Source organism: Cygnus olor, chromosome 3, assembly GCF_009769625.2.
Source record: "Cygnus olor isolate bCygOlo1 chromosome 3, bCygOlo1.pri.v2, whole genome shotgun sequence".
NCBI classification, from domain to species: domain Eukaryota; kingdom Metazoa; phylum Chordata; class Aves; order Anseriformes; family Anatidae; genus Cygnus; species Cygnus olor.
Window position 1 is genome coordinate 15,137,221 of NC_049171.1, and position 142,309 is coordinate 15,279,529.

A 142,309-nucleotide genomic window follows, 5' to 3' on the forward strand; every position below is an offset into this window, starting at 1 on the left:
AGGAAGCATTTAGGCATTAGGAAAACTTTATAATATCAGGAGCAGGCAAGTTCTGAAATGGATTGCCGGAAGAGGCTTGAGATCTTTCAGAGCAGGGTAAACACGTGTTTGTCAGAAATGTTGTAATTCTAGTTGTATTTGTCTTTAGGCATAGAAATGAACGGGATGATCTCTGAGTCTTCCAGCTTTGTGTTGTGCTGTTCTGTGATAAACTGACACAGCAGGATGAGGCTGCATTTTTAGGAGCCCTTTCCTAGCAACAAAATCTCACAGTGGAAAAATTCAGAAGCTTGTGGCAAAAGCCCCGTCACATGAGGTGTGTTTTCAGCCTGACTAAGAAAACAGTGCAGAAATGAGCTGCAGGGAACCGTAGCAGAATAGCCGAGGGCCAGAACTGGTGACCTACAAGGTTCTTCTGTCTCAAACTTGTGACTCAGTTGCATGACATCACCTGGCCATTGATTAACTCATCACACTGATTGCAACAGCTGTTGTAAACAAAGTTGCTCGTTTGTGAATTACTCACCTCATTTAAATCTGGTTCCTGCAGTAATAATGTCTCCTAATGTAGTTAAGTGCATGGTGTATGCGTGCTTCTTTGCTTTCCTGCTAGTACCAGCCAGAAACATCCTATTTCTTCCCCTGAGGGGCATCTGGTTTTAAAAAACAATTATAAGACCCACCTCAGGTGCCTAGAGGTGACTTACATTTTCTCTGCATAGTGCAGAGCAGCAGATCTGTTCTTTCACAGATACCCAGAGCTAGTGTCTTTGATAAAGTGATGTTATCTCCACCACAGGGTCTCTTTCAAACAGCAAAGAGGAAGAAAGGCCTTCTTGTCAGATAAGATGATGATCCTAAATTCAGCACGTGACTGGATTCCTTTCTAAATGACCATTTCCTGGTATGGAAAGAAACCCATTTCCTAGTTATCTAGCAGAGTAAGGTTTGACTGACAACATTAAGTTTTGCTGGAAAGGTGTGGCTAGAGTCAGGTGAAGCTTGGGTCATCAAAAACCTCTGTCACAGAATGGGTTGCTGTTGCAGAAAATGTCAGAAACAACCACAGAGAGCTCCGTCAGAAACTGTGTGAGTTGCTAGTCAAAAGGCCTGACTTCGCAGCTTACTAGACTCAAAGAATTACTGTCTAAGTTTAACTTCTACAAAAAGGCTACAAAATACAGCTGCTGGTCTGTGGGAGGTCGCATCTGGGGCTACAGCACATGGAGATGAGCACAGCACCATTTATGTACTTTGAAACATGAAAATCATAGTCAGGCTGTATTGTATGAAGCTGAGGAGGCCCAACACAAAACCTGTTCTGTTCTCTCACCTCATCTGTATCATCTCTCTCCAGTCAAAGGAGCCACTATCCTCAAGCATTCTGGTAGCTCCAGGGTCCCATCGAGTTAGAGGCATGGTTACAGGGTGGGAAGACCCCAAATGACTTGGGGCCTTTGTACCTGTCCAGCCCTCAGCAGTGGCCAGGGCAGCTCCTGCAGCGTGAGCATAGGGTTCCCCTGCCCCTGTCACTTCTGGAAATACAGATAGCTGCATTTTGCACTACCTCAAATTCCTAAATGACTTTAACCTATGCTGAATGCTTGGTAGTAATCCAGTCTCTAAATTAAATATTAATAATAAGAAGAAAATAAAAAAGTAAGAATATCCATGGCATTTCTGTCCTAGAGCTCCAGGTTCCTTGCTGTGGAAGAGGAACAGCCCCTGCTTGCTCTGACCTCTAGCAGGGCACAGGCTTGGTGGTTTTCAAACCACATTTGAAAGTGACTTTGAGGTAAAGGTAGAAATAGGGACTGGAGGAGTAATACTACACAGCAAGTAAATTATTCACCCCACCACAGGGTTAACACATGAGGCTGCAGTGCCAAGTCTTACAAATGCACCTGTCTGGTACGAATTTCCTGCCTTGCGCCGGATTTGAATTCTTTCTGCTGAGCTCCCTCCCACCTCTTAACCTTACGTTAGTCACTTACAGAGAAAATGATCAGCTATTTATCTCAAATCTTATGACACATCTATAGGCAGCTGGTAGAGACCATTTCCTCATCTCCACCACGCCACTAGAGCGTGTTTGAACACTGCCTCCATTGGCTGGTGTGGTGGCCTCACCACCACACCTCCTGCTTGCTCTTGGCAGATATTTTAATCACTGTAGTTAACACCACACCTGGGAATGTTCCTCTTAGGCACTACCCCAGGCTACCAAAAGGTGTTTCATGAGGTGATGTTTCCACATCACCCGATCATCACACCCTCACTCACGGCATCCTTCTTTCCAGACCCGGTGACCTCCCAGCCTTCTCCTCCACCAGGCAGCCTCACCATCACACCTGGAAATGGGGGCTACCATGTGCAGCTCACCACCAAACCAGCCAGGAAGCCCACACATTCCTTTCACCAGAGAAGGATTACTATGAGGAGTGGAGCACGACTGCCTCGTCCTCACAATGAGGGGCAGAAAGCTGGCGGATGGGGGAGCTTCAAAATGATGGCATCTGCACTACACATGCCCTTGCATGTTGGTCTTAGCCTTGTGGCTAGCTTTGGGATGTCCAGGCCCTGTTAAATACAAGGCCAAGGACTTTGGAGCTAGATCTGAAGATCAGCAGAATATGGGGTTTACACCCATGAAGAGTCTGGAAACATTTGCTTGTGCAAGAAGAATAGAGACCAGACCAAATGTATGCCTGTCCCATTTGCTTTCCTGCTGTGACACCTGGTACATGCTTAGTCCTGTACACATAGGATCCTCAGGGAGAAAAAGGGCAGGAGCTATTAAGCTATTGGCTTAAATCAGACATATTCTGGTCAAACAGGTACAACAGCAGAGCTCAACCTGGAGAAGTCTTGTTTACAGGCTTGAGAAACTGGGTCTGTGACACATGCTGAACCCCAGGCTCCACAGCACCTAGAAGTAAGCAGGAATAAAAGCTACTGCTGTGTGCCACTCAGATAACATGGGCACAGGCTGTGTGTGTTTTCACTTGCTAGTAAATTCTGCCATAGGCCACATACAGACAACTTGCTGAAGCTTGTGGGAGATCTTTCAGAAAGGCTGTAAGAAAATGAGTGTTTCTCTGATCCCATTTATTCTTCAGGTAAATCTGGGCATGAGGTTTAGGACTGTGCCTGGGATCAGAAAGATGACAGGCACAAAACTGAGTGCCACACACTGAAAAGTTGTACAAGCCTTTCATTTTGTGAGTCAAATCCTTTGCCTATTGTAGCTGCTTCTGAGCATGGCATAAACCTTGTGGCAGCAAGTCAAAGGTAATGGTCACATCTGGGACAGACCCTTGAAATTCAGGAGGGCTTGTTGCTCACTTTGGCTGCTCACTTTGCTTGCTTGTCGGCTTTTACTCAGAGGTCTTCCCCCTGGTATCACAGCTATTTTAAACTGCTTCTCAACCCCTGCCCATTGATTTGTGGCAAGCCTCCCGTCAGATTGCAATTTATTTATAAATTTTGCCACAGACTGAAGTTTGTGGCACCGAGTCAAGTGCTGATATCTAAGCACTTATGTATAAGTTACAGCCCAGAGTCAGCAAATGTACCAACAGAGTAATGTGACCATCAGGTTTCAAGATGTGACTTCATGAAAGAGTGATAACGACCCTGTATTAAAGTGCAAGTGAATGAAAAATCATCTGATTGTTTTCACACTTTTATCTGTCCATCTGTCAATAAATAAATAAATAAATAAAGACAGCTTTGTTATGATTCCTTCAAACCTGTTTTACAGCCAAATTTTGCAGACGCAGATGTACATTGCTAACTGCGGGGGGGGGGGGGGGGGGGGGGAGGGGAGGGGAAGTATAATTGTCTTTCACGTTATCTTTAGTTTTTAAAACAGATTTGCTAGCCACAGCTTTTTAGGGAATAAGTTTCAGTCATTTTGTAGAACAGGTGTATCTTTGTACTACGGAGAGGGCAGGACTTGTGTCACAAGATCAGGTTTCTGGATGAGAAATAACAAGAGAAGAAAAACAATCCTACATCTCGGGGAAGGCCAGAAAGTTTGGAAACTTCCATTTTGGCTGGCACTGCCACAGGCTTTCTGTCCTTTACTGAACAACCGGGCTAACCTCTCTCTGCCTCTGTTTTGTTTTTTGTTTTTTGTTTTTTTTTTATGATGTTTTGTTTTTGTTTTGTTTTAATGTAAAATAGAGAAAATAGCATCCACCTCAGCGTCCTGTTATGAAATTGAATTTCTCAATGTTAACAATGTTAACAATGTTAACAAAGGTTCCAAGTTCCTTGGGTCAGAACATAGGGTTCATATGTAGTAAAGACTACGTATATTTAAGAGTAAATACAAGTTCATAAATAGACTTTGGAAGCAGTTCCCTGCTGGATTTTGTCCAGGAGGCCAGAAAATAAGGAGGAGGGGAAACCTAAGTGTGCTTTTCGTTGCATGTGATTTGTTTTTCTCACTAACGCTACATGCTGTTCAGGACTATTTCTAGGAAGAAGGAGGTGCTCATAAAAACCAATCAAAATGCACAGCAACTTTGCTGAATAGTAGAAAAATAGTAGAAAAAGCACGTGCAGTACAAGAGGAAGTTTTTGACTCATATTCTCAGGCAGAAACTTTGCAGAGTGCAACAGGGCAGGAGCATTTTACTTCCATGCTGCAAGTATTGTATTTGTTTATGTAGAAAGCTTTAAAAATCTTTTTAAAAATCTATTTTTAAACATGTTAATAATCCCTAGGTCTTAACCAGGCTTTAATTAATACTAAAATAATTGGATTGGCTTTGAAATTGTTCCAACATGCAATAAAATCACACTATTACAGGTTCCTTGCCTCTCCTCCTACTTCCTTCAATATTTTGCCTAAAGCAGCCTCAGTGGCCTGGCATCTAGCACTTTTCTTTTGTTACGTCATAGCGTTTTTCTACATCCATTTCAATCCTATGGGTGAAGTTTCACAGATGCCCCTGCTGCAGAGCATACAGCTTACATCGCCAGCATATGCTCCATGTGGGGCTGGCTGATCCCAGGAGAATGCGACAGCTCTGAACATTCATTACAACTATCTCTTCTGCACCTTTCTCTGCTGCTGTTGCTGCTAGCAAAGCATCACAGGACAAGCACCTGCCCTCAGGAATGCTCTGGGGCTCTTTGTTTTCTGGATTTGCAGCTTAAAAGTGATATGGAAAGACGAGTTTCAAGACCTGTGCCACAAACCTCTTCCCACATACAGTGACATGACCAAGGACATCAGAGATACTCCAGGCTAGCAGGATCCATTTCTGTAATTAACTTCACAGGTTAGGAAGTCAGAAAAAAGTGAGATACTGACAACAAGAAATAATCTGTTCGCTCTAGCAGGCTCTAGCATATTTACTTGCTTTCTTTTCATTATGCAATTCCCATCATGTAATTATTCCTACATAAAGGGATTCCCACAGAGAGCAAGCATAGAGGTCCAGCTGCTCTTGTTTTACTTCAATTAGCAACACAGGACTATACTTTTTCAGAGCCTATTTCACCCAAGTGAGAGTTTTCATTATGTGGCATCCATTCAGGAGAAAGATTTCCTGCCTTTTGGTTGGTTTCTTAATATTTAAATAAGGTAACATTTGATTTGGAGTGCTCATGATAGACAATGCAAAGATGTTTAATATAAGGACCCTGCTATATCCAGTCCAGATGTACATTTTCTGGCCTTAAGGACAGAGAATGATCCATTCCCCTGACGTCAAGGCCACCTTGCTTCAGTGAGACCAGATCCTGGGGCTGCCCCTCTCACTATAGACATCCATAATGAAGATGGCTACGTCTGGATTCCCGTTCTAATCAACAGGAAGAAGTAGCATTGCTAGAGCATGATCCATCTGACCTACCTTAAAATGGCATGTCCTCTGGCCTGTCACGGTAAGGCCCTTTCCATAGCAGCCTGCTCTTCTTTCTCCTTTACCTTTATTTCACACTTTGTCCCCACAGGACACGTCTGCCTTTGTACCTTACCTAAAGCATACTGCTTCCAGGAGGGGCTGCAGCTCCATGCAACAAAGGCAACTTTTCTTCAGCAAGCCCTCATGTGTAATGGAAAAAAATGAAAACAGATGCAAATGCACCCTGAAAAACAGTACAGCAGTCAAAACCATTTCATTTTTATGAGTATTAAATTGCCCCAAGGTTTACAAAGGAGAAGAACACACACTTTTTTACTATTACTCCCTTTTTTACTATTGTTTTCTTGCATTCAGCAGTGCTTTAATTGTGGTCCACTTTGCTACACATTGTACAGGGACAAAAAAATTGGTCCTGCCAAGATCTCTCTTTTGTGCAATCCTCCCTACTTTCAGGAGGTGAGGGATTTCCAAAAGCATTATTCCAAAATCTGGTCAGTCCTTCACTGGCCTCTGCCAGTGGAGAACGACATGAGGAACTGCCTTTCCAGCGTGGCAGTGTCATGCACGTTCCCAGCAAGCAGCATCTTCCCTAACCCCGGCTGTTAGGTTGCCTAAGCAAGCTGACAGTTCCCTCTGTAGGCAGCAGAGAGGTAGAGACATTTCAAGCAATTATTTACTCTAAGGGGGTTGTTTTCTTGGAAACCCATAGGTGGGGATGCCCTTCTCTTTCCACCAAACCCAAATACAATAAAAAAACCCATGCAGCAGCATCTTCGGCTCCCTCTGATGTGGGTGGAGTTGAAAACAGTCCATGGGAAAGCAGGAGGGAAGTCACGGGGAACCAGAGCCCAGCTGCCACGTGAGGAAGGGCTGCAGGCTGATGCCGCTGGCCTTTGGCAGCCCTCTTCTGTGGAGGCTGAAGGCTCCCTCAGCTTCTGCCAAAGGCTAAGGGGGAGCACTGCTGGGCGGGATACAGCCCAGCCACTGCATGTACCTTGTAGAGAAAGAAAGCAAAGTGGCCAGCCCCTATGAAAGGTAAATATCTGGGTGCTGTAGTAAGTGCCGGGTTAGTACTTAGTTTGTAACGTTTTCATATGTGTCATAGAAATGTTTCTCTCCTATCCCGCTGCCCAGAACCACCAAGAAAACTGAGTCAGAAACTTGACCATTGCCTCTCCCTCAGCATTAACCTGTCACCCATTAGGCACAAGCTGCCAGCAGGAAATTAGACACCGGCCTCAATCTTGTTTTTGTAGTCATTAAAGTGTTGGGATAGCATGTCTGCCAAACCCCTATTAATAAACCACCTTTTTGTCTGTCGCGGAGTTACGCCAAGATACAATGCTGTTCCCCCTCTACCATCCGTCATCCGTGCTTGCAGATCCCCAGGACTGACTCTAACACAGATTTCTTTCCTGCACCATCCTCTAATCTACTGAGATTTGTGCAGCACTCATAAGAGGAGGAAGAATACCAAAGTCAGTGGGCTCGTCACATAAGTAAGGGTTAGCAGAAAGTACATGTTTTCAGCTGTACCATGATGGCCTGGCTACACACAACCTATCACCCTGAGATGAGCAGGGCAGGGAAAGAAGAGAGAGAGGGAGAAAAATATTAATTTTGAGAAAAAAATAAACTTTATGGCACAGTTTATATCCAAATATGTCGCAGCAGAGATGCTCTGTGGACATCTTCACAGGCTTCTACTTTACAAAACCTAATACAGCTGCTGGAGGGAAGCAGAAGGGAGCAATAAAATGAAAATAAAGCAAACTTCCTTCTTCTATCCTTTTAACTCTCTTCACTTATGTAACTTTTTACAAAGGAGGGGAAAAATATTGTGTTTGCCGTCTGTTTATTAAATCCCTCTTAAATTGTATACAGCACAGCCTCCGTGAATCTCAAAGCATGTTACAAAAGATGTTATTAGCATAATCCCCCTTTAACAGATGGAGTAACTGAGAAAGTTGCAGTGGTTTGTTGACACTCATCCAGCAGCACCAGGGAGAATTGCTTCGTCACCCTGAGTCAGGCCAGCACTGCATGGGTTAGGCCAAGAGCTGCCATTTGTTTCTCAGTCTCAGACGAGAGTCAAGTCTTATTTGATTTACATTCAAGTCATTGCCCCTGTTGGAGATGCGAAATAAAATTTCCAAGGGAAGGGATTTATGAGTACCCAAACGTTTTTATCAAAGGTCATGTCTGTATTTCTTTAAATTAGCTCAAATTCCAATGACTGTTGCATTTCCACTGACCCTCCAAAAAAAAAATGCTGTGACTTGGCCAGTGAATCTAATTTAACTGAGGACATAAAGATGCAGGACATTTAAATACTGACAGAAGAGCTTACCTCTTCAGTTCTGTGATTCTGTGATTCTGTGATTCAAGTTTAATTTGTTTTATTTTTAATTAGGCTAATACAAACTAAGGAAACTGTTGTTTTTCATACAAATATTTTTAGCAATTTATTGACTAACGAGTGTATTTCTATTGAATTTCCTAAGCATCCCCCTGCAAGAAAAGCCCCCCAGATGTCTTTCATAAAAATCTCTAAGCAAGAGCTGGGAGGCTGGAGGTGCTCAGACATTTATGCTGAAAGGAGATCCCTGAACCCTCTATAGATTTCTCAGAGGTGTTTACTGGGATGGACATCCCACAAAGCCCCGACTTACATCTCTGCCTTCTGTGTTTCTACCTTCAAACACTAAAGAAAAGGTGAGCCCATGGAGTGCTAAAATATGTAGGAGAAGATAGGGCAATCTATCAGATTTCCAGATTGAAAAGGAAAAATAGTGATTATATTAGCAAAGGTATGCAGAACTTCAAATTGCTAGCATCATACCTAAAAATGAACCCTGTGATGCCTGATGGGGTGATCTCTTGTTATTTTCTTACTAAAAGTTCTTGTCTGTCCCATACCAGGTTGCTGTATGGGGGATGTTAGCATCAAAGCTGCACGTACAGAGAGTGAGCAAAGAGAATGGGCCAGGCAAACCCAAGCATAATGCAGATAAAAACACTCCTGTGATGTACAACACTGACGAAATTTAAAAAAAAAAAAAAAAAAAAAAAACTTTCATAGTGGTTAGCAAGTCTGTTTTAATTATAATAATAATAATAATATATAATTATATATAATACTAATTATTATTATTATTATTATTATTATTATTATTATTATTATTATTATTATTATCACATTGTCTCTTTTCTATCAAGGGGAAGATAAATGCTAGGCATCAGCCATGAATGATGTGTGTGACCACTGGAGGTCACTTTTGGTTTAGAAATCCTCAGCTTTCGAGGTCTTTGGCAGCAACAAAGAATATCCAAAAGAAGAAAGGAGCACAGCTGGAGTTTGTAAGTTTGTCCATAAAAACTCATTGGAAAATATTTATTGCATTTGAGGATATGTTGCAGATCAGAAGAGCTTCAGAGGATACTAGCACATTACTACCATGAAACAGCTATTCTCACAAAAAAAATCCATACTGTGGAGTTTTGCAATGTGAATACTTTGGCCTGAAAGACAATGATTTTAAACAAATTAATTAAAACAATAACTATAGGGTTGGGTTAGAATGAAAAAGAACATATTTTCTTCCTTTGTACCTATGCAGACAGGTTACTGCACTTTTCGTGAAACTGGCTCAATATTTACAAGAACAAAGAAAATATTTAAACTATTCACCTGATTCAGGAATCAAATACCGTGCACATCTACCACTTAGCCCAAAAGCTCCAAGTTTCAAGTGTTTTCCCCTGAAGAAATAAAGAAAGAGCAAAGAGAAGTAGCAATCCTGACCTCATCCCTTCTATTCCCCATGCTTGTTGGGCAAAAGAAAAATTGGTTGTACATTAGAGCAGTACATTTTAGTTGTGATGCCACAAAATCAGCATTGCTCTGAGATCAGAACAAGGCTCTCACAAAATTCAGAAGACAAAATGGAAAAAAAAGATAAAGCTGAGGAGGCAAGAGAATATAGGAACTAAATAAATCTATCCTTCCATTCCTTCCTTCTATTTTTTTTTCTTGGCCTTTCAGAAGGGAGGATGCAGAATTGTTGTGAAGGGGCATGTCTCTATTGCCTGGTAACAGCACCTGTAATATAGAGCCTGCTCTGTTCAAGTAAACGATTGCTCTTTTGTGCTGTGGTCTGTGGTTCGGATGATGGACTTCCTGGCAAACTGTAAAGATAAAAATCACAGCTTGTCACAAGTTGAAGATTCAGGGAGCTGTAACTTCTAAGTGGTGTTCTTGAGGGAGAAACAAGCCCGCGACGCCTGTTCCTGAGTGCCCTGGCAGCACCGCAGGATTCTTCATGACACTGAAACCTCATCTTCCCAAAGACTTCATTAAAAATACATATTTTCAAAAATTTTGATTTGCTATATTTTCTACTTCAGTTGCTAAAACCTAAATTAATGTATGCACACAGAATTCCTGCCTGGGAGGTAATTTTAGAGCCCTGCAGGACACAGTGCATGGAGAGCTTGAGGACAGTGGTGAAGGTGCAATAGACAGCACTGGCTTCAGCTTGAGCGATCCAGATCATAGGTTGAGTGCCTGAGATACAGACTCAGGAACTGCTTTTTCTTTCCACACAAACATATATAATTCCTCAGAAAAATAGTGTCAGATTTTCCTGTGAGGGTGGCTACTGATACCAAAATTCCTTTGATGAATCCAGGCTTTTAATATCTCCTTTTTTCAAATCAAATGATCAAGCAGTAGGAGCATCTATGCCTTTAACTCATCCCCAAAGCTGACTGGGCAGCTGATGTTTCCCTGACTGTTCAGGTTAAAACTGTTTTTCACAGGAGGAGCCCATCTGTCTCTGAAATTCCTCAAATTAAGAGGATGCACTTACAAGAGAAGGCCATATAAACTTTGCTCCCTGGAAATGCTTAGTTCTGTAGTTTTTCAGCCACATCGTGCATTTTTGCTGTTTTCTTTTCCGCTCACTAAGCAGATGAGTCCAAAGGTTCAGACCTTTGCAGTAAAATGTTCCCTTCTCTTCTTGCAGCTGCCTTACTACAGGGGCAAGCTTCCACTCTCACCTCCACACCTGTCTGTAGTCCTCCACACAAGCAGCTCCACTCGCAATTTCTTAATTATTTCAGTTCTGTGAAAGTGATGACATCCACAAGACTGTTTGCTCCCAAGTTGGTAGCGAGAAACAAATATGTACCATAGCCTTTAAAAATCACACATTTTAAGGCAGCCCTGGTTCATGGAGACATTTTTGTGCTTTCACCCTGCTTGAATTATGTTTTTCTTATTTCCTCCACCTTTAGAAGTGTTTTGCACTTGCAGCAGAGAACTTGGTATAGGTTTTCCTCAGCCATTCAGCCAGGGCTGCACCTTTAAATGGTGGGAAGTTTTGCTGCAAGGGAGAGTCACCTGTCACAGATCACTCCAAGGAGAACTGGAAACGGGGAGGTTAACACTCTGTTTGCATTTATGGCAACCTAAGATCAATTAGTGTTATTAAAGCATTACTCATCCTGCAAAGAAAGAAGCCTTGTGGCAGTGTAGGCGACAGGAACTGGAAGGCAAGGCAGCTGATAACCTTCATAGTGTTATACTGCCCTCACATCCTTTGGTCCTCATGTATTGAGCTGAACTTTCACGTCTATAATAAGATGGGACAGTCTCTCTGAGACATGATCTCCAGATACAGAGGGACTGCTGACCTCCAGCAATCTGCTCCGAAGAAAGTGCAGAAGGATCCAGTCTTCAGTCAGCTCCCAGAGAGATACTCTAGGTACTGCAGAGAAGAGTGCACAGTCTGGATTCAATTTACTGTTTGTTTTTCTGTAGGTGGGAAGGCAGCACACGTGCTTGATGCTGAAGGAAAGCAGATCAGCAGAGAGAACATTATTTACCCTTCTTTCCTCTTGCAAGAATACATCCTTCATCCTCTGAAATGGGAGCAAGGGTCTGCAAACAGGTCTGCCACTACAGACGTGCTTGGCATGACATGAAGACAAGCTCCTGCTGCTGGAAAGCCTGAGTTCTGCTCAGGGCCAGAAAGGCCACTGTTTTTTTTCAGGCCTTTGAATGCAGTAATCTGCCTATAACACCAAAGCAGAGTAAGAGACTGAATTATCATGTTTAAAAGCAAATAAATTTTCCCTTTGTAGGCACCCCTTTCCCTGTAGCTGCCTCTCACTGATGAAGCCCACCTCCCTCAGCACCTGAGCCTTGCTCCAAAGCCCCTGGTGCTTAGGGACATGCCACCTCCCAGCATCTTCCCCAGCCCACCACCAGCGCTGCTCCAGGGCTCAGCTTCCCTTGGAGAAGGCTACAGCCTTGGAGAAACAAGGGCATTTTATCAGTCACTCAGTGTTTGACCTGAGACTAGCTGGAGAGGCACAGAAACTTGCCCTTGAGGAGCTGACCAGCCCCTCTGCCCAGGCTGCATCAACCGGCAGCAGATGGCAACTGCTGCAATGCTTTGCATTTCTAGAAGGCTTCTCCTGAAGGATCTCAAAAGACAATATAAGCCTCAGGTTAAATTAACCTAAAAAAATCAGGTTTTCACAGATGCTCAGCCCTTGCAGCTCAGATGAAGATTGCCGAAGTCCCTCTGAGCATGAAGGTCTCAAACTGGGACTTCGTGACAGAGCTCCCTACAACAGATGGAAATTCTGGAAAATAAAACCTGACATTGCCCAAGGCTGTATGGGAAGTTTGTGTTTGATACAAGAATTTGTGTAGATCTTTGTGTCCTCTGTGCTTTGACAGGCCCAGCTCTGCTCTAAAATTTGGTAATATTGAAGGTTAGGTGAGTACTTTCAATGTGCTTCCTAGATATTTCTGTAATTAAACATGAACAGCAGTGACAGCATCTGTTAGCTAATCTACATACGCCATGCTATCTCATTAGTTACCAGGTACAAAACCATCCCTGTGGGCTCTCCCTGGAAAGCACGCAGCTCTATACCTGACATGGTTTCCCCAAAACAGCCTCACACCGTCCTCCACTTGACAAGACAGCTGCCCGCCCCAGAGCACTGAGGTTTCAAGCGCATCCTTCAGAACAAAATAAACAACCACTGACTGAACTGATGAAACCACAAAAAAAAAAAAAAAAAAAAAAAAAAAAAAGAATCCAAACAAGTTAATCACAGGAATAAAGGACCTTCCCCGTGCTCCCGCCACATGCCCCCCATGTACGCTTCCTGGTCACAAAATGGATGGTCAGGTTTCCGTGCCCAGCACAAACCCATCCTGACCCCAGCACCCCGTCACTGCAGTTGTTATGCACGGCCTGGTCTTGATGTTTTGGTGCTGTGTAGTCACAAGCCACAGCGGTTACATTCAGAGTCACCACCCAGCCTCTCTCTGCGACACCTCAGAAGGCTTCTTGAGCTGCTGCAAAGGCCCTTGAGGGTCCCCTGTGACTGTCAAGAGCTTTCCCAAGCTGACTTCCCCTCATTCAGCCACTAAGTGTTGGCTCAGAAAGCAGCAGACACCCATGGTGGCCATGTCACCACCCTGCAGAGATTTTACTGTTCCTTCATGCTTTGGGACACATGAGAGCAGCAGGTTTTGGAGGTGACCTCAGAGACAAGCCCTCTCTTCAGGCCCGTGCTCCAGCCCAGTGCTAGCGCTGCGCTACTGCTGAGGTTGGGATGCGTTCCTCACTGGTAACGCACGGCCCAGCCTGTCAGATGCCTGCAGACACCATCCCTGTCTGCAGGCCGGTAGTCTGTCACAGAGGGTTTGTCACCAACAGGAAGAGGGGACTGGGAAAGGGCCCACCTTGTCAGGACACTGGCAGCACACCACTGTCTTGGTTCATTCCTCCGTTCCCACCAGGCCATTTCCCTGAGGTGGACTCACTGCCTTCTGTTCTTCATGGACTTCTCATCTTGCCAGGCACCACTCCCTCCCACTTTTGCAGGGGGTAGCCTGGGGATATTGCCTATATGTGTTTGCAGGGGGCAGAGATGGACTATGGGTCTGCTCTTCCCAAAGCTGACCAGATCTGTGAAAAGAAGCTCTCCCCAGCACCAGAGTTAGCACTACAATATGTATAAGCCTCTCCCGATTTAGATACGGGCTCAACTGGTGCAAACATAGGCTAAAGGAATCCACCTTTGCATTATAAATACAAAGCTGTGGCAATGGACTACAACATTAAAGAGAATATATAATTATCTTACTTTCACAGGAGGTCTAGAAAGGCTGATACACAAGAATAACACAGCTGATGTAGTCCAACTGCAACCTGGGCTGCAGGTTGTGCTGCTCCAGCAGGATCCTCTGTTCCTAAGAGTCCCATTTCCAACCACACAGCTTAGTCACAATTTTCTGCTGAAACTTCATGTGCTGACACATTGCCAGTCACTGGTCAAATAAATAAATAAATAAATGAATGAACTGGTTATGCAGGTTTTTAAGGTAACTTTTTTCCTTCTGCTTAATCTGTTTTGCAATTACCATAAAGCTGTCTTCCTTACTATCTTTCTATTTCAAGTCTAAATTACAGCACCACCATCCCTACCGTGATATATTGGCTTCTTTCAGTGATGCATAATTTCTTTGCCTCTGGTTCGTTTCACGTATCTTTTCCTTTATTCTTCTAATAAAAAGAAGTGTACAATCACGTTCAATACCCTCAGGGAAAGGAAATTCCTGTATGAAATCATTTTTGTGTCGTCCTCTTACAATGCCATGGTAAATCAGAGGAAGTGCTTTGAGGCCTAGATGCTTATAAAAGAACATTTTTGCTTCTGGAAGCATGTAATGTTTTAATAGCATGTTACATTTCAACGTTTAATCTGAGGGCTCATATGTTTATCTTTGCATATCTAGGAAATCTTTTTATTGAAGAACTCTTTATTATGAGCTTTTAAAACTCTCCGATATAGATATTCAGTCCTCATCTTCAGGGGCCACAGTTTTCTATTTACTCTACCATATGCTGACACACAGAAGCACAAGTAAATCTATGGAGAGAAATGGTCATCTCTGAAGTCCTTAGCAGAAACCTAGAGTCAGCAACTCCTAAAGGCCAACAGCAACAGTTTCAAATGATCTTTAGGACATCTATTTCTATCAGAAATCCAATATGCTTTATATGCTAAATAACACTGCTTATTTAACTTGCAATGAAGCTTTCATATTTGTTGAAGAAGAGATTGTTCCAAAGAGCAGTGGGACCCATGATTTCTCATGACAATTTAAGAGACATGTGAAGGAATTTCAGAGAGGGAAACTTAAACTAAAGTACAAATCATACAAATGCAATTGTCAATTTTTAAATAAAACTCACAGCCAGAAATCTATTGAAGTTTGATGTAAAAATAAAATAAATAAATAAAAATCCCTGCCTTATTTGTAAACCAAATTCAGAGTTTTGTTTATACTGAATATAGTTCAGATGTTCCTTAGAGATCTAACCACCTGCTAACTATTCAGTACCTCTATCTCCACACCCAGCCTCCATTCTGGTCAGTCTGCAGGGGATTTTCACTGAAAATAAAGTTTCCACTTACTTTTAGTTAAGAAATCAACATCTATAAATTATCTTCCTACCCATTAAAAATAGACATTCACCAACACACCAATCCTGTCACTTGTCAGTAATCATGTGGACTGCTAGTGAGAACAACTGGTACTTCTCTTCATCCTCCCTGCATGTTCCTCCAGTGATGAACTATTTTAAATCCACAATTCTATCATCAGCTAAAACAGTTTATTCTATACTTTTACCTTCAAAAAGAATTGACTTTGAAATAGTTTCTAAGTATTTGTGGCCAGGCACAAATATGCATGTAAGCATGTAACTGATATTTCATGCAGGTACCCAGGGAGTTATCAAACGTTGATATTTCCAGAAAAATCATAGATGTGTATGTTTTTAAAAAGAAAATTAAATTTAAGGTTATGAAATGATAACAAACAAACAAACAAAAAAATCAAGATTTTTTTTAACCACTACAGTAGTAAATATGCTTTAAAAAGTAATTGAAAGCCCCCTATTTTCCTGAGAATTGCAGAGTTCTCATACCATTCAGTAGAGCTGTTCCTGTTTTGATTCAAAGCCCCATCGCAGTGAACACATCCTTTATCTTCTCAGTAGAAAACCTCACTGACCCACAGCCTTTCTAGCATCATAAAGCATCAAGCCCAGACCTTAAACCATAGACCTATGTAGCCACTGCTACTAGACCATTAGTGCAGAATGTCTTATATTAAGGCAGTTTCTATCTTAAAAAATTATGGCAAAGCTTTTCTGTATTTCTAATAGGGGTCTCACTGGCTCTCTTCTTAACAGATACCTGTTAAGCAGGTGTTTACACTATTCTTGACATCATTTTCCCTCCATTATACCTTAAAGGTACCTTTACACAGTGCTGCTTTACACAGCCAATAAGACAGCAAACAGTATGGAATCAGACAGGTTTTCTTGCAGCACTTGGCATACACAATAGGAGCACTAGGTTTTCCCCATTTATTTATTTTTTAATATCTACAGGTAGAAATAGAATAGGAAATCTAATCAGTAATGAAACACAAACTTCTCTATAAGAGTGAAAAAGCTGATTATATTCAGTTCTACCTAGGTTTATAGAGCACAATCTGTTACTTTCTTCTAGAGCTTTAAAATGTTATTTATGCAACCTTAGGGCATAAGATCTTACCCAAGACCAAGGGGAGCCAGTAGGGCTCTCAGGCTGTTCTTCATCCTCAGACGACATCCTGGGCTGATCATTTTCTCCCATTCTTTGCGTAGGCTACTAAAACCAGCCTTGGTTTCAGCCATATACAAAAATGCTGCCTTCAAGTTTTAGCTGTTGACAACAAAGCTCCAGAGAATATAATTTCCCCGTGATCGCGTTTGCTTGCTAATTTTACCTGCTGAAGTTCTTGGAAGCACAGTCAGAGCAAGAAACATGAGCTCGGTAAACCAGAGCACACTTTCCTTGCAACTGACTCCTCAAGTATCCTAATTAAGTCATAAAGTTCAGTGAAAAATTAGAGCTTGACAAACAAATGAACTTCCAAACATTCGGTGTCTGTCTTACTAGTACATGAGATTTTATGGTCAGACTATTTGCTGAGTTTTACATTCTGTGAAAAGAATATAAGGAATTCTCACTCTGCCAACACTTTATTACCATCGCTTATCATATTTAGTGTGTATTTTAATGGTTTAATTTTGTTTTCAAGACAGGTTCTTAATGTCAAAATCTAATTCTGCCTTTCTGCACAGCCGCAGAGCTCTACAATCGTAACTGTGCGTGCACAGGCAGCACAACTTTTCTCTTCTTCTGTGCAATAAAAAGTTGGAAGGAGGGCACTTTCCATTTGTTTCCTTTGGTCTTATGATTCCTTTTAGTTATACACCAGAATGTAAAATACAATTATTACAAATTTTGTCCTGTGTAGCTTCACACAAATTTGCCCCGATACCTGTGTGATGTCTCTTTCTGTAAGAGGGGACTGCAGAGCTCAGTGTCCTAAAATCACGTGTGGCAGCTGAACTGACTGGCAGTTTCATCCCCCACATGAGGCCTAGAGAGGCTTTGATGTTGAGCTGACCAGTAATTCATGGCTCTGTTATGCTTTTAGGATCATAACCTTTGGCTTGGATTTTATTAATTCCTCTGCTTGTAAGGCATCTGCTTGCAGTAGCTGGTGAAATAAAATTATTATTGAAAAATCTAAACCCTGGTGATACATCTGTGACTTCAGGCAAAGGCTTCTAAATCTTTCCACTGTGTTACATAATGAAATGTGCTATTTATAGGGAGCTATTGCAGGAGAGACCCAGCACTAGCTATGAGCTGATAATGATAATCGAATCAACAAGTGCACCCAGCTATGTTTGATATTTCACCTTAAGCTATATGCAAATTCAGTAAGTAGGGAAACAATTAAGCAATGCAAAAAGAAAACTTTGGAAATATAGCATGAGCAGAGAAATAGCCTGCAGCCAGAATGTGGTCTGTCATCACTGCAAGTGGCACTAAGCTTGGTAGCGTGTACTGGTAGAGAGGACAGAAGAGGGGAAGCCCTCTCTGATAGCTGGCAGTCCACCAGGCATTGTCAGCTCGTGGATTAGGGTATCACCATCACACAGGCTGTGGTCTGACAGTGTGTTTTTTTCAAGAGCAACATCATCTTCAACTGTGTCCTCTGTCACCCTCCTCATCCCAAACTACACCACGCAGGGCTTTTTAAGACCTGAAACAGGTTCCTGAGATGATTTATTCTGGGGTCTCCAGAAGAACCAAGTCAGCCCAACTGAGGGGGAATCTCATTGTCTCATGGAGGCAGGAATCAGTGGGACAGGACTGGGCAGTACTGTTGTGCAGGAAGCAGTTCCTTAAGCTTTGAGCGTATTGGGAACTAGGCATTATTCCTGTGTATTCCAAAACTAACACAGCCACCAAAAGCAAACATCTAACATGGCAAAGGAAATGTCAGTTTGCACCACAGAAGGGGCATCAGGTGCAAACAATAAACTCTCAGCTTACTCCAGGTGCTCACCAGGCCCACAAACATCAGCAGGGCTGCCCTCAGCACCCTCCTGTGCCATCAGGCAGCCTCCTGCTGCCCGCTGTGCCCTGCTCCTGCCCTGAAACTCTGCCACTCCAGCCCGCTGGTGCCAGTGCCTGACGGGCTTCCACTTGACGGGAGGCGGGGTCACAGGACATTGACTTGGAAGACACCTGGAGGAGAGCTGATTTTCCAAAAAAAAAAATGATGCTTACTTAGATTCACATTAGAAATTCCGAATCTGAGGTGGCCAAATAGCTAGGTCACTTAAAAATTGCAGGCTAACGCTTCCCAGAGAAAAGAGAACAGAACTTAAGTTACCAGGATGCTCAAGTTACTGGCTTCTGTTGTACAGAAAAATGGTAAGACTGGGAGCACAGAAACCCATTTATTAGCTATCTGACACATCACATTTTCTTTCTGGAGCAGTTTCGGGGAAGGAAATTCAATACAATTCTCCTCATTGCTGCTTAGCAGGGAAATGCCACACCTAGTGAATTTCAATGGCATTCCTGCGTCTGCTGAAAGGTCTATTCACAGCACTTGAAAGATAGGAACCACTTCTTGTTGGACTAATGTTCCACAGTACCACCCAGTTCTTATGTTAAGTTGGCTTTCAAACTGGGATGAACAAGTATAACAATCTATCAGTAATTGTTTCAATCATTATAATATTTTGCATAATGTTTATTTATAAAATTATTCAAGAAGTGGCTGTACATCTTTCCCAGCATGCTGTATATCTGAAGCCTTTGTCATCTTGTGCATCGTCTGGCTTCGGGATTTTTCTGCTTTCACCAGGAAGCCCTGACAGCTACGAGCATTTCTACTATGCAATAGGTGAACCCAGCAACCACTACCCCTAGATCGATGCTCCTGATAGTCAGAGTTGGCATCCTATGTCCAAGGGTGACCAACACCAGATGTTTCTGATCAAGAAATCCATAAATTGAATAATAACCATACGGGAAAAAAATCTCTAATTTCTATAAATTAGTTCAGTGGTTCCCAGGCTTTTCACAAGGTTGCCACTGCCACTAGCTTCTCCCCTTCCCACCTTCTCTGCTTTCACGCTCCCCAGCCAGGCTGATGTCTCTTTCTCTCCTGCAAATCTCCTTCCAAGTGCTCCCTACAGCCCCAAGCCCCAGCTGCTTTTCCCTCAATCCATTTCCAATTCTCCATGACTTTACAACGTTGCTGCTACATCCATGGTTAGTGTTTCTAACCAAAGACACGCTGGGACTGACCCAGAAGTCACAGAAAATATTCTCAGACTCATGTACATGTAAGCTTTGCAGCCACTTTTGGACTCCTATCCAGCTTGTTGCCTCTATGAGATCTTGTATCAGTAAGTTTCACTGGATAATCGTGCAGCATATACAGAAGTCTTCTGTCAGTTATAACATAGCCTAACAATTTCATTACATGATCATACAGGGCAACCAGGAGCCAATTTCTTTTTATAAACAGTATGTGTAAGTGCTCTGTCATGAGAAGAAAAAAAAATTGTAGTCACCCCAGAATATTTAAAATAGTAATATGAGCTCATGGTAGCCATGGTATAAACTTTATTTTCTAAGCTGATAAGATTGTCTTCTTATTTTTAATAGAATAATTGCTCACTGAAGATTAATTTAAGATACTTTTAGATACAATCTACTGTTTTGGGACACAGCCACTATCTTAGAGCAGTTTAACTTTCTCCAGCCTTTTCACATTGCTGGAGTTACTGTGAACACAGCATATGGAACTGCTTTTCTCTGTTTTCTTTGTTTTATCTCATAAACACTCATGGCAATTTACAACCCCTTGAAATAGGGGCTTTATAAAGTAAGCAAGAATAAAATCTACCTTACACAGCTGCCAAGTAGTAAGCCTCCTGCTTTGCATCTACACCACTTGTTTTTTCTCCCTGGACACGAGGCTTGACCACTGTTTCCGATGATGGTTACTGCAAATGCATTGCAAAACAGGCAGACTAAGTAAATACAGGAGGTACATTGGTGGGTTTTCTAACTGTCATCTCTTTCAGCTGGGGAGATTCACCATGCAAATAAAAGAAAATTAAATAGCAGCAGAGTTTGGGATTTTTAGCTATACAGATACCAAAGAGAAAAAGGAATGAAAGACACTCAGTTAGGGCAGAGGTAAGATTCAAGATGCTGCAGGTTTGGCTTGAACAGGAGCCCAGTGGGGGACTTCAGGCTGGTACCCAGGGCTGCCAGCATGCCCCAGCCCAGGTGCCATTTAGTCTGGGACAGATTCATGCCATTTATGGCTGATGCACCAGGGGCATTTACAAGAATAAAATTCAAATAGAAAAAAGTGACACCATCACCAAAACCCGGTTCTGTGTGATTACAAAATGATCTGCTGTGTTGGTATATTATGATAGAGAATCCAGTGGTTACCACAATACCCTGTGAGCCGACAGCAGTTCTCCAGGGTCACTAGGTCCCTTCATACAGTAAGAAGTAAAAACTCACTTTGTGTCAATCCTGTTTTCTCTAAGTAAAAGGAAATCATTCAGCTGCTGATAGCAATGCCACTACTCTTTTTCTGTAGTACCTCAGCATGCACTTTGCCAGAACAATCCTCCTTAATATGTTCAGAGCTTAAAATACATCACTGATGTAACAAGTACAAAGAAATTTCCTTCTGTTTATGGTACTATGCAAATCAAACGTCAGTTTTCTTGATGATTTTAATCAAAACAACATTTGCATATGAAGCAGCTTTATGAAGCTTTTCTAAAAATCAAGGCAGTCAATTCCAAACGTCTTTTTCTGACTGAGCAGGACTCTCACTGTTACATTTGACATCCCCTCCCTCTTTTACTGAATAATATGTTAGCAGTGAGCACTGCCAGCAAATGGACAATGCCTCAAAACTCCCTGAGCTGTGGTTACAATCATCAGTGGTTACTTTTTGGGTGGCATTTGCCAATGACAAGAACTAATGATATTTTTTTCAGATGAAAAGCAGAACAGAGATAAGGGGTGGAAGGCAGTCAACAGGCAGAGGACATATGGGATTAGTTTGCTTTTCAATGAAGACCTGGGTCCTTAAGGAGGTAGGAGAAATGGAAAGAATAATATTAATTTTATTTCTCACCAGCATAGCTGCGGTATTTCAGTGAAAACTGATGAACTACTAAAGCTGTTCGCTGAGGGGCAAATGCAGAGGCTGTGCTGTATCCATTCTTAGCCCTGCTTCCATTGTTCTCCATTTTCCACCTTGTAACTTCTCCCCTGACACTTATTTTGGGCTTATTTCTCTTGTACTTCTTTCTTTTTTTCTGACTGACACCTATCACCATAGAGTATCACAGATCTAGCCTTTGATATGTTTAACAGCTGCTTTTAGATACTGCGTAGGAGCCAAGATCTGTACATTCCCCATAACACCAGGAGGTGCTTACTAAGGGAAGAAGGCTGAAATCTCTTACATCCTGTAGCGTTCAAATCATCTGTAAAGCCCGTGCCATTCAAATGACAGACATTAGTGCTTAAGTGCTTGTGAAGAGTTTTTTAATAGTGGAGAGAGAGGGTAAGAAGGAAAATAATGTCACCTTCCCAGTAACCTTCTCTATATTTGGATACTGTCTTTTGCAGAAGCTGAATCATAAAATGCTTCACCCCCTGACACACAGTACTGAACACGATAACAATACTATCAGCAGGTGATAATGGTGGATGACTAAGCCAGCAAGCATGGAAGGCACTAGAGAAGAAAGTAGAGGCTGGATAAAAGTCTGTGAAAGCATGCTCTCAATTCCCTTTTGCCTTTTATTTTGTTTCCTACTACATTATCGAGTCAACCTATGTGATGGAGAGCTCTATCTTCTTGCCGCATCCAAAGTCAGAAAGGAAAGACTAAATGATTTGTTTGCATGAAAGTGGGTTAATTTTTCTCTCAAAGGTCACTGTAATGGACCCTCCTACAACAGGCAAGACAAAAGCAGGGTGGAGCTGGGACCCGGGTTCCCTACCTCTACATGCAGTCCTGGTAAAAAAACAGCAGCACAAAGAAGTTTCTATGCTTTGTACAGCATAAGATGCCAGCCCCACCCAAAGAGATTTGATTTTATTTATCATGATTATTTACCTGCATTACTGTAATCACCTCAGAGTCTCAGTTGGACACAAAACCCTATGTGTTCCCCATATCTGAAAGCTTACAGTCTAAGGGAGTTTAGCTTGTAAACTATGTCAGGGATGAAGAAATTTTTGTACAGAGATCTGAAGAGCTGCTCTCCCTGACTTATCCACCATTGATATTTGGCATCATGTGAACAAAGTGCTATGTTCTTCTGCCATGTCAGGTGCACAGCTAGTCATCTGAAGGGAAATAACTGCATTTTGGTCACACAAGTGGTGCATATTTAGTCTTATAGAAAGACATAATAAAAACGAGGCCTTGAAAAAGTCCAGGTAGATGACGTTGGTCAGTCTTCCCTTGTCAACTGATGCAATCACTCCATCATAGAAGGCCATCAGATTGGTCAGGAATAATTTGCCCTTGGTGAAGCCTTACTGCCTTTCTCGGATTGCCTGCTTGTCTTGCATGTGCCTTGACATTGCTTCCTTGGCCTGTTCCATGATCTTCCCAGGCACAGAGGCGAGGCTCACAGGTCTGTAGTTCCCCAGGTTCTCCTTTATACCCTTTTTAAAAATGGGAGTAATGTTTCCCTTTTTCCAGTCACCAGAGACCTCACCTGACTGCCAGGACTAATCAAATATGATGGAGAGAGTCTTGGCAATTCCACCAGCCAGTTCCCTCAGGACCCTGGGATGCATGGCATCAGGCCCCATAGACTTGTACCTGTTCTGTTTCACCAGGAAACATGTTTGGTGAGGCCATGTCCTGAGACCCTATCCTGTAGGCAGGATACAGTGGATAGGTGACTCACAGAGCAAAAGGTTACAAGTGAGATGTTACTTAAGGATATGATGGTTTCAGCCCACCCGCGGCTGCAATTTGTGAAAATCTTGAAGATGTCATACCAAAAGAGAATGTTAAGAAAGGATGTGATTTACTATTTCCATCTGATTTAGTGATATGTTTTAACTTCACACATGAGAACAGTTTTGAATTAGGAATGCTAAAGCACAGCCTTGTGGCAGCAATCACGTAAATATGCCTTTCCAGAATTACTTTTAAGCTATTCCCCATTCACTTGGTCTGTACATGAAACAATTCAAGATACCGAATGTTTTAATTTGGCTGTTTTCTAGTGAAATTTCCAAAATTTTATGATTTCTTAATTGCAAAAGTATTGATCTTACCCACACAGAATACTTTTAAATAAATACGCAGTTAAAGTGTTTTGCTTTTTCATAATGTTTCTGCCTCTGTGTGTCAGCACCTTAATTCTTAACAAGTAACCTCAGTAAGTGAAGTTCAGAATTCTCATGTGAAGTTACCTCAGTGTTTCAGACAGTAAATGTATTTGTTCAAACACAGGTACAGAGCCTAGACTGCCAAAATGCCAGCAACCATTCTAACCACTGCAGGGAATTGTCCTCATAATGAGCAAACAAACAAAAACAAAAAATAAATACCTGATGAAATGCATTTTTTTTAATCTCACAGATATTTAATGGAAAGCTCTGAGCTTGTGATCTTTCCAAATGGTTTGGCCATTACTAGTAGAGCTGAACACAACTATAACAGCATGGGACACAGAAGGGGTTGCGTGCTGGATAATTCCATGAAAAAATACAGACTAAGCAGCACCCAGCAGTGTTGCAAAAGTCTGAGGAACTTCGACAGCCACACTAGTGAACCTATAGTTTATCAGAGTACCATTTACAGAAATACTGCAAAACACACTGGTAAACAACTTTATGGGAAGATACACGAGCTTGGACTGAGAAGGCACTCCGATTTTCCCAGCACTGTGATGTGAGAATCAGAGAAATATTACTGTGCAAAGCCACCACTTGTGAAAGCAAAACTGGAAAGCTTCTTGTTTCAACACAAATACTTAAGGCCTTTTTTTCAGGATGAATCTTGGAGAAAGATGTATGTCTAAGCATTTGCAAAGCAAATCTCACATCTAAAAATATGGAAAGTTTACAGACATTTAGCATAAATTGTTTGAGTACAAGACAGGAGTTTTCAACCCTCTCTCTTTAGTCTCAATTTCTTCTAAAAACTCTTGTACCTTTGAGGCTATGTTACACTTTAGGCCATTAAATAATGCTGTTTTTTCTCTTGATCAGTTTCAGGAATTCTTTAATAGTGAATTCCTTTCATCCAACTTTCCCCTCGCCCCCACAAAAGCATGCTTGACAGTGCTACATATCACCAAGACAGATGTCCATGCAGTATCAACTTTATTTATAAAGGATGGATTAGACATGAATGTCACACTCCTTTTAAAAGTTTAAATTAACTGACTAACTGTTGAAAACTGCCCAGGTGATGCTATTTACATGAAACAATGCCGACCTTCATTCCCAAAATTTAAATGAAGCAAATCTCTGAAAAAAAAAAAAACAATAAAATATACATGCACGCCAATTTCTACCAGTTATCTTGTAAACAGCAATCTAAGTCTCTTACAGTTACTGTAATTAGCTTTTCCCTGTGAAGGAACCTAAATTTGCTCTTTGGCACAATCATATTCATGTCGCCATTTCAAGACCAGTACTGTCATGGCTTCGGCCACCTAATGGCATTTCATCAGTATAAAAATCAATGACCATCTCACTGGCGTATCTAGCAAGAAAGACTGCCCAAATATTACACACCTTCTGGCAATGTCTACACTCATCCTTCCTGCACTCAGACTGAGCAAAGTAAACACTGATTCTGTAAAGACAAACATGAAGTCCAAAACTCAGAGAACATTTCCAAAAATCTAAACAAGGACTGTGATCACTGACTTCACATTTAGAGTGTACAAAATACCATGATGCCTCATGCCTTTCTAGAACATGTTTTTAGATTACCACCTAAACTCCTCAGAGTCATAGTCTCTATTTTCTCACTCTTTTGAAGCACCTTGGCAAGAAAATATCCCCAGAAAGTGTATTGGGATGGTTTCAGAACCATCTCTTCTCTGTTTTGACTGCACTGGGCCCAGCTTGAAGTCTGTAGTCAGTGCAACAGTTTAGTCAGAGGCCAAGAAACACCAACATTTTAGGTGCAAAAAGTCACTTGCAGGTCAGTCTTACCATTTGGTATTCTCAGTTGTGTCAGGTAATTTCATTTTCAGGTTTAATTGTTCAGATCTCACTGTTAAGTCTACTTTCTTGACTCTTCTTTATGCTAATAAAATCAGACATATAATTATGCTTTCAATCCACAATTCTTGTATGGTAAAACCATCCAGTATGGTACCTGTTCAAAAATTAAGGCTCCAACGGGTTTCCCATTTTTTAAGAATTATACTTCACATATCTTCATATAAAAAACCTACCTGGATCAATCAGTAGCAATATACTACAAGACTAACAATAACCTGTTGCTTTGTGCCAACTGTTAGATAAATAAGACTCGTAAAACAAAATCTGCACCTAAATTTTCATTTCCTATTTTGGGAATGTACAAAAAGTTTTCTAAAACTCTTGCTTATAAACTTGTTTGTGGTCATTTTTGCCACAGAAGAAATGCATTAATTGACCTCCTTTCTGATCCAAAATAATTTCTGCCACATGGAATGATAAGTTTTTGCATCTTTCCCAGGAATCAAGAATTACTTCCATCGGGCAATTGAATTAGAAGAGTAACTTATAGTGCTTGGAAATAAGAGGATAAATTGATTGATTCTAATAAGCAATGTCAACAGTCCTGTTTTTCCTAGGAAAGCAGAGCCTCCCAAAAGTCATCTTGTGAGATTGTGGCAATTAGTCTCTTGTCATTCATTTTTTCCTAGTTATACAGAAAACGTGTCTAATTTCTATTAAATATGTCGTCCGGTCAGGAAGAAAAGTGGTCTGTCCTCTTTTGCGTTGGCAGTCTGGAATTCATCCCTCAGTCGGAACTGCCACTCATCTTCCAGCTCTAGCCGGACAACAGTCTGGCGAAGAGAATTGCGATCTTGACAAATAACACACAGGGTGGCACCTAGGTAAACAATTAAAAAGAAACCCATGTGAGTGTCACCTTTGTTTTCAGATCACCCAGCTCCCACCACCCCTTAGCAAAAGGAATTTCCACCAGTTTCAAAACAGGAGTTACAGATGTTCTTAAGAGAAAATTAGGACACACAGGATTTCAGAGAGCTACATTCAGCTCCCTGTTAATCAGGCTCGTCTTGTGTAGCCTAAGATGTCTAGTACTCATCTAGTAAACAGGACTAGCAATACATTCCTTACACCTTGGGGTAGAAAAGGGTAAAAATGTCAAGTCTAAGCAGGTGGTGATAGATCCTGACAGAAAGCAAGGTAACGCCCTACATCCATTACTGTTCTAGCCCTGCTGATCATCATTACCTTTTTGAGTGAAACCTCACTCAACAAAACACCTAAACCCACAAGACAATCACCATGATGGCTGATTAAGCTCTATGTGCTTTGCTGACGAGAGATGGTTTAATATCAACTGTTTTGATTGGCATTCTGATACCATTTCAACATGCAAGCATGACTTCCTGGCTTATGAAAAGAAGTTCTTGATTAAGAGGAACTAATTACCTCACCTGCACCCAATACTCTGAAAGAGAGGTGGTGAGGTAGGAAGAGATGCCCAAGACAAAACCAGCTGAGAATACAGTAAAAAGAAACAAGACAGTCATGTGGTGTTTAACACTCAGGTAGCTGGCTAGAAGGTCATTTGTACTGCTAATGGAGACAGGGAAATCCTGAATCAAACACACTTTGTGCTACACAGTACAAAAATAGGCCGGTTTGTGCAAATTGAAACTGATAGCTTCTCATCACTCCCTTGAAGAAATGCGGTACAAAAGCACTGCTTTCATTAGACATTACTCTGACAGCCTTGTCAGAGAAACTACGGGCCGATTAAAATGTGGACATTGCTCCAGAATGAGAATAGACACTGGCACTTATGTGGCTTCAGTAGTGTGTGCAGGTAAAAGCACCATATACACCAATTTGCATTTTATTACACATACCTACACAAAACTGCATTAACTAAACAAAGAACATAGCAGTTCATAACTCCGCCTGTTTCAACAAGGCATTTGCAATAGTGTTCCTACTCTAGTGACAGTTACATCCAAGTGAAACAAATCCCCAGAGCATTAGATGTCTACAACAGTAGCAGAACAATCCAAAAGAAGTTTGCAATGTGACCTTCAGTACAGATGGAAGTGATTTGTCTCCAGTACTGTCCATCATCATAAGCACCACACAGAGAAACTGATTATTAGGAATAAATTGGAAATAGAAACTGTGTAATTTAAAAGGACAGCAAATAGATTTTGATGGAGTCACATCCATCATCTGTTTTCTCTTGAAAATTAGAAAACATCACTTGCAAGAACACAATGGGAAAATTCTTCATACGTAAATCTTAAATACTCAGTTTTCAAGCAGAAGGTAAAGAGTTATGCATATACACTAGGCATAATGATAGCGATCCAACATTGCCTCTCCACTTAGAATTCTGCAGAACACAGTTATAGACCGGTACAGAGTCAGCATGACCAAACATCAAAAATGGTAGGACATATGAAGACAAATATAAACATATACATAAATATATATGCACATTTTTATATAAAATGCAAAATCAATAGTACTTTTCCCATTTTTGCCCAGATTCCTAGAGAGCAGGATATATAATTTTCTGTAATAAAATTACTGCAGCTCACCTTTAAGAAAATGAAACTTCTTCAAAAAGCTAGCTACAACAAAGGAATCACAGAGGTACAGCAAGAGACCACTGAACGTCAAACCAGAGGAACTGATATTCAGAGAGTGAGGCCGAGAACTCACATAGCAAACTGCAATCTAATTGGGAGAGAAGAAAAAAAAACCACACATGTAAGTTGGCGTTCTTCAGGCTTCTATATAACGCTACTAGCTATGGTTTCATACCTTTCAGTATTCACACCTGATTCACATTCAGACTTGCTTTCCAACTCCAAATATTGTGATTGTTACAGTTCTTTTCTAAAAATCCCCCTACTTATTAAAAGCTATATAAAAACAGTATTCATAACTATTCATTAGTTCTAATTATTCATTATTATTATTACCATGCAGTTTAGATATGATAGGGTTTGAAAGCTGTGGTAATGACAGCTCCAAACAACCATAAGTCTGTGACCTACCCAGCACAGTTTATCTACACAAGAGCAAATACAGTAATTGTGCAGTCTGAAACAAGAAGAAGCCTTTAGAAATGTCTAATTTCATTTACATCACAATGGGATTACTCAAGTCAGTAGAGCTGTGCATATAAATAATTGTATGAGGTTTCCTGTTGTCTAGTTACTTCGTTTCTATAGCTATTCCCCCAATCCACAGGGAACCAGGAATATTTAGAGCACCTTTTCAGGGTTTATAAATTTAAAATTAAGGAATCTTTCCCACATGAGTTTACTTTCAAAGTGCTGTTCTACTTACTTGGGGCAGACCCATATCTAGCATAAATCAGCATGATTCAGTGTAAGAAGGTTGACCCACAGCAACGGAGACAGCCCAGGATATCTATATACATGTCTATATGCATAAAATAGCTGCATGAATTCCTTCAATCCTACTGTATCATATACCAATTCAGGTAAAAATTCCAGAACTTAATTAAACTCATTTCATATGCTGAATGGATTAGAGCTGAAACAGTGCAATGGATGAAGACAGTAATAGTACAATGCCCTTCAACACAATTTGTTTTTTCCAGGCATGGTGGGAACCTGCAGGAGCTCAGCCAGAAAGGAAATTAAAAGACACAGTAAAAATGTTCTGGGAACAGCATAGACAGAAAGGTCATTAAACAACTGTTTTGGTAAAGAAGTTAAGTTAGTAAATCCAACAAGTCTGAATTTCATTTAGTATTCAAGCCAGGTGAAAAGGTAAAAACAGTTTCTCTCTACTGAACACCACCACCTTACTATTGCACTTTTATCTGACCTACATTTGTGTTTAAATATGACCTTGGTTTTAGATCCAAACCCACTAGGGAGAGTCAACAGCTCTTGAGATCTAATGTCAATTTCTCCCATTCTGGCTGCATGTCTTGGTATTTGCTTCTCTGCCTCAGCGAATCAGTCAAAAGTAATCTAAAACATTTTTTTAGCCCTTTGAAGGGCTTTCTCAGGACTAGGTAGCATTTGTAAAACACTCATTTGGAAGAAATTTGGTATAGGAAGGGTCAAATTACAACAGATTAAGAAAACACTTATTTAAAAAAAAAAAAAAAAGTGCTCTGTATTAATTCAGACTCTAACACCACTCACAGACTATATGAGTATTTTGGACAACTCTGGTATTGCTCTACATGTATTTTATGCGTAATTTCTCTCAGTATCTCTATACGACAAAGAATTTTATTTTAACAACATGAGGATTTAATATCTGATTGTTTGAAGGCTGTTATGAATGAATGCCTCAACAAACTCATCCAAAACATAGGCCATACATTTCTAGAGCTGATTGAAGGTTACTTTGTTCCATACCTGTGGTCCTAAGTTAAGGTAACAGTCCACAGATAGCACTGGATGACTATAATTCTTCAATGAGAGGGGGAAGAAGCGATGGCTGTGATATTGGAGGTATTTTTCAAGAAGCAACTGAGCAGGTGCTGCCAAGAATGTATGCTTGCTGTCAGGAGCACAAATGTACTGAGCAGGTGAGATTGAAACTGGAGTGTCAGACACCTATGAGGAAAAACATTTCTGGCACAGATGAATCCTGATCAATCAAGTTGCACTTATCTGAATTTTAGTTTGTACAAAACACATCTCTATCCTATATATCTAAGATTTATATAAGAAGCAAAGTCATTCAGACAAAAATATCTGCTACCAAAAATGTTTCAGAGGTTCAAAGAATTATATTTGTATTTATAGAGTCTTTGGGGTTTCTTCTTTGAAACCAAAGTACTCCTAAATATGAAATCATGTGAAGATGAGTAATCAAATAGATATAGACAAAAAACTTATAGTGAATGGTTATCTGAATTGTAAAGAGATGCTTCAGGTAGTTTTGAAAGTTTTAAAGAAAATGATTACAAACTGGTGCATTTATACCGAGAATATTGTGGATTTCAGGAAGAAAGACAAAAAAGACATGTCAGACATACCCCATTACTGGCAACTGGTGATGCACCATAATACCTCAGCTCTCCTGGTTACAGGGTACAAAAGGGAAAACAGAATTTTAACAATGGTGAAACAGAGGTGCCAGTTCCCACCTTAGATTTAATGTGGAAAGATCTCTGTCCTCCTACTGCAATTTGCTTCTTCATGACACTGAAGTGATTGAACCGGCAGATGAGAAGGCCTGCACTGTGGACACGCAAGTTGAAGTCAACATCATCACACGTAAACCTGGGAAGAAGAAAATCATAGCAATTCAGAGCAATGTTTCTCATCACTGACTAACAAATACAAACATTCGTCTTTGATCTGTACAATAGAAAGGACAGGTGTTAAACATACAAACCCTCCATTCAGTAGCTATCAGTCAGGGAAAGAGGCTTCATCTTTGTAATAATAAATGAGTTCATTAACAATGGCTGGACTGAAATTTAGAAAATCAGAATGAGGGAAGAACCACTTACAGAGTAAAAGGACTGGAAACACAAGGGAAAGTTAAAGAAGAAAGGCATTAAAACGCCAGGGAAAAGACCTAGGAGTTAAATTATTTTATTTGCCTCTTCATACAATAATGCAGTCATAGAAAAAAGATACACAAATTACTACCCCAAATAAAGTCAAGGAAATTAACTCTTTTGACTTCCAAGGACATGGATGATAGACATTTGATCTTTGAAATTTGACATTTCAAATGTCTAGATGATAGACATTTGAAATGTATAGAGGTCTGATTACTCATTTTTTCCTTAGAATACAAATATCTGTGTTTTTTGTTTGTTTGTTTGTTTGTTTAATAGTCCTCTACAGAAATAATGTCATTCTGCATTAGAGACAAACTTATTTGAAGACAATTTCTCTTTCCTTAGTCTAACAGAACTGCTGAGACATAGGAATAAAGCACGCAGAATGAGGACAAACATCCTTGAGCTAAATTTGGCCCACTTCAAAAATAAAACGGACCAGAAGGTAAACTTCTAAAGCTGACTACATGCAAATCCTCTGGCCTTTGGGAAATTCAAACTCAGTTCTCCATTTTGAATGTAGATGTTACACAGGAAACAGGATGATGTGCAGAAGAACTGTGGGATTAACATCCAGGGCTTGGATTTAGGAGAGCTAAGCAGTTACTGCAACAGTGAGCATTAGTGAGAAAAATGATATTTGATTATATGTTTTGAAAACCTTCTCTTTGATCTACATGGATATTTGTTATCCCTGACTGTCAGTTCCTCTGTGTTTTAAAATATACCTTTTTCCTTGCCAGCTCAGCTCGGCATGTCATGTAATGGTTCGGCCTTAACAGCACCCCCATACAGCATTATGGTGAGCCACTCATGGATTAGAGACACAGACAGGAAATGGGTGGCGTGGTCTTGCATTCCTGACATTTTAGCATTGCTGCCTGTACTCATATCATTGTGTTTTATTGCACTGTCTTTCTCTCCATTAGCCCTTCATGTTGCTTAATAAGATAATACAGCTAGACAGCGTGGGAACACAGTTCTGTGCCAGAAGATGGATGGGAGCAAATTTAAAATGTTCTTTTAAAGTGTCAGACTGGTCATGATAAAAATTTAGGTCATCTGTTTAGCTAGACTAAAGGAAGCAGAAGCGCTTCCCCACAGTTACAAATAAACTCGGACTTCATAAGACATCTTCCTGAGACAGTTTTACTGAGAAGTGCAGCGGTGTTTGGTTATCCAAGTCTAGGTGCTCAGTGCCATTTTAGATTTTAGACTTGGGCTATCCCAAATAGCTCACAGAAAAATAAGTGTCTTAGATTTCATGTCATACCTGTCGGCCCCATGTGGACACATCCTGAGGTGCCAAAGTCTCACTTTAGACAAGTGAATCCCACCTTTAGAAATAGCTACTTCATTCTGTTGTGATAAATGCTTGTCCCTCAGAAACAGGAACAAAATCTGTTTCTTTCCCATAAATCAGTGATTTTCTATGAGAGGGTGTATTTAGTGAATACAATTCTGGTAACTGCGGTGATACTGTGTATGGCAGTACTTTAATCTGAAATACTATGTGAAATAATAAATGAAAAAAATGGGAATTCAGAGACAGAAGAATATGAGAAAAACCACTAATGTTAATGAGGTTCATTTACTCCTGAATTTGCTGATGAGCGTACAAGTAGTATGCTCCAATGTTTAGAATAGAACAGAACAGAACAGAATGGAACAGAATGGAACGGAACAGAATGGAATGGAATAGAACCATTAAGTTGGGAGGGGCCTTCAAGGATCATACAGTCCAACTGCCTGACCGCTTCAGGGCTGACCAAAAGTTAAGGAACATTACTGAGGGCATTATCCAAATGTCTCTTGAATGCTGACAGCCATGGGGCATCAATCATCCTGCAAGGAATCTTCTTCCAGTGTTTGACCACCTTCACAGTAAAGAAATTTGTCCTTTGTTGTGTTCTGTGTTGTGCTGCTCAGCATAAAAAGCCCAACTATACCTCAGTTCCATGTCAGAACAAGACTTGGCTATGTACCATCCAGACATATGGTGTTTACCAGAAGGCTGCTTGAACCAGACAACTGGTGGACTTGCACTACAGGTCACACTGCTGAATGCACTTTCTCTGTGATTCAGATATGACTGCTTATTTGAAACTATGGAGATTCATGTCCTTTTCGAACTGATGATACTTTGGGAAGGATTTGAACCTTCAATAAGAAAAAGAAAATCTGTTTGCTTCCTATTAACAATTTCCCCAAAAAGCTGACAGGAACATTTGTAAAACTTCCTTTATTTGGTTCATTGTCTTTTGAAAGATGCTATTTATTCACTTACCTGTTCTGATTGTACTGTACATTCTGTGTCAGATCAACATTTAGCATAATGAAATCATGTACATGGCAACAGGAGAAAGGCTCCTTGATCTCAGTACTGTTTGCTTTACTGGACCATTTCCTCATCCCAATTAAGGCATAGTGAGTGACATTGGGAGTTGCTTCAATACGTTGCAGAATTTGCTTCAAGGAAACATTCCTTTCAGTCCATGTATAGTCACTACAGTAATTAGGAAAATGTGTTAAAGTATCCAGAGAATAATCAGAATTTTAGTTATGTGAACAACAGTTCTCAACAGTCAAAAGTAGTTATGAGCATCAGGTAGATAACTTCAGTGTTGTTTTTCTTTATTACAATGTTTCACCTCTCACTCCAGGATAGAGTGAAAACTTACAATTAACTAATACTTATGCACTGGGGACTGATATACTAGGTCTGAAATTTATCTTAGATCTTTCAAAATATTTACTCAGGTTTGTAAACTTTTCAAGTTACCTGGATAACGTTTCAAATGACCACTGGAGGCTGCTGGCTTTGTGCCAGCAACTCCAGAGCAAAGCATAAGATCCTCCTAGCCTGCCACTCAAGTCCATAAATACCAAAGCTTTTGCTGACTTTAGTTCTCTTTCAAGGTTTGCTATAAATCCTGAATAACATTGTTATGTATGGGAGTAGACAGAAATATCTAGTACAAATAATGTTCTAAAGCAATGAAAATAAAAACGCTTGTTTGGGGATTTGGGGAAATAATGAAAGAGACACACAGACTGGGACTGACAAATGAGCCAGGGAAAATTAGATGCCCAATTTTCACAAAAATGTCTTTCAGCTTCCTTGGAAAAATCTGACAAAAATGTAAATTTGAATGCCTTTGTTTTCCCAGTGTATCAGGGATTGTTTAAAGAACTTGAAATTTTCAGTCCAAGTTATTCTAGTTTGAACCAGAGTCACACTATACAGCAAAGGCTGCAAGGCACTTAAATCCTCAGGGGACAGGAATGAAAAACAGGCACTAAACATTGTGCTATGCAAAGCCAGATATCTAAGGAAAACACTTCTTTCATTAGGCAAATATTATTCCGTGCTTGTACAGGGTAAAAGAAGTATATCAAACATGTCAGTTCAAAACTGATATGCAATGAAAGCTTAAAAGAGATCAGCTGAAAAAGCCTGTGTTCCTCTATTTACCTTTTCCTGTCTCCTGAACAATCAACTTCTACTGCATTCCACATAACACAAGAGTCATCTGAAATGACAATGAAAGGCCAAATATCCTGGGGTTTTATCCCCAGCTCCTCCTGCCGATTTCGTTCTAGCTCCAAGTTATGATAAGATAACTCTTTAATCAGGAAGTGTGCAGCACCTGAAACCAAGGACATAAACCATAAGATGAAAAGTAGGGACAGAAATTGTTTGCTTTTAGCTTGGAAATTTCTTAAAGGGAACATTTCTGCACCCCAGGGTATGACTCACTCTGAAGGTTTTAACACCCTGACACTCCCTGGGGCCAATCTCCTATGTCATTTGCTTTAAGTGACTTACAGGACCCCACTGGGAAGCATGCAAAATGAAGCCTTGACTTCTGTAGTAAAGATTTGTTAATGTCTTAAGGGTTTAGTCACCAATTCTTTTAACTTAAGAGATATTTGCCTCCACTATCATATCTTAGTGGGAACATCTAGAAATGATTAATTAACTGGACAAGCACAGGAACAATTTCCCTTGACTGTCTACTTTGAATGTTTGTCACTGCTGCTGTCTACAAATTGTTCCAGATGTAAAGCAAGGTGCTGAATATTTCACAGGTGTTATATTGACAGAATCTACCTAAGACATGTACGTAATCTGCATGCTTACTAATCTTCTCCCATCTCTGTTCTCCCACACACACATCTGAGACTGCAGTAGAGGGCTTCCAGCCTCACAAATTCACATGATCCACTTCTGTGAGATCCTGTAGTTCTCTCCTCTACCAATAAGCCTGAGCACAATTCAGTTGAAAAAACAGAAGCATGTAGTGATATTTGAGGCTCCCCTTGCTACCTGAGATATCCACACAGAACTAGCAGTGACACAGGCTTCTGGAAATAGCACACAATTTACTTAAAAAAAAAAAAAAAAAAAAGGAGAGGAGGTAACTCCGTCTGAATTAACCACCTTCATTTCCATTTAAAATCAGTAGTGAAAAGTAAATATTTCTATGATATGATTCATCTAGCTTGTTCTAGGTGACCAGGATTAAGTGAATGGCACCTGAGACTGTGACACATTGTCTTCAAAGAGAATCCAGGTCACCAGATCAGATATGGTAGCTACCAGGTGTATATCTACATTTCACTGATGAATAACACCACCTCAAGGGCCCAAATCATGTGTTCTCATTTGTTAGAACTTTTGGCTATACTTACCTACTCCTGCACTATTGAAAATGCTTGGAAGAACAAGCATGATGTGGTTGGGCCAGTACTTCTTATATATGGCCATTTCATATTCCTTGACAACTAAAACGTGCAAGTGACTGGCTCCATCCATTGCATGGTATAAATTGAAAAGTCCATGTTCATGACGCCCAGTGGTGGGAGTAAAAGTGGGGCTTTTTATGTAATCTTCATTCTGTAAATAAATAGAAATGTGAGTTTCTGCATTAAGCTGGATGATGTTTAAACAAGGAGAAACAAATCTGTCAGTAGAGTCAGATTCAGTGACTCTACATTGCTACATTTTAAATTAGCTTAATAGGAAAATAAGCACGAGTTGGGAAAAAGAAAACTCTATTAGCCTCTTTGACTGGTGAGAGTGTGGTGGACAGGACAGTCTTGCTAAAAACTTGACTTGTCAAATGCACATGGACCTTGAGGCTAGATCTGGTAAAGGATTCAGGTCCATATGACATAAGATAGTAAGAAACATCTTAGTCCAAAACTGCAATACAAGTCTTATGACTGGCTATCATCCAAACTTGAATGCATTTAAACTCACTAGGTACCTTCAAGTCTGATAGTACAGCTCCTAAGAGGCCTGTTTCTACAGACTTCCAGGACTATTCCAGTCAGTGCAACTGATTTCAGCCTGGTCCCTACTAAGACCATTAAGGACGCAGAATAAATGTGTGCCTCTTCACAGAGACTCTCCAAAGCCCTCACAATTAAGAAGACCAGATTTAAAACTGCCAAAGTGTAACATGGTGGGTTTGATGCCCATGGAGTTCTACAAAGGGGAAATTAAAACACATTGAGAAAAAAAAATTGTAAGGGTTTCATAATCTAGATTTATATCTCATAGCACTTTTCAAGCTTGCAGAAAGACTGAAGGCACCATTTTGGAGAAGACGAACAAAGAAGCAAAGAAAGAATAAGCAGTTTTGGCAAACTCTTAGAGCAAGCCACTAGCAGAAGCAAGAAAAGAATCCACAGGGACCCAATGCATACCCAATGCACCTAGCCAAGCACAAGCTTACTGAAGTTTCGTCCTCACATTGTACAGTTGCTGCTGGGTTGCTGGCTGGGGTCTCCCATTTCAATCTTGAGCTGGGCATAAATGCCCAAACTGTGAGGTCATATTGATTGATTATCGTTTGTTGGAAGCAGCTTATTTTCTCAAAGATAGAAGTGCTACCACTTACTATTGTTCCACAAATTGTTCCAATAATCCAGGCAGTGTGGCCTGAACCATTCAGAGCTTCATCATAAGCATAGATATTAGGAGTCTCTGTAAAGGCCAGCATTCAAGATTGCATAGCCTGTCAGATGGATGATCATATAAAGTGTTTTCTGCAAGAGCGCCCTGCAATTCCTTGTACAGTTTTAAAGCCATGACAAAGATTCTTTGAAAGACTTGCTTGTTTACGAAAGCATTTGAGCATTTATGCAAAATAGGATAGATAATCTACTGTCATTTTCTACAACAAAATAAATGTTTCCTTACAGTAAACAGTTTGACAAATGAAACTATGTCGCTGAGGCTCATTGCTGAAACCATTCTCACTTTAACATCTTAAACTCATAACCAAAGAACTTTTGCCCCAGATTAAGAACCTATGTACTGAAGGATCAGCCTTGGCAATGAGCAAAAGAAAAAATTTATTAGCGGTTTGACAGCTTTGCTTCATGTCTTCCTTTCTGGCAGAAAATACAAGCTTGGTGTCAGGACATCCTTATTATCTCTTGATAGCAGGACCAGAAGTGTAAAGAATCCTAATTCAACAAATTTAAAAATTGGTCATGTTGCTCTCCCATACATGGACATAAATACAATAATCCATCTACCTTATCTGTGACTAGTGGTAGTCTCATGCTTTCCAATTGTCTTCCTGGCTGGCTAAAGACAAAATGATGTTCCTTTGACTTTGGAATGATAAAATGCAGCTGGATCTCTTCTCCCAGCATGGAATAGGAAAAGGCAAATGCGTGCAGAGTGGATTCATAAAGCTGAGAATGGAAAAAAAAAATAATAATTCCAGTGGTTAGAGTCAAACATTTCCTACAAGGTCTTGCTGTGGTTAATACACATTCATAATATTACAAAAAACATAACAATCACTTACTGTATTGCACTATATTTTACCTAATGATTCACTATGTGTTAAGCATATGATTATGATATATTACACTGATGATATTACCCCTATGATATATTACACTGAGAAAAAAAAAAAAAAGAAAAAAAAAGTTGTGGCTCCCTCTTTTGAAACCATTGTTTCGGCTTTGTATGCAGATAGTACCGATACTTACAGGACACTTGCTGCTTTCAGAAATGCTATCTGACACATAAAAAACAGTGTTAGCATTGCTAATACATTCTTCCTCACATTCTAATAGTCAGGAAATTGAAGAGTCACACTGAGCAATAACAACCTATATGCCATTTATAAAATACTCTATACTTCAATACTGCAGTTTCAGAAGTAACATCTTTTGTGGTAACTCAGATCAAAATGTAAGGAAGTCCCAGTGTGAAAAGTTTACTGGGAGAGCAGTTTTCACTGGTATTGTACATGTAGACTGCTCATAACAGCACTGAAATAAGTTAGTGTAGATGAGGTGAGGAACAGTCCTGTGAAGTACCCATATCTGCAGTCTGGTCAAGGCAGGCAAACCCCAAGAAATAACAAAATCTGTCGATCAGCACTTTCTTTGTTTTTAATACATAGATACAGTTTGTAAACTAATTCAGATACAGTGAATGAACACAAAACTGAGTTCGGTCTGTCTGTATCAGTTTTTGTTCTGAAGAGTAGTATCTGGAAACCTTTACCTGGTACCTGGGATTGAAACCCATATACTGATGGCACTGTTCACAGTGATGATAGGTGTTATATGCTGCATACTTGGATAATCTCATTCTAGTTGTTTGACGGCGTGTATACATATCCTCCTGTCTCCTGCTCATTGACCTATCTATTTAAAAAAGAAACGACATAGATGTAGCATGTATTCAAGTCCAGAATGTATTCCCTTACGACGGACTGTTTCTATCATTTTATCTTATAGGAAAAATGGCATGAGTAAATAAATGCAAACAAAATAGGAATTTATTCTGATGTGTTTTATAAATTAATGCGTACACCAAAGAGCACTACAAAGATGTATCTGCAAGTTCATGATTATGATAGTTCTGTAGAAATGTACATAAAGCTGAGGCATAAGCAAAGCTAGATTATTAAAATTATTATTGCTGCTGCTGTTATTACTGGTTGAACACTTTGAAAATTAATAAATAGTAAAAAAGGGTCTTAAGACAGACATCTGCAGTCCTGTGATGGACATCACAGTAATTAAGAGAAATGAACTCAATAAACTTACTGATGTTGCTTTTTAACATATAACCACATTAAATAAAAAGTTTTCTTTTGTGGGAGACAGAAGAAAGACGAGATTTAATGATAACCTATGATGAGAACACCTACCTATGCAGAGTTGAGACCATGACTACATGAGCTCCATGCAGCCTTTAAATGGGAATCATTTCTGTTGAAAAGGGCTTATGTTATGTCACCTGGCCAAACACTTCATTCAAATTTTCAGCATCAGATCAGGTTGCTCTTGTCCTATCAATTTTAAAAATTACTAAGTATAGATTTTCCACAGTCTCTCTGGGCAACTTGCTCCAGAATTTGATCACTCTTATTCTGGAAGTATTTTTCATACTATCTGCTTGTATTTTCCCATGTTGCACCTTGTGTCTGTTGTCGCTTGTACTTACACTGTGTATCTATATTAGTTTGTGAATACAAGCTCCCATTATGAAGCAGTAATCAAATGGCCCTGTGAGACTTTTCCAGACTTAACAAACCCCATTCTCTCTGCTTTTCTATGTACATCATGTGCTTCGGGCCTCTATCCATCTTGGTGGCTACCCACTAGATGCACTTCTGTATGGCAAAGCCTTTCTCGTACTGGGAAGACCAAAACTTGACACAATACCCTAGATGTGGTCTTAAAAATGCAAGGCATAGAGGAATAATCACTTTCTTTGAGTTCCTTGCTAGATTTGTAGTAGGTTATTTTAGTAAGCCAATAACTCAATGGAGAACTGGTGACTCATGTTCAAATTGCTGTCTAGAGGATCAGAAGGTTACTTTCTATATAGATAGTCCCATGCCTGTACAGGTACAGAGGGTTATTCCACCCCTAGTGCAGGATTTTGTATTTGCATTTGTTGAACTGTGTGAGGTTCCTATGAACCCATTTCTTCAGCCTGTCATGGTCTCTCTGAACAGCAGTGCTGCCTTCTAGCATATTGACTGCTCCCCCAACTTAGTATTATCCATGAACTTGCTAAGGTTGCGTTCTGTCCCTTTGACCAGGTTATTAATGTCAATCTTAAACAGCATTTGCCCTACTGAGTCCCTGGGTGTTACCGTGTGTAAGTATTTGGCCACAAGAGTGATCACAGGGCTGGAGCCTAGACATGGCTTGCAGGGGGGTTTGTTCCGTAATTGTTTGGGGGACTGAGGGTAGGCTGACTAGGGTATATTTGCTTCAATCTTTCTTCTTGTCCTGTATAGGAAAGGCATGGTATTTGCCTTTTTCCAGTCACCAAGAAACCCCAACAATTGTCATTACCTTTAAAGATGATAGACAGGAACCTTACAACAGGAGCTGGATGTTGGCCAGCTCCATTGGAATGCTTGGATGCATCCTACCCAGTCTCGTGGGCTTGTGTATGTCCAGCTGGCTTATGTACAGGCCATAGTAAGAGGTTTGTTTCACCTGGCTGTAGACATTTTCATTTATTAATTTGCCTGTAAGCTAGATGAGTGTTACAGCCCACAGAAAGCAGCAGACACATCTAGCCTTTAATTGACCTGACCTACCTTACATGTATACTTTATCATGAGATAAATTTTACTTTAGAAGAGCTTACTTCTCATGAAAGATTTTTAAGGGAGTCCAGAGGACTAATTCACACTTCAGTACTCCAGTAATCTAGATGCATTTCACCATTTCCGAAACCTAAACTAAATAAACCTATAAACACTTTTAAGAACACAAATTCAAGTACATAACTAATGCATGTCACTACATTGCTACAAAACAAGACAAAGTTATTACACAAAAACATTCAAATATACAATTCTTTTTGTGGGATCATAACTTTTTCAATGAGACACTACCCATTTAGCATTCCATAAACTATTGATAAGTTTCATACTCTGGTGTTTCATCTAACAAACTACAAATCTCTTTCCATTATTACCTAGTCAAGTGCAATTCTGATTTCATTCTGTTTAAAATCAACAGAATTATCACATTAAAACCAAATGAATACATATATCTATGCCATTCTAGATTTTTCAAATTCTAACCTTCACTGTTTATTGTCTGAAGCTTGGAACAAATCAGACTTGCATCTTCATATTTCGGGTCATGGATAGTGTAGTTAAAAGGGATCTTCTTAAATGTCTCCAAATCTGGCCACGTATCTCCAGGTTGATGGTAGCATTGATCAGATTCTTCTTTTATGTCTATGGAATTATTGAAAAATAAAAATTCATGGAATTACAATTTTAAACATTCTTTATATTGTTATAGAAGGTTTTGTTATGCCTACAATTCTTAAACGATTTTTTTTATTTCATCATTCTGATGAAGCAATATTATTATGCATAAAGACGTGCACCTTTGAACAAACGAACCTCATACGTCAAGAAAATTCTGGCTTTTAAATGTTTCTTTTAATTCTAAGACCTTGATAATCTTATTATAACAGTTGGTGGAATTATAATGAAAACAATGTCAAGGTCCTGGTAAGTCTGATCTACCTGGATCCAGGCCTTTGCAGTCTTTCCACACCACATTTGTGAACTCTGTTGAGGAAAGATACTTTATTCCCATTAAGGAAAAGAAACCTTGCTTCGGAAATCACAGTATTAACTCCAGTGCAGAGTTAAAGCTTACCATACCTTCTAGTGATAAGACTAGAGTAGTCAAAGAGAATGTGCAGTGAAATCAGGCCTTTTTTTGGAACAGGTGAAAAAGAGCACTAGTCCAATGAAATACTTTTCTACCCTTGTCAAGAAGATGAAGGGTCTGATGAGTAAAATGGACAGTATAAAATATTTCAATAACGTAAAACAATTACAAAGGTGAACAGCATCAAATATGCAGGCAAATTACTTCTTGAATTAACATAACAAATGTCTACACTTTCCAGAAGCAAATATTTTCATATCAAGAACTTACTAATGTTGATTTCTTCCTCATCATAAACATCGACTTCTGTCAGTCTGATCAGCATTCTGGACAAAATACTGAGGAACTGCAGATAGGCACCCGTTTTCCCTATCTGTAAATATATAAATCAGAAAATATGAAACAAAACTTTCATTTTCATCTGGAAATTGCACCTGCAGTGAAACTTTTGGTGTTTGCATATCCCTATACTTGTATATTCCTAAGCAAAAATGACATGCTTAAATGTCCAACACTTCTATGCTCTCTATGCAGGAAACTAGTTTGGAAAATGTGTTTTATATCACAGGTCTAGTCTGACAAGCTAGAATTTTCTCTCTTTCTTCTGTAGTTGCTGCATTGGCAGTGAACTTCTAAAAATTCATATAAACTCAAAAAATGTTCCAAAAATTGCTCCTCTATATACAAGATATCTAAAGAATTACTTCAACCCTTTCATACTTGTACAATTCATCAGCACACTGACTGCTGTTGAAGTACACTGACTATCCTGAAGAAGTGGCATACCTCTACTGGAGAACTTGTGCAGGCCACATCCACTCCTGGAGGACCTGGCATATGTAATAATGTGTTGTTTCACCTCTTGAGCTGAAAAGACATTATTTTCCTTCCACTGTTTCCAAACTACCATTTAAAAGTATGTTTTAAAAATATTTTAAGACTGTAGCTTTAACTTTTCTTTTTTTACCAACACAAAATACGTATTTTCTCTTCCTTACACCCAACTGTATCGCTGTCCTTTTATAGTTTGTTTGTTTAGCTGAAAGGCGTAAGCTGCAGCCAGGGATTTACTCAATTAATTGCTCTGTGTCTTCCACACAAAGTTTTTGATGACAACATCAAGTAAATAATGCCATATCTAAGCAGACAGCTTTGCAAACCAATACATTTTAACAGGGAGCAGTACATAAGGGGTTTCAATGAGCAAAAAGAGACCAGCAAACTCCTTTCATTCTCACAGGAGAATACAGAGTGAGGTTAAAACGTAGATCCACTATGGCACGTTCTCCTGATGCAACTGTCTGATTTTGGACTACATCTACATTACTGCTGAATTGAAAGTCCAGCTTTCACTGCCATTACTTTTAGGACATGTCAGAAGCATAGGGTGTTGAATTACTAAAAATAGTATTGTATTTAATATTTTCCATGAAATTAATTTTTTTATTTTTTATTTTTTCATTTAAGGCTCTGCAGACGAAGCAAGAGCAAGTAAGCATTTATTTTGTCAAAGTTCAGTGTCTGTTGCTTTTAATAAATCAGATTGCACATGAAGCATTTTTTTGCCAAGGGTGGAAAAGGGTCCCCTGTTCACTGCTGAGGGTTAAATAAGCCTTTCAGGTGCACTTGGTAGACCTTTGTATTAGCACACAACCCCATGTTATCCAGGGGTAACACAGAAAAAATGTGACTTTGAATAGAGGATATTAGAGCATGGGCTATACTCAGCCCACAGACCAGGTGTTACTGACACCCAGTATAGGTTTTCATGCAAAATCCCTTAAGACTGATGAAACTCATTCTACTGACCTTGGAATAAGGCTCTAAGGTTCACTGGAATGGCTATTTATTGATAAAGCAGACAAAGAACATTTTATCTTCCCACATCTGAGGCAAACTTGATCATAATTTGTTCCGTTAGAAAATGTTTTCTACATTTTTTCTCACGTCAGAGATTACCTTTATATGCCATTATGAACGTACTCTTTTTAAGTGCCTCCCACCATCTTTTCATTAAGCACTGGGTGGCCTGACAGATTAAGAGCTCCCTAATTTTGAACAAATGAGAGACGAATTGTCAAAAGTACACAGCCGTAATTCCTAATCTTTTTGAGGTATATATTTAGAATTGTCAACAGATCAACAGGCTGAAAACCTTACTTTTCCCTTTCGGTAACTGTTTAAAACTTTCTCTGTACATGTATTTTTCCTTTCCCTCAGGAAACAGGTTTTCACCAATGGTTTTCAACAATGTATCTGGGGTCAGCAGGCTACTGCTAAGTGGTACTTGGATGAAAGCTGTCAATTGTCAATTGACTCAAATATACAAAGCTGTAGGGTCACAAATTGGAAATGTTGAAAACCACAGAGCTAAAATACTACTCCCAAACTAGGAAAATAAAACATATGCACTTTTGATATTCTGTGCATCACATCTCACCCAATCTGTCATATAAAAACTGCCTAAGACAATGCTGTGAGCTTTATGGACTGTTAGATATTTGCAGCACTGTATGGAAAATGCTGGTGGGAATGGGCAGAAATCTCTCATTTTCAGGATCTTTTTTTTGTCAGCAGAGAGCTCAGGCTGAACACGACAACATTCATATTTTGACTCCACTCAGTTGCACATTTACCTGCATTTTTCTGCTGAAGAACTGAATTGCTGTAATACAGAACACTTTTCTCAGTTCATTTAGAAAACAAGAAAAAAGAAAAATGACTTTTTATTGACAATCAACGTTTACTCCAGAAGGGAAGAGCCCTGAATTCGTAGCATGCCCAGATGGGTAAATGTGCCTTTAAATTTAATAATATTGTTTTCTATATGCACCATCTCTAGACAAAACAGAAATGCAAAAAGTGTCTTTGATTGTTTGAAAGTATGGAGTAGTTGTCAATAAACAGAGCTTCCAGATCTCTCTGAAGAGTTCTCATCTCATCTGTCACTGCCCCTCTTTTGGATCAGTTTTATGGGGCATCTGCAAAGAGATCCTGCAAGCAGGATAAGGCACTTGGGGGCCAGACATACTCAAATAATGGAAGTCTTACACTTTTTTTTTTTTTTTCTGGCTATCTGAATATGGAAGACAGGAAGTATGATGAATTAGACTCCAAAGAAAATCACGGAAGATTAAGAAGCAAAAATCTCAAATCTTGAGAAAACTTATGATAACCAGGGATTGTGGGTCCTGCAAAGATTTTGTTTTTTGGTTTCTATTTGTATCCTAAATGCAAGGTGTGATTTGGCCTATGAGAAACTAAGAGTATGTTTACTCTGCAGTTCTTCATTCACAAAGAGTGTTGTGGGACACGAGCACGAGGAAAGAATACGAATTCAAATTCTTCCTGCAGAAAATTCTAGAGATATGAAGGTCCATTTTTTTTGTGTGTGTCAAAGACACATAGTGCCTATGGGAGTGAAAAGTTATTTTGACCACTGAACTGTACTTTCCATAAATATCTATGATAAGCTGAAAATAAACTGTCTAAGAACCAGAGACAGAGAGACTCCAGTCAGAGAAATTGCATGTGTGCCTCCACATTTATTCATACAAAGGACATTCAAAAGTGTTGTTGTAGCAGGTCTAACACTAATTATTTCCTTTATTTTTTTAACTTGTTCCAGACCCTGGACATCAGGACCACTGGAAGTACTTTATTACTCTTACATGTTGATAGAAAGCACCAAAAGATTTCAGTCTTCATATTTGGAGAAATATGGCAAAGGGGAAATAATTCCATAAGGCTTTTCTGTTTTAATTTCCAGGCGAGATAGTTCTTCACATGCCACAGCAGTGGTTTTCAGACTGTGGTCTGTAAACCAGAAGTGATTCATAGAAAATATGCTGATGGTCCACAGACAGCTGGTCATATGGTGCTGGCTCTTCTCCTTGTTTCCACTTGCTATGTTCTGCTAAAAGACAGCTAACAAAAGATATATTAAATATTTCCCTAATACTTTTATTACATTAGAAGAATGGCATATAAGCCCATTGTAGTAAAATTTTAATACGAGTAGAGGAAATCCAAAATGTATCTAAGTTTTTAGTGAGATCAATACTTGAAGATCCTCTTTTTCAGGATTTATCAACAGCTTATAATGCAGAAACTCCAAGCACTCAGTAAGGATTAAATATAACAAACTTGCTTTCAATTTGAAGCTACAGAAAAGAAAAACAAAATATTGGAATGATACAGTGGAAAGTCTACAACATCATTTCATTCCAAAGGATGCACTCAGACCATTGCTTAACTTCTTAGCCCAATGTTTTATTAGTATTTTAATTGATGTCAAGAGGCACCTTTCAGGATCAGAATCACTTGTGTTTGAGAATTTAATCACCTGTGTGGATAGATGAAAAGCAGCCTTATGGCAGAACATTTTGACCAGTCCAGAGGGTAAAATGTCTCTGTGAGAGAAAGGTAAGTGTATTTTACTACTGATTGTCTTGACAGTGAGAATTATAATTTTGGTTCACTAGTATGTCTAGTTTTCTTCCTGTGTTTGTTTCATGTTTTTTCATTCTAACCAACAAATTTCTTCCTGATTTTAATTTTAATAAAGTAATTTCTGTCTAATGAAGAAAACAACTACTTCCTAATTTTTGAAAAAGAACCCTAATACTTTGTCTGAGATGTTATCAATCCTCCAATAGGTACTGTCTAATAATTGTTTTTCATTGAGAAGATGCCACAGTTTTCTGCCTATATCTCTTCATGCATTAATCATGAGTCCATGTAACATGATAGTACTATCGATCGCACGTGAGCAAAACCTATTTCAGTAAGGAAAATTCCCCAAAAGAGAAGGGAAATTCTTATTTCTGTAAATTTTATTGTAACTACACCCTAGAAGAGATCCTGTATTGTTATACCTTAAACCAATAAACAGTCAACATACATTTACAGCTCTTTTTGAGGCTTACAGGTGTTTTTAGTACTTTGGGAGGTTAAAATACCAAAGGAAGCAAAGCTGCTTTTTCCCACCTAATGAAATTAAGATATACCCCTAAACTGTGAATTGTGATATCAGTGTGTGAATTTGTTCTGTGTCAAACATGTATATTCTTCAGAAAGAACTGGAAAATATAAATTGGATATAAATGTGAAGAGTGTCCTTCAGGAACTGATCCAACTGTATGATCTAATAAAAGACCAGGAAATAACCTGCATTGTGTAAACAGCTGGAGAAGGGATGGAATTTCATGTAAAGGAAGGGACATCAAGGGTGAAATTCACTGCTGTACAAAGGGTCTATAGGAGACATATTCCATATTTGAAAAAAAAAAAAAAAGGTTTCACCTGATAGCAAAAAGTGGTGATTGCCATACCCTGGTAGGGAGTCAATGAATAAGCAAGCTGCCTGTCTCAATTTAATTAGTTAAACAGCATGTATCATATGTGTTAAGCAACAAATCCTTCTCATGGATGTATAGTATGCTTTCAGAGTCTCTGAATGACTCTTCTGAGAACCTCCGGTTTGCATTTGTGACCCCAAACCAAATGCTTTATGATCAAATGAATACTAAAGTGGTATTTACTTACCAGCAAATCTGGATATTTAGAGTGTCTTTGGAAATAGTATCTTTGTGGGTTTTGATGTGTATACATATAAAATTCTATCAAAAATTGTCACAGCCTGTGTTTTTCTTAGAGATGCAAATTGGTAATCTGTTCCAGAATGTATTCGTTTTTGTGCTGCAGCTTTGTATGACATTTAGTTTCTTGATCATATAATTCCTCAATCTTTGGCAGGGAAAAACAGATAATTTAGATCAAAGGAATGGAGAGTAGTGTAAAACTTCTCATCAGAGTACTTTCTGGAATCCTTTACACATTACAGTAACATTTGCAGGAAGCTCCAACATGAAAAGCCCATTTATGCTCTTCCTACTTTACTGAACCCTAATTTCAGATGTACAATGGAATAAAGTCATTTAATAAATAGTAATTTATACTTTCTTTTTGAAATGGATTGGCATAGAAGAGTGTTAAATCCGTAACTATCTTTAGATGAATTATTTTGTTTGATGTTAGAATAACAGGAAACATGGGTCTTTGCCTTATTTTGATTTATCCTTTTTGACTTCCGATGTTCACAGGATGTCTGTATGTTCTCTGTAGGCATGGGATCTCTTTCTAGCTTGGTACTCCTAGCTTGATACTCACAGCTTCATTGCTTGGTACTCCAGCAGAACATAACAGGCACAATATCAACTTTAGCGTGTAACATGCATTAAACTGAGAGACACCTTGCTCAGAGATTAGAAAATTTGGAAGACAAGGAACTTCTTAGTTCCTTGCATGATTTCCATGCATCTTTTGAAATAAAATTTTAAAACCCTGAGTGTGCTACTCATCTGGTAAATACAGCCTTGCTAGTGAACAGGCCTTCTTGCATGTGTTATTTACAACAGCTTCTATTTCTGTCTGCCATGTGGAGGAGGCAGAGAAATACCTTAATTGCAAACTTTCAACTATCTTTAAATTGATCATAAGAAAGTGGTTTTGTTCAGATCTTTGATCTTTATTCAAAATGTAAATGCTTATTCATCTTTAGCAAACTGATATGATACATGCAATATATGTTCTGGGAAAACTATCTTTTAAAACATTTTAAGGGAGAGAGCCTGACAGAAAATGAACATTGCTCCAGCTTCATTGTCTTTGAACTTAGACTAACAAACAGTAAAGAAAGAAAGATTATTTTATTAGAAGGGAGTTAGGAAATAAGGAAATAAAATAAAACATAAACAACTTACTCTTCACCAAAAAATGTTTTAAGCATGAATACTAATAACTAATATATTTTTTCAGAGAATAAAATTAAACAAAATAAATGAATGAAAATACCTTGCTCTTATTACACACCTGTGGTGGCCCACTCAGCAGCAGCCTCCTTGGGTGAAAGGTGTCCATTCTGCCCTCATTCCTATTATTGTAGTCCATATGGATTGGCTTGGGCACCGTCCATTGGCGGTAGTATAGAGACTGCTCCGTGCAAGTCATCATCTTACTCATAAGAGGACGAAAAGAACTTGCCCACATAACAGAATGATAAGGCAAGAGGGAAGATGATTTGGGAAGTCCACTGCTGTCCGTTGAAGTAATAATATCATAAACCAGTTTGGGCAGGAAAACTATGGGAGGCTGTTTTGATGCTTTGGTCATGGAGCATTGAGAGGTCTGTAGGATGAAGGAGTTGTGAGTAGGCGCAGAGGAGGAAGAGGAGGAGGAGAAAGGTGAAGAGGATGAGGAGGTGATGGAAATTTGGGCACTTTTTATGTTTTGTTTTGTATCCAGTTGTTCTGTTACCGGTGGTAAATGTTTGCTGACTGTTGTTTGTGCCCCCTTGTCTACCTTCTGCTTCTGCCTTTCATGGCTGTTTGTATTTTCTTCAGTGCTGTTGCTTAGGTGGGGGGATTTTGCTGTATCTCCTGCTGTTACTAAAGGAGGCAATGACTCATTGCAGAATGCTGTAACTAAAAGAAAAATTTTATTTCAATACAGGGCAACAATGTCATCTAGTCAACGTCATAGTTAAACACTGAAAAATGACTTTGATATGGTGCCTGTCAAGTAATGCAACCTCACCCCTGTTCCTGCTATCTTTCACCTTAATCATACAGGAAGTATTAATGGGACTAGTTTGGAGTATCTGTCTCAATGCAGCAAGCACCTTTACAAAAACTGAATTTGCATAGGAAAGCTGTCAGTGATTGTTCTGTCCTCTCCTTCCCTCATCCATTCCCCACTTGAGTCAGGAGTTCCTCAGATACCATCATCTCTCAAGACCACTACAAAATTACTTAAACTGTTGTTTAAAGGAATGCAAGAAAATAAGTACTAACAGGCCCTTACAGGAAAATAAGTACTAACAGGATAGGAAGATTTCCTTAATCACAGGCAAATTTTGGCCACGTGGACACTGTGAATTGAACAACAGCACAACTTTAAAGAAGAAAAACATATTTTGAAATTAAAGTGGTGAGAAATTTTATAAAAACTTCTTCAAGTTGTTGTTGTTGTGGTGTTTTTTTGTGTTTTTTTTTTTTTTCCTTTTGTAACAACCATTGTGTCTGCAGAAAAGAAATCAGACCAAATATGCATGTCAGCATGGTGAAAACTACAATTAGATCAAAAAGATTTTATTGTCACTGGCAAAAAACAACATGTTTTTAAAAAGCTGCATGACATCGCAACTCCTATATAGTTATGGTACAATTTATATTCTGCACTTCACTCAACTCTCCTAATATTATCTGCATTAAAAGCATGCAAAGAAATTTATCAGACAAAAAGCCCTAGTAGTTCTCAACACTGCCTCATGCTTTCTATGTCAATTTGCAGATTAAAAAGGAAACAAAGATTAAAAAATGATCCACCTCTAAAGAAGCTTCCAAACAGAGCAAAATTAATGACTGAACATTGCAGAGCAAAACCAAAAACATAAAAACACAAACAAGACTGAGCGTGCTTTTTCTCCCACAGATTTTCAAAAGATTTTTTAAAAATTTGAGGCATGTTTTCTTGTTCATAGACTGTCAGAGCTTCAGTGAGCACAGTCAGCCATTGCAGTACTAACTCAGGATTCATGCCTCAGTGTCCCACATTAAAAAACGTGCCTTTTTAGGTACTCCACCCTATGATTACTTTTCAAGCAAGAAAATATTTTATTTCTTATAGTTCAAAAGTCTGATTCTTAAAGGTGTTCTTTTTAAGTTGTTTTTAGTGACACCATTAAAATAGGCCTTGCCAAAAGTTTAATGATTGATTACTTTAATTCTTTCTCTAAGATGATTAAAATATCTCTTTAATATCCTAACAATAACTTAACAAAGATAATCTTAAGGTCTTACTAGAAGCCTTTGAAGAGAGAGATGAAGATGCAGAGTCATGGGAATGAGATCTTTCTCTTTTCATAGGACTTCTTTTTTCTGAAGCAGAACCTGTTTCAGGAATGGTAGCAGGGGAAAGCAAAAACAAAACATAATTTAAGTAAGCCTGTGAGAAGTTATGGCTACATTACTGAAGCAGCAAAAAGCACACAAGTTTGTCTGGATTTTGTCCTCATCCTGACATGGTTTACAATGTGGAGGGTATCTGCTCCTGCCATGCAGTTGTGGATCAGCCTGCGGTCTAATCTAACTACGCTGAGCTGCAATAGCCTCACAAAATCAGTTCTGCTGCCAGGAGTTGGCAATTTCCAGGCATGTCTCAACCATGTTTTATCTTTCAAACCCATGCCTTACTTTCGTCACAAATCCAGTGTCAGGGAAGCCAACTGACAATGACCTCCATTTTGTCAGTACGTTATGAAATTACCTTCTACCCCTTACATTACAGCTCTATGGACAAATTACATCTCAGGTTTTGGTAATGACAGTCTATATTTAGACAGCCACCAAGAATATTTGCTTGAGGTTCATAGCTTAGGCTTCTATGTCAAAATGCTTGTTTCTGTACAATTTTACCTTAATAAACAGAGACATAAGCACTGCTATATGTCTATCATCTTAGCTGCTCTGAATTGAGCTCTTGAGGAGCATACCATAGTTAATGGACTAGGCAAACAGCCTTGCAACTTAGATACCTAACTTCAGAGCACCCTTGACTCAGATCACGTATAGTCTTGGCTTTCTTTAACTAAATGGGCAGAGGTATTCATCCCACTTAAAGCAGGCTTCTATTGTAGACAGTCGGAGTATGACCATAGGTATTTCATTCCTACATCAAAAGTATTTGTTTGATTAAAGTAAATATTTCTGTTCTGCTTGTTCTGCTCTCTTTGCTATCAATGAGTAAGAGTTCAATAAATGAACAGTAACAAGCTCCTCTTACTCCTCATTAGTAAAAAAAAAAAAAAAAAAGGAAATCAAGCAGTTTGAGATTTAACCAACTTACAGGAATTAAAATTCCCTGTTTTCCCCAATTGTAAGGTACAACAAACAGTAAAGAAAAAAATATTAAGAAATTAATGGTATCTCATAACATCCATCAATTCTCACCCAAATAAAAAATACATTTTCTGGGTAAATCACTGTATATTTACATATGTATATGTTATTAATTGCTCTCTTAAAAACTGATAAACTCGCCAACTCTACCGTTTCAATTTGAATTCATGGACAGCACTCAGGAGTACTCAAGGAGCACTCTGAAGTTGCTACATTCAGATATTTTTTCTAGCCATGATGTTTAATTCTTTACAAACTTGAGACTATTCAGCTTGACTTTGAACAGTTCCCTTGGGGGGAATCTTCAACACTGTCAGTATGTAAGGATAGGTTAGGCAGAATCAGCGAGGGAGTTTTGGTGGAGATGTCCCTGTTGCAAAGTCACTGCTTCCCAGATGGCAAAGCACAGAGGAAAAAAAAGAGAGGACAGAACCAATTAGCAGAGAAATAATACATGCAGAAGCATGACTGTGACAGATTAAAATGCCTCAGCAGCAGCACTCTCTGGGCAAGAGGCAAGGAAGGGTGAGAGAACAGTGATTAACTAAGATAAAGCAAAAGAGAGGAGCAGAGGTAACTCAGTAAAGCTAACTCACTGGCTAACCTTTACTGACTAGATATCACACATAATTTTGTATTTTCTAATACAACTCAATCATTTTACAGCTTCTTTTATTATTACTACTAGCAATACCTTCTGTTGCTATTTCTTCATCTTCGTTATCAGTGCTGCTTAGTTTCTCTGGGTCACTTTCTAACACATCGTTCACAACTGCTTTCTCTGTGTGAACTTCTGAGCTCACAAAGTATGCTGCCAAACCAAGTTCTTGCTCCAAGGTTGTCCTTACCAAAGAAGATGAATTTATTAAACGTAGGTCACAGTATCTCAGTGATCTGGAGAGAAACAGATGGGGTAATATGAAAATTCACTGTAATCTACTTTCTTTCTTTTCCAGATGCAGCCAAAGGGGAAACTTTTTTAATGATCTACTTAAACTATGGTTGAGATAGAGCACAGTATATCTTTGGTGCTTAATAGGTCTACTGCTATGGTGTGCAGTTTTATTATTCTTAATCCAGTTAAGCAGCTTAACTTAATGTTCAGTGCACTGAACATTAGCATCAGCACAAGAAAAAGGGTATCATTTGGGTTCTAAGCCTAACACACAGAATGGGATTCAATTGAACATACAAAAACATGTAGTGCTATTTTGGTGGCCCCAGAACATCCTGTCTGCCTTCCAGCTTCAACTCCAGAAGGCATGGATCTCTCCACATGTCCTGTAGCACATATGCCAGCATCCTGCAGATGTCTCATCTACCTTTTGGTGTCTGAAGTAGCTATAGATTTTTATTTATTTATTTTTAACATACCCTTACTCTCTCCTGTATAGTGGGACAACTCTCATAACACTTTTAAGTTATTTGTATCTTTCTATATAAGCAGGGGATTATTATTAATAATAAGTTTATTGTATTTGTGATATAAAAATGGAAAAGCAACATCTTGACACTGAAATCTGTTTTCTTCTCCCACAAGCATTTAAACAGTTAATTTTTAGACATTTTTAAAGCAATGAATAAAAAACTTCCACTGAGAAAATACCAGATCTTACCGTGGCAAAGACTCCCCCTGTGGATCCATACCACTAAATATTAATATACAAGGCAAACCCTCCAACTCCAAATAGGTCCGTGGCTTCCAATCTACATCTTCAATTTTCTGCCAGACCTGCATAAGAGATGCTGTTGGACATACTGATATGGCACAGATAAAAATACATTTTATCATTCATTACATGAATCAATTTGTACGTGGATAGAAGTTCCACCAAGGTAAGCCACATAGCAGAGCCAACAGGTAGATTTCAACATAGGTAGATTTCACAGTTTCAAAAGAGTTTCAGGTAGCAGTCTGACTGTTATAAGCCTGAGGAGATTGGGACAGTATGTTCTGGTCTGAAAAGTCTCCTTGACTCCCATCTGCACAGTGCTGAGGCTAGAGCATACACAGATAGAGGAGATATAGTGCATGAGACAATGAAGATGAGGATGAGCTTCGGGGGATAGAAGAAAACAGAGACTTTCTTCTTATGGCAGATAAAGTATGGGTGTCTGAGTCCAAGGAGGGAAATGAGTTAGGAATGAAACCTTTTGACCTTAGCACAATAGCAGGAAGCTGAAAATGTTGAACACGCATATACCACTGTCCACACTTAATACCCTCTGAAGACTCCTGCTCTTCACCGAAGTTGTCAGTTCTCCTGGTGACTTCATGAGAAGTTCAATAATTAGATTTATGATTTGAATCTTTAGCATCAGGCTATAAAACTTTACTGACATCAGTCAGTAAATTTTGCTGTGAGACTGACTTACAGATAAGGAATACACAGCAAGAGCAACAGTAAGACAATTCGGCTTCTGACATTTGTACATTTACCACTGTTTTGCATGTCTGTGAAGACAAACAGGATGTGATTCAGAAATAATACTAGTTTTGTTGTTGTTGTTGTTGTTTGCTTGTTTTTCAGAAAAAGTTACAAATAGCAGATCAAGATTAGAATTAGGCCCTGGATCTCTAATGACTTTGTTTAACGTATCACATTAGGCACGGTACAGAGTGTAATATACATTCTTGCTTTGGTGATCAGATGTTGGCAATTTTACGAAGAGCAAGAAAATATCATAGGTTTTTATTACGCAGATGACCCAAGACTCTAGACCTAAAGCATATAAATGAATCCATGAAACAACACATGGTCCAGAAAACATAAAGCAAGTCCTGAGCTGTGAATACCAGGGTGTTCTAGGACGCATAGCTGGCATCACTGATTTGGTGCCTTCATGCCATCTGCTGGTGAGAAGAATAATATAAACCTCAACGGGTCACTGATGAAAATGTTTTTAAACTACAATAACTTTGTGAGAAAACAGTGACAATTTTGTTTGGCTGTTTTCCCTATTGTTATAAATAAAAGCAGTTCGGGTGTTTGGGAGGGTTACTGCTGGAAGCCAAGTTCTAGATATATGAGTTAATATTCAACTGAGTAACCAGAACATAACCAGAGGAAGGAGAGTAAAGGAATCACAGATTATATATCTAAAAGATAAAACTCATGCTCCTTACAGTAGTTTTGAGTTTTACGAATAAGAACCACACTTCAGCTTACAACCATAACTCTCACCAATAAAGTCTCCCCACCTACCCATCTAATCAAGCTTCCCAGTTATATTTCATTCTGCAAGTTACCTTTAGTTGCTCCACAAAGTGCTTCCCTATTGTGATTCCAGAATTAGGATTTCCCAAGATTATTTCAAAGTTATCTTCAAGGGCTAGTCTTTCCCTTACATTATACAGACGTTCATATGCCACTGCAGCCAGCGGGGTACATGGAATTCTCAACACTACCATGAGGCCATGACCACTAGGACATTGTCTTGAAGAGTTTATTAGGTTTTGGGTGATTTCCAGAGTTTCAACTGAGGTGTAATTCTTCATCTGAGAAAGACCACACACTGCCATCATAGCTGCAGAGTAGTGTTGTATGAGGACAAAAGTCCTTATCACTGCACTGTGTAATCTGGGAAACCTGAAATAAATGGCGAATTAAATAGTGAAGTATTAAAGACTAAAGTGAAAAAGCTACTGTTTTCCATAATATAGTAAACTTAGGATTTCCTCCTGTAAAGAATCCTTCATATTTACTGTACAACACTCTCACCAAAGTGCAATTTGATAGTTCTTGCAATACATCATTACACAATCAGAACTGATGTTGTCTCTCTATTTCTCAGTACAGATTTAATAAGCAAAGAGTTCAGTAATGTTACATCACTTCAAGTAAACAATACTTTACTGCTGTTACAAAATTTATCACAGAATATTTGCTAATGCACTCAGTAATACCATCGATCAGAATAAAGGCATTTGTCAATGAGAACAGTATTCTTCATGATGTGTTATCCTTAGGTGTTTTTTTCTCTTGTTTTCTTACTAAAGCCCCAAACTTGTTTCCAATAGGCTCAATATATAGGCTACTTTCAATGAGCACTCTATGTTTCTGAGCCCAGGTACACCCCATCTCAATCCCCACTCTACAGTAGGGAGAAACATGGATATGTAAGAGCTTCCTGTGCTCTGGTTTTCATAGCAAGGAAACCTGAGCGTGCAGTACAAAGAGAAACTATGGCTTGCTCAGAAATGCACCTGATGTGTGTGATCAGATCTCCACAGCACCTGGTAGCAAGCCCCAGAAGCTGTGTGGACATTTTCTGTCTGTCAGTTACCAATATGAATTCACAAGATTCTACTTGTCCTGACTTTCTTGTCATAGATCCCAAAGAGTTTATTCACAGTTGTATGCATTCATGTGCAGTGATTCTAGACTTGTTTTGCAAGGACCAAGGAAACTTAACTGTTGATGTCTTTTCAAACTGTGATGATGCTATGAAGCTTTTTACCACTGATTTAAGTGCACAAAACATAGTGAAATATCTCCTTCTCTTTGTGGTCCATTTATGCAGTATACACAAATAATACACAACAAAATCAGCCAGAGTCAGCAAGTGATAATACTGGACAACAGTGAGAATGCATCTGAAATTATTATAATAATCTGATAATGTAATTTCAGATTATTGTAATATAGAAGTAACTACTAGTCCCATCCAAGTACACACATTAAAGCAGGCTGAACAATGTGCATGTTCATGGTAAGAGGCAGCCTAGACTAGTTAGATTACAGGCCAAACATATGCAAAAAAGATTAAAGAAAATATGAACAAGTGAAATGCCCTTGTAGACACAGTTGATTTGTGGAACAGCGAGAAAAAAGAAAGAAAGGTTTCTAGCTAGTAACTCAAGACACTAGAAAAATACACTTCCTAAATTTCCATCATTAAACCAAGGAGTGTACTGTACCTCTTTCCCAAAGCCATGACCATTGCTTCAAAAGAGCTGTCGTACCGAAGCAGTGGAATACTATGGCCAGAAAGAGTGGATTCAATGAATTCTGACAATCCAAAGTATTTCTTGTTCTCATGGTATAAATCTACACCCTAAAACAAAGGAAGCAATACCAATTTAAAGCTAGCAATTATTAATGTACAATTGATTAATCATTGCTATCTGATATATTTGCAGCCACATTCTCTAACAAGCATACATACACTCAGATGCACACTAAAACAAAGAGAGAAAGAAACAACTAATTTTTTTGAAAGGAAAAAAGTTTGACTCCATTTTTCCCTGTTTCTTTTTCTCTCTACTCTCTCCCCATATATACATAAGTACAGACAGAAGAGCTATGCAGGTAAAATATGCACACATATCAAGAAAATTCATGTATCTACATTTCAGATGTTGATGATTTTCAGGTGGTTTCCATTTATGTAGCTCAAAGACTTTTAGCAAAGCTACTACAGTTTATAGGAGATATAAAAGGAATAAAAATAAATAAAAATAAAAGGCAAGAAATGACAGAATAAGCAAGGGTTAAAAAAAACGAACAAACAACAAAAAAAAACTTGTCACAGACTAAAACAAACAAACAAACAAACAAAAAAGATGCCATGCAAACGTCATTCTTGTCCACAAAAAATCATGGGGTGTCCAAAGTTTTACCAAGTATATAAATGTAAAATAACTTATGAAAAGCTTGCAAAAGCACCTCAAAGCATCCATCTTACATTGCTGTATGAAGAAGGCCAGTGGATCTCATTGTAAGGGCTGATATGAGTATGCTGAGTCTGGAGCGCATAGGGGAAGGAAGTCACATGGAGTGTCACAATATTTGGCGCCTCTTTCACCTCCCTGCAGTTCAACAGTCTATCAACAAGTCCTGTAGACAGTTCTGTTTGAGGATAAAGGCTATGCATAGCACTGCAAAAAAGAAATCCAAAACTCTCCAAAGTGATTGGCACAAGGGAACATTTGGGTCCATGGGATAGCTTTAACCGGGATGTGAAATTGAAGTTAAACATATACAAGGAACTTAGGACTCTGTTCTTTACCCTGCTTTTGTTGTATAGAAGGATGGCAAAAGAAATGCAAAATATTTCAGTGCAGCTGAAAATTTCTATAGGACTGGTTAACTCCCTAGCTAGCAAATTACCAGTTTCTTACAACCACCAGAATATGAGAGAGAAAGGATGAAAGGAAGCTGACGTTATGGCAGTTACAAATAATCACATAGTCCTCTACTAAATTTGGCCAGATTGTTAGAACTGCCCCTGAGATGATATAATTCTTGCCTACAAAATCAAGATAGAAAATGACAGGCTGTAAGTACAACAGAAAGACAGAGGGAGGCTACCTGTGACACATCTATTACAAAAAGGAAGAGTAGTTATTGTTAAGGCAAATGCCAGTATCATAGAACACCTACAGTCAATTCATTGCTCCAGAGTAAGACTTCAGTCCAAATTCATGATATTTAATTTTTGGCATTTACTTGCAGTGACCACGTTACAAACCTAGTCAGTGTAAGCTCCTGTTATCAACACATAGAGATAAGTAATTCCAGGAATTTGTTGTTTCCACTCAAGACCTATGCCAGCTTTCAGAAATGCCTGTGTCTCCGTTGTGTCTACGTGAGCAATCCCAGGCAGTTAAACTCCTCTTTTAGGCACCTTACTTAATTGACTTCAGTTAGGGGGCATGAATCCTGCTGTACAGAATAATTGCTTCAATATTTGCCACTTACATGTCTTTTTTTAGATAAAAGGAAAAAAATGTCAGAGCTTAGTAGCTATACAGGTACATCCCTATCACTCAGGGATGTTATATGCCTTAAGGGCCATCATGTAAGTTCCTAAGATATAGAAGAGTTGAACAGGAAACCCTCACACGTGCAAAAATACAGGTTTGATGAAAACACTGGTTCTTAACCCGTATGAAAGCCAAGACCTTGTCATTTCATTCGCAAGCAAAATTCAGAAACACTATGGTTTTGGTTTCAGAAACACTATGATGTTAGCAAAGTTGCAACATGCTGGTGTTTCTGGAATTCAATACATTCTCCAACTTCCCCAGTGCCTCAGGAGATACAAAGCAAAAGCAGCCCACCTTCTCAACAGACAGACTGCTAAGACGGCAAAGAATCAGGGCTCTGTGAGGGAAGCGATGAACTATGCAGGTGAACTGACAGGGAGCTTGGTGAACATTGGACAGAAATCTCCCTGCTCCCTTGAGACATGTACCTGAAAACATCTACACACAGAAACACTCAATTGCTACAAAGTTTAAAAAAAATAAGCAGTAGTGTTGGATCACTAGTTGTCTAGTCACTGTGGAGGGTGTCTGCATGTTCTACAGTCCAGAGGACACTGACAGAGGATAATGAATTTTGTGTACTTTCACAGGAAGCTTTGCTTTGAACAAATGACAACCAGCCAGAAAAAAAGATAGCTGTGGCTGAAAGAAGATAAGAATGGTGAGCAAGAAAAGCTGAAATGTTCCACTAAGGCATAATATAACAAGCAGAATGAAAATAAGTCATGAAGAACCTTAAAAGAAAACATATTTATTCAACGCATGGAAATAGAGAGTTAGCAGAAAGATGCAAAGAGAGATGAAGGAAGACATAAATCATAAATCTGATCTTGAGAGCTAATGCAAACAATAATAATTTTTCTGAAGTTACAGTTTTCTTACCTCATTAGATCCCAGTGTGCGTGATCATGGATTAAGACAAACAGTGTGTGTGGATTCTGCATAGAGTTTTGTAAAAAGACTTTGAACTTAATCTGGGCGTCTGCATCTAGTTTCATAACATACTGTTCTACCCTCTGCTTTGTAAGATGCTCCTTTTCTAATCCAAGTTCTAATAAAATACCTAAAGAAATGGAACAAACATCAGTATTTCCAGATACAAATGTTTTTAATGGTTTTACTGTAATTCCAAATAAAATAAGCACCTGAGTGCCAGAGATGAAACAAAGTCTGCTGATAGGTCACTTCAGAGGGTGGAACACAAATCAAGAAATCAATTTTCTCGAAGGAACCCAAATCAAGATTTTGAGTGCTGGAGTCAGCAATTGAGCAAATATGAGACAGCAGTTTCTGAGCCACTGCTAGCTGGAACGGACGAATCTGATGCCGTTCAATCTCATAACCTGGAAAGTGACAAAATTCCGTTTAGATATACACGCAAAGTCTAACCTAATGCAAAATCTTAGAGCCTGGCAAAGAATAACTGAGCTATACTTTAAGGTTCTTTGCTTATGAGTCAAAGTTCCAATTTTGGAAAATCTATATGGAACATGAAAAGAAATCTTTCTGCACTGGGGAATTTTGGTCCTGTAAATCCCTTAAATATTGAAGAGCTGAAACTGAACTTGTGCAACAGCATTCTGCAGCCACAGAAGTAAGACTTAGAGCTTCAGGGAGTACAGTATCTGATGGAATGAAGCAGAGCATCCATCAAGTGTAAATCTGCATATCCCAAGATGTAAGTTCCTGATCACCTCAGGACAGAATTTTTCAAGAGCCTAGGACTCTGCCCAGAAGTATCTAACTGCACACCTAAAGACCTATTTTCAAGTACCTGACTCTGTTACCTGTTTAGAAGGTACTCCTTACTTGTACACACAGCTGCTCCAGTTCCATTCATTGCTGTTGATTTATTCACTGAAGCAGACAGCGATGAAGAGATGTGCCCGTGGTTTTCCTGATAAAATTTCTCCAGCAAAAGATCAATGTCACCCTCTATCAAAATGAAAGTATAGTGGTATAAACATCCAGGTTAATAACAGCTGCATTTCGTACTGATTTTTTTTTGTAGGTCTTAAGAGCTTTATATATGCTAGGTAGTTGTCCTGCCCTTAGCTTACTGGCTACTTTGTGCAGGAATCCTCATCATTTTCTATTGTATTAATACTAATAAAATGTATATCAGGCCAGGGAATGACAGATAGCTATGCAGACCTCTGCCTAGGACATTATAGAAGATATCAGAAAACTAGCTCCAAGGCCCTGATCTAAATCAGCAACAACAAAGACTTGAAAGTTACTTAGTTTATGTTCTGACCATTGAGCTCCAGTGTTTGCTAATAAGGATTACAAGGTTTTGAAAATCTCGTGCAGAGCATAAATATTATTACATCTTTAACATTTTTGAGTTAAAAAAAAATATAATAATTCCCTGTAAAGCTGTAAGAGAAATTAGAGTTTTGTAGCTACATACAACGCTGAAGCAAGCAAGGTATGTCTTACTGAACTAAGCACATCTGCAAATACATCCTATTCTATGCAGCAGGGAACCAGCTTACAGATGATAGCTGTGCAGAAAATACAGTGTGCCTGTTCAGAGGACTTAGTATTTTCTCAGCAGTTGAAAAGATGTTTGAACATGTCTGCTGCAGGGCTTAGAATGGCAGGGTCTGCCCTGTGAAGTGCAATCCAATGGATGTAGATGGCAACTCGTTTTAGGACATTCATTTACTTGTTCTGCCCAAACAGTAGCAAAAGTGATTCTGCCATACCTTGAAGATATTGGGAACAGAGACACTGATATTACATGGTGGTTCTAGGAAAACAGGTTTCTCTTAAGTGACTAGTCAAAATACCACAACATCTCCATAAGTGTTCTCGCCTCCTAAGTACAGATTTATTGGTGTGATATGAGTGGCAAAGGGGATGGTGACATGCCTTTTACACAGACAAGCATGCTGCATTTGCTGTAGTTGTGTGATGTAGTTACACTTTCCACGTGGCTGAATCTATTCCCAGATAATCCTGCTTGCAGTAATCTTCAGTATGTTCAGTTAAAAAATGATCCAGTAACCCTGGCTCTCTGAAATTTTCTTTTCTTTCCCATGCATTACAATCAAGCTCACAGTATGATAAGTTCAAAGGACAAATTTTTCCTTCAATGACATAATTCTTTCTATCATGGTCTAAATGAATTATGCGCTTTTGGCAAAAGAATCTATATCCGTTCACATGGATATAGACTTGCATATTGTATGAATGGATGTGCATACCTAAGTGTAATGTGTTCAGCTACGTACTGGCATATTTTCATGAAACTAAGGAATTTTAGAACTGACACTTTTAGGAGGAACTTCAATTCAAATGTACTTTCACAACTTTGTCCTGTATTTTTTATTTATTTCTAATAGTGTCTTGCTAGTGGAAAAGTAGTACAGCTATTTTCACTTACTTAAAAGATTCAGGGACTTGGAAACACACCTGTTTGTAGCATATTATGTACCTGGGCAGAGGGTGCTAAAGAAGGACCCCAGAGTTTCCACTTTCCCTGTGACCAGCTGATAGTTAACTTCTTTTTGGTAGTCTGAAGGAGTAAGCATGCCCTCAGACAGGACTCTTGCCTGATACTTTCCTAAAAGAAAAAAAAAAAAAAGTCATTTTGAAAGCACTTCAAACTAAAGTAAAAATGTTCTAAGTCATAATAAAAATAGATCCCAGCTAAATGAATCCTCCCCCCATAAAAGTGACAGAGATCAATCTTTTTTCTCTCCTACACATGTATGCACCATCCATCTGTAAGATAGATTCATATTTTATAATTCTATATGTTTCTTTTCCATTTTAGGAGATACTTGTTGACACAGTATACAAAAAGCATGCAAATAGTTAAAGATATTAATGAATCTTTGTATGGCTATTCAAATAACTTATCAGCATAGCTCTCAACAGGCTGTTGAAGGCAATAAGGTTGAAAGACCATATTTTAGAAGCTTCATCAAAACCCATTAGTTGTTGGTGAATGCTCTGGTTTGCTGGGGCAGCTTACTGAACCTCCTCATCCCATTGAAAGATTCAGTTTTGCCTGGAGATACACCCTTGGGATCTCACCTGTTATCACAATGCAGGAATCAATGCCTCGATTTCTACTAGCACATATGATCACCACGTAGTTTGTCTTTATTAATTTTCCTTCAATGAGCAATTTAAACATTTCTGAAAGCCCTTCAGCCAGAGAGTAGCTGCACTCAATGATGTGGACGCTGTCATTACAGGAGCTAGCTGCCAGGCCTGCCAGCCAGGGAAGCTGGGCTGAAGTCACTGGTGCGATCTGGCTAGGCACTTGAGGAAAGGTCTGTGGAATTGCCTGTTGGTACTGCCGGATTTCAGATAGGTGTGATTCCCGCCATGAACGCATGAATATTTGTTCCAAATCTTCAATCAGAGGGACCTGGTCTGAGGCTAAAAAAAATTTAAGAGGAAAGTGTTCGTATTACAAAATAAATGAACAAAGCTGTTGAGTTAAAAACATTTGTTTTTCAAAATAAGTATTTTTTTAGAGATGGTCATGTTTCAGATTTATGCAAGCATGCCTACTGACATTGGAAGATGCAAACCTCATCTTTCATTTTGAAGTGTTTTTGTGAGGCTCAAGTAAAACTGCCATAATTGGAGCCTGGTTATTAGAAATACTTAAGAGGTTGAGTACTGCCTGAGTCAGCGTAATACTACTTCTAAACCATGGACTGTGTGCAAAAACAATGAATTACAGCTGTTTTACTTTTTATTTTTAATTGCTGAAGTCCCAAATCATAGGAAAAGATGAAATTTTTATGGTTATATTTCAATCTGTGTCTGGTCTTCAAGAACAACAAATTATTTAGCTTTAGAAAATAATCTTACCTAGCTGAACAAGGTAGTAGACAGTCAGTAAGAGCTGCATTTCCTCTGAAATAGGCTGTATTGTGGATGCACCATATTGTTCATATGCTCTGGATAAAGACTGTGAATTTCTGTAACAGGTGTACAGCAAAGGACTCACTATCACATCATTAATGTTCCCACAAAGATATGGGAAGTTTCCATGACCTGTGAAATGAACAATATTTGTACATATCACATTAATTTCATAATTTTCTGTGTGTGAATTAAACAGTTTTTAATAGTAGATATTTAACAAGTGAGAGGTTAAGCAGTATTTGGCAGTAGGATTTATCTTTGCATCTCTTATAAAAAAATACATAAGGTCCTGTTGAGTGTTTGGGTTGTTTTTTTTTACCTTTAAAAATAACTGGCTTTGCTTTACAGATTTTCAGCAAGTTGTCAGGAACTGAGACCGGTTCTCCTGAGCCCACCATCGGAGACGAGGCTGGCCCCACCAAAGCAGAATGTGGTAAAGATGATAGGCTTCCTCCATCTACGATTTTACACATAATGTTACTGGTGTCAAGTCTAATAATGATTTCCTCGAAGAAAAGTTATTCAGCATCATCTTAAATCCACATTTGGTATCAGTGTTACATAATTTTGTGGTTATATCACACATTTCATGAAGTGTTACTACAACCGAACTACAAGCTCATTTTCTCGGAGGATGAATTATATTATAGCCTTAAATGTTGCACATGCATCCAAAGATTTAAAAAAAAAAAATATTGATAAACTTTTTCAGCTAGCAAATGCATGAATATAGAGGCATACGTGATGTCAATAAAAACGAGAGATTCATGGCCTTGTATGATATATCTAGTTTTACGGATTCTAAACAGGATTTCTTGCTACTCAGAAAAAAAAAAAAAAAAAAAAAGATTCAGCATTTGTTCAATACTAACTTATTTATGGTAATTTTAATTTAAACAAGAACACATTAAAAGGAAACATTCTGGGGAAAGCTGGTTTGTTTCACTGCATGTCATTCTAGTTTGTATCTAGGCTATAAAATCCAAGTAAGTGCCAAGAAGACTGTGACAGATAAGTGAAACAATGGATGATATATTGACCTAATTTATGACACTAACTTTAATTTCCCAAAGGTGTTTAGGTGTCTAAAGATAGATACAGGCATGTGTTGCAGTTTGTTAACTCAATGATTGGATCCTAATGAGAGTTAAGCCCAGACACCTCAAAGAGAAATAAATGGAAATGAAGCACATAAATAATTCTGGCAATGTAGGTATTAAACTCATTTCAAAACTGTACTGAGAATTTACATGTATCTTTAAAATATTGCTTCTCTTCCCCCATTATTTTCTGAATAATGAAATGAACATCATCATTACCTTGGGTATAGCTTACCATTTTTAATTCTATTTGGAACTTGTGGGTTGAGCTGCAAGTTCCAGGTTTCAGTAGATGATGGGGATTCTGGTGACCAACCTTTATGGCGTTTTTTTGGAGGCCCTGAATTTGTTAAAGTGCCTGAATAACAATAATATATCAGAAAAGTATTAAAAGAGAATGTATTCATTTGTGTGCATGATAATTCAATATGTGTCGATACACTGTATTAAGTACTGTGGTTAATAGGGTCAACTCCATGAGCATAATCATTTCTCATGCCTTGTGTTTTCCTTTTCTATCTTCTGCTTGAAGACCTGGAAAATGTTTGGTGCAGAGATCTCTTAATCATCTTGGAGACTTAATCTATTTTATGTCAAAGTTTACTCGCTACTAAGAGTAATGTACTAACAAGTAATGAGGTGTACTAAGAGTATTTATTTGTATTAATACTTTGAAGTCAACACTACGGGCATTTTGCTCCTTTTACTTCTAAATACATGGTACTGCATTTCATGTAACATAATGCTAAATAACATTTTCAATGGTTTCATCATGGTATTAACAAAGATTAGAGTTCTTTTTAACATTTTTTCTGTTGTCAGGATTTTTATACTTCCTGGTGGTTACTGTTTTTGATTTTGACATTCTGTACTAACTCCAAGTAAATGACTTCTGCACTTTCCTCCTATCCACCTTTAGCTCCAACACATCTGTCTGTAAAACCATAACCAACTTTCTCACAGTTTTCCTGGGAGCCCATGACCATTACAATCTTGAAACTTTTTTCATTACTTTCTTCAGTCTTCTTGGGCACTCCTCCAAACTCCTAAAATGATGAGTTTCCACTAATATCAAATATTTCTAATTATTGAGAGTTGATACTCCTTCAGGAATTGCTCAGCATCTTGAAGGACTGAGTTGTTTCTACTTATACACGTTAATATGTAAAACCCAAAACTACTTCACATTTACAGGTCAATATCTGCTTGCCAAACGGTTAGTCCCATATAAAATTCAAAATGGAGTAAGAACATGATATTATATATCCATATATATATATACATATATATACTTATATATAATGCTGTTGTTGGGTTTTTTTGTTTTTTGCTTTTGTAAAGGATATTAAAATCAAAAGTAAACCAGAAATCTTCAGATTTAGAATAAGTTTGATCATTTGCAAAACAGCCTTATGTACACGTTAAGAATCACTTTGTCCTTTAAACTACTACCATGCGAGGGCAGTATTTAGCCATCTGCTCTAATCATTCTGTCATTTAGTTTCCTGGCATAAGGTTGTGATAAAAGTGTAACTTCAAGATATTCAGTGTAATACAAAGTACTTTTGAAAATGCCTTACTCCTTCCTGCAGGATTATCTAATATGTTGACATGTGAAGGTAACCCGTCTGAAATTAATTGGCAAGATCAGTTTACTGAGAGCATGTTGCTGCATGCAAGAAAGAGATCAAGAACCTGAATGGGCAGAGAAAAAGAATTTGGCTGAGATACTAGCAGGGCAACTTGGGAAGATTTATTCTAAAACAGAGATATAACATGTTTCTAGGCATAGTAAAGACTAAAAAGAACTTCCTTGCTCAAACAAGTCAGTGACATAACATACAGTTTGTGACAGAAAACAATTAACACAAATCATGATAATAATGGTTCAATGAGGAAAATTTCTTTAATTTGGAGCTACTTGTCAAAGTGGCAAGTACATCCCAAGGTGGACTGCAACACAGAAATTATCTATGTGTGGTTACTTATAAATCTTTTAATTCCCTGCACAAAACCTGTTAGGTGAGATTGATGTAAACAAATACATTCTTTAAGAACATAGAATAAGAGTCCAGTCGGTACTTCTCTAAAATGGTATCAATTGTAAGTTGCAATGAAAAACTCCCAATTAATAATCTGAGCTGTAGTAAAGCTATGGCTAAAATCATATCAACAATTTTTCTGAAAATTAACATACAAAAAAAAAGGAGTGTTATGGTCACAAAAGACTTGGAAGGGAAGAGTAATTTCTATTCATAGAGAAAATTGTAATGATGATATCTATTATACACATGGAATATAGAGTTAAGGGTTATTAAACAACAAATCCATATAAATACCTAACACCGATGGTCTTGTCAAAGCGGACAGGTTATTTTTCACCAACTGTTGTTTAGGAGATTCCTTGCCATTATACACTGTGGAGCTGAAAGCTGCTGTTGAAGGAATATGATCTATGCCTGCAGCTGGCAATAAAATAAATGTTATATACAATAAATGTTTCTAGGTCAAGATCCCCAGTTAATATAATTAAACGATCATTGACTTTAACAGAGCCATCAGGATCTGCTCAGTGAATGCAATGCTGAATAACATAAAGCCACTTGTGATCTCATACCAGATTATTGCTGTCTGATTCCTAAGTGCCTGGGTAAAATCCCAGTCTGCAATTAAATACATAATTTCAGATCCTTTAGATTCTTTGCAGGTTCACCCTAGCTCTTATACGAAGTTTACTTAAGAACTAGCAAAGAGAGTAAAAGAGTCCAAGCTTTGTTGTTTAAAATTTACTAAAAATGTCCTCATCTTCAACTCAGATTGACATCCTGCTTCCAAACATCATTTTAAGTGTGCTGCGTTAAAAAAGAGATGTTTTTGCAAGCCAAATATGCTTGTAATTAATATATCTTTTTAAATATGTAACCTCTGGCAAACAAATGCCAATACTGCTATTATAAAGAGATTAATGATTTGTTCTGGAGGGGTACCGGCATTCCAGATCACAACTATTTAACTGACTTCTGTCCCTCAGACAGAATATAACCACCAACAGCTGTGCCTCAGTTCTCATATGTGAATCTCTGTAACAGTCACAAGAGACTATTCATTATGAAGAAGCTCGGAGAGATCACTTTAACCTCTACCATCCATCACCTTTTATTTATGTAAGGCTAATGGAAAAGTAAATGTTTCAGAAAGCATTGTTAATACAAGGAAGTTAGAGATATTAATCATTACTTTATCTTTTAATATTAAAGCTGCTTTTCTTCACAGAATAAAAGGCTCAGAAGCTTTTAAGCTAATGTCCATACAATCTCAGCAATAAAGGGAATTCTGATTATAGCATAAAATAGACTGGAACAAGAAAACACCTATTGCAAGAAATACCTATTCTTCGCCACTTTAAAAAAAAATAATAATAAAAGGCTCTTAAAAATGTGGTTTGCCTTAGTTATGAACAAGCTTCAGAACACCTGGCTATTTTATTATTTGCTAAACTTTTATACATAAACATAAGGGGAAAAAATGGACAGCAAAAAGCCTTGACAGCATGATTATTATTTTTTTTTATTTGAATGATACCTCTATACATATTCAATTTGCTTTATTTTATGTGGTAGTGTGCTTATTTCTTTGTCTCTCTGTTCATACAAATAAAGACAGATATGTACAGACACAATAGTAAAACTACATAACCCAGTAAAATAATAAAAAAATAGTAAAACTACAGTAACCCAGAGTGTTTTCTTTCTAAGCAGTACCTGTTTGTTGAGTCCCAGCTGGAGTATTTGGATTTGCTGCTGGGAGAGGCTCACTTGAGATGCTTCCAGAGAGGCCCGAACTTTCTGGCAGTTGGAACAATGTGCTCGAACAGGTGCTGGAAGAAGACTGTCGGCCTCTGAACTCTTAAGAAAAAAGGAACTTGTTATTCACTGACAACAGCAATAGTTGCTTTTCTCTGCGTATCTGATTTGATAATTTCACACATGAATTACTTAAAGGCTACAGCACTTAGACGGGAGGAACTGATGGCATCAAACATGCCATCCTTGTATTAGGGTACTCATTTGCTTTTTACAGCTGCACTTTAAGGAGCCTTTCTTTCAACTGATCCATCTTAGGTTTTACACAGACGCCAGTCCCTGTGATATCTAAGCTTGGATGATGAAAACCAGAGCTCGAGTAAGACAGCTTCATTATCTTACCTGCTCCTTTCCAGCAGATTACAGATCCTTTGGTCAGAGCTCCCTGTGCATTCCTGACCAGATAATACTTTAAGTGTTTCTGTTTCTTGGGCTGAGTGGTCAGTTTAAGATTAATATGATTTGAGAATTCTGTAAAGTAGCAGAAACCTTTCTTGCCACAGCCAACACAATTGCCAGAGAAGCCTGATAAAATAAACAATACATATAATCCAATGAGACAGGTTTGTCGCTATTAATAACATCAAAACATGATTATTCTCTGGAGAAAAAGAGTATTTTTTTAATAGATTGAGCTTTTTATTAATATTATCCTCCAGAAAAAAAAAAAATCCGTACCAAATTCTCTGTGTTGCATTTCTGCAACCGAATTGAAAAAAACAGAGCTCCATAAAGAAAAAAGAGAGAGAAAAAAATTAAAATAAGCCATATTTCCATTTTCTCCCACCTGAAAAGAAATTAACAATATCTCTTATTATCTACCTATGAAGCATTGCATTTCACTTATTTTTTAACTTTCATTGAAATTAAGCCTGCAATTAAGTCTCAAGAAATTAAGTATATTTAATCTATTATATTTAATTAGATATAAGTATAATTAAGAACCAAGTTCCTACTACAGATGCTTGTTTAGAGAGGAAAAATACTAATGCTTTCTTGGGCTATTGATTTAAAGTAGCTGTCTCAAATTATGTGGCTGGACTGTGTTAGCACTTCACAACAGTTTAAGCTATCTGTGATTACGGACAAAAAAACATGTCTGTAACTTTACAGAACATGACAGAGACACAGTCCTTGCACGTAAAGGAGCTTATTGTACTCAGGCTTAATGGGGCACTTCCAGGGATACTGTCATTTCCTCTCATTCTGAGGTACAAAGTTTGAGCCTCAAAGAGGAGTTCATGATGGTGATGGCATTATCACCATAAATAAGGAACATTCCTTGAACAGATGATTAAGACCATCTCCCTTTTCTTCTTACAGAACTTTAGTTTTCCATTTTCTAAAGTATTGCCATAAGAAATATAGTACTGCATAAGACCAATGAAACTATCTGAAAATATTTACAACTTCCAAAGAAATCTTATAGTGTGCAATTAGAAGCTAACGTTCCCCATGAACATTTCTCTCTATTCTCTACATATGCCTTGAAGCATGAAGGTTTCTTTTATTTTAATCACATCTAATGGACATCTTGATGTGTTATCAAAGGAATTTGAAATTGAAAGGGTGAGTTAAGTGAATCAAAAGATGGAAAAAATAAAATAAAGGAAATGAATTTAACATAATGGATGAAGAATAGCATTGGAAATAAACAATGTAACTGCAGTACAGGCTAAATAATATGGTAGATAAAATTAAGAGCCATTTATGAGAACGATAATTTCCACCACATTTGAGGCAAATTATGTTTTCAAATTAATGGTCAGTATTTCTTTTTCTTCTTAAGAAAAGTGAACTAAAATGCAAGCATAGTGCTTTGTAAACACCTGTTGCTTGCTCTATAACCTGAGTACTTTCATTAGTTTTCAAAGGGCTCAGAAGAATTCATTAAAAATCCAAGTTAATGTGGCAATTGGTCTGGTGTCTATGGGAACAAGTGGATAATAACTACTGAAAGCTGCATATTATACCCCTGATGCTAGTACATAGGATCATAAAATCAGGACAAGTCATGACTCTGCAGAATCCTCTGTGTTGTATCAGTCAACACAAAAGCATCTGTCTAACATCACAGAACCTTCATTTGCTGCAATAAAAGCAACAACAAAAGGAAACAAAACTAGAATGGATGTGGTAAAAGCTGTAGAGTTTGTATGTATTTTATGCACGTTAAGAAACTACTGAAAATGCTTCTACTGGCAAATGAAAGCTTCTTGTACATCTCTGAGGCATATTGAGCATGACCAGCAACATTGCAATTTTGGTTAGGTTGCCACTTACAAGCCCTTATTTGTTTCCAAATAGAAGCATGAGGGGACCATTTCTGAAAGTAAAATAGAAATGCTTGTACCCTGTTTAGGTTTCATTGTTTTGCTGAGTGTCCAGCAACTTGCCAAAGCTACAGGTGGAAATATGTGCTGAACAGAAAGTTTGGCAGTGGACATAAAGTCTTTTCATGTGGACTTTAGATCAGCCAGTACTGATAACTCTTGTAAACTATCATCAGCCTAAGACATATCTAACAGACAATAACTTCTACCTGAAGCAACCTCTTGTGTCCTTATTCATCTATCTTAAACTCTGTCTACTGGGCAGAGTCTACTGCACCAGGTCTACTGGAAAATTAGCTTTCACCAAGTATAGCATAGAGGTGAGGCCTAGAAAGAATTCAACAGACCTGAAGTCTTGTTTTGAAAAATTATTGGAGAACATTTTAGAAGGTTGTTTTTTTGTTTGTTTGTTTTCCATTTAAGCCAAACTAACATCTTTCTCATCAAATCTCCCCAGCTTCTCTGAGCTGAACTAAATCCTTTCTGGTAAGCTCCTGCCAACACTGTTTTTCATCCCATCCATTCTGACTGACACTTTTTTTGATGACAGTCATTGCCTTACTAACACGGCTCAGCCCTGGCTTCACAGATACCACATATCATGACTTTATAATTTCAATGCAATACAATGATGTCCAGTCATTACTCTTTCCAGGGCTAACTTTCAGACTGAAGAAGCATCTACTGCCAACCTTGCTTACAGCACTTACGTAGCAGATTGAGTGACACTGAAAACAGTGTTTGTCATGAGAGACTCCCCCATTCTGTGCGTGCCCTGTTCAGATGCCATAACCAGAGGTAGCAGCCGATGGAGAGGACAGCTTGTTTCATAATCAGGCTGCATTAAATATTCTTCCATACATTATAGAAAGGACAAAGGTCAGGCGAGTCAGGGCAGCCATAAGGTGACTCAATATATCTATGTCATGAGATTGATTTCACAAGAGAATTAGAAATCGATGCCTGGAATTTAGGGGCTAAGCCTTTCACCTTTAGGTCACCAGTTCAAATTCAGCTCAGTTCAGTAGTGACTTAAGGCCGTTACCCTCTGAAGATTGTTTAATCAGAAGGTATTTGCTTGTGTCTGATATTTTATCACATGTATTTGCTTGAATGTGCCCACATCACAGTGATCAATTACTCATAATTTAAAAACCACTTTCCCAGGAGGGACCCCATGATCAGTAGAGGGACCTTGGACTAGAAGGGTATGAAGCCTGCCCTACCTCATCACTGGGCAATGGTTCCTTTGGATTAACAGTGAGCTTGTGCTAAGGGTAAACAGAGGAATTCAAGGTGGAAGGATATCCATCTAATATTTCATAATCTAGTCTTTCACATGTTCGTCCAACTGAAAATTTTCTTCCTGTTTCTCTTCTAAATGACTAATGGGGTTTTAATTAATGTTAATATTTATGTAATGTTAATGTTTTTGTGAAAAGTTGGCAACTTGCTTAACACAAAAAAATTGTTTTTTCAACTGTTCAACAAAAATATTTCTTCTCTTCAATTCTATGCACAAGCAAAAAGCACAAAAACATTGACAATGCTCCACATTTTTCCCTCCCATTCAGTACCTCTACATTTGAAGACTGAAGTACTGCGTTTTAAAAATAAATGAAATGAATACGGTCAAGCCAGAAAGCTCCATGGTACAGAAACTCACTACTATTACAAAAGCTGAACAGAACATTGTATATTTTAATAGAAGTGCCGCAGTATTTCATACTGCAATGTTTTCATCTTACACGCAGCTTAAAATGCAAGCAAACTAATCTTTTCCTCTGTCATTCTGGCCTCAGGGACCCACTCCAAAAAAAAAGGATTTCTTATTCCCTGCTAGGAAAGTGGGCAGCTGTTTGGTCTTTTCGGAAGGAAAATGGTGGGTGAATAGCTGCTTTGTTCATCATGAGAGACTCTCCTTATGAGTGAGAACTGGAAGGGGGTGGGGGGTAACAAAAGAGAGAAACCTTTGGGAGTGGTATGTATTTGCTGCATTGGCTTCTTTTATTAGAAAACAATAAATATTGCACTATCACAGAAGTTCTTCCTCCATCTACGCATTCCTTCAGGCTACAAAAGAACAAGAAACAGCTTCCTAAAGGCAAAACTTTAATTTGTTTTGCAGAGTAGTGAAACTTGGTGTGTAACTTGATTAATAGAAACATGCACAGTACATTCTCAGTCTCCTCAAATGTAGACAACTTTTTACTTAAGAAAAATATAGCCCTTTCCAGAAAACTGTTTTTTGTTTTGTTTTGTTTTCGTTTGTTGGCTTTTTTTTTTTTTTCCCCTGTGGAATAATATATCAACTGTAAAACCAAAGAAACAAAACAACCTCAGTCTCCAACAGAAATGACTTTCAAATCATAAGCACAAATGCCTTGATTGGTGGGACAACTTATTAGCATAATCAGTAAAATGGCTCATGCCCCAGAGTCATATTAACAACCCCTAATGGGAACAAGACCATAAGCCAAAAGCTGGTCAGGAAACTACAGAGACATTTTGTTTTCTTCCGGAATTTTTGTACGTTCCACAGGCATCTTCGCAAGCGTATGCAGGTGGACCATGAGAAATCAGGAAAATATTGGTTATTTCATTTGTGCCTTTCCCTGCAAATAAATTCTTTTGGGGGAAAAAAAAAATGAACTACAACAACATACAACAACAAAGCCTACAATACTGAGTAATAACTGCCTTACAGAAACTCACTATATTAAGAGAAAAAATAAGAAATTATGAAAGAATGTGGTTCAAGGGTTACAAGTGATATGCCAGAATCACCAATAAGCCTTAGCGAAAGAGCAGGACATAGTAGGACATACTCTGACTCGCAATGACATCTCATTTCAATTCTAAACAAATTAATTTCAATTTCCCTATAAATTCAGACATGCTTCAGGGACCACTTTCTGGAAGGCTAAGATCTTTGAAGGCAGAATGGCCTAAAGCCAGAATACAAAAGTAAGCCTTCTTTCCTATCTTTTGAAACAAAGATAATAAAAGATAGTAAAAAGAGCTTCCACTCTTCATAGTAGGAGTCTATGAAAAGTTTTCATCTTAAAACTAGCACAATACAGAGGTGTTATCCTAATAGGCAGAGAGTTTAAAACAGTTGTCTTTTAGCTTACTACACGTCTCTAACTGAGACTCTTGATGTCTGCTTCTAATTTTACCTCCCCTGATTTGACTTGCATCAGTGTATGAAAATCAGAATCAAACAATCATTTCTACCAGACCTACTGGAGCCATGTAGTAGTACAATCGATTGTAGCAACAGTATGCTGTCCTCATGTCAATGAGATACATCATGTTTTTTCACCAGATTATAGAGACTGAAAACATTTTTTTTCCAGCTTACAGGTCTTTGGATCTTAAAGCTTACAGGTTCTTACAGATTTAAGCTTGTTATAGTATACACAAAAGTTATTACTAAAATTCTTTGCAAAAGATCGTGATTCACTGATGTATAAATGTAAATCAGCCAAAAATAAGCATATAAATGGTTTCAGAAAACTAAAACAGTATTAAATAAGCAAGCTGAGATGCAAGTAATATAAAAACCTCTCAGTTATGTTCCTGTTGCCTTTTTCTGTTCTTGTTTAGCAAGCAATTAACAGATACACTACTTCCTCTCTGCTAACAGCCTAAGGAGCTTAAGCTGTTAATAGTGCTAGCACTGAATGACTTGAGTGGTACAACATTCCTGTCTTTATCTTTAAAATGACAACACATGGGTGATTTATAATCCTCTTAATTCTTTTACAATCACTGTTCAAATGTACTGTGACCAACACAACTCTGCAAGATCACATGAGGAAAGAAATCACTGTACATAGAATTACATTATCCACCTTCACACCGTGCTGTCATCCCAAATGCCTTGAAGAGTGGCTCAATCTGAGAAAACAACTGAGTTCACGTCATATCCCTCAGTGTTTGTGAGAGAAAATGGTTAAAGGAAACAAGGACAAATGGTTCCTTTTTGCTATTTAAAGCTCAGACTGGTACATAAATAAATGATGAGGCATTTTTGGTTAACTAAGAAAAATAATACTTAAGAACCCAGGAATACCTGACTGAAAAAAAGAGTTCTCCCTAAGGTTATATACTATTTGTCCCAATGTAAAAACTATTCCATTTTAATTACATCAGTATTTAGTTCATTTATTCACGTGACTGCAGATCACCCCAATTGTGTTGATTTGGATGAGGTTTAACAGCAATCAAAAGGGCTATAACAAAAATAGGTAGAAGGACCTAGTTTATGTCAGAAGTTAGACAAATGGATGAAAGGCAAGAAAATTGTAAGTATCCTACTTTTTTTTTTCTTTTCTTAAAATACTGTGTATTATAAGATTGAATTGAAACATGCAGTATTACCTGATTATACATAAAGGAAAAATTTCAACTTGTAACCATTTATATTTATGTTTACTGTCATGGGTTAGGATCCAGAAGCAATACTATTATTTATATGCAATGGAGAATATGATCCCTACCCTAAAGAGATGAATGGAAATTATCATAATTTTTTTATAGTACAAACTATTGTCAAACTGTTTACATGTATATAGTAGCCAAAAAGGTTCACTTTCACAGACCTACGGTTTGTCCAAGTATGTCAGTATTTGGAAAGCTAAAATCTACTAGTCCAGCGACCAGATGTGTAGTTTCAGCAACTAGGACATAAACTGACTAGACTATGACTTAATTCTTGGACTAATGGATAGAAGGTGATGAAGCATTTCTAATGAACTGGCTTCCTCCGTATCTTTCTAAATAGAGCAAGCATAGCCAGCTCTGAGTTGTTATCTTGTTGAGCATCACCACCGAGTGTTACTATACAAATGGAACAGAAATAAGATCTGCTGAACTCACTCTACAAAAAAGACTAGCAATTAATTGTAGACCACAGAAGCATCCACTTACTTCAACCACAGACACTTACCCAACAGGGCATTGCGCCCATTGTCATCTGGCAGGAATCTTTTATCCACAGCACACACTAAAAGGTGATCAGGTAAATTTGGTGACTTCGCACCAACAAGTAAAAACCCTGATGGTACCTCGATATGTTCATTGGAAATTGAAACCAGTCTCAAATCTTTACCGGCCTGGCAGAAACCTAGAAAAAATCAATTTAATGTATTTTAAACTGACAAGATTTTTTTGTTGTTTAATACACACAGTTGTCTTTATTAAAGAGCTTCCAATATTTTTTATGAAAAGCAGAGTTGTATCCTCCGAGGTGAATGGCAAACTAAGAGACAGTTTTCTTCCCTGCCTTTTGGTCAGCCATAACCAAATGCTATGAGGACAATAAAAAACAAATCTGAAAATCCACATTTTCATGATGATGTTGCACATCATATTTATGGGACTACTTACTAATGTCATCATAACTTTGGTCATACATTCAAAAATGCAGATAATAGTTCTCTATATCTAGTGAAATTTACTGGTTTTCAGAATATTTTTTTTACAGCAACATTGAACGAGGTACATTTTAAGTAGGAAAAAGTGATGATAAAGCCTAAAAATTGCTACATTCATTTTAGCAAATGTCATGCCAGCAAACTGAACCTTGCCTAACAGAACAGAAATTCTGTCCTCGTGCCAGGTATTTTAACACAAATGCTTATCTGACACACTTTGTAAGACCTTACAAAAATGTAAAAGCAATCAAGAACAATACAGATTTGTCTAGCAGATAATGAACACTGACATTTTTAGGATTTCTACAGCATATAAATGATCTCATTATAATGAGTTACAGGGGAAAGAGTCCCAATCCTACCATTTTCAATAGGGCAAAAAGGCCTTCAGATAGCATGTTTAGTGTATTTCTCACCATCAGTAGTGCAACATCCTTCTGGAGGAGGCTTCATCTGGTAAGAAACAGGACTACTTGATTCTGAGCCTTCCTCCTCCTCCTCTTCTTCCTCTTCCTCATTATCTGCTCTGCTGCCTGCTACAAATTATAATAGCATATATGACTTAGAAAACAGAAAATGCTGGCAACAAACCAGTGAATGGACAAGGTGACCCAGTTACAGAAAAGCGTTAGAGAAAATTGGATTCTCTCCTTTTGACAATGACTTCACCGTTGCCAGCTCTTAAGATATTTGTTGTTTGCTTAAAGCTCCAACTTGCAGTCTTATGCTTACAATAGAAAAACTTTGATTAAAAAAAAAAAAAAGAAAAAAAAAGAAAAAAAAAAAAGAAAGAAAAGAAAAAAGGCTCTTAGACCTTGTTAAAAAAAAAAAAAAGTTCAAAAACACAACACCAGTGCAGCTAAGTAAAAATAAAACTAGGGACAAATAAAAAGTAAAAAAAAAAGATAAAAAAATAAAAAATAAAAAAAGGACAAAGTAAAAAAGTAAAAGTGGCTTTTTTTTAAGCTAACCTCATGATTCTTGGAGTTCTAATTCCTGGTGCTTTAACTCTTGTTGATTACAACACTGTAACTGTATCCTTTGTTTATAACATTAACAGCCAATATAAACCCAAATTCATTACTTCTTAGCACTTTTGAACTTCCTGGCTACAGTCCAACTACAGATTTTATTAACGAGGTACTGACCATGTCCTTGATGACCATGTCCTTCATGAAGAAACAGTTCCTGCTTAAAACTAGGTTCACCACAGATGATGTCAAGATAAGAATACCTAATTCTCAGGCAGTCTGTCTCCTACCAGAATCCAGAGCTCTGAGTAAAGCACTGTCACTCCTTGTACAATGTCAAGGAAAGGCAGATGTCTAGGAAGACAATACACAGTGGTCCGTGCATGGACTGCACCATTCTAGGAGTTTCTTACTGAATGCTAAGGAAAAGAATAAATCATTTAGGATTCTTTTTAAGGGACTTTCATGTGTTTTCTCTCCAGATTCTCTGCTGTATACCACTCTTCTGGCGTTCTGGTCACTTAAGTCAGCAATTTTACCTGATAGCTTTCTTGTTAAGAGAATTTACCTGCATAGTCTTAGTGTATGTTTCAGCCTTTCAGCTAGACACTGCTTCTCTCTCTCTCTCTATCCATGGGACAATCATTTTCCATGCATAATGCAACACCTCCAGCAAAACACACTGAGCAATGACTCCATCCCCTCTTGTGACTAGCACATGCTGATGGCAAATCGGAAAAAGGTGGCAAGCAGAGGAGTGCAGCTAAATGGTCAATGGGGAGAACACTTCTGTGGACAGGACTTCGGAAAATGTCAGACTGGATCCAGCCTTACATAAGACAGAGGTAGGGAAAAAGCACTAAATGAATCCATTGGGGCTTATGTCTTGTCTTACAGCTTTTTGGCTTAGATAGAGACCTGCCTGCAATGCAAAGAGATTTCACTGGCAAAATTTGGTGGTGAAGGGCTGCAGGTATTTGAGGATCAGACAGAAGCTGAATATGCTGGCTGGACTTGGCAGGTAGAATAGCAATTAGGGTCCTACAATCTTCAGATGATCCAGCTTTTAGTCTTTAAACAGAACAACACCAAAGCTTGCTGCAGTCATCCTCCAGAGCTCAATGCCAACTGGACACACTCTCTTTGTTTCGACCAACTTTTTGGATCAGACACTCAGAATCCCACAGAATATTCAAGGACTTTTTTTCCTATGACACTCCTCAGAATGTTTTTTTCTTCTATAGAGAAAGGATTGTAGAACTGTCTAAACAAATACTACAGAATAAATCAGAATTAGGGAGGATGCTGAAGAAAGTAAATCTGGGGTTTGAAAGTTTGTTTTTAAACATTATTAAGACTTACAGCCCGATCTAAACGAGGATTTGAAAGGTATGTTTACTTTTAAATATCTAAACATCAAGCTTGAGTGCTGGTATGCACAGATAACGACAATGTTAAACACTACTGTTTAAGGGTGTAGTCCAAAGATAAAAGTGCTGAAAGTGGACAAAGAGAAAAGTGAAGCTCTCCATCTTTGCTATTTAAGACAGCGGTAAGTTATGTGTTATGACTTAACATTGACTAACATCCAGATGCAATGAAAAAGGGATGAAGCTGACTTTCCTCTCTTTTCCTGCACTACCAGCCATGAAGTTCCTTCTTTCCTCTTTGTGCCAGCACTGACACTTACTGGAGCCTGTGAGGAGCCATCCCAGCTTGCTAACCCAGAAAGCTAACCAAGCAAACAAAAATGAACTTTTCTTTTTTTTTTAATTGTGTTTATGTATTAAGTATTTATGTATAAGTGCAAGATCCAAGAAATGTCAAAGCTGAAGCAGGATATGGGATTTCCCCCTTTGGCCAGTGGTAAGCTGTTAGGTTTGCTCAGCTGTAAGAGGTAATTTCACTTTAAAAAAAAAAAAAAAAAAAGGAGAGAGAAGAAAGAAATAGAAGTGGAAACTAAGGAAGAGGAGAGCTGCAGCACTTTCAAGACAAAAATGAAAAGAATACAAGAGTATGTATGTACTATTAATACACAAGAGTGAACTGCTGTCACCTGTATTGAGCATCATTAGGATTTCTGCTGCTTGTTTTAAAAAAGATCTACACCTTCTGCTTCCCTTTTAAAGCAATATCCCTCCAAGGATCTCTCTATTTTTATATTTCTGTTCCATGTCTTCTTTTTTTAAACAATTCCTAAAGAACACAATCAAGCACTCAAAACCAGAGATAATATGATGGCAGAAGTAGACTCACAACCATTGTTCTTCTGTTGTATGTTACAGAATGAAGCAGCCAGCTGATCTAACTTGTTATAACTCCATTAACCAACAAGTTTGTGAAGAGTATGTCCATATTTTATTGAATTTAGATTTATTAATAGATACCATAAACACAATTGTTTTCTTTATTCTTCTCAGTTTCTTTAAAGAATTCTTTTCAGTTCTCATGAAAATTGATTAGATCTTTATGCTTATACAGTTCTGGTACCTTAATTTAAAAAAAAAAAAAAATCATATGGAAAATTCTTCTGCCCAACTGGAGATCAGTAACAAGTGGCTTTCCTCAGGGGTCAGTGTTGGGACAGGCGCTGTTTAACATCTCTGTTGGTAACATGGAGAGTGGGATGGAGTGCACCCTTAGCAAGTTTGCCAGTGACACCAAGCTGTGTGGTGCAGTCAACATGTTGGAGGGAAGGCATGGCATCCAGAGGGACCTGGACAGGTGTGAGAGGTGGGCCTGTGAGAACCTCATGGAGTTCAACAAGGCCAAGTGCAAGGTCCTGCACATGGGTTGGGGCAATCTCAAGCACAAGTACAAGCTGGGTGGAGAATAGATTGAGAGCAGCCCTGAGGAGAAGAACCTGGGGGTGTTGGTTGATAAGAAGCTCGACATAAGCCAGCAGTGTGCACTTGCAGCCCAAAAAGCCAGCTGTATCCTGGGCTGCGTCAAAAGAAGCGTGGCCAGCAGGGCAAGGAGGTGATTCTCCCCTTCTGCTCTGCTCTCATGAGACCCCACCTGGAGCCCTGCATTCAGCTCTTAGGCTCCCAGCACAAGAAGGACATGGGCATATTAGAATGAGTCCAGAGGAGGGCCACAAGGATGATCAGGGTGCTGGAGCACCTCTCCTGTGAAGAGAGGCTGAGGCAGCTGGGCTTGTTTGGCCTGGAGAAGAGAAGGTTCTGGGGAGACCTTACAGCAACCTTCCAGTACCTAAAGGGTGCCTGCAGGAAAGCTGGGGAGGGACTCTGTCAGGGGTGCATAGTGATAGGACAAGGGGTAATGGCTTTAAACTAAAAGAGGGGAGATTTAGATTAGATATAAGGAAGGAATTTACTCTGAGGGTGGTGAGGCACTGGCACAGGTTGCCCAGAGAAGCTGTGGATGCCCCATCCCTGGAGGTGCTCAAGGCCAGGTTGGATGGGGTTTGGGCAACCTGGTCTGGTGGGAGGTGTCCCTGCCCATGGCAGGGGGTTGGAATTTGATGATCTTTGGTCCTTTCCAACCCAAACCATTCTATGATTCTATGTTAGAAGGCTGGAGTAAAGAAAGATAATGAGAGGAGAACAAAAGCTTATGTATAAGGATAGATCTCTGCTTCATTTGCATCCTGGTCCTCAGAGTACAGGGATTCGTGTAGTTAGAAGTGGAAATTTCTGTTTATTGTGAAGCTGGAGTATAGGATGCCACATGGCAGACCTCTCCCACCTGAGGAACAACCTTCGAAAAAGTCTGTTTCAGGTCCCTTCAGAGTCCCATTCACAGTTCCCTTTGTCTGAAACTTCTATGAAATAAATGTTCTCTGTCAAGCTGTTGTGGGACTTTTAATTAATTACAGTTCAATTCTGTTGCCATTAACTGCAAAGAAAACAGAATCAGCCCCTCGTGATCTAAAAAGTTGTCTGAAAGAAAGGAGTTACAGAAGTGTGAAATCGCACTTTTGTTCCTGAACAATGTGTCTGCTCCTGTAGCATCATTCCCAACTGATGTCAAAATCCATTTTGTGACATCACAGTTGGCTGCCATGGAAATGTTTATGAAATCCTCTTAGAAGGATTTGATAGAAGGATCACTTTGTGTAATGAAAAAGCAGCATAAATATCTAAACCTCACCACCTGAGAGTAAATTCCTTCCTTATATCTAATTTTTAAATTTATTTAAATTAAATTTATTTTGCCCAGTCAGCATGGGTTTATGAAAGGTAGATCCTGCTTGATGAACCTGATCTCCTTCTATGACAAAGTGACACGCTTAGTGGATGAGGGAAAGGCTGTGGATGTGGTCTACCTTGATTTCAGTAAGGCTTTTGACACCGTTTCCCACAACATTCTCCTCAAGAAACTGGCTGCTCATGGCTTGGACTGGCGTATGCTTCGTTGGGTTAAAAACTGGCTGGATAGCTGGGCCCAAAGAGTTGTGGTGAATGGAGTCAAATCCGGTTGGAGGCCAGTCACTAGTGGAGTCCCCCAGGGCTCAGTACTGGGACCAGTCCTCTTCAATATCTTTATTGATGACCTGGATGAGGGGATCGAATGCACCCTCAGTAAGTTTGCAGATGACACCAAGTTAGGTGCGTGTGTAGATCTGCTCGAGGGTAGGAAGGCTCTGCAGGAGGATCTGGATAGGCTGGACTGATGGGCTGAGGCCAACTGTATGAAGTTCAACAAGGCCAAGTGCCGGGTCCTGCACCTGGGGCACAACAACCCCAAGCAGCGCTACAGGCTGGGAGATGAGTGGTTGGAAAGCTGCCTGGCAGAGAAGGACCTGGGAGTACTGGTTGATAGTCGGCTGAATATGAGCCAGCAGTGTGCTCAGGTGGTCAAGAAGGCCAACAGCATCCTGGCTTGTATAAGAAGCAGTGTGGCCAGCAGGTCTGGGGAAGTGATTGTCCCGCTTTACTCAGCCCTGGTGAGGCCGCACCTCGAGTACTGTGTTCAGTTTTGGGCCCCTCACTACAAGAAGGACATGGAGGTGCTCGAGAGAGTCCAGAGAAGGGCAACGAAGCCCTTCGTTGAGGGGTCTGTGAGGGGTCTGTGAGGGGTCGGTGACGGGTCTGGAGAACAAGTCTTATGAGGAGCGGCTGAGGGAGCTGGAATTGTTCAGCCTGGAGAAGAGGAGGCTCAGGGGAGACCTCATCGCTCTCTATAGGTACCTTAAAGGAAGCTGTAGCGAGGTGGGGGTTGGTCTATTCTCCCACGTGCCTGGTGACAGGATGAGGGGGAATGCGCTAAAGTTGCACCAGGGGAGGTTTAGGTTGGATATTAGGAAAAACTTCTTTACCGAAAGGGTTGTTAGGTATTGGAATGGGCTGCCCAGGGAAGTGGTTGAGTCACCTTCCCTGGAGGTCTTTAAAAGACATTTGGATGTTGAGCTTAGTGATATGGTTTAGTGGAGCATTTGTTAGTGTTAGATCAGAGGTTGGACTAGGTGATCTTGGAGGTCTCTTCCAACCTAGATGATTCTGTGATTCTGTAAACAATGAATGTATATCATGCGTATGTCCTACGCTAGCAAAAAAAAAAAAAAAAAAAAATTAATGATGTGTGAGTGGTGAGCAGAGTCATTTCTTTAAGGAATATTTTCTCAGCAGTTACAATGAGGTAACAGTAAAGGGTTTAATACATGCAAAGTATTTTTTTTTTCGATTACCATTTCTTTTTGTTTGTTTGTTTTGTTTTCTGTTAGTGTGGATTGTTAAACATTATGTGTTCTGCATTACACATATTTCTAAGCTATCTTTTGCAAGTTATGACAGCATAAGTAGACCTGGTCAAAAGAAATGAAACACCACCCTGGTGACAGAAAAGGATAAATAATAAAATTATTAAACATAACCTTGCACAAGCATGCCAGAGTTCTGCACACACCAGTAAACTCACTGCACACCTCTAGACTACACATATTAGAACACACCAAAGTACCAAATTATATCATGAGTTTGCTTGCCAGAGCTACACAGTTTGTCTAAATTATACTACTTCAAAGAAAAAAAGACTGAACAAAGGAAAATCAGAAAAAAGATATCTCTAAAAACACATTAAAAGTCCCATATATACTAACTGGAGCTAACATATCCTAAGTTTGTACCTTTACAGCAACAGAATAACTAAAAATATCATGCCCAAAGTAGTCATAAACCTTCTTTATAATCAGCTAAAAATACTTCTGCTGCATTTATAAATAAAAATTACTCTTAATATATCTCATTTATAAATCTGTCACGTGTTTACCATCATTTACTGTATAATTTTCAGCAGTGTATGATAAATTATAGCATGACAGATCTGTGTTCCAAATTTCCAAATATTTCTCAAACAATTAAAGGTACAATTCATAGTAAACCTGAGTAAGCAGATGACTTAATTTTGTCAAAATAAAAGACAATGCATTTTATATTTTTAATCAAATTCTAATACACATATCTATATACATTTTTAGATCATAAAATATCCAAACAAAACCTTTCAATACCTCTGTTTTTCTGTATTCTAATTTGGAATGTTTGTGCTGACCCTTGGGAGAGAAAACAGCAGAATTGTCTTTGAGCAGAAACACATATTCCTACCTTCCAGTGATGACAATTGCTGTTCAGCTTCCAGATACAACTGAGAAAAGATTGGTCTGGGAACTAAGTTGTTTGAGCGCAGAGAAGCCTCGATAGAATTATGCAACACTTCTTCAAACCTTGTTGTCTTGAGCTGACCAGCATAAGAATTTCCCATCTTCTCAAAAAAAAAAAAAAAAGACAAAAAAGAAACAAACAAAAAATAGATTTCAATTTTAGTACTCAAAACTCAATCACTGCACGTTGATGTCAGACTACACCATTTCTCATGAAAGAGAGAAGCTTCACTGCCCACAAAGAAAGGCAAAGGAAAAGAACATTGACTGCCGCAGTCACTGTGCTGATCCTGGTAGTAAATTACAGGAAGTTATCTAAAAGTAACAGCTTTCTGTAATTCAGCAGAAAGGCAGCGAACTTTGACACCTACAAGACTGATTCTAGTAATTCCTTCATTTATATTGCAATTGAGGAGATGTATTTTCAAGTCAGCAATCTCACCTGTAAAACAACCTCTCTGTTTTGCATGATTTGAACAGAATAAATTGTAAAGGATTTGGGGAATAGCGCAGTTCTGTGTATTTATCTTTGCATAGCCCATCACACCTGAAAACTCACGGCTAAAGCAGTTCAACATATATTTTGTTCATCTTGGAAGTAACATAGCATTGCACTAACATATTGTGAAAGCTAATGGCTTTTCCTCCTCACCTTAAGCAATATTTTTCCATGTAAACAAGCATATTTTTTAAGAGAGAGACACACCTATTATATTTTGCCTTTCATTATTAGGATTTTAATGTTAGTGAAACAGAATAATTTACTCGGACTGTCACTGAAGAGTCAGTCTATTCCAGCTGAATATCTCAGCATTTACTTCCCACGTACTTAGCTGCCGCCTGCTTTCTACAGCGAATACAATGACCTGGTATAACCAAAAGCCATGCCAGCTTTCTTTTTCTATCACAAAGTAGCTCTTGCCCTGGGCCCCATGTCCTTTCCCTCCTCAAGTAACTGTGAATAGAAAGCATGAAATGCTTCCTGTTTGTGGCAGTAATTCCTAAAACACTGAACAGCCCCTCCTCAGCACTGGATACTGCTTGGGAAATGAGCCTGTTGGGAAGCATCCTGTAGGAATCAGGCAAGCAAAAGAAAAACTACTTTGAAATCACAGGCTGCTTTTGTCAGGAAGAGAAGCAACATACAAATTTGAAAGAAATAATATACAAATTTGATAGTTTGGATATATTTTTATGACTTTACAAAGCTTCTATACATATATAATTGTATCACTGTATACTTTTTTGTACCAATTTAATACTATACATATAACTATACATTATAAGTATGGTGTTATCAGAAGCATAATGAGAATTATATAACAATGCAGACAGCGCTTATGAACATGATCTAGAAAAGGAGCAGGCATTACTGATAAAATAGGTTTATGTACACAAAAGCCAACTGAAAAATTTCAGTGTGCAGCACTGATGTATCCCCATTTGCTGAAGGGTACATGGGAAGCCACAGCACATGTTACCTAGGTTCAATGCTAACATGGAAGTGATGCATCTCCTCTTCCAACACAAGCAGCTGACAATTCCCTCTGACTCCCCTAGTTTCAAATTTTCACTACTGCTTCACCTACACCAAGCACAGTTGAAGACAATGAGGAAAGTCTGACTTCAGTATTGTCCCTAAAAAGCTTTATCAGAGATGTATGCAACAAAACCCATGGTTAAGATCTAAAGTGAGTTATACCCAATAGTGTTTCCACACAAAGGCACTACATGATATTTAGTTCTAATTCTAATCCATCTTTCAAGCTCTATGTAATAAAGACAAACAATCAAGATACCTGACAGATTTCTATGTCATTCTTCTTTAAAATCCTTCCCCTTATTATGAACTAAGATTTTCTCTTATTAGATTAGAGATATCTGGTTGGTCAAGGACCTGTCTGCACATTTTCAGGGTCAGGTACAGTATGGTTCTATGTGACTGTTCATCACAGTCTTGAAATTCTAGACTAAAGAGAAATGAAAATGAATAAATATGCTCTCGGTATGGTTAACATCCAAAGCTACACTTTCAGGAATAGAAACAGCATTTAGATATCATGCATTCCACAGAGATTTTACATAGACTGCTTTATTTAAGCACAGAGCCACAGTAAGAAAAAATAATGTAAGATCCAAAAGATTTTTATACTTAAAAATAAATACACAGCTCTCAGATGATATCCAAAAGTTTGATTGTAGTTGCAGAGGCTTGCCTTACAAAGGGCTGGATTTTACCCATTCTCAACATGACTATGCAAAAAAAACCTGCTCCACCTGATTTTCAAACTTATTTCTTAAAAAAGCTTCCTTAAAACACATAAAAAACAGGAAGTTTTTAAATTCATCCAGCGTAAGACACAATATTTTGAGACAACTCAAAAGCATTACTATATAAATATGCAAGCAGAACTGCTTTACGCAATAAGGCATGGAGGCTCACTTGTTTTACTGATTACTGTCTGCATCTATTTGTGATGAATTAGAAAACACCATGACATTCCAGTTTATAAGCTTTATCCCATAGGTACAGACAGATATTATTCTGTACAGTTAATTAGATAGAGCATTTACTGGTATCTAACATACGTGCTTAGGATTTATAGAGACCACTAGTGGACATGCCAGAAAACCTATCTTTAAATTTGCAGATGACAGAAACCTGCATCTTGTTATCTGTAACAGTAAGTTACAAGAAGTAACAGACAAGGAATCAATGAAGATTAAGCTATTTATGCAACGTACAGATTCTGAAATCCTTTGCAACATAATTAAGTTTATCTATTGTAGCGCTAATTTTGAATGGTTTTGTACAATGAAAAAAAAAAGTACTTTCTGGATTTGTACATGTGGTAAGTTCTTGTGTACCTTTTGGGATCTTACAATTATACTGTCAAATACAGTCATAAGTTCAGGAACATACTGCAGAAGACACAAAAAATATTTTAGAGCCATTTTGCATCATCAAACACACACCACTGGAACCAGAAAATGCCCATTGCAGGAGATTTGCCAGCGTCACCCTTTGCCATTCAGAATCCCAGTAATTCTCTCAGTTGTGGGAGAGGTAACTTCTGTACAGCAAGCAGGAGAGAAGCTGTTTCTCACTAGCTCTGTGATGGTTGTCATCCCCTTTTCTTTAAAGCCGCCCAGACTGTGGTACCTGAATTGTAAATTGCTGACTCCATGGCACCAGGAAGCAAAGGCTTTGAGTCCTATTCTCCTGCTTCAATGAGCCCAGCGTTCCCAGCCCAGATTTATGTCTCTCTTGGATAAAAGTGGGTGGCAGAGGCTGAAGTTTCAAATGCATGTGAAATTCCAAGCCATGAACATAGATGGTGACCTGATCTATTAAAAAATAAATAAATAAAAATCACGGTGCAACAGAAGGATAGCCCTCAACCCCATCCACTGATAAATCGAAGAGCACCTCCCTATCTCGCAGTCAGTCTCCATGGAGAGCATGCAGAGAAAAATACTAGTCAATAGAAAAGGAAAAAAAAAAAAGAAAGGAAAGAAGACCTGGACCTGGAAAACCATGATAAAAAGAAGAAGAAAAAAAGAAAAAGAAAAAAAAAACACTCTGTGGAACATGGGTGCCTGAGAAACAATTGCAGATGTAATTGAACTGGGTCAGGTCAGTGTGTTAGAAACCCACACATAAATGCTGCCAAAGAACAGTGGCAAATCCAGGCAGCTGAAAACGCTTGTAAAAGTACATTAGTCTAAAAATAAAAAGTAGAAGTATGTTTGTCTAAAGAGAACAGCTCTCAAATTCCAAGCAAGGAACTGTCAGGGTTCCCGTGGTAAACAGTGGTTACACAACTAGGGAAAACAGAGATCTGCTTAAGGTTTAATGTTTTTACCTGTCAAATACAGACTCAACTGGAAGTTCAATTGCAGCTGAAATAGCCAGGTTTTGAAGACATTCTGCTATGGCCTTGTACTCCAGTTGATGTGATTTAGAAAAGAAATTCCCCCTCAGCCACGAGGACAATACCTACATCAAGAGCCATGACAGTGACTGGTCATGTTAACACAGACGACATGCAGTCCCATTCCCTAGCGTGGACATGTTTGGAGAGAGATCTTTTGATTAGTGAAATGAAGACTAACACAGTCATGACTTTTCAGTTGCAGTTGTCTGTATTAAGGAGCGACAGGGTTTGTGAAGACTGAAGATCTAGCACAGCAACTCTGGACAGAATTTATCCTATACCTAGGGCAGAATGGGTATCACAGTATCAAAGATTGGGCTGGGTTGGAAGGGACCTCTGGAGGTATCCTAAGAAAAATGACGGACTTTAGAGCAGAGAAATTGATCCAACACTTTGACAACTGTCATTGAAATAAGGCTGTTAGAGAAAGTCTGGTTTTAACAGAAACTGAGAAAAAGCAAATGTATGCAGGCTGTGTTAAGTATTTTTTGACCAAAAGATGCCAAGGGATCTAAGAGTGAAATTAGGAAGCCACGGTTAATCATTTATTTGAGAGGTCTGAAGGGAAGAATAGGGGAATATATGCCCAGTTTTCAAGGGTGATGGCCAAATAAAAAATTCAGTCTTACATAGGACTTGCAAATTATTACCAGAGGAAAAGTTTCACGTTAAACTGCAACTTTTTGCATTCTAAAATTTCATTGACATTTCTATTTTATTAATTTTATGTGATGAGACATATTCTCTGATAGATAAAAGAATTAACATCATATATGGAGTACCAGTAGCTGAACCACTACTATTTAATTTTAAATTCAGAACACTATTAATTTCCTTTCTCAGGCAACATGAGAAAAAATCTGATATATTTTTAGCCATTTTAGATATTTGCATTACAGAAGCTGTTCATATCAGACCAAAGCAGTATAGCAATGGATACATTTTCCCATTTTGAGCATTGAGCGTTCATACTTTATTAGTCTGTTTCTAAAGTAAGTTCTATTAAATCATTTTCTTTATGGAAGAATGGTAAGATGTCTCCAAACCCATTATTATTCCAAAATCATTTGTCATTGCTATCACAAGAGGCAGTTCATAACTTGTATAAAATGAGGTTTTGTTTGTATAAATTATGGGTTTAAGTATTCAAAAAGTATTAATATTTGTCTGAGAGGAGAAAGTGTTGTTGACTGCAGCTTAACAATTTGATCACACTTCAGTATTGGAAAAGGTAGTTAGCATGATCCTTTTGCTCACTGAACGTGAGTCAGAACAATCTACTAACATGCAAAGTCCGTCAATATTTCTAAAGTTAGGTAAAGTCTCTAATAACTCTTGAAAACCTGTATTAAAAGCAACAAGAAGAAATAAATCCTAGGGTAGGATTCTAGATGTAACTACAGAAAGAAGAGTAAATTTGGAGACTGCAAAACTGACTCCCTCTGACAGTAATGATAAACAGTATAAGATATTTCTTATTTCTTCACTTCAGCCACAAGACTGAGTAATCATGGTCTATTTTTTTATTTCTGTGAAGCTGTCTGTAGTTATAGACAGTGCACTCAATCTTTGGATTTGGTTGAATAAATTATTTTTCATCTACTGCATTAATGCTTGTCTCACATAAATTAACATTGTGTGTCAAATCTATTCCCACAGGTTATAACAAATTCTTAATGCAGGGAAACTAAACGAGCCTCTTACTGATATTGACCCCCCACAAGACTCAGCAAGACACAGCAGAGTTCTTCCTTACTAAGAGTCATGGCTTGTTTTATGAGCAAGCAACAGAGAGGTTACCTCTTTAGAAATAAATAAAATGGATGGGCCACAGGACATTTTTTGTTTCTGAGGCCCAAAGGACATGTATGTAATATAGGTGATGTCTTTACTAATACAATAAATCAAAGTTACTCTGCCCAAAATATCCTTTGTGAATGGTCACTGGCCCAACATAACTTCAGAAATGTGCCTGGGAATGGTTTTAGAGAGTGCTGGCACTACAGGCATGCCAAGACACAAACAACAGAAAACTGGTTTCTAGCACACTGGAACTTCCCTGCAACTGTTCAATTTACCAATACAGTTGTAGGTACTATGGACAAGAACAAAGCAAAACTTATTCCCTTAGAAAACAATCTGGTTGTTCATGTACCATGTAATTATCACTTGTAGAATCAATATACAAAGTTTTTTATTTGTCATACAGGTGTAGTAAATAGGTGGACTATTGCCAATTTCTACAAACTATATTGGTTTCTGGAAGTCAAACCTGTTTCCACAAAATATTCTGCATGAATGACTTGGCAGTAAGAAATAGGAAAAAAAGAGCTCAGAAGACTGAGGTTTTTGATACAATAATGGACTGTGGGAAACATTTAACTACATTTCATCATTTGAGAACACTTCCAGAGCAATGTTTTACTATTTCTATGTTTTTCATCAAAATCATAATGAAAAAAGTGTTCTTTTTTTTTTTTGCTGATAGCCTTACCCATAAAGCTAAATTTTGAAACATCAAAAGTTGCTGAGAAATGAGATGATGATACTCTACTTAGCTGAACTCTGTAGTGATAATCAGATTAATATCAATTGTCACTCATGGATCTGCAGATTGAAATCCACTCCTCCAGTGAAGTCATTTGTTCCATACCAATAAAGCTGACAAATCATTTCAAAGTCTCTAGCTAATCAGTGTTTCATACGTGAATAAAGTTATGGGAGTTCAGCAGACCACATTTGGCCATTACATTTTAAAGGCAACATTAAAGCCTTGACTTAAACCACAGATATCTTTGCCAGAATTTCCAGCTCATTTTCTGTTACAAGAGCTTAAAACTCATATATCTCCCATGGAATTTTATTAGAAATGCTGTGGGCAGACCAGATCAGATTAAACTTAATGGTTTCCTAATAATGCCACTTTGGAAAGCAGTTCATGATTAAAAACAGAGGCACTGGTTAAGGTTGATGACAGGTCACAGAGAACATAACTCTACCATCTTTATACAGCCAAAAACAATTCTGCTACTGTTTCCATAAAGAGAATATACTGAAAGAAGACCTCTATACCACTTTTTTTTTTTTCTTCTGTTCTCACTTTTAATTTTTATCTGACATCTTATTTTGATTTGGAAAATTAGGCTGACCCCAGGCACAGGATTTCTCCTGCATTACCGGTGAGATGATTTCCTCCTATGACTCATGTTTCCAAGCAACAGGAGCTTGGAACAAGAGTACTGACTGAAAGGTGCCAAGCTTTCAAGTGCACTAGGAAGAGTGGGAAGAAGTCACCAAGCTTTTTGGCAACTTTTCCTCCCAAGCCAAATTGCTTCTATGAATCACTGAAATCAGTTCCCTCACTCAGTTCAGAAGTAAATAATAGGGAGATGTCTTTATTATCAGGAGATCTCTGTAAAGACTAATACAGATACCTCTGCAATGAAATCAAATGTATGTATTTTCCCCACCTATTGAAAAATCAAGCCCAATTTGTTAACTGTCCTTTGTGCATTCAGGAAAACAAAAAAACAACAACAAAAAACCAAACATACTGATCCATATCAATAGGTATGAAAACAGATTGGGACAAATCAGAGGTAAGCAGTCTCAGTAAAAGCACTATTAGAAAGCTGTTACTTCCTTCTTTTTTCTTTGGGCAGAGAAAAAAATCCAACTATTTAATGAATCACCCTTAATACAAAATTATTTCACTTTCATTTTGGCCATTGGAAAGACAAGAATTTCAGCTAAAAACAAGTATTTTCTTATTTTTGCTGAAAATTTTCAACTGCATACCCACATTCATTATTTTGAAGGGAAAGTTTCCATTTTTCAATTAAAATCCTATAATTCATGTAGGGAATACTATCAAAAAATCACACACAAATATTTTCTATAGACAAAGGAAAAAAAGAATATCCAGACTATGTCTATAAGAAAACCCAAAATATATTTTTAAACTTCGTATACAAATTCAACTTTACTTTGAACCAAAAAATAAAGCTCCACTAAACACAGAGCACTCTAACTTGCCATAAACCCATTAAAATATACAGCTATGCATTAGGCTTGGAGATCCGGACTCAGGCATGTTGGCAATTTAGTGAGAAGGAATCTAAACTGTGACAGCTTACATTGTAGCTTTCTGGGGAAACAGAAAACTCCAATTACAACCAAATTCCTTTAATTATTTAAGGATGAAAGGTTGTTTTGATTTTAAGACGCAGTTTAATCTTCCTTTATGAGTAGAGAAAACTTAAACATTCTTCACCCTAGAAACTTCTATGCCTACTGTCAAACCTGAGTTGAATTTTTCTGAGAAATTTAAAATAATGATTTGTTTAAAAATGGCAACCTATCTACCTTAGCTTATCTTAGCAAAGAAGAAAAAATGCCAAACAAGGTTCAAACTGGTTGTAGTAGAGTCCTTGGTGGAAAGTCATACATTACTTGATTACTAATCAAATTTAAAGAGAATCATAATCATCATAATTGTGACTGATGCCTGATAAACATCTATAACTGGGAAAAAAAGAAAAAAAAGAAAAAAAGAATAAATCTTAATTTGACTTTTTACAGACGACAGAACATCTATTATTAACTTGTTTGTTAACTGTGACTTTCACTGGAAATCTATTTTCAGGCAAAATGTTCACATCAATTTTCATTTTCTTGCTTTTTTGATTTAAGGTGAACCCTCTTTTCATAGACAATCATACATGTCACTCCTTAATATCCTGACAACTGGACTAATTCATTAAAAGTAAACATGGAGCTAGGTGATAGTCCAGTGCTGTAATCATCGTGCAGACTAAGCCTAATATATTATATGGCTATAAATACATTTAGGCAACTGCACTTCATCCTGTAAATACTTCCACATTCTTCTCTGCAGGAAACAATGCATTCTGATGCAGATTTCTTTGATTTTCCTACAGGATCTCATAAACTTTGCAGGTGTTACTGGAGGGAAAATCCCTTATCAGCAGCCTCCAGTGTAGCTCAACTGATATGCCTCACTATTTCTACAGCACAGAACCCTGACCCTACTGTTGGTCAGGCAGCTCTGCTTTGGCTCCCCTTCGGCTTTTGTGTGTTGCTTTGATCAGCTCCTGGCTCTGGATGAAAGCAATTCTTTTAGAGACCACCTTCAAACTCTCTTAAAAAAAAGAAAAAAAAAAAAAAGGAAAAAAAAAAAGAATTACATACATAAAACCAATTGAGCTTGTTAAGCAGCAGGAAGAAGCCAAGTAGAGGGAGGAGAAAGGGAGGGAGGGAGGTGCCACAAATCAGTGCTAGGAAACGATGATCAAAGTGGCAAGTGGAAAATTAGTAAAAAATGTTCCCTAAGTTGTACAGGTCTAGGTCATTCCCTTTCCCAGCTCTGTCAGTGCAAATTCTTTCTCAGTGTTACCCAGGACAGAGATAAAACTCTCTTCAAGAATTGTCTCACACATGTGCTCTGTACCTTTGAGTGTAGCAGCACTTGAGGTCTTAAGAGTAAAGCAGTAGGAAACAAACTGATGCGTCAGAAAGAAAGAGATTATTGTGAAATGCATGTTTTCCAAAGAAAATTCTTAGGAAATCACCACATCGAGTATAATACTATCTTTTCAGATTATTGGTGCTAGAGACTGTTTTTGAGAATCGTTTCAGAATCCAACGCGAGTATACAGAATAACCCTATGCTGATTGTAAAGGCTAGGTTTTGAGCCATCCTCAAAGCCAGGCTTTTATTTTTCCTTAACCTAAGCCTAACTTTCTAGGCTCGTTAGTGGAAGCAGTGCAGCAGCTGCCCCTGGGGCAGCCACATGCACACAAGCAGAGCAGGATGCATGGCTTAAAGACACTTCGGAGCCGTCTCTTTCAGAGCAGCAGAGCCATAGCCAGACAGTCTCTGACAGCTCTCCGTGGATACATAGCTCTACATGCACGGGTTTAGAAGCTTTACTGCTTTCACGGAGAAGGGCCTTATTGACTGAAATAGAGATCTTTGATGATTTCTTCTGACAGAGTACACTATGATAAAACTGGATCATATTTGCTACAAAATGAACAAAGAGAGGACAGAAATACAGTGGGAACAGTCCAAAAAACACTTCACCATCTCTGGAGTTATAGTAAAAGATAGCGCATACATCTTTAGGTAAATTTATTACAAGTGAAGACAAAACTCAGCATCAAAGTATACTCGGTCAGGAGATCAGTTGTACATGTATAGCATGCTGAAAATACATTAAATAAGAAAAATTCATAAACATAAAAATGTAATCAAAAAAAAAAAAACACTTAAATAAGCATTTTTACTTAAAGAACCACTACAATGCTTAAATTTCATCCATTTAAGAAAGTAAACTTAGCAGTTTGAGATCTAAATTGCCTATCTTAAGGAAGTAAAAATTAAAATTTTCTGTATTTTTCAAAATACATCAAAATTATCCCAAGGGGAAATCATTCACCCCAAAGACAGCACATGACTATGCAGTAGGGACACAAAACGTAGACAAATGCATGTACTTAAAATATATCATCTGTTAAACATTCCTCTCAGCACCAGCATTTGAACAGTCACCAATATAAGGCAGTGTGAGAATCTAACATTAGCATATCTATCTTATGTTAATGTTTTCATTAAACAGTAACAGTATTTTTCAGCATGGCAATACCAGCTATGTAATAAAAAGTATACTGTACCGTAATGAAAGCATGTGCTCCTCAATTACATCCAGTAAGTTACTCCCAAAATTTCATATTCTGAAATCTGCTGAACATCTTACACCCGCAGCAACTGCCAGTGATTATATCTTTATTACATTTTCCTCCTTTTGATTTAGGAGAGGCTGCTGCTTGAAGAATTGGTTAGGACACTTAAGGCTCCTGAGTCAGCACTGTACGCAACTGAACAACTCAGTCAGGTCGCCATGACACGAACACTCTCCTGGCACAGTAGAACACAGGAAGGTTTCAAAGCTATCTATTCTGCAGCTACAGCAAAAACAAAGTAATGAGACCACAATATAACCTGGCAAGCTGTCCTCTAATTTGTGAGCTGGCTATACTAAATGATAAATGGCCTGACTTTGTGTCTTATTAATACAGAAGTGCTGTGCTGGGTCATGGTGCTCCTGGGCAGGCACATATCAATCTGTCGGTTTGAAGCATTATTAACGTCAACAGTTTCGTTACAGGGTTTGGAAGGACTATGGGTAGCTTTTTTTAAAGAAATAGGGGAGCCCTTTGCATTATTCTGATGACAAAACCACTAAAGAAAGCATGTATAGGTGTATATTATGGGTACTTCATTTTGCTAACAGAGGATAAAATTAACAGAAAAGAGATTACATACGTATCAACATTATCTTTGTATTGGTACTCTGCCTCTATCTTCTGAATAAAAGGATATGAAATAAAACAATATTTGAGAGATCATGTTGAATATACTGCTGGATACACAAAGAAACAGCTATTGTATTTAAACAAATGCTACATCTCTTAAATACACATCTAGACTACATGTACTGAGAAAGTGTATTTCGGGTAGACTTACGAAACATTTCCTTGTGTCACAAATTGTAGCATATCCCTCCAGAAGATGAAAGCAATTCTGAAAAATTAATTTTCTTTTTCTATGGCTCTTCTAGGCCAGGAACCATTCAGGTATGTGCTTGATTTTAAACTCAGTTAAATAACAATGAAATTAGTAAAATTAAACCCTTACTTACGTGTTCAATGGAATTAAGGTTCTATATAGCCTTTGTACATTTGATGCACTGAGCAATGAGAAGTATTTTTCCTTTCAGCTTGCATATAGCTTTACTCTCAGGGTGCAGTTTCATGACTGGCTCAAGCTGCTCTGAACTCCAGTTACAGCTGAAAAGCAACGTCTCCCACTCTCGACCATATATTCCCCCTCTGTTGTTGTTCGGTGGCATAGATTTGAGCTGATATGCTTGAAAACTTGCCATTTTTGCAAGGTTATGTTTAGCTAGATCAGACCCCTCATCTAGCTATGCACGAAGTATACAACCATTAATAAATGCAAAAGAAACAAATGGTTAGGGATGCTGGTGAGAGCAGAAATTTTCTCTCCAGAGACAATTGAAATTGTTTTAAGTAACATTTTTAAATTGCAAAACTTCACCCTCTGAGACTTTTCTGAGGGAATAAAAATCTGAATTTTAAAGCCTGATGAGAAATCACTTTGAGACTCAGGAGATTTACTGTTTTCATTAGAAACATTTTTCACATTAATTTTAAACTATAATGGGAAGCATTCACTGATTATTTGGGAAATTAAAGTTATATACCCTATACTTAAAGCATAGATCCAAGCACTGTATGAAATGATGTGAAAAACAAATGGTACAGGAAGCAGTAAGTAATACTCTGAGAGAGAGACCCGCACATTTTTCTGTCACATGCAAGAGAACTGGATGCTCTTAGTGCCAAGTATGGGAGACCAGTTACGTCAATTTTTCAAGTAGGATACAAAATTGTTTGGATGGGGAACACAGAAATCACTGCCTGGTTTCCTATTAGCACTGCACAGTTGTGTGCCTTAGACATACTAACCTCACCAGATGACACTTAAAAGACTTTATTGGCATATAAAGTTTAGAGGAATCCAAATGGAAAACAAACACTGAAAGAAATATGCATGTGTGTGTGTGAATGCATGGGATTTTTGGAAGAGTCACTTTTAATCAGGTCAACAATAACACAAGCCATGAAATATACATTTTAAAGAGGTATAACTTGATTAATGCCAGCCAGGCATTCTTGCTCCATAACTGTAGTGCATTCACGAAACAAATTTCTCTAGGATGCTGCATAGGGTGCTGTCTAGAATGAAGGCTAGGATGTTTCAGTGCCTATCTCTAGCTTTCCACTGAGGCTGGAAGCACCACACTATTCAAAGAGTATCAATAGAGGGTAGGTGTAGAAGGAAAAGAAGTTAACCTGATGTTCAGTGATGGAATGCAGAATGTGAAAGAAGCTGTCTGCTTTGGGTATAGGCATGGAGCAGAAGTTCCAGAAGTGAAATAGGAAGGGCAAGAAAGCACAGAAGGGCCTATTGTGTTTGATTAGTAGCCGGAGCAGGAATGCCAAGAATGGGTGATAAGCATGGAGGTTATGTATACAAGATCTTATATATGAAACCTAGGATTGCCCTGATCCAGGTGCAGGCCTTTGCACTTGGCCTTGTTGAACTTCATGAGGTTTGCAGGGCCCACCTCTCAAACCTACCAAGGTCTGTCTGGATGGCATCCCTTCCCTCCAGTGTGTTAAACAATCTGTTCTTGTAAAGCACTCTCCACAGTAGTTTGGTCATCTAACTGAAGCACCCTTCCCACCACATGTGCAAAAACTGTCTCAGAGGCACAAAAGTCAGGTGAAGGGTGCAACAAAAGCTGTCAGCCCATTCTGAAAAATGCTACCCTGTGCCATGTGGGTAAGAGTCACTGCACAGTATGGCCCACGGGCTATATCGTCCTGGGCAGTTGTCTGTCCTAAAAGGTGGCATGGGTTCACTTGGGGTTGCTACAGCTGATCAGGGCTCTGAGCATTTCAGTTTGGGGCATTCTGTATAAAGTTTTCTAAGTCCTTTTGCCTGCTTTTTATTTATGTATTTATTTAGGTGCTTGTTCTGTAACCCTTATGTCCTTCCACTATTTGAGTATATACTGGGGATAATATCAATTTTCAAATGCACAGAGAACAGTTATACTCAATGTTGTGAGCTATTCCAACAGTGCTGCCAGAAAAAGCATGTCAAGAGATTATTCATCAGTTTTTGTAGAGACTCCTATTCAGTTTTTGTAGATATTAAAAACAAAAACAAAACAAACAGAAAAAAAATAAAGTCTTAAGGAGAACTGCAAAATAATTTATGGACTGCTATTGTGAAATACTTACAAATGTGAAGGAAACTGAGGAAGCAAGTGTTGTGAACTGCTTCTTAAGAAGTAACAGGATATCTGGAATATTTTCATATGAAAATGTATTAAAAGAACCTAAAATACTTATTAAATATTGCTTTGTGTTTAAAGTCATATAAATACTTTTGTTCTTCCTATCACTGAATTGACAAGGGTCCTAAGCATGATGGTGTATGTTTTTAATATCTCCAAAAAAAGAAATGTTACTAAAGAGTAAAATAAATGGTCAGTCAGGTTTTATAAAAAGCTAAGTGCTTCAATAATGAATGAGAAGAGAAAATGTAAATAATGAAAGGAAACACACACTTGCCAAAAACTACAGAAACCAATAAATTTCTATCTCTTGCTAATTCCTCCTTAAACACCCACGGCACAGAACTTCAGGACTGAAAAATTAAAATAAACAGGGTCACACTGACCTCAAGGCAAGCAACAGACTTAATTACTGCACCAGACGAGGATGAATCATGCCTCACCAAACCTCCCATTCCTTCTCAATAGGATGCATTATTAATCTGACACATTGTTTTACAACTGGCAAAACTTACGCCAGAAAAAAGCCCTGGCTTTCTCAGTGCACAACAGGAACATTTCAGAATGTCACAACTGTTTCCTCTCCACTCTCAACCATAAAAGAAACTCTTGCTACTGTCATATCTCACTCACATTTCGTTCTGATTCATGCACTGCACAAAAGCACCAGCCACTTGTTCAGTCATGCTGTACCTGTGTAAAAATCTTAAATGAATGCTCAAAGACCATTTTTTAAAAGCTTAAAAGCTACAGCCTGACTGATGCTTCTGTAGCTATTAGCAGGTCTAACTGTTCAAAACGCTTCCTTAAGAGTGTTCCCTCATACTGGGATAAAAAACTTAGAACCTCCAGGCTGAGAAACATTCAAGTGCTCAGAAAAACACCTCTTGACAACTCTCAACTTTCCTCAGTCTCAGTGTGTAAGATTTGACACGCCACGCCATGTGATGCAGGACTCTGTACAGTACATTGAGTCAGGAGACAAGATGTGGCACTGTCTTACAGCTGGGGAACAGGCACATCACATTCTGTTGGGAACGCAAAGCAAAACTGATTGCACAAATCTTGTGCTCTGTGTGCAGTTTGATACACTTGTGTTAACTCACCACCTATCTTTAAATTCAAAGACTGATGGTGCTATTCCCCTGCAAACAATTAGAAACTATGACAGATGCATTTTCCATTTTCATCTCCACGTTTTGTACCTACTTCCCAATCTGCCATTTATGTATGCTCCCAATCCTCACATACCCTTAGGAAGGTATGTCTATGCAAGTGCCAAGGGATGTTTTTCTCATACTTAATGACTTAGTAAGAAATACAGATCTCTGTTTCTAATCAAAACAAATGTACAGTACTACAACACAACTTGCTATCTGAACAATTTATTTTAATTACTAGAAATCATTAGTGTTTTAATCTCCCTTGTTTACCTTGGTTTTAGATATATCTTTCTTAACTCTCCCATCTGGTCACTCGCACTAAAAACTGATACAAAAGAGCTTAGTGGTGCATTTTAGATGCATCAATTGATAATGTTCAAAATAGTAAAAAATTCAGTCTCACTTAAATAAAAACTGTTCCTTCTTAGTTTTTAGAAGTACTAGAATCTCCAGTTTTTCTTTCATGGTCTATGTACTGTAATTCCTAAACAGCTCAATGTTTACGAGCTCATTGTTTCCCTTGGAAAACTGCAGGAAAGCTAAGATATGCTCTTTCTCCATTTTACTGGTGGGAAATTACAAGGCTGAAGTGATCTTTGCATAGATCCCATGAGCATCTGAGTCCCTAGTTACAACTGAAGTCCATGACAGGTAATTTTATCTATATACTTTTAAGAGACAGAGTTCAAATATTTCAAAGTCACATAAGAACAGTGGCAAAGCTCAGATTTGAATGTAGTTCTCCTGCAATACGTCTTTGTACTGGATCATCATCTGTTCTTGCATCTTAATAAATATTTAGCTATTTATTTTAAACTCCATTAGATGTGTGAACTTTGGAGGGTGTGGAGGAGTTAATCTTTCAGTTTTCTATAATTCCATTTGGAATACCCAAAGACAGGGCCATGTAGAAACAACCTGTGAAATATATTTTCTGATAGAAAGTGTTTTTTTCCTTATTAAGGTAAATGGTACCAGAAGTTTCCTGCAGCTTCTAAATTGTTGTAAGTCATAGCTGAGGAAAAATAAAGCATACAGCTTTCTCTTCTCCTGTCTTCTTCCCCTGGAGTTTCTTAACTGATCTACAATATCAGGAGAGATCAAAACCCAGTGTAATCAACAGTTATGTCAAACAGTTTGTGTCAAAACTGATGTTTTTTGAATGTTTTATGAGTGTTCTCAGATCTTAAGGACTTCCATTGATTTTCATTCATTAAAACATTGTATGTTCCAATGAAAATTCATCATCATATCAGATTTTCTAAAAGTGTTACAGAAATTTAAGAAAAGGTTCTCCTCTATAATGCATTTGGTTAGTTACATAGCTAGCATCTTATTCATCTGGTTTTGAAGCTCTCATAGTTATCAGTCACCACGGTTCCATTAGCAAACAGATGAATCAATCCTGCATTTTTTTATGCTGAAAAAAACATCTGCAAATATTAACAGTACTGGAACAATGCAATGTTGAAACAATACAAAACACAATGTCAAAAAAATTAGCAACTCTCAAATATCCATGCAAGTCTTATCTGCTTTGGATGTTGCCTGTGCCAGTGGCCCTCAACGTCACTCCAAGCAAAGGCAGCTTAGGTCTCATACAACCTATTAGCTTATGTACATGCCGTGTAAACCCAGCCAGACCATAGTCTTCCAGGTGTACTCTTCTACTGGTTGTTATACAGCTAGGTCCTGCTGAACTGAGTGTCAATACATAAGTATTCTAATTGATACTACACTATGTTAGTCAGCATTGCAGTCTCCATATTAATTTCACCCAGATGTTCAAGGCTCCACCTTATCTTGGCTAATGAGGAGTTACCTGTGCAAGAAAAATGAGTAGGCCTTAAATTCAAAGATGCTGAAATACTGCAATCATGAGCTCACTGTAGGTTTTAGACACCCAAACAGACAAGAAAGATAACAATAGACACCTTGAACACTACTCCTTTGAAAATTACTCTAAGACTCTATTAAAAATGTCAATGTCAAGCAACTAAGAAACAAACCCTTGTTTTCATCCAAGAAAGGTTGGTAAGCAGCTAAATTGGCTTCCATTTGCACCTGTAAAGTGGAGCAAGTTCTAACATAAGAAACAGGATATACATCAGACAATACAAATGCTGACCCTCTCAGCATCCATGATCTCCTTATGAACAATCCCAACACTAGCTGCCTTTGGTAATGCCTGGAAATGCACAGTAGAATAGCACCCAACAGAATGAAGTCCAAATGCAAATATTTTTACATGTGAGTTCAGAAAGGTTAAGAAAATTATTTACTCAGAACTCTTTTGCAGAGTAAATTCTAGCAGTTGGAGACCCACCTGTTGGTGCTAAAAAAAAAAAAATAACTGCATTTCAGCTCAGCATGCCATCTCCAGCCCTGCTGAAATATCTTCTTCCCTCTCCCTAGAGACAGGACAACAGTACATGACACAAAAATCATCAGTTTTACATAACTGTTTGGTAAAAAAGAAAGAACTAGAAGACAAGTATAAAGGATTCCATATTTATTTTAAATTTCATGTTGGATGAAACAGTTTTAGAGAACCTACATCAATGCTTATTAAAATTCTGTAGCTGACAGTACAACTGCTTGGATAGAGGGATTTTTCTATCTTTTTTTTTTTTTTTTTTAAATAGAACAGGTCTGGTGTTTGCAAATAGCATAAAATGGTATTAGCAGACTGAGAATCGAGCTGCCTGTTTTTTCATTGTCTAAAAATTAAAATCAGAGAAGTAATGGACACTATTTTGCAAACTTTAGATCCTTTTTCTCATATTCTCTTCTTGAGAATCAATTCAACATTACTGTAGGTTTTATTATACCTAATTCAAACTACAGTCATTTAAACAATTGACCACAGTCAATTGACAAGTTCTTTCAATCAGCAAAAATTATAAAGGAATAAGCTTTGCATATTTTTCTCACATATTAACGTCAATGTGCTTTCCAGCTGAGTACATAAAAATTATCAGCTGTACACATAGTATGAACAAAGTGAAAATACTTTAATTATGTTTTCATCGCATAGATTTTAGTGCAGTTTCTAAAGGCCTCAAAACTTAGCTTTTAACAAAATACTGAGTGTCAGGCTGTAAAGACAAAGATCCTACAAAGTCTATTCTAGCTTAACATTCTGCACATCCAAAATTTGATGCTGAAATAGCATAACAAGTATATATGATGCTGCTGACTTCTGAAAAAAAAATCAAAACTTAAAAAAGCAACTATTTATTATAAAAATGACATGATTAAGTATAATGTTTGCTCTTTCATTCTCAGAATTTTTCAAAAAACAGTTCTGAAGTCATCTGCCATGATGATAAAGAACTCTTCAAAAAATTAGAAATGAATTTGACAGATGCATGATTTCTGACATTTTGTTGAAAGCAATGTTAAAATCCTTACTATTTTTTTAACCTCGTGATACAGAAAAGAAGCTGTAGCTGAAGACAGATAACACCATCATTATGACATTATGCCTTATTTGACATTTTGTCTTATTCTGGTTGGAAAGCAAATCACTATAGCAAGTTATACAACACAAATACCAAAAGCATTAATAGGAAAGGCAACCCAGAAAAATAGATCTATACCAAAAGCAATACGAATTGCAAGTAGTAATTATTTTCTACCATAAAAATCTCAAGATAGCACAATGCCAGTTATTTACTACATAATGATAATTACATACCTTCTGTCTCTCTCAATGTGCATTGTATAATCCTAATGATTATGGTATTTAAATTTGTAATTATAGTCATTAAAGAAAATTGCTTTCAAGAATGATTTATTTGTATTTGAAATTATTTTATCAATATACTCCTGTAGTAAGAAATGACCTAGAACATCAATACCTTGGTTGAGAAAAGCAACCTCAGTAGTATATTGTGACCTTATTAGTAAATTCTAACACTAAATTTGATTTTTTCTTTTTGTTTTCATTAGCAAATATAAAACTGCAAATCAGATTTTAAGAATTTAGAGGAAAAGAGCTGAGACCAAAACAGAAAATGTTCTTATGCCACTGGATAAATCCATAATCTGCTTGCACTGGGTTGCACTGTGTGCACTTTGGGTGCACTTTGTCAAAAAGGACATTGTAGAACTTGAAAAGGTTCAATGAAAGACAAGAATGAACACCAAAGGAGTTAACAGGCTTCAGGACTATCTAGTTGGCTGAGATTCTTCAGCACAGAAAAAAAGGTGACAGGCACCTTTGCTAGAAGTCTAACAAAATCATGACTGACACATCAACAGTGCATAAGGACTGATAGCTTACTGTATCTTCCAGTATAAAATTCAAGACACTATCTCATGTATATTATTTTTAGCCCCATTACTTCAGTTAGTTGATAGATCTTCATATTTTTTTAAATAAACTGGGCAGTGCTCTCACATTTTAATATTACCCAATGTACTTCGTCCCTGTAGCAGAGAACAGTCTCTCATGATCAAGAAAGATTTAAAAGAACAGAGTTAATGTGACTAGATGAAAGAATGGAATAGCACTCTCAACAGCATGAACAGTACAAAATGGTATTTCTGAAACACCACAACTGGACATATTGTACCAGTTGACATGTTAGGAACAAGCTTTTATGTAACAGTAAAATTCTTGCCTTTAAGGGCTTACTCTTCATATCTGCAAGCATCCATTTATCCTGTAATTTGTGTAAGAGCAAAATTCTTTGCTTAAAGGGGTGACTCTCACATCTGCCAGCTTCCATTTCCCTGTAATTATGCACCAAGGATACTTTACACATACACATGTCCAATAGCAGTAAAATATTCTTACAAAGGCCAGTCTTTTTCCTAGACATTTGATAAAAGCTCCTTCAGAAAAATATAGCTTAGCATTATAATATAATTTGAAAGGAGGAGAAAGATGCATTCAGAAATGGTAGCACAAGATTAGAAGGCAAGAAATTTAGACTTCTAATTCAAACTTTGAAAATTACATTTTAATTTGATTCTGAGCAGGTTGCTTTACCTGCCCACCATAGGGCAACTTGTTCCCATGTCTTTGTTCAGTATGTCTGATTTTGGGAGGCTTAAGATTATCCTAGTTTGTTATAACACATCCTAATGCATAAATGTTATGATCTCAGCTTTTGTCTTCTAATCCTACATATAATGTCTCACTGTAAAATAAGGATAATTCTACTCACTGAAATGTAGTGAAAAATTTGCTTGAAAATGCCTTGCCAAAGTACTGTCTATTTTGTAAACACTATTACATCACTTTCAGGAAGCAGCACCACAATAAAACATAACTTTTGAAGAATAAACAAAACATTATATCAAATGTACCCGAACAATAGCTCTATGATAGAATATAGGATGAACCACATATAAAGCATTCTACAGAATTTATCCTCTGTGGGGAAACATTTCCATAAGTACTGAGGAATAACTGTTATAACTGTTGCTTGCCTACAAGCTGTCTAAGACCGAGGAATATGATCTCTGGCTAAAGAAGTGCATGAGTCAATCCTGCAAAGAGCCCAAGTCACTTTCAGACAGAAATATTACCTTTCTTCTTTTTCTCCTGTGACAAAAGCTATGAAGAAGAAAAGGAAGGAATAACTGGTTTACACAATTGCAGACCTACCCTACTAACATTCTGCTGCTCACTTAAAATATTGAACACTGAAACACCAGAGTTTTATCAGACAAAAGGTCCATCAAGCTCACCATCCTGCTTCCAGAAACACCAGATTTTTATCATATAAAAGGTCCATCATGCTCACCATCCTGCTTCCAGCTGTGGCCTCAGGTAGCTTTCAGGAAGGAGCTTAAGAAGGAAAGGCTGTATAGCATGCTCCTTCACCCAGAGTCTCCCAGTTTTGGAAGTCACTTGACCTGAAATGAAGGTTATAGCCACATCCTGATGGTTAATTGGTATTCACAGATGTTTTTGCCATGAATATGTCTGATTCCTTTCTGAACCTCCTCCTGCTCTTGACTTGACATAATTTGTCAGCAAGTTACACAACTTATTTATGTTACGGAAGTCCTTCCTTTCCTTCCAACACTCTGACTGGGGGGGGTGGAATTATATGATCTTTAAGGTTCTTTTCAGCCCAAACAATTCTGTGATTCTGTGACTGCTAACTTCTGTCAGTGCTGCTAAATCCATGCATTATAGACTTAGAAATAGTATATTATTATCTTTTCCTAATCACCTTATCCATTCAATTAACAGTCTATATACTGCATGAATAGCATCATCCCATTAAGGTGCGTATTCTTTACCAAACTAGAGCTTTATACATTTTTTTCTTATTGAATAGATTTTTACTTCATAAGCAACTTTGACACTTTTAACCCTTTGAAAAAAAAATCTGTTTATCACTTGTTTAAGTGTTTCAGACAACAGTGTCCCAGTATGCCACTAAGAAGCTCTTTAAAAGCAATAGCTGTATCCCAGTGATGGATAAATGTGCATCAGGTGAGTAGGTACCACCTGTGCATACACACACATATCAACACACACACTCTAACGTGTCCTAGGGCCAAGGCTATCAGTCAATAACATGACACTTGTTTATGCAGTTGTTTGCTTTATCAGTTGACATTCATCACTCTAGTTTCATTACCTCATAAGAATTTTGCACAAAAGACAAAGACAAAACACACCCCTGATGTGGTGATATAACTTTTAGTTATTGCTATTAGCCACTTCTTCTCTATTTGTCACATGCTACAGTCCTAAGTGGTAAACTCTATAGAAGTGAGTTTATTGGAAGACCCATACAGATGAAGCTCATCAATAACGCTGCTCAATATGGCAGGCACTCCCACTCGGGCGAGAGGAATCAGTTTCACAGCAAGCCCACCTACTTACCAGCTACATCCAAAGAGGGAATGCGGTTATTTTGCAATGTCTATACTGCAAAAGAAAACAAGGTCACAGGTCGTTCTGTGGTATGCCCACACTACATTTCTGGGATGCACATAGTGCCCTATGGCTCTGTGGATATAATCTTTGAATGTGGTTTGAGATTATATTTTTAATTAATGCCAGTGTGGTGCTGCAACTCATCATCGTGATGCTTTCACAACATGAAACTGAAGGGCTGCAGAACTGTTTTAGTGGGAAAAGCCTGCTGGCACAGTATGTGAGGCCAGGATGGTCTTGTCCCTCCTGCCTGCTGGGAACAGTCCCAGTGTGCCCCGGCACTGTCTAGAAGACTTCTAACCACAAAACCATGGCCAAAACCATGGAATCGCTCCATATCCAGTGTTCAAACTCACCACGTGCACTGCTTTATTTAGCACTATAGACTCTGTCTTCAAGTCCATGTGCATCCTAGTCACAGTTTTCCCTTCTTCATTCTACTTTCTCCAATTAATTTTCTATTCACTGTCATTTTAAACCTGCTCTCTCTATATGCCCTTCCCAAAAATGATATACATACTCCACTTCCACCTACTTTTCCTTTCCAAGAACTGAAATATTCAGCAATGGAACAACTACTGACACACATGATGAGGCTTTAAAATTATCACTGCTATGAAAAATTAAGAAAGCTGCATTTTGAGACTCTGTTGCAGACCCAGAGGCACTATACTGGTTTTATAGTGGCTGTACATATATACTCATGCAACCATGAGAGACGTCATTCTGTTTACCTTTAAACTACATAGACTAAGTAAATAAATTTATTTAGAAGCAAGTTGAGTAGCTGCCTTCTTTAAAGCAGTAATTTTTGTACATCAACTCCTGATTTTCTGTGTGTGGATTGTCCAACCTGTGGTTTAAGTCTTGCCTTTAGTTACGCACAGCACCTTGGAGCATGACGTGCCACTCGGACCACTCAGCAATGTGTTTCTTAAAGCTATTCCCATTCTCCTCACAAACAGTTTCACATATTCTTTCTATACATCAATATTCTTAACATAATCTTATTCATTTGCATATGTTAACTGTCTTTACTTCATGTCTGTTATTCTGTTCAGTCATTATGCTGTATCATTAAGAACTAACTGTACAATGCTAGCTGATTTTTTGGAAGAGTTTCCCAACAAAATCTAAGTGAAATCACAGGTTTCAAATTCCTTAAAATGAGTCTTGTGGTAATCCTAAAAAATGGATCATGAATCTTATCCTCACGAATTTAAATATTTATTATTTTACTGGTACCTATTTATTCTACTATTTGCTAAAACAAAGTATCTCAAGACAACCTCAGATCAGAGCTTCACCACAGACAGTGTACTACACATACATATCATGAGGCAGTTTTTTGTCTAAACTTCAGTGGTAGCAACCAACCTCACGGCAAATGGCTAGACCCATTCTGCCAGCATGACTGCTCTGTTCAGTCTGTTCTCCAGGGAACCCAGCAGTGAGGGTCTCACGGGCTATATGAATTACTCTGGCAACCAGCTCCCTAATGACCCTTTACCCATCAGCCTTTAGACATTGAAAATGCAGCCATCATATGACCAAAACAAAATTGCTCCCCAGCAGAGGACAGTGCACATCTGATGCTGCAATGGATGTGTGTTTATGCATTAGGTTGTGTAATGGGGACAACTTGTACAAACAGGCTATACTCATGCAATACGTGCCTATGGGAATGACAGCAGATTGGTCCCATGATGGGTACATTTCTTTTCACATGAGAGTCAGTCTTCCTTACAGGCTTCAGCAGGGCACTGTCCTGCCCCCTCAACACAAGTGTCTTACAAAGTCCTCCCCATAGGACCCCTCTTTTTTAAGCCTGACTTTAGAAAGGGGTTGTCATTGCATTACAACACAGAGCAAGCTTCATCTCCACTATGAGCAACTGGGCAAAACAAAATGTAAAAACAAACTTAATTTTAAAAGTTTCCAGTCTAAGGAGAAACTTTTAAGCAAGATGATTCGCACAAAACAATTTCTACTTCTTGTATATATTCATTTATTTATTTTTAATAATTTTTTTAATAGTGGTCTGGAAGGAATGTTCATAAATTTGCGTAGCAGAAAGTTCTGAATGAGTGTCCAGTACAGATAAATAAAGAGGCAATTCTGTAAACATCAGATGGTCTGACTTCTCTCTTTAAGAGAGAAATTTCATTTTTCTCTTGTTTCCTTGACTTCTGCTTTCTTATTCTTACTTACAAATTATGCACTCATGACATAACTGAATATGCCTTATGCTAGCAAACAGTGACCTATTCATTAACGAAGTCTATTAGCTAAACCACTGCTGAAATATGATGCTCGAAGACATGAATCACTTTTCATGACAACTTTAATTCATCTATTTACCCATAGGATCACAATTTAACTACAGAATCAGGATTTCACTTCTGCCGACACTCCCATTTTTATGTTGATTTTGTCATTCTCCACGTATTTGAACTATACTCTTCAATAAAGTTAGGGACAGAGATATTTGCAAAATCAGGATATAACTCTGATCAGAAAAATAGTGCAGGTGTAGTAATAAAAAGGATAAAATAGTACAGGAGGTGCAATGTTTTATTCTCCGTGTTTTTCTAAAAGTAATATTATATTATATATTAAATTATAAAATATATGATCTATAGACCGTAGTATCAATGTTCAAGATCCATATTTGGAAGTGAGAAGGACTTTGAACTCTCACTGTAGTGATGTGGATGAATACAATCATCTAGCCTCCCTGCAATCACTGAGGCATGCTAGCAAAATATCTAGCTCTTCATCTTCTTTACTAGATGAGGATATGGGAAAGTAAGTAATGGTGAAGCATCTAGCAGCCCAAAATATCAGTTTTCAAGTGCAGTATCCGTCCAAATAATGATTATCTCAGTACATATGTTACCTACCATTGTTTCAAGTTTAGCTCTCTAATCTGCAACAGTGATATTTCACATGTTCTTCTAGCTAAAGTTAACTCATACATTTTTATCAAAGTTTTGTCTGTAAACCTAATTTACATTAGAATGAAATACGGTACAGAAACACATTCTCATTAAACAGTTTAATTTCAGACTTTTGAAAACATGTTGCACTTACATTTTTAGCTATATTTAAAGATTTTACACAACTATTTGCTGACAAATCCCAGCTCCAATTTTCTTTTTTTTTTTTTTTAAGAAAGTGTCATTGATTCAACCATAGATTTGTTTCATTTTTAATATCTACATTGCCATTTGGCTTGAGTTCCTGATATTGAGATCACATAGTCTTCTTAAGACAATAATGCAATTCTGTATATTGGCCTAATTTATTAGTAAAGATTTAAAGTATATTCTAATTAATAATATGCTATTAGCAAAATGTGGGCAGCAACAAATCCTTAAAGCTGTTTTTATTAAACATTCCTAGAGACTGATCCATAACCACAAATGCTAGTGTGTTAGCCCTCAGACCTGCCAAGACTCATCTTTTTACATTGTTCCACTAAGTTCAAGAATGACAGTAGCATTACATAATGACATAGGCACTATTATTTCATTTGAAACAACAACAAAAAAAAATCCAGAGGTAGGTTCATAGGAATCAGAAGTACAGGTTCATTTCTATTCTGACTTCCCCTCTGTTGCTACCTACCTTAGTCTAACGAGTTCCCACATGGCTCAGGCCCCAGATTATTGCCCTGTTTTTTCACCACTAAACCCTGCAGTAGCCAGTATCTCTTTGCAAAAGTGGGGTTTTAAAGAGTTCCAGCCTTTAAAAAGAGATGTAAAAAAGAACAAAGAGAAATGTGTTTTGCTTTTGCGCATGGGCAAAATAGAAAATATTCATAATAGACTTTTTTTCTTCCTCATAACATTTTCAGAATATATTTTTGTATTGAATTGAGCACAAATGAACAGCAAACAGCTGTTATTCCTTCAATAGCAGGCAATACAGCAGCTGAAAAATATTAGGTGCAGGCTTTGCTTCAGTACTGTAACTTTCATTCATTGATGAGGAAAGCACATCCTTCTTGAAAATGATGGCATCACTCTTCCGGGCATCAAAGTCAATATTTAAGCACATATTGCACAAAATATCAGTTCATTTATGACTATTTTTGTTTGTCTGTTTTCTCAGAACAGTTCTCCATAATATGTCAAAGCAAGCAGAAATTGAATTCTTAAAGGAATATGGTCTCACAGCATGTTGAGCATGAAAAGAAAAAAACACACATTAAAATCAAATCTTGGATGTGCAATATATAATTTATAGGCTTGATTAATCTGCACTTTTTAAAACTAACAGATTGTTTTTACTGGTTCCTGCAAATATTATTGATCTGCTTTCTTGCTGAATTAATAGCAGTAGCATAGGACAACTCGCTTTCTCAGCTTTCCCAATGTTTTCCTGAAAAGAGGCCCATTACATGGCAGGGGGCAAAGGACGGGCCTAGATAACACTATTTAGACATTTCTTTGATGTCCACAGGCATCATCCTCAACAACTGACCACCAGAGACAAAAGAGCACTCTTCGACTGCTGGAAATCCCAGCCATTCTTCTCGCCACCTTTTGATATCCCAAGGTTTCTATACCCTGACCTCTGCACCCTGACACAAAGATCTTATTCGAAGGATGGTCAGCCATGTCAAAAAATCTTTCCAAATTTAGCCAAGAAACTCAGGATTTCTTTTGCTTTTCATAATTGCTTTGTGTCCTAATGTATCAGTGGGGACGCTAAGAAGATTTTACAAAAATGGGGGAATGAAAATGCCAACAAGAAAAAATTGCTTCAATTTTCTGATTTGGAAACCACTCTCAAACACCTACTTTATTTCACAAACCATTCCGTCTAAAGTTTTTTGATGACACCTCACTGTGCACTCACACCCACAGTATTTCTACCTACTCGCTATTATACAGAAGTCCACTTTTAACAGACAGATATATGAGCTTGCTAATGTAACTTCACTCAATAAATGCACACATTTTAAATTCTGTGCATACCTTAGGGATTGATGTTGATTTCTATTTTTTTTGTTTATATTTTCAGGAAAAAAAATCATTTTAATGGCTTTCAAAATATTTTCCTCCCTAAATGGTGTGATTGATAAGCGTATCATTTTCCCAATGCCTTCCAAAATTTTTACAGAAAAATTTTCCACAAAACAATCTGAGATGATTGTCAGTACTTTTAATCAAGCAGTTGAATTTTTCCTCTTTCTGAGGAACTAAAATTGAACAAAATGATCAAATAAAAGTGCTCGATATGTAGCCAAGACACTGGGAGTCCCCTAAAATCCTAACAACACAATACATTATTCCCTGCAGCATTTAAACATTTTCTGCACAAGCTCAGCAAGGAAAACACCTCAAGAAACACCCCTCTCCCCCTGATTACTATGGGAAATCCTGCTGTCCACTCTAGATAGGTACATAAAATCACACATGTAAGTAATAACTTTAAAAATATAACTTATTGATGATCAATACATATATATTCTAGGCACTTTTGTAATCTGACAATCATCTTTGCAACACATTCCTAAAATGTCATCCTGCTATGAAGTTACATTGGCAGGAACGGGCCAAAATTTGATGGATTTCACAATTTATATTATTCTAAACTTACTTTAATTTAAAAATCTGTGACCAAGTGGTAAGCTGGTTTGTATTGATTTTTTTTTCCAAACTGATGTTGATAAAATTTTTTCCTGCACTGACAATATTCCTCTCAATTTTTAAGTCAATGACATTATCAGCAATAACACAACATGCAAAGCATACATGTCAACATTTTAAAATAAAGTAATACATAATTTACAATGCAAACACTTGGATTCACAATGCTTGTTTTAAAGACAGTTCTAAATCACCTAATAAAATCTACTCAACTCAACCAACATTTACTTGCTTAAATTTAGTTATCTATAACAAGAAAATTCAGTTCACAAAAGGAATAGAGTGCTATTAGAATTATCAAGAATCTTGCCACTTTTAGAAACTCTCTTCTATATTAGATCACTACCATAAAAATGAAGGCAAATACAAGCAAATAGTAGAAGGTTAAAAAAAATAATAAAGTTTTAGAATTCAGAAGGTACACAGACAAAATTCTGATGGTGGCCATGCAAAGGTTATTAGAATTGAACCTATTGGTTTCAATGGGTTTTGAACCAAACCAGAGCATTTTTGCAGTTGTTTTAAAATAACTAATTATTATTTTTTTAAAAAAATGCATGTCTTCAGATGGAACGGAAGATTCTGAATCAGTACAGAGCCCGTAGAGCAGACCCAGCATGAATATAAAACAGATATTTAAAAAAAAAAAAACACTCTACTGAGGTACAAGTCTGTAAATATTTTCATTTAACTGAATCCTGTCCATAGACAGGATAAACAACATGCAAACATACAAGCTATATACCAGCCTAAGGCTATATCTATATAGCAACATGAAAAGACTAAACATTCACTGATGCAAATCCAATGCACATAAGGCCATGGACAAATCTGGGAGTGTCCCCTGAAAAGATTACAATAATTTTTATAGAGGCTCATTACTGCTCTGGTAGAAATTATTGTCCTGCCAGCTTTACACACTCAGTTGCTCCTGTGAGCAAGCCCTGTCCATCTTTAGTCAAACAAAATTCAAGTGTTAAGATCATAGATCTTCATCAACCCCATTCATTTTAACAGAAACAGATTAGGAATTGTGCACGTGAGCAGCTCAGCTGGCAGAGTCGACTGTGATAACCTCTGACAGAAGTGCCATAATGAGGTACTGGGGGCAGTAATCTTTTTAACCAGCACAGTTGCAGTTGGAAGAGGATGTGTGAATAAAGCCTTCATAAAACGCATTAGATTTTCATGTGCATGTTTTTATACATGGCCCTGAATTTGGTGTAGCAAATTTTATGGCTGCAGTTACACTCTATTCTGTTGTAGGTAGAAAATATAAGATCACATAGATTATTCCTTTCCAATACTGCTACTTGGTATACTTGCCAGTAATCTTTCTCCATTATGTCAGTGTTGTTATAAATTGCCAGACTTTCATCACATAACCCAACAAACACAACTGTGTAGGCAATTTCTAACTGGATATATTCAAAGACCTACTTTAAAAAGAAAAATGTACTTCATCCTGGATCCACAGAAACACAGAGTGAAAACAACAACAAAAACAAACAAACAAACAAACAAAAAACTTAAGGCAACCTTTACCTGGAGATGAAGACCTCACTTAGAAAAACGTAATTGGATTGCTCTAACATGTAGTAAGACTTAGCTTAAATTCAAGATAGCCTTTTTTCTTTAGAAAGTTAACACATTGCCAAAGAAACCAAATTACATGCAAAGCAATGCAATCTAGCAGTGAAAAGGCTATGTGAAGCCGTAGAGCTAATTTGAAATGGGGATAGAGTGACCCACAATGTTTTGCTTTCTTGTTGCCATCCTACACAGCATTACTTCCCATCCAGATTGGCCTGTCAATGTGACCTTACACCTCTACGGCTAAAAGCCCTGGCCTAGGAAGAGATGCCTTTAAGTCAAGGGATGCAGAACCACTTGTGTCTACACTGTTCAGGTCTAGTCATTGGAAGGACCATGTTCACAACATTTGATGTTTGGCCAAAGCGTCTTTGGGCCTCTATAGTGCATCTTTGGCCCTGACATAACTATTTGTGTATGCTCTTTCCCCAGCCAATTTAATTATTATGAAAGCTGTATTGCAGCTTTCAGCAGAGCTACATTTTTTGGCATGGAACTGGAAGCATGTCATACACGAACCAGGATGTGACATCACAGTACACTCATGCTACAAGGCCTACTGAAATAGCATTAGAAAACCATGTGGGATTAATAAAGTAATAATTGTGTTATCCATATTGGTTAGTAGTCTATGGTAAATTCTTGGTGCAAAGTAACACTACTACTTCTCTATTAAAGCCTCGCAGACAAAAGGTTGTAGTTATGGGTAACTATGACATAGCAGCTGATCGAGCAAGTAGCTAAACCATGGTAACTTACACACACATCCATGCCACACCTTGGTTGTTTAAACTGTGAGCTCCAGTTTACGCATATACAGCTTGTAAAAGAAACAGTCTACGATTCAACCCAGGCCCTGTGAACTTTATTGGCAATGTTAGTACTAATATTCACTCATGGGCTAGAGTAGGCAAATGGAAGATACTCCAAATATTGAAGTTGTTCTAATTTATTAATGGTTTTGTTAATTTTATTGCTATTTTAGGCGGGGAGAAAAAGGCTGGTTGCTTTTTCTAAGTTACAATACCATGAAATTTACAGCTGACTGTTCACAGGTGGTCAAGATACAGTAACTTTACAGGACAAGTTCTGTTCATAAAGAAAAAACAAACAAACAAACAAACAAAAAACAACAGTATTTTTGAGAACAAACTTCTCAAAATCAAGAACAAGAAGCCAAGCTATTTACTGCATAGCTTCTTTCCTGTATCCAGGTTTCCTCCAAAGAGTTCCATAAGAGAGGAAGCGTAAGGTACAGTGCCTCTCCCACATATGTTACATGAAAGGAAATGGACTTTCAAAGAGTCTGTTTGTCGTCAAATGCTCCTGACATCACAGATAAATGTCTAGGAATTTGAACCTACTGAACAACACCCAGTATTTATTGATGAATTCTGAGGCCCGGTACCAAACTCAGTAAGACACAAGGATCTTACCAGTAGTTCTGTACATTATCAGAACTCAGCTGTCCAAAGCTGTCAAGAACTGTGCGCTGCCATCTTGGGCCTGGAGTGACAGTACACAGCATCCACCTCGGTGGTAAGAATTAAAACAGAAGATTTACCAAGCTACACAATAAAATCTTTCTTGAGTTTATGTCTTGTGCCCAACATACTGAGACTGACTTTACTACAAGATGGATACTTCCCACTTCTTTTTTCAATCTGAACAAGACCTAGACAACCATGGTTAGACCAAAATAAATTTTCAATTTATTCATAAAATCAACTTTTTAAACAAAGTTTTAAACGGCAGGATACAACACTTTCTAATATACTCAGATTATATGAGGCAATAAACTCCACAATAATACAGCAACAGTATCACAACTGTAGCAGCTTCTCCTTCGAGAGCCGCAACCACATTTCACATTGCAAATACCTACTTGCCCCTAGAGAATGGATCGCAGTATTGGTGGAAGACCAGGGCTTTCCAAATACCATTTCTCTGATTCTGCACCCAGATTTGCTTCACAGAATTCAAGGGGAATTTTGCAGGTCTTTGTATGCTCTTCTAAGTACAGAATGTGCACAGTACGTCACTTTTTACTCAGCCACCTTCTCACATGAGTAGGCCTGGTCAGTATCTCATAACTGGGTCTTTCACTTTGGTCACAACAACCCCATGCAGTGCTACAGGCTTGGGGCAGAGTGGCTCAAAAGCTGTGCAGAGGAAAAGGATCTAACGGTGTTGGTCAATGCTCGCCTGAACATGAGCCAGCAGTGAGCCCAGGTGGCCAAGAAGGCCAACGGCATCCTGGCATGTATTAGGAACAGTGTAGCCAGCGGGACCAGGGAGGTGATCATCCCCCTGTACTCAGCTCTGGTGAGGCCGCACCTTGAGTACCGTGTTCAGTTTTGGGCCCCTCATTACAAGAAGGACATCGAGGCCCTGGAGCGTGTCCAGAGAAGGGCTATGAAGCTGGTGAAGGGCCTGGAGCACAAGTCCTACGAGGAACGGCTGAGAGAACTGGGGTTGTTTAGCCTGGAGAAGAGGAGGCTCAGGGGAGACCTTATTGCTATCTACAGCTACCTGAAAGGAAGGTGTGGGGAGCTGGGGGTTGGCCTCTTCTCACAGGTAACTAGTGATAGGACTAGAGGGAGTGGCCTCAAGTTGCACCAGGGAAGGTTCAGGTTGGAAATTAGGAGAAATTTCTTCTCAGAAAGAGTGGTTAGACGTTGGAAAGGGCTGCCCAGGGAGGTGGTGGAGTCACTGTCCTTGGGGGTGTTTAAGGAAAGGCTGGACGTGGTGCTTAGGGACATGGTTTAGTGGGTGACATTGGTAGTGGGGTGATGGTTGGACCAGATGATGTCGGAGGTCTTTTTCAACCTTGATGATTCTACGATAACCCCACCATGCTGGGTCATGGGATTGGAGTATTGCTGCTGCCTAGGAAACACTTGGTCTAAATCACCTTCTAAATGGGGACCCTACCATGAGGCAGAGTACCAACTACAGTGACATTACCCTCCTGCTTTTCCTGCCAGCATCAGGTGCACTTCAAAGCAGGAGATATATTACAATGCTGTGCTATAAACGTGTAAAATGCTAGTATCTTGGCTGGGGAGCTGGACACCAGTTCAAATGACTCTTTTCTTTTTAAGGCCTTTTTGCCTCATGGACCTTCTGAGCAGCAGAGATATAATTACCACTGGTTTGAACCGTGCTCTCCTTTACACAAAAGATGACAAATGACAAAAAATGTGGAAGAATAGGAGAACAAGGAGGGAATAATGAAGTGTACAGCAAACACCTGTTGATAAAAGATTTTCAGCTGAATAAAATGATAAAACTGAAAACTACTTATTAATGTAAGTCTGAACTGGCAAGTGAAAAAATGCATTTCTTCCTCTAAAGGGAGTGACAAGTGACTTTTTCAGGGATGGCAGGAAAGACTGAGCAAAACTGACATCTATATGTCTGTGCATATCTCCACAGCATATTCATGCATGGGTTTTGAACAGTTAGGGTACAAACCATTTATAGTTCCATCTGTGCAAAACACCACTGAGATCTGGCTCACTCACTTAGCCAGAGTCACACTGCAGTCAAGCAAGTCACAAATGTTTTCTTTAAAAACAAATGCACTTACATCATAAATCAACCATTTCATTACCTCTGGGGTGAAAATAATGAAAACAGCTGTCAGATGAGGATGAAATGATCTTTGGAAGTTTTCATTAACTTCACAATCATTCTTGTGTCTGAAAATAATTTTATTGTTGTTATTACAAGTAACATCCCCAATTATTGCACCAGTAATAGCTATGGTTTAATCCACTATTCTTTGTGTATTGTTCAACCAGTTTGTGTATGAGGTATTACTTTACAAATTTAATCTTAAATTCATAGAGAAACTGGGAAAGCATGGAGATTAAGAAAATGTGAAAATGTGGTTCCAAATCAGAAAAGACTATAATAAACATCTAGTTGATAGAAGCAGCGACAGTGATTTAAACCTGTCTACAAACCCATTTGAGTCTTCTTGGAACTGACACATATAGCCCACAGATTAGGACCTGTATAACAAAATCATAATAGAAGTGCAAACATAATTCTCGGAAGTGCAAATATAATTCAAACATAATCAAATTTCAAAGCACTTTATCATGACACTAAAATTTCACCAGGCAGATCAGATCATTATTTTGATTTTACATAAATGTTTATCCTCAGACAGAAAAGTGGCGGAAATAAAAACCTACAAATGAAAAACCTTATGAAAAACCTTTTCATAAAAACAGAAGACCTAGCCCCACAATTTCCTACTATGGAGCTCTAAAAACTAAGAGAGCTAGGCATACAAGGATACATTTTGCAGGAAACCATTTAAAACAACACAAAAAGCGTTAACATAAAATATGAGTCAATAAGCAAAGCATCAGGATGAATTCTCATACCTATGTCTTTGATGACAATTCTTTGTTAGTACTGCTTATTTTTATGACTGTGATGTAAATATACTTTCTACAAATAAATTTTAATTTCTGTTTACTGCAAATTTATGTAAAACATGCCTCCAATATCATTACAGATTGCTTTTAGTACATAAAATACTGCTATGCTGTTTAGCTCAAAAAAGGATATTTTCTTCATGCAGTATTCAATCAGTATTTCTTTTAACAGCATTTTTTCTTAGATATACGTTGTCTAAATGGCAATTTTCCTTTCCTGTTTCCTCAAAAATATACCACTTCTCATGTTACTTCTTAAACTCTCTTTATTCCTCACATAAACATTTAAGCATGAAATGCAACACATGGATAATGGCAGATTAAGGCAAACTGAAAATCAAACTAGAGTTCTTTGGAATCCTTAGGTGTAATTATGTAGGGACAGCAACAAATCTCTACAACATGAGCATAAGTGACATATTTAAATTTCCTTAGTAAATAACAGAATCTCCTTCCACAGTCTGTCTAACAGACATTTTGAAGAGTTAGACTTGCAGCTGACTGAATCACTAACCACAGTCTAAGTGGAAAAAAGCAAAGAATTTCAGCTGAAGTCAAATATGTAATGCTTTCCCTGTGCATGTATGTAATACATGAATGCATTCACATATTTGTGTAAGTAGGGATGTTTGTGCGTATATTTTGGTGGCTGTTAGTTACAAGGGCCTTTTATGCCCCTTCATCGTGTCTTTTATTCACATGAAATAAACCCAAGGTTGTGCCTGATCTCAGATGAGAGTAAATGCTTTATTTTGTGTGAGGGTGGAAAAGGAGTGACACATCACTTATCATTCACCGTGCAGACTTTGTATTCATTAGAAGAGCCACAATCAATACGAACCAAAGGCAATTTTTCCCTAAAGATAATTATGCCTAGCATCACTAGAGTGCTTAGGAGTCTGATAGGCTTTCATTTATTGACACAAATCACCTTTGAAAGTTTACAACTTCCTAACAAAAATTTGGCCATACCTAAGGAGTGTTACAAAATGCTTCTGTTTTATTTTGTTCTACAAAATTACACAGGTCTTCTTGTGGTTACTTTCAACCTCTGTAAATTGCATAAGATTCAAATGAGAAACTTATTTCCAGAGCAACTGCAAATGTCAAGCTGACTGCCACAGCAATCTCTTCTACTTTTTTGGGGGGAGGGCAGCAGGTTGTATTTGAAAGGGAAACTTTGAAAGCCGTTAGTTTCTTATATAGAACACGTTCTTTAACAAGAAAAATAGAATTCAAACTGTTGTTTTTGACTTGCTATTTCACATTAGAAAACTCTTCCCTTAACTTTGCGCATATTATTCGTAGCATTATTGACGTTATAAAAAAACTCATCTAAGAGATTCTGAACTCTCATATCCAACAACAGACTCCCTTAACAGAAGCCATTGAATATAGACATAAACAGACAATAGGTCTAAAACATAAGTTAGATGACAATTTCTGTAAAACTATATGGTCACAACATATTACAGACATTTGTAATACAAAATAAATGAAACATTGCTTCAAAACATTGTGTCTAACAAATATTCACAAAGCAAAGATGATCAGGGCATAAGTGAAATTCCATCCCCAAATCTCTCTGTTCTGTGCCTGTGCTTATAACATCTTCTGTCAGAGGCTAATCTCACGTGACAAGCCTGATCCAAAGCCATTTGAAGTCACTGGAATGTCTCTTCCTGACTTCAGGGAGCTTTGCATCCAGCCCATATAAACTTCAAGAACAATACATTTCATAGAAGGTTGTCTTAACAGAACAATAGCTAACTATTGTTTAAGTGGAAAAGAATATTAGCTTCAAATGAAATTTACCTGCTGTGGTAGGTTCGTGTTAGGTTCTTACTGTTAGATGTTTTGTTATTGTTTTTTATGTGCATACCATAGATAAACCTTTCCAAAGTGGGAACATTCCATTTCCTAAATAGAAGCCAAAGAAAATCAACAGTAGTCAAATACCCCATCCCACCCCATCCCCCACCAGGAGTAAAGCAATTTTGTACGTAGTAAGTTTAGTTTTTCTCAAGAAGTAAAAGATCACTTTCAAGGCCCCAAATTAAAGGTTTTCTTAGATGTATGTACATCAAGAACAAGACAGAACATGAGGTTTCAAAAATATACTAGGCATTCCTCTACCTAGTAAACCAAAAGATAGATTTAATAAACAAAGAAAACAAACAAAAAGTTGTGTAAGCAAGTAGCAGGCTGACAGGAAAAGAGGTTATTTTAGGCTAGTGTTTTTGTTTTCCTTTTTTTTTTTTTTTAATAAAAACCCTGATTTTCTAGTGAATGAAGTCAATTTCAAACCTATGGCTGACAACTACAACACCACACAAAGACCAAAGTCAGGCTGCTATTTATTGTTTGAAAGTAATAATGGAACTGTAAACCCTGAAATGGTAATTAACATAATTGTAAAAACTAGTAAAATAAAAGCCCTACTGTTGTGAAGTTTGTGGGTCTTTTCTCTGAGAAAAGTCAGAAAATGATTTAGTAGAACAGTATAGCACCCAATACTGATCCCATGTACACTTGTGCCAGGAAATTTATGCTGATGAAAATTCAAATCCTAATCATGTCCACAATCACCAAGTTCCCTAAGGCAGCAGACAATGGTGCTTCTAACTTCCTCACTCACACCACAGATCGACCAACTCACTAGAACTATTTTGGTTACTTAGAGTGGAGGTAAACAGAAACTTCCAGTTAAGCATAAAAATACCAGAATGTCCACCTTTGGAGATTGATTTCAGTGTTTCATAGTGGAAAAAAATACATTAAATCCTTAAGAATCTTATTCATAAGACATACAAGACTGTTAATTTTCTTTATTGTTGGCTCAACATGTTTAGCAACAAATACTGACATTATTGCCATTACTCGTTAATCATTTTCATAAGGGTCTATGAGTTATTAGATCAAAACCAAGGTAGCTCATACCTCAAAAAGCAAAGTAAATGAGACAAAGCACAGGGGAAAAAGCAAGCAACATTTTCTCCAATATATAGATGATAGCATTTCTGCCTCTTTCATCTGTGCGTCCAGAAACAGCAAGTAAAATAAACAGTTTACTTTATAAAGACATCTATCCAAATTGCTTTTTACTCTGAGGGGATGGATCAAACATAATTATAAATTTCATTTCAGGTCAGTACAAAATTATAGGTTTTTGTGTGTGCGTGGTTTTTTTTTTTTTTTCTAGATGGAAAAAAAAAAAAAAAGACAATTTGTCAGGTCAAACAGCATACCTTGCTTTGGTATCACAAGTATTTTGTTACAATAATACAACAGCATATTCTGTCTGATTCAACAATACACATTTCATTTAGGTGTGTTTTTTTTCATTTGCTTGTTTCTCCTTGGTGCTATTAAGTGCATTTCTGAAATGAAATACAGTCCTAAAGTAAAAACTCAAACTTTCACATAAAAAGTCAAAACAATATGCAGGCTTAAGCTTTGCATTTAATTTACATTTTTTCTTCTGACATGCACAAATTAATGAAATATTTTGTTCACTCACAAACCACAGTTTGTCATATATTTTGTTAAGCCTTATTTAGCCATATATTTCAGGTAACAGGCTATTTGCTCTCACGGCTCTCCAACCATATTTTCTGCTCTTCCTACACAGGCAGTTGGGACACAAACTACCCACTGCTGAATATTGCTAGCCGGTATCCTGATCCCCTCGGATCTGGTCTGCGCCCCTGTTACTCTATTCTTGTTGCTCACTGCTACTGCTAACACTTCCTTAGCCTTCTGGGGACCTGGGCTTCCAGTTACAGTCCCCCCCACCCCCCCCACTGCCTCTCAGCATTCCCAGGTGCTGATAATCTTTTCTCTGTATTGTTGCTGCTCCTTCTCTTTATTTCAGCAGATGCTCCAGTTTTGCAAGTTGCAAGGATCTTACCTCTGAGACCCTCTTTGTTGCTCTGTCTGTGACCACGTTGGAAGCAGGCAGTGATGGATATTAGGGAAGCACGAGCCTCCCCTGGCTGTTTAGCAGCGTGGTCTGCAAAGAAAGATAGAGATGCTGCTCTCTCCTCCTCCCCCCTCGCTGTCCCAGCTTCCTCCTCCCTCCTCCCTCCTTCCCATCCACAAACTCTACTTCTGTCTGTGCTTCAACACAATACGCTACCTCTCAGCACCAGCTACCTAAGGTCAAGAATACAAACCCTTCGCCCTCCCCCCTGCCTTTTCCTCTCCAGTCTCATGCATCCTCACCCCTGCTTCCCACTGAATATGGTATCTTCCCAACTAGACGTGCCTTATTTGGCTTCAGGGTCTAAAGCACAGACAATTTCAGCAGCCCTAGGGGAAAAAAAAAAATAGAGTTATAAAACAGAAGATGCACAGGAAAGACCAAGGATATGAAGGAAAAGAGGAAATCTCCTGGAGAAACTGGAAACTTTGGGGGTTTATTTGTGTGTGTAAGAAATCTAGTCACAGTAGCCAAAGCCAAACTTGGAGATTAGTTTTAAAAATCTATACAGATTAAAGAAAAGTGCCTTGGATTGTTAGTTATCTCCCAAATCCAGTTAATCCACTGTTTAAGCTCTTTGTTTCCCTATCTTTATTATAAATAGCTTTTTTAAAGAAGGTTCCAAACTTTTCCCCTGCAAAGCCAGACTTAAATACCAGTATAATCTGATGATGCAATAGCTAATAATGGTGAAAACATAACCAGTGGCATTCTTTAAAGATTATGAGCTATGAAATAATCGCCTTTAATCGCATGGTAAGCACAGTAATAAGCCCTCTGACTTTTCAGCTTGGATGAAATGTATTCAAGTGGTCTTTTTTCACTTTCAGTAGTTATGATGACTGGAAGCACCTTCAGGCAACCAGTCCCTGGCGTCCAAACTTCACCTAAAATTACAGCTAGCCAGCATGTTCTTCTTTCTAATTTCAGACACCTAATAAGCCAGTCCTTGAGAAGAGTTTATGCTTGTTACAGAGACTATGAAGGGAGGTAGATGATGCTGAAGACTTCTAAAAAATCTTGCCTGCTAAGGTTAAACTTAAAAAGTTAAGTGGACAGGATCTCCCTCTGGAGGCCTTGAGAGGCACCTGACTTGCTCTAGTGATGTAAGAGGATGTATTAGGCACTTCACGATGTCTATTTTACTGGATACCATAAAAAACAAAAACAAAACAAACAACAACAACAACAAAAAAAAACACAGCGTGCTAACTACTGCATGACTAAGGCAATATAATGAAGGTGTAGTAACTGCAAGTTATCTTGAAGCTTTATCTTTCTTAGGTAAGCTTTATCTTTCTTCTTTCTTGAAGCTTACCTTTCTTCAATGTTGGTGGCCTTATGGCAAACAGCAGGCATGATCCATCTGTGGTCAGAAGAAAGTGGTCCATGGGGCAGAGAAACTACTGCTTGCATTCCCTGGATCATCTCACAGATAAAAGAAAGAGACTTTTTCTAAGGAGACTTGGTGCACAACAGCAACATCCACCATATCAAAACAATCTACTGATCAACCTTAGTAAAAGTCTCGATCAATGTGAGAAGAATCAGAACGTAGTCTTCATCTTCATTCAGTGCTAGGACAAGCTAAGTAATGAGTGCAACCAATACAGATTTGATCCAGTTTGAGAATGATAGCGTAATGACTGAAGTGAAAGTAACTAAGGAACTAGTCCAGTTACTCCTTCATAATCATCTCATTTTGACCAGAAATGATGACTTAAGAAAAAAATTTAATCCAGACATGCCAAATCTCATATACTTATTATATGATACAGTTCAAGCAGCTTCTTCCACCTTCTCCTCTGCAATAAGACCTGTATCACAGCCAAGTGTTACATCCTCTCTCCCTCTTGAAAGCGCAGCAAATGCAGCTCTTGGCAACTTGTTTAAACATAACCTAATGCATCTGATACTTATATTCAGTGCTCAGAAATGGGCTACAGAGTTGTCCTGCAGCAAAAGGGTGTACTGTCTATATTCACACTCAAAAGCGACTTGTGCCTCTATGTCTCATTTAAATTAAATAAAAAATAAAAAATAAAAATCTAATTGCTCAAAATTAGTGCAGAGGTTTCTTATACATCAAGGCAAAGAAAAGACCTGAACTTCTGGACAACTTTTGGTAATGAGCCTGACTGCCAGCATCAAGACTTTCCTACCTGAGTTGTGGGCTGCACCTTTTAAAATCCTGTGCCATTTGCACTAAATAGGAAAACATTTCATACTGACCTTCAGTATACACAGCACATTCCAGCAGTCTTTTCCACCCCAAAAAGGCAAGAGTACAACTCTTAAGTTCTACCAGAAAGCTGCTCAGAACTTCATGCAGGCAATGAAGTTTTTAGACTGGAAACACTTCTTACAATCATTGGAGAAACAATCTCTGGATAAGTATCAGTAAGCACCTCAAACTGGTGCTGTTCATGTTGCAGTTGGTAAAAGGACTAAGACAGAGCTTGCAACCTGGTTAAGTCTTTAATTTAACAACAGATAAACACAAAAAAAGGGAAAAAATTTAAAGGAGTGAGAATCAAATGTCCCATTTGATATTTTGGTGCTATAAAGATCTCTATAAATCAGCTAAATGCTTTTTCTGGAGCATTCTGGAGGTGTCACACATCAGCACAATATCTGAAAGTCAGAACTTTTTCCTGATGGTCAGCAAAGGAAACCGCTGAACGGAACAGGTCATCTGGAAGCAACGTATCACCAGGGCCAGAGTTTTTTTTACCCAAATACAAAGCTGCTGAACTACTAGGTATAGGGCTGAGGCATGTAACCCATAGCTTAAACCAACTTCAGTACCAGAGGAATGGTAAGTATGAGTGGGATACCAATGCCTGACTGATGGACTGTGACTCTCAGTGCAGTCTCCAATGATATGGGGAAGGAGGTGAACAATGTTGTGAAAGAGCTTGATACATTGTACAGCACGGAATAGTGAAATGTCAGAATATTGTTCAAGATGCCCAAAACCAGAATGAAACGTTGCAGGCATATCTCCTAAAAGTGGATGATTAAAAAGGCAGATTCAATTAAGTCCTAATAAATTAAAAACAACAGATGTGCTATAAAAGATCTGCCCTATAGCTCTAGCAAGCCACAGTAGCACTCAAGGAAGAAGTCAGAGGCATGCTGCTGGCAGTATGAATAGCCTGTTGAGGTTTGGAGTTCAGTGAAACAGCAAAGGCAGTTGGCCTTTGGCACCTATCTAGAGAGAGGGGGAGGAAAGGGTGGCACGAAGCTGCTCAGGCTGAAGGCAGCAGCCACCAGTGCTGGTCATGGAACTAAATCAGAGTCCAGCTCTTCTTCAGAGTCCAGGAGCATAGCAGGGGCAATGGGCATGCTAGTGACACAGAGTTCAATCCTTTGCCCTCACAGCAGACAGCTCTCACTTTCAAACAGTGACTTTGCCAGAGCACCAGACAACAGCAGCAGTCACAGAACCAGGCAATCCCAAAGGGATTGCTCCCCAGGGAAGTGGTCACAGCACCAAGCCTGCTTGAGTTCAAGAAGCATTTGGACTACTCTCCCAGAAACATGGTTTGCTTTTAAGATAGCCCTGTGCGGAGCCAGGAGTTGGACTCAATGATCCTTGTGGGTCCCTTCCAACTCAGGATATTCTGTGTTTCTAAGAAAGATTTTTCCTCCTTGCTGTCTGCTTTCGTCCAAGCTCAGTGAAGTAGCTCAGCAGAGAGAATGGAAAGATGTTGCTGTCAAAGCCACCCTTCACAACACCACTTTTTGATGCTCCTTCCGCTCTGCTTTTGCTACAGCTGGTAATGGTATGTGCATAATAGACACTCACCTACTTAGCAAAGAGGTCTTTGAGCACTGTAGACAGTTTTCTGAAAACATCAGCTAAATTTTCAGCAGTTGTCAAAAAGGCACGTACAGTGCCTTTTCTGTGAAGAACAGAGAATAAAAAAGAAAATACCAGTTTGACATTGCATTAGTCTACACCTGCAGACTTCTTGTATAATGCATGACTATCTGGTCATCAAATCACAGGATGATTCACATTGGAAGGGACGATGGGAGGTCTCTTGTCCAGTCACACAGTCAAAGAAGGGTCAGCTATGAGATGAGACAAGGTTGTTCTGGGCTTTATCCAGTTGTCTTGGAAACCTCCTAGGAGAGAGACTACACAACCCCTTTGGGCAGCCTGCTTCACTGCTTTACTGTCCTCATGTTAGGGGAAAAGAAAAAAAAAATCCATTTTTACCTTTTTTTTCCTTTCAAATGGCACTTCTCTCCCTTTCAAATGTCACGCCATTTGAAAAAGTCTACGGCAGAACAGAAAAGCAACATAGAAGAGTGACTACAGACTTGAAATAACTTCCACATAAACAAATCACATACGCTGAGTCTCCTGATTGCAAAACAGATAACTAGGCTGATAAAGATCTGTGAAGTTGTGAGCAATATGGAGAAAGTCAATTGGCAGGAAAGTTCAAAAGTTCTCATAAGAGAAAATTACAGAGCATCCAATGAGATGATCAGATAGCATATCTGAAACAAAATGATTTTGTTTTTTCAAATTAATATTTAAATCATAGTACTCACTTGTGCAGAATCCAAGAGCAGTCAAAACTGTCGGTGAGTTCAGAAATGAATTTGATAAACACATGAAGACTGGTCCACAAGTTCTGATGAAGGAAATCTGCAGTACATGAATTCTCCAAATTGTTCATTACGAGTGGATACTCCAGACAAGGCACAACTCTGTGCTTCTGTTTCTTAAACTCTTTCTGAAACTGGCTGTTCCTACCAACCATTGTCATGGACAGAATATAAACAACATACTTCAGTACCACATTTTCTTAGAAAGCAAAGTTTTCTGGGGACTTTCCTGTGTCTTTTTAATAAAACACAATTCTAGCAATTTTATTCATCTGGTGAGATGAAAAATCTTCACATCAATGCTATATCTAAAAAGAAGCAGATTAGTTTCACAAAGATGCTAAATGTTTTAAAGCAATACACTGCATGACATTCAAAGATACAATCATCGTATTTTTTTTATTATACACCTTGATATAGCCATAATATGAAGTCTTTAAATATCTGTGCCTTTTCATCAATCATGTTTAGCACAAGTCTTGTACTAAAGACACTCTTAACAATCTCCACTGCTTCTTCACAGAACATTTTAAAATTTTATGCCATTGCAAAGATGTAAAAGGCACTGGTGTGGTTCCAGATCAAAAGTATTCAAGTTCTCAGTGGAGTTAAATTAGCAAATAAGCAGTGTTTTCCTTCAAGTCTGACTGTTTCTTTCAACTTCCAGTGACAGACCACCAAAACAAGGTTTTAGCTTCACTAGAACAGCTACACTATGAACTCCAGAAGCAAAAGACAACAACTGCCTGTCCAACTTAAACAGCAGAATCGTGCTTTTTGGCAGAAGCACAGGTTTCTGAGCAGAGCCTACAGACCTGTGGAAAAGCCCAGGGGTTGTCATGGCAGCCATGAAATCCTGAGCTAGTCCAGAAGCCTCATTCTCTGAGTATGATCAGAGTTAGTGCCTGCTTTACACATCCAAAACCAACCAGGAACTGGATCACTCCAGCTAAGGCATCAATTTCAGTAGAGGATTTCAATTCAGCTGTAACCACTAGGCCTCAATGTTCTCCCATTTTATGGAAAATATACAGAAGCTTTTTTCTAAAAGTTTACAGAAACATCATGATTAAAATGTTCAAACAAAAGGGAAGTCTGCCTTCAAAAATCCACTTTCTGATAGGAGTCAATATGTATTTTGCATTATTGATCATAAGCAATCATTTTAGCTGCCCGTTAACTATTTTTTAATTTGGGTCTTCAGTCTTCTTAAGCCTCTTAATAAAATAGCAGGAAAATTCTCTATCACTCATGTTACAAGCATAAGCCGAAGTAATACTTAAATAAGCACTATCATTTAAAAGGAAAAATGCTAAATATCCAATATATCCTTGACAGACAAAGCAAGAATAGCTGAGGATGTGTTTCTGTCAATACCAAGATATTTAGGTAGCTGCAAGAATGAGGAAATAATCAAATCACACATAATTTAAAAGTTTATTGGAAATAATAATAATAATTTAAAAAGTAATGTGTATTCTGACAGTTGCACTGGACATATTCCCAAACTATAAATGACACTAATCATCAGATTCTTAGTAACGAATGAAGTTAACCCTCACTTAATCACCACCTTCTTAATTATAAGAAAACTCTGTTGACATTGAAATCCTACGAATTAAGCCATCTTTGACACCTCTACAGAAACCATGCAAGACGCTTCACAACTGTTTATTTAAAACATTCTAGTCATTATCAGAGAAAATAAACCATTTTTTTCCATTTTTTATTTCTAGATGTTGGATGAAATTCTTAACTTGTCTCTTCAAAATCAATACCTTTAATCATATGAATTCTAGGTGTTCAATGTATAGCCTACAAAGTAAATCTACCCTACAGAATGATTAATTTGGCTGATAGTCTTTTCCTCTTTTGCTAGGATAGAGTTTTCCCTGCTACTCGTCTAGGAATAGCACTCATAACCAAAAAGAAGTTGTGTTCTAGTGCTGGATGGATACACATCCAATTGTTTCTTTAAAAACAAAACAAAACAGCAACAACAATCACCAGAAAATTTCACTGTGACACTACGAAAATTAACTATTATATAGCATGCTTATTACATGACTAAAATACAGGAATTTCCATGCATGTGACTGAAGGTAACCAAAACAAAGCATATGCCTGCACTTTAGTTAGGTAACATGCCGGTCTGATTATTCCTGGCAAAAGGTCATTAAAATATGGCTATAAAGAAATGTGTCTAAGAAAATGGGCAGAATGATGGCAACAACTGACAGAAAGTTGTTCCAAAGTCCAGTTCAAAAATATGGTGTCAGACTATAAAAGTCAATGCAAACTTGTAAAGAGAGATACTGGTTTTGTTATATCAAGAAATATAGTTGGAAAAACAGAAAGATTGTTTTGGAAAAATAAGAGGAAAAGGATTATGGTAACTTGATTTGGTGCAATCAGAAAAATATATCTCCACTTCTTTTTTGGCTTTGCTAGAAATTATATTTAGATAAATGGGATATTCACCAACAAATTATTTATTATTTATTATATTTTCAATCAAAAGCACCTCAGGTTCCTCAGCATTGTAGGCAAAATTGAATTTTACCATTCCACAGGCAGCAATTATTTTGTTCTATCAGTGGTAATAGCTGCTTTCTATTTTGCTTGTGGTGGCAAAGGGAGGGGAGGGAAGGCTAAGAAGATGGGTAGAAAAGTCTGCCTAGCTTTAAGAATGGAGGGGATTCAACCTTGCTGGAGTGCTGGGACCTATTCCTGAGGGGTTTTACTCCATGATGGCTGAACACGGCAGCCAAGCACAATGTGGATGGCTGGAAAAGAGACACCTCCAAGATGGAAACGACTCCCTGAGTTTTCCCAGCTTTTCCATCCTCCTCCTACAGTATGCCTCCCAGTGGCATGCAACCACTTTCCTGGAATCTCTTTCTCCTCTTTCCTTCCCTCGGAACAGAACAGGTCCCCCAACATTTCTCATTCATTTCATGTTCTCGCTGCTAACAGCAGTGAGAGAAACAGGAAGAAAGGATGGCAGTAGCCAACTGAAACACTTCCCTCTGTTAGGCTAGAATTAATTTTATCCACCTAGAGAAAACTGTGCTGTCAGTGAATGTGCTGTATCATAAGATCAGTGCACACATAAGATCTCTAATTACTATAATTTCAAGTAGGTGCTATAATTTTTTTTTTCATATTATTAAATAAAATTAATAAAGATATTAACTGGAAGTATGCCTTCATCAACCTTTTCCTCATTACGTTTTAACCACAATGGGGCTATTCTCATCTAAAGTAATAATAATAATAATAATAATAATAATAATAATAATAATAATAACTTCAAATAGATAAAATTACCGTAATTTGAAATTCAAGATATAAAGGCAACCATCTTATAAAGACATGCTTCATTTTCAAGCTGACAAAATGAAATACATCAGGCAATTTTGAAACTATTTTCGGTAATAAATAAAAATAATTAAAACTTTTTATTATTCATCTTTCAAAATCAAATGATGACTAATTATAGCTTTCTGCTGGATGATAAAAAATATTAGTTGCATAGCTAGGTGGAAAGCAGATATTCAGTATAACTTTTCATTAATTCATAAACAGAGGTGTCTCCCAAAGTTAACATTATGAATTGCACATAACTTCTTGTCAAAATTCAAAGACACTTGTCAGAATTTCAAACAGAGCTTAACCACTTCTTGGAAAGAATCAAGCAGAAAATACATTGTTCCCCCCTCAACGATAAACCTACAGAAACTCTCAGAAACTTCTTGATATTTCCATGTTTTTAGTCATCAGAAGTTACAACCTGTTTTTTCAAACAAGCCTTTAACCAGTTTTGCATTTAACAGAAAAGCAATCATAATACAGGCCAATCCCAGTTTTTATTCTCTCTAGAGGTATCATTTTCATATGGAGGAATTTTGGAAAGTGAGGCTATATGAATCGTTTTTAAAATTCTTGTCAAGTTTTCTACATTAATTAGCACGGAACATTCTTTAGAATGCTTCTGTCATTTGCATCGTATCTGCTCTGTCATCTTCAATATACTAGAATCATTTAAATGTTACAAGATAGTGCCCCATGGGAGAAAAAATAAAAAGGTCTTCTGCATAAACTTCCATGAGCTTGTGAGCAAGTATTGCTGCCTTGACAGATTCACGGAATCACAGAGTAATTGAGGTTGGCAAGGACCACTTGAGATCATCTAGTCCAACACCCATGCTCAGTGCACAGTCAGCTAGAACAGGCTGCCCAGGACCATGCCCAGTTGAGTTTTGGGTATCTCCACTGATGGTGACTCCACAATCTTTCTGGGCAACCTGTTCCCATGTCTCACCACTCTCATAGGAAAAAAGTGTTTTCTAGTGTTCAGATGAAATTGCATGTGTTTTAGCTTGTGCCTACTACCTCTTGTGCTGTCAGTGGGCTCTGCTGAGAAGAATCAGGCTCCCTCTTATCAGGTATTTACACTCATTGCTAAGTCCACGCCTGTGTGCCTCCCCTTCTCCACGCTGAGGAGTCCCAGCACTCAGCCTGTCCTCACAGCAGACACTCCAGTCCTATAATCATCTTTGTTGCCCTTTGCTGGGCTTGTTCCAGTATGTCCCTATTTTTCTTGTATTGAGGAGCCCAGAACTGGACACAGTCCTCCTGATGTGGCCTCACCACTGCTGAGTGGAGAGAAGGGTTAACCTAATTTAATTCCTCTATTCCTTTTAGAAAATGCAAAACTCTTCTTTTAAGGTGATATAATATTTTGGGGGGTCATTATTTGATGGTCATTTTAAATGTTACTATCACAGTCACAAATAAGGTTGGGATATTACCTGTCAAACTAAATATAAACAATATGAGTAAGCATAAAAGATTTGGTCATTAGCATTAAAGCAGATGGGGAAATGAAGCAGTTTAGTTGCTAGTGAGGGAAGGAACTGAGAATCTTCACCCCTTTTTGATATCATAGAGTTCCTCATCTAAGTTTAACATAAGTAAATCCTTCTTTAATGTCCTATCCCACAGTTTTAAGGTGCTCCATCAACAATCTTCTCTGCAACTCAAAAGGTATGAACAAATATAATAATGCCTTTTTGCCACAGAATCTTCTGTTCATAAACTGTTTAGAAGGGATGAACATTTCCAGCAAGCTCTTGTAATACCTTTGCCAAGAAATCCTCAGGTTCTTTCAGATGGGAGATGGATTGCTTCCAAGTTTCAAAACCTTACCAAGAACACAATAGCCACTGCACTTTTTCTGTAAAATACAACAGTGTTCATATGCAGCAAGTGCTTGCTGTTTACATAACCCTAATGTAAATGGGTATCCAAATGTACCCTTCAAGTTACTTTTTCTTTCTACGTAATTCTTCTCTAGGTAACAGGTTAAAAAAGTAAGGCTTCAGTTTATATCACGTCCTGAAACCTATGTCTCTACCATGATACCATATCCATGACATTTAATTTTATTTCAAGTGTGCAATTCAGTACGCAAAATCACAAAAAAAGAGTGCTGCTTAGCATTGTTCTGTTAAGATCTGATTAACCGACTCAATCTTCCTCATACTCGTATGTACAAAGTAAACAAAGACGAGATTTGCTTTCTAAATTAATGGATAAGCATTCACCATGTATACAGCAACAATTTTTTTTTCCAGTCAGATTAAGCTGACCACATCAAGAAAGACTGTACTATTACCAGAAACACATTTAAATTTTACATTTTACAGCATTAAAATTACTTGGTAGTGTTCCATGTCTTTATGTCTAGTTGCTATGTAGTGATGAGGATCTTAATAGGATTTGAGGGAGGCTAGGAAGTTTATACAAACGGACATAAAGATATACAAAAACATTCAGCTTAAACAGATGCTTTCATCTATCATCTGTCTTTCAAGATGTTGCACTTTTTCACCTTTTCAGGAAGATATTAGCTCTGGCTCATCTTTGTAACAGTACATATGCACCTTCTGGGAGATCCACTTGCAAGATTATTGTCATTAAAGGGAAGATTGCATTTGAGACAAAATTGTATCGTTTTTTTAAAGAATAAGGCCTTCGCTTTACCTGTTGGAACTACTATACACATAAACAAAATAAAAACATATCAAATAAGGATATAAACGTACCTGTCAGATAATTCCCAAATTTACGATTACATATATAGGCTTTTAAATATCAATTGCACTTTAGTGCAACAAAACAATAAATGAAGAAAGCGAAAGTAGCGGCATTCAAAACAAATTTTAAAATATTACAGTGGTAATAGAAAAATCCTGTTTTGCATGAGATCTAAAACTTGCAGCATTACAGCCCTGCATGAGGTTCACCAGTAAAAATTTTACAAAGTAGACTATTTTCAGCTGCTCAAAATGAAAGCACAACCTACATGCCTAAGTAGCACAGAGTAAAATATGAGGTTTATTTTATGAATATAATTGGCATTAAATTACACAAGTTAAGTGCTTTTAAGAAAATTATATTTTCACATTCAAATACAGTCCCTCAAAAAATGTAATGAAACTACTGTTGTAGGATGTATTCATTTTAAAAGTTCCGATTTAGTAAATGGAATTATTGCCCTCTGGTGGCAGATTGAAAATCAATTCAATCGATGAAAATGTGATTTCAGATTAAAAATAATAATAATAATAATTTTAAGCATCATTACTAGTGTGATTAATGCTTAGAGATATTTAAAAACAAACTGCACAGTCATTATTATATAGAATAAGATAACAGTAAATGGGGTAAAATTTACACTTTCATTTGCAAGAGCATAAAAAATTAATGTGGGAAACATTTTAATTCAGCTTTATAAAATGAAAATGAAACACACTAGAATCAAACTCTGATCAATAGAATGCCACTGCCTAAATTCCTAAGTCAGTTCCTTCAAAATCTCATTTTCCTTTTAAAAAAGGATTAAGCATTATACTTTTAATGTAAATGCAGAAAAACCTTCCTGAATCTGAAGCCACATGGGGCTTTTCTTTGCTCTGCTATTTCCACCAGCCAGGGATTGAGGAGCATAAGAAATACAGAATTTCATCTTATGACTGGCTAGAACAACAGCATTGTTAAATGTTGATGCAGTGTTTTCCGTGTGGGTTAATACAGAAATTCATATACCTAAATGCTCAAATTATGAGCAGTCAGCCTCCCTGCTAATATCTGAACACCCAACAATCATCAAAATCCTCGTCAATGATTTTTATACTGCATGGTACATTCCTTGCATCACCCCAAGCTGAAGTGGCCCAAGACATCTGCTCCGAACCCTTTTTCCGTTACAGCTGGAAAAAAACAAAACAAAACAACAAAAAAAAAAACCTGTCTTATAACAGTGGGATTACAATGGTAAAGTATGTGTCCAGTTAAGAATATAGCAAAGGGGGAAAAATGTTGATTCCTTATTGGACTACATCTATCACCACCAAGGAGTTAGGAAGCATTATGGTTGCTCATATAAAAATGAGTGTTTTTACCTTTCAGTGATATGTTGTTGCTTCCATGACAGGAAGACCTTTTGCATTTGTACCAGTCTAAGCTCTCCTTGGAATACTGACAGGCAACGTTTGCACATCTTTAACTGCACAACTTAAGGCTTCATGTCTCCTGTTATATAGACATCATGCCTTTGAAGAGCTATACTTGCCAGTGTATATTTTTCACCATTTTTTTCTTATAAATTGATTGGAGCATGAGAACAACCCACCTTGGTTCTACACACATTTACAAAGACAATTATTACTGCAGAAGTAACTGATTGAAAATAAGTTACCAAGAAGCAAACGCCATCAAGGCAGCAGCTTTATCAGTGGTGACACTAGCTTCTCCAGAGGAATGTCTAACCTGAAGAGATATGAAACCACTAGTAAATGAAAATGCATTCAGTATCTTTTCAAGATAAGAGAGTTTTTCTTGACCTGCCCAGGCTGGCACATTAGAAGATGAATTAAAACCTTCACAGCTTTGACTTCCTCATACCAGACTAGTGTTTTTACACAACGTTCAATGAAATTTACATTTGTCCACAGCACCTTCCTTGAGCATAGTGAAGGGGGAGCGCCTTAAAGTGTCACCTACTGGGTAGTCAAGGAAGCACAACGGTTCAGAAAGCTTTTATGGAAGGAATTTCATGACTATTTGTTGTACTGTATGGTAGAGGGCAGTTAAATGGCATCAACATCAATCAGATCAATAATTTAACAAAGAGTTATGTCGAAATGTTTTTGTCGAAATGTTTTTGTCTGACAAACAGAAGTTAGCTACTAAATCAGAATGTTTGTGATCACTATTGATGCTGACAAGGAAGCAGTCAACACTTGCTAAAGGTTATAAGAAGGGTGAAGAACGGGCAGGAGCACTGGACTAAGGATTTGGGACCTCTAGCTGGGATGTAAACAGACTTGTTTCGGGCAAGCAACATTCGCAGACTCCACTCTGGCCCTAGAGGAGCTAAACGTAGCCTCTCACCCATAAACCACCCGTAAATAAATCCCCCCAGCGCCATGGCCGCCCCTCAGGGAACGGCTCCCCACCTCTGCACGGCCCGGCTGGGCGGGGCGCCGGCGCCTGCAGGGGCCGATGGGTAATGGAGGGCGGGGGTCACAAAATGGCCGCCCCTGGCCAGTGGGAGCGCTTGAGGCCGCTGCGGCCGGACACGCTGCGTGTGAGTGAGGTACACGGCGGGCGGGAGAGGGAGGCGCTGCCCGAGGGCGGGACGGGGACGCAGCGCCTGGCTTCCCCCGCCGGAGAGCCCGAGGGGACGCCGGGGAGGGCTCTGGCAGGAGGGCGGCGGGCAGCAGAGCCGGGGGGGGGAGCCCAGCCGGGCTTGCGGCTGCCTGGGGCGGCTGCGGAGGGACGGCTTCGTAGCAGGGCTAGCTGCGACCTGCCAGCCCACCGAAGTGGGTTATAGGTGCTTTGGGGAACAGCTATCGGACTGCAAGTGTGTGTTTTGTTCCTCGCTGAGCGGCTGTGAAGTTCGGTTAATCACGTATGCACCTTGCTCTACTGCTTTCAGCACTGCTGTGGTGTTGCTAATTAAAAACAAATCTCTTAATGCTCTGAAATGTGTTCCTAATTAAAAATAAATCTCTTAATTCTCTGAAACGTGGTTTAAAGTGTTCATTTTTTATTAACCTTGAGGTAAGTGTTGCTTGGTAGTAGTGGCTTAAAGCTGTGAAGATGTTGATACCCATTTTTTTCCCTGATGGTTTGAAGTTTCTCCTTATTAGAGGAACTGATGGTGATTGGAGTTAAAAAGTGTTGGCCGCAAATCCAAATGAAAGGTGGGGGAGCTGGAGGGGTGGAGGTCTGCAAGGACATCCCTCAGTGTGTCAAGGGTGATAAGAACTTTTATTTTTACATCCTCAGTTAAGGCTGAAGGAGGGAAGAAAAATGAGAACTCCCTGCTAAAGGGGAGAAGTGATTTAGTGAAAGCAGACATAGATGGGGATGAAGTGCTCTGCTTGCTTGCTTGTATCTTTAGAGTTCAATGTCTCTTAGGCTTGTGCCTGAGAGGTAGGGCTCAGGGAGGAGAGGAGTAACTTGCGATGCAAAAGTACCAAGCTAGGAATCTCTTGAGAAATCTCAACCTGTCTGAGACCATAAGACCTAATGGGGGTACATCCAGGGGGAGTCTGAGAGAGCTGGCTGATGGCATTGTGAGATTGCTGTCTGATCATTGAGAGGTCGTGGAAGAAAGTAAAGGTGGTTGGGGATAGCTGATGGACTGTTCTTGTGAACAGATTCACTTTAGTGATGAAGTGACTGGATTGCAGATCCAAAGCCATAGATGTCATTTGCATTAATGTTAGCAGCATGTTTGAAACAGTCTCCAGCAGCATTCTATCTTTTAATTGGAATATTACAGATAGTAGTTGAGTGCAAAACTGACTGGTTCCTTAGGCCCAAAGAGGAATGGTCAATGACTCGTATTTTACATGAAAGTGGATTACAGGCAGAGCTCCTTAGGGACCTGGGACCTGTCTGGACAGACCCCAGGACTGGGTTTGTCCAGGGTTCTGTCATATTAAATATCGGTGAGCTGGAGGAGGACATAGGATACACTCCTATGATGTTAATGACAGCAGATAGGGAGGGGAGGGTACTATGGGCATAAAGGTATAGGCAGGAAGAATGGATCATCAGGAATCTGACAGACAAGGTGGCTGAAAATTAAGGTTTGAAATCCTGCATCTGGGACTGTAACTTGCCATCATACAGGCTGGGAGCTGAGATGCTGGGAAAGCACCCCCCCTGAAAGGACCTGATGGTCCTTAGGGAGAGTGGGCTAAACATGAGCTAACAATGTGCCCTGGCATCAAGGCATATGAGGCTTATTAGCAAGAGCATAGCCAACAGATCAAATAAAGTAATTCTCCTTTATTTGGCAAGTATTGAACTGCTCCTGGAATGCTGCATCCTATTTGGGGCTGACCATTACAGGAAGGATGTTGATAAACTTAAGTGCAATCAGCAGAGATGGGTCAAAAGTGGTCAGTGGGTATGGGGATATATCTGTGAGGAGAAGCTGAGGGAGTGTTTTAAGCCATAGCTGCCCACTAGCACGTGCAAGGAAGTTATCAAGAAGCAGGAGCCAGACACTTCACAGCAGTGTTTGATGACAGGCTGAAAGAAAAGAGCCATAAATTGAAGCAGAACAAGCAGGAGAGGTTGCAGATTGATGTAAACTTCTTCACCACAAGGGTAGGCAAGCAGTATAATGAGGTGCCCAGCGTTTCTAGCTTTCCAAGAAAGAGGGAAATCTGCTCTGATTGAGGTGAAATTTCTGATGGGTATTAATGAGCGTGTCTCCCTTCTATCCAAGGAGATTCTTTCACTGTAATATCTGTTGAGTTGTTGGCACTCTCATTGCTGTAGCATCCAGAGTTGGGTCGGGGTTTTCTCCCTGAAAACTTCCATGGTATTTTATGTCAGTTATATTTTCACTTTTTTCCCCAGCCACCAATGCTCAACTTGAATCTGGACGATGACGTGCAGTTTGTAAGAAGTAAGTTTCTGCATTCCATGTGTAAAGGTTATCCTTGAAATATTTAATGCTTTTTTTACAACAATGCATGTAGTAAACAAATGAGAAATCATTGTGTGTCTAATATAGACAGAACAAGAGGAATGCTGGATACTAAATGAACTAGCAAACACAAAGCAATGCATTTTTCATGGTTTTCCCTATCCTCTTTCTATTTGCTCCAAGTATAAATCACTGCTGCTATCAAGAAAATGGATTTACAGAAAAAGTGACTTAGAGACAACTGGGACACTGTGCTGGCAAGCGTTATTTTTCAGCTGGTGTTAATAAACGTAAATACAAGCTTGAGTGAATTTGAGTTGGTTGGGTTTTTTTGTTTTTCTCACCAGTTGAATAGTCTCCCACATCTTACGGTAGAATCATAGAATGTCCCGAGTTGGAAGGGACCCATAAGGACTGTCAAGTCCAACTCCGGTGGTAGCGCTATTCAAAACTAGGTAGTGGGTTCTTGTTTCACCTCAGGTTAAAGAACAGACAATCCTGTAGCCATAGAATGAGAGTGGAGAGTTATGAATAAAAGTGCACATTCTTCATCTGGGGAAAAATATGAAGTTTGAAGTAGCGTTTGCTAAGGAAGTTTCCTTCCATATGTACCCACGTTCTCTTGAAAGATTAGACTGGAGTATTATTCAGTGGCACAGTTTGATTACACAGGAATTATCAGGCTTGCTTTGCAGGACAAGGCACAAATAACAGCAGGATTTGACAGTCATATTGGCCAACATTAGAATTTTTAGATGTACTACTTTTTTGTGCTTTAAAATAAATGATTGGTCAGGCACATGTAAATAATCTAAAGTTAACAAAACTGTTCATCGGTAACTCTTCTGCTGTTTCTGAGACTATGCTGGTACTGGATTTATATAACACAGGTGTCTCTTAAACCTACGGTGGCCTGGTATCAGTAGATCTTTGTTGTATTAAATTGAAGAGTGACATCACCAATTCTTAGGCCCTGAGGACAACTAGTACAAGCTGCATTTTTTTCATACATTAAGTTCTTAGGCTCTGGAACTGACTGGCCTGAAGTAGTCCCTGAACCATGCCTGAGAGTTATTTGGGGGACCTTCTGGTTTGTTCTGGGCCAAAAGAACAACCATTTTACCAGTGTCACTCAGCAGATGACACAGCTGCGGTTCTCTGGTGCAGTGCCCCAACACTGCCGATAGTTAACCAGAGGTTTTGTTATTGCAGTGTTTTATGCTTTTACATTCATTGCAACTTCATGGCTAATCTTTTTTTTAAGAAACACTTCATATTGTCAAAGTCATTTACCCTGAATATTGTATCAAAACATTACAGGAACTCTGAAGGTTAGAAGGCCTCGATTTGATGCATCCTTGGTTTATTTGACCCGAAAATTCATGGATCTTGTCAAAAGAGCTCCAGATGGTGTCCTTGATTTAAACGAAGTAGCAACAACTCTTGGAGTACGAAAACGAAGAGTATATGACATCACCAACGTGTTGGATGGAATTCACTTAATTCAGAAAAGATCTAAGAATCTTATCCAGTGGGTGTAAGTGGACTTTGAAACTCTTAATTTCTAAGCAATGAAACCCAGCAATGTTGATTAGTATTTATAACTTTGAGAGTATTTTTAAACACATTGAATTATTTTAATAGATAGAAATATCTTAAGTTTTTCTTTATCCTTAGGTTGTCTGAATTACATACTATATTAAAAAGTATCAAATTGAAGCATGTTTCAGCTGAGTAAAGAATACCAGAATTTCTGGTTGCTTTCTATTTTAGCATGTGTTTTTTATATTCAGTAAACAGGCTTTTACTTTTATAAACATATTAGACAACTTTCATATTCTTCTAGAGGTTCTAATCTTGACCAAGTTGTTGGAAAGGCAGCAGAGCAGCAAAACCTTAAAGATGAACTTTCTGACTTGTCAGCCATGGAAGAAGCTCTGGATGAATTAATCAAGGATTGTGCTCATCAGTTATTTGATCTAACAGATGACAAAGAAAATGCAAAATATCCTTTTAACTCTTGCATTACTTTAACTCGTGGTTTTGGTTGACAACACTCAGGCATTCTAGCATTAGGTGTAGGCTGATATCACAAGTATGCAGTAATACTTGATAATGAGACAACAAGGAACTCATTGGCTATTTTATATTAGTATAGATTAGACTTGTGCGCTGTAGTATTATGCACAGTCTACCCCATTCTCAGGGGAGTGCTACTTGTGTGACATTGCCACTGCAGAAGATTGAGAGGAAGTAGAGTGGGAAGAACTGGAGTTTGACTGTAAGTCCTTCATTCCTTTCGTGCTCTGCCATGGAAAGAAAAGCAGAGTATCCCAGTGGCAGTGAGAGTAAGGAACGGTATATTACTGAGATAAGGAGCTGTTTGGGGTGGTAATGAGGAAAAGAAAAATGGAAATGGGGCAGTAGTCTTAGTACCCTGACCATTACCTTGTTCTCTCCACTATAGAATAAAGTTGTCTCAGGGACAGGTCTTGACCAACCAGTGAGATTGAGTTGCTTACTGAGATAAGAAAGAGGACCCAAAACGGAGTCCCAGTGGCCTTTTGCCATGAAGATATAATGGTATGTTGATCATGTCCTAATACTGTTCTGTCTCTGGGGAGAGGTTCCAATGCAGTCTTACCTTTCAGGTGTGATTTGATAATAGAAAGGGCGTTCCTTTTTCCTAGTTTTAATATGACAAATATTGGATTTTGGCTGTGGTTACAATCAAATAAAACTTAGCACTGCTTTTGGCAGAATGTTAAAGATTGGTGCTCAAATGAAGAGAAATGCGTTCATTTCCTGTACGTTATCTAGAAAAAAAAAAATCACTATACCTTACCTGTTCGGATAAGAAAGTAACTTTCTTGTTTTCCAGGATACGATTTCCATGTATTATTAATGCAAAAGAAAAAAAAAAAGGCTTCTCAAAAGCAGCGTTCCATCTGATACATAGATTTATGATAGCATCTATGAAAACTTTGTCAAGTGTGTGTTTTTAAATACTGAATGTGTTTTTTTTCCTTCCTAACAAAAAAAAAATTCCACTTGTCAGTGATAACTAATTTTACAAAGCTAATATTGAAATAACCTCAGCTGAACTATTTACCGTTTTTCTTAAATTGGTATTTTGCTTCAGCGTATCTTAACATTCTCTTTGCTTCTGCCCATTAGCAAATTGCTATACAGAATCCTTGACCAATGTATACACTAGCTTATGTGACATATCAAGATATCCGTAGCATTCAGGCGTTTCAGAAACAGATTGTGATTGCAATCAAAGCTCCTGAAGAAACCAAACTGGAAATACCAATTCCTAAGGAAGTAAGTTTTATAACTTTCCCTCCCTTTCCCTCTTAAGGGAAGAGAAGTTATTAAATTTTTGTTTGTTCTGGTTTTGCAACAGTGATTAGCAACTGACTTCCAATTTCTTTGTCATGTATAGCAAGTACTGGTACTTCACTGTTCTTGTATTCCACTAAGTAATTCTGTGGATATAACAGTCTAAGGGTATTTCTAGGAATTTTGTTTTGCTTACCTAAATTATTAAACTATAAACATATCTAAGCTTTAGTTTTGCTAGAGATGATGGAACAGCTGTGATAAATGATGGAACAGATGTAATATTTGTCTGGTAATTACAATAATGAAACTAACAAACAGCTGTTAATATTTTTCAGTAAAATCTATAAAAGCTGTAAATCTAACCAAACAAAATATTAAGCCTAATTTAATAATCATCCTAACAGCAAGTAAATGTTGTCTTATGAGTCGACAGCTACTGTCACTATAATATTGAAGTATGAAATGTACAGTATGATCAAAAAAAAGTTCTTGTGTTCTAGTAGATCATGTCAAGATGGGTTTTTGATGGAGGTGGGGCATGTAACATGACCTTGCCTCACAGTACAGCATGCACACCCCATTCAGGTCACACAGAAGAGCTATAGCTTTGCCCTCTGCACCCAGTTAGACTGCATCTGCTCCCATACACTGTGAACCCACTGTTTAAAGTAATGCTGTGAAAGAGAAGAAATACTGGACGTAAGCTTGAGATAAATAATGGAGGTTTAATTCTGTTTTTCTTTTTGCGTATGCATTTTTTATAATGTTCTTAGTTATGTTTTCTTCAAATTTGCCTTGCTGGGTGCACAGGAAGGGAGAGGATATCTTAGGAAAAGGAGATATGAATCAATACCTGCACCTGGGGCGCAACAACCCCAAGCAGCGCTACAGGCTGGGAGATGAGTGGCTGGAAAGCTGCCTGGCGGAGAAGGACCTGGGAGTACTGGTTGATAGTCGGCTGAATATGAGCCAGCAGTGTGCTCAGGTGGCCAAGAAGGCCAACAGCATCCTGGCTTGCATAAGAAGCAGTGTGGCCAGCAGGTCTAGGGAGGTGATTGTCCCCCTGTACTCGGCTCTGGTGAGGCCGCACCTCGAGTACTGTGTTCAGTTTTGGGCCCCTCACTACAAGAAGGACATGGAGGTGCTCGAGAGAGTCCAGAGAAGGACAACGAAGCTGGTGAGGGGTCTGGAGAACAAGTCTTACGAGGAGCGGCTGGGAGGGAGCTGGGCTTGTTCAGCCTGGAGAAGAGGAGGCTCAGGGGAGACCTCATCGCTCTCTATAGGTACCTTAAAGGAGGCTGTAGAGAGGTGGGGGTTGGTCTATTCTCCCATGTGCCTGGTGACAGGACGAGGGGGAATGGGCTAAAGTTGTGCCAGGGGAGGTTTAGGTTGGATGTTAGGAAGAACTTCTTTACTGAAAGGGTGGTTAGGCATTGGAATGGGCTGCCCAGGGAAGTGGTTGAGTCGCCATCCCTGGAGGTCTTTAAAAGACGTTTAGATGTAGCCCTTAGTGATATGGTTTAGTGGAGGACTTGTTAGTGTTAGGGCAGAGGTTGGACTAGATGGTCTTGGAGGTCTCTTCCAACCTAGAAGATTCTGTGATTCTGTGAATACAGAAGACTTAGATCCACCATGTGTATCTCCAGTGGTGTCATGGGTAAAAGTAGCGGGGTCTAACCCTGTGAAGATTCCAGAGGTTTTCTGAAGCAAAAGAAGGCAAGATTTGAAAGGCTGTACTTTAGAGAAAACACTCTTCTAGCCATTTCCCATTAATTTGACTTACTCTGTGCCTTGCAATGTGATACCTGCTAAAGGAAAGCAG

General features: G+C 38.2%; 2 protein-coding genes and 1 long non-coding RNA gene across 9 annotated transcripts in view; 1 reads left to right on the top strand and 2 right to left on the bottom strand.

Moving 5' to 3' along the window:
- Window positions 1-24,011: 24,011 nt before the first annotated feature.
- GREB1 (growth regulating estrogen receptor binding 1) lies at window positions 24,012-121,658 on the bottom strand. 5 transcript variants are annotated; one of them, XM_040552114.1, is made up of 34 exons: window positions 86,688-86,963; window positions 85,619-85,789; window positions 83,764-83,920; window positions 76,643-76,762; window positions 75,740-75,916; window positions 68,795-68,977; window positions 68,351-68,494; window positions 66,929-67,054; window positions 64,825-64,947; window positions 63,809-63,946; window positions 63,433-63,618; window positions 62,641-62,991; window positions 62,036-62,164; window positions 60,403-60,528; window positions 59,739-59,936; window positions 59,476-59,656; window positions 57,510-57,702; window positions 56,743-56,879; window positions 55,072-55,411; window positions 53,438-53,553; window positions 52,516-52,715; window positions 50,724-50,813; window positions 48,718-49,346; window positions 42,133-42,235; window positions 41,256-41,414; window positions 38,702-38,844; window positions 37,714-37,875; window positions 35,857-36,061; window positions 34,637-34,811; window positions 33,449-33,667; window positions 30,736-30,871; window positions 29,999-30,199; window positions 28,190-28,328; window positions 24,012-26,478 (listed from the first exon to the last, which is right to left on the bottom strand). In XM_040552114.1, the coding sequence occupies exons 3-34, from the start codon at window positions 83,918-83,920 to the stop codon at window positions 26,315-26,317; spliced, it is 5,850 nt and encodes a 1,949-aa protein (XP_040408048.1). In that variant the 5' UTR covers window positions 85,619-85,789; window positions 86,688-86,963; the 3' UTR covers window positions 24,012-26,314. The 5 variants fall into 5 exon arrangements, with proteins under 5 accessions (XP_040408048.1, XP_040408049.1, XP_040408046.1 ...); XM_040552115.1 differs by lacking the exons at window positions 85,619-85,789; window positions 86,688-86,963 and adding an exon at window positions 121,422-121,657 and having other exon boundaries at window positions 48,736-49,346; XM_040552112.1 differs by lacking the exons at window positions 85,619-85,789; window positions 86,688-86,963 and adding an exon at window positions 121,422-121,657.
- Window positions 121,659-134,677: 13,019 nt separating this feature from the next.
- E2F6 (E2F transcription factor 6) overlaps window positions 134,678-142,309 on the top strand; it is a 9,671-nt gene continuing 2,039 nt past the window's right edge. The window contains exons 1-6 of one of the 3 annotated variants that reach the window (XM_040553497.1): window positions 134,679-134,784; window positions 137,070-137,118; window positions 138,460-138,676; window positions 138,986-139,144; window positions 140,352-140,466; window positions 141,073-141,186. In XM_040553497.1, coding sequence (XP_040409431.1) covers window positions 134,698-134,784; window positions 137,070-137,118; window positions 138,460-138,676; window positions 138,986-139,144; window positions 140,352-140,466; window positions 141,073-141,141 — 696 coding nt within the window. In that variant the 5' untranslated portion in view covers window positions 134,679-134,697 and the 3' untranslated portion in view covers window positions 141,142-141,186. Of the gene's footprint in view, window positions 134,785-137,069; window positions 137,119-138,459; window positions 138,677-138,985; window positions 139,145-140,351; window positions 140,467-141,072; window positions 141,187-142,309 lie in introns of all 3 variants that reach the window. The other 2 variants (XM_040553495.1, XM_040553496.1) reach the window with 2 other exon arrangements.
- On the bottom strand, window positions 141,271-142,218 carry LOC121068374. The gene is made up of 2 exons (XR_005818836.1): window positions 142,102-142,218; window positions 141,271-141,340 (listed from the first exon to the last, which is right to left on the bottom strand). It is a non-coding gene; the product is annotated as an uncharacterized LOC121068374 (long non-coding RNA).

What these genes read in the sequence shown, in the direction of transcription:
- GREB1 (XM_040552112.1), bottom strand. Translation starts at nt 83,920, where the DNA reads ATGGGAAATTCTTATGCTGGTCAGCTCAAGACAACAAGGTTTGAAGAA. An exon ending in TGAAGAAATAGCAACAGAAG is followed by an intron (nt 50,814 to 52,515) that starts GTATTGCTAGTA and finishes TTCCTGAAACAG; the next exon opens with GTTCTGCTTCAGAAAAAAGA. An exon ending in TGTTCAGGAGACAGGAAAAG is followed by an intron (nt 33,668 to 34,636) that starts GTAAATAGAGGA and finishes TAATTACTGTAG; the next exon opens with TGACTATACATGGACTGAAA.